This window comes from Eutrigla gurnardus, assembly GCF_963514095.1.
Source record: "Eutrigla gurnardus genome assembly, chromosome: 16".
In the NCBI taxonomy this organism is placed as follows: Eukaryota; Metazoa; Chordata; class Actinopteri; order Perciformes; family Triglidae; genus Eutrigla; species Eutrigla gurnardus.
The window spans coordinates 15,364,607-15,508,785 of NC_139927.1; the positions used below are offsets into that span (position 1 = coordinate 15,364,607).

The 144,179-nt window shown below is 42.5% G+C and overlaps 1 protein-coding gene across 5 annotated transcripts; it reads left to right on the forward strand.

The window, feature by feature from the left end:
• Positions 1–47,927: 47,927 nt before the first annotated feature.
• On the forward strand, positions 47,928–120,727 carry cnih3 (cornichon family AMPA receptor auxiliary protein 3). Of its 5 annotated transcripts, none has more exons than XM_084030813.1 (7): positions 47,928–48,321; positions 62,659–62,727; positions 72,135–72,182; positions 104,493–104,605; positions 110,672–110,815; positions 111,496–111,551; positions 120,658–120,727. In XM_084030813.1, exons 1-6 carry the CDS (start codon positions 48,244–48,246, stop codon positions 111,521–111,523), a joined length of 480 nt encoding a protein of 159 aa, XP_083886939.1. In that variant the 5' UTR covers positions 47,928–48,243; the 3' UTR covers positions 111,524–111,551; positions 120,658–120,727. The 5 variants fall into 5 exon arrangements, with proteins under 5 accessions (XP_083886939.1, XP_083886936.1, XP_083886937.1 ...); XM_084030810.1 differs by having other exon boundaries at positions 104,493–104,604; positions 110,668–110,815; XM_084030811.1 differs by lacking the exon at positions 120,658–120,727 and adding an exon at positions 114,050–114,095 and having other exon boundaries at positions 104,493–104,604; positions 110,668–110,815.
• The last annotated feature ends 23,452 nt before the right edge of the window (positions 120,728–144,179 follow it).

Below are 144,179 nucleotides of genomic sequence, written 5' to 3' on the forward strand. Positions count from 1 at the left end.
ATGTCGATTCGTGCGTTGATAACGATGTCGTTGAAACAACGTCTAAATGACGTTGGTCATTTCAGCCCCTCAGGTAGACGTCAAATCAACCTGCCTGCCCGACGTTAATCAGACGTCCCGACATGATTGGATATCTGCATGTCGACACAGCAGTAGATAGAAGAAATCATTCTTGACAGTGTTTTTTCAGTTAAATATGTTTTCTTTGAGATCGTATACCCCCTAATGTTATCATGTTGAAAAAAAGTCGAATTAAAGTCACGTCATGACGCGACGTCGATTGGACGTCTTCATCTAGACGCAGGTCGAGAAAACGTTTTCTGGCAGTGTTTATTCAGTTAAACCGCTCTAAAATGCATATTTAATTAGGTCATATTTGCCATGATATTATTTTATGATGTTGAAAAACAGTCGAATTAAAGTCACGACGTGACGCGACGTCGATTGGACGTCTTCATCTAGACGCAGGTCGAGAAAATGTTTGCTGGGCAGTAGAGTCTCCTGAATAATCCTGTTCACTCAAGAACGCAGAATCACAAACCGTTGATCACTAAAGTAACAAAAAATAAAACATCTTTTTATCAACACATATCTACGACGCCGTATTAGGGGTCAGTGTAGGAAGAAAAAAAACTGAGCCGAGAAATTCAGAGAGAAATTCCTAGAAAAATTCCTAGAAAAAAAGTTGCACATTTGCGACTTTATAAAATAGCTAATTTGCTACTTTCTAAAGTCACAGATGTGCTACTTTATTACGACGCTAACAACCGGCATCTATGCTAGCTAACGTCGCATGAATGTTGCATTTAGTAATACATCAAAACGTGTGACAACGCCTTGCTAAGGTCCTTAGGGTGATAGATGTTGATGGTTATTGTTGGTTAATTTTATTTGGGCCAAATCATCTTGTGGGTGTTCATTGATCAGGTTGTTGGGCTAAGATGCAAGTGGTAGCTTTCACTTGTTGTCATAGCTATGGCAAACATCCGGTCAAGCAACGTGTTTACTTCCTCTATGACCTCTATAATATTATATTTAGTACGGAATTCATGGGAAGTTAGCTAGCATGATGCCCGTTGTTAGCATCGTAATAAAGTAGCAAATCTGTGACTCTTTTTTCTCTGAATATTGCCCACCTTTTTTCCCTACAGTGGCCTTAATAAACCATGGTACATATCTATATATGTTACGTTTTTAAAATATTTCACCTGGTGCACTATGCAGACAGCAAGAGTCAAAGGCACAATAGCACCAACAAATTAATATGATAATAACTATAATGAAAGTAATGATTCCTCTGGCAACACATTCTCACTCAATGCATTAAAATAATGTAGCATGGTTCATTCAGCTCTCATTTATGTGTATTCATAAAGTCTACATTAGAGTTATATAATAACGTGGTACAACTTTAAATGTTAGAAAACTTAAAACATGTTTAGACATTTTACCAAACAATGGACATTCTCATAGAATGAATAGCACACTCTTTTAACATCCCAACAAAGTCTTGACAGTTTGTGAAATATTCACTAAAAGGTCTGTTGATTTCATATGTATGATACTGTGAATGAATGAATGTGCCAGATGTGGCTAGAATGCCAATGAAGTCTTTCAGAGAAGTTACATCTTTCAATTATAGACTGAATATATTAGGGATGTAGACTGCATATGTTGATTCAGAAAAGAAAACACCTGCAAGTCCTTGCTAGAAATAAACAAGCACATTAAAATTCAATCATTACATGTCTCAAGATACACACATAGCAACTGGTTGTATGCAGGCTTAATGAGAGTGATTTAAACACAAGGCGTAAGCCCCTGCGTCATACACACAATGTATTGTATGTCGATTCTGCTAACGCGAGTAAGTGTTTGGCTTCAGGAAAAATCTATCGCAACCATTATGAAAGCTAGAACTGCATTCACTCTTCCTCCCTTCATCTCCCCATCTTCCCTCTGTTGTTGCAGGCCTTAATGATAGGAATTAAATGGTTGTCTCTTAATATCCCTGCTGTAAAAATAGCTTTGTGCATTCACCCACTTCACTTACTCCCTGAATGTCTATAATGATGAAAACCTTGCAGCATCTGGCGTGAAGCTGTTCACAAAGTTAGCTTCCAAAATTCAAGGTGAACTTTACAGCTAAGTGTTGAAGTCATCTTAGTAGCTAAATACATTGGTAGCTTGGTAGCGACCTGTCAATCACAAGGTAGCCCCGCCCTAAAGCATCCCCTGCTTTATGGTCTATTTGACTCTAAATGGATCATAATTTACTAAATGAACATCATGCTGTATTGAAGAAAGCTTGAAACTAGAGATTGAGACCATAAACTCATGTTTACAATGTTTACGGAGATAATAAATCAAGAGAGAAGTAGGGTCATTTTCTCATAGACTTCTATACAACCAGAGAGGAGTCGCCCCCTGGTGGCCAGCAGAGAGAATGACAGTTTAAGGCACTATATCATTGGCTTCACTTCTCAGAACCAGAAGTTGCTGCCTGGTGTCAACACAATGGGCCTCATTTATCAAACGAACGTACGACCGAAAACCGTGCGTACGACCATTTCCACGCAAACTTCGGCATTTATCAATTTGGACGTAAGCGGAAGCTGCGATCAGATCTCACGTCAGGTCTGAGCTTGTGTACGCAAATTCGAGTCTGTGGATTTGCGGTGCAGCACAGCAAAATCTGGCGTAAAATAATGAACAAACCTCAGCTGTCATTAAGCATAAGCAGTCACATATTTAGAACAGATCAAAACGGATTATTAAAACGAAAACATTTTCTTTTGAATGGAGTGCCCTTCGATGTGCCGGCGCAGCCGGATGAGCCCATGCCCATGGAGCCGTGGCCCGCACAGCCTCCACAGCGGGCTATACGGAGGAGACAGGACCTCATTTGTCGCTTTTAAAACGTAAAGTATACCTTAAACTCTTGCAAATGCTCTGCAGTATGAATCAGTAATGTGAAGTATTGTTGGTGGAATTGGCTAAAGGCATACTAAACACAGACAACATTTAGTCATTTAAACATTTTATTATGGCTTTTTTAGAGTTTCATTGATTTCTTTTAGTGTCTCATTAATTGCGTCAAGTGCGCCGACGACTGAGGCCAATAACCTGCATATCTCCCCTTGTCTCTCCAGGACCTCTGCCGTGATCAGGTTCGGTCTGGGCGCAGCACGGGGGTCCGAGGGCACACGCTCACACTCGGCAGTAGTGGGACTGCTCTGGGGAGCAGATCTGGCTGACATCATGCTGGTGCCTGGCTCTGAAATATTTAATACAATAAAAATGTCACCCATGTAACATGTGTAAGCCTAATTATTTGTAAGAAATGGTGTACAGTCTGATTTTTTTAATGCAAGCAAAAGGGGGTTGTTGGTTACCATTCTGCTCTGGGTCTGCTGCGAGTGCGTCTGTGTCACCTCCACCATGCACTTATGCCACAGATCGACTCCGACCCAATTAAGGAGGCAATTTTTTCCTCCGTCCCCGTCAAGATCAGGCTGGAGTCTGTTTGGCCTCCTCCAGTCTGCCTGATGCTGCGTTTAAACGCAGCAACGCGTTTCTTGGTGGCCAGCTTCATATCCGACCATTTTTTCTTGACCTAAATGTAAAGAATTGTTTTGATCAGTTAGCAGACATAAGCTTTTAGGCTGCGGATGAAAAGATTCATTTAAGTCGTTAGGCATGGGTTAAGTTATTGAGAATTATATTCAAACCTCAGCTGGAGTCCGTTCCTCTACGGCAATGCTGTTGACTGCCTCCGTTATCTTTTTCCAGACAGCGTTTTTGTGAGCCCCTTTTATGCCACCCTTCAGGCTGCCAAAAAGCACTGTCTTGTTGTGTTCCACCTCCGATTTCAGGATGCCGATCTCCGTGTCAGAAAAGTTTCTTTTCTTACCCATGTTTCGTCTCTCCATGTTTGACCTCAGTGGGCGAGGCCTCCGAAACTGGAATATTTATGGGCGTAACATGTTAATGAGGATCGATTTCAGCCGCCGCATTTATCAAGGCCCGCTCATTCGTACGCTGAGATTGGTCAGATACGAACGTTTCATAAATCGCACTTGTGTCCTGTCGTAAGACCAAATCTGCGCTCAGATCTGCGCCCGTTTTCACGCAAGATTGATAAATGAGGCCCATTGAATGGCTAATGCAGAAACATAACAGTCATGAATAATAAAGAAAAAACAAAATTGTGATCTAATGAAAATCTGAAGTATTGTCACTTTTAAAGCTAAATTTGATTTAAAATAATTCTGATAAAAAAGTCAAACTACATTAATAAAATAAATTGATGATCTGACACAGACAGGAGACGAGATGTAAAGAAATGAGAAGGCAGCGGGTTTAGAGAAACCAGACACAGGTTATTCATACAGTATTATTGTGATGCCTGCAGACAGAAAGGAAGACAGATTTGTTTCTCTGTTGGATCAATGGCCGACTTCCGTGGCACTTTCCCCCTCATTTATCTTCTCCACTCTGATTTCTTCGTTGGAAGAGTCTCCTCCTGAATGCTGGAGCTCAGCAGTTCCAGCATCCATCCATCTCTACTGGATTTTCTCTTAGTTATCTTCTTATTTTGTTAGTGAAAATGTCATGGTATTGACAGCGCTGCTTGTAAATCCACTAGTATTCTTTGGATTTGTTCGGGATCTAGATGTATTATATTGATCCTGCTGAGCTCCTGCACTGACTGTCATTTCTGTAGATATGATACTAGAGCAGGTTTATCCTCGTGATCACTGAGACGTGAGAATGAGCAGAGGTTTATTCCAGACTCGGCATCCAGATTAAACACAAGGCATTATATGTTATAGGTCACATGCAAAAGCAGAAGAAAAATTCTTGGTTTTAAAATTAAATCAATCAAGTGTCCTACAAAGAACTACATGATTTCTTAGAGAGTTGAGTGTTGACTTGTGCAGCCACACACATTTCAGGAATAAACGTTACTTGTGTCAATATTTTAAGCGACCTGAAGTTCCTGTAAGATGTATACTGTGTAGTTTGACTGCAGTCAGACTGCCGATGAACAAAGAAACCGGGCTGGTATTTGTACTGAATGACTGATTGAGGAAGTGAGAACAGGTGAGCAGGAGGTGAGGCGGCTGTAGGACTGATGACAGGTGATACTAATCAGGGCGGGGCAGACGTTCAAAACAGGCAGGGAGTGAAGTGATCGATCTTGAACCAGAGGAAAAAAATATTACAGGAAGCTATGAATGCATGAGAAGAAGGAAAGAAAACATTACCCGACAGGCAGGGCTAACAATGTGTTATATGGATGATTACAATCAGAATCAGACTTATTAATAAGAAGGATTTTACACCAACGAGGAATTTGTCTTGGTGAATAAGGTGCATACATTGTATACATACACATACAACAATCAATGACTATAATATATACAATATAAACAAACAGGGACATAAAGTGTGGAATGATTGATAAAGATGAAAGAGCTCTACAGGAAACAAGTGGTGGGTATGATAGATGGTGTTTATTGATGATAGCCTACATTGATTTTTATTAAGGATATATGATGTAATAATGAGGATAACTATATGAAAATATATTTAGGGTATATGATATGATATATATTGAGAATAGTTGAGGATATATGGTGTTGGATGGAGGCTATATGGTGTAATATTGAGTATGAAGGGTGTTATTTTGAGGATATATATGGTGCTATATTGATGGTTTGGTGATATATTGTTCCAAGATAATAAATAATTAATAAAGAACAGGTAATGAGAGGAGGTGTAATGTTTTGTTTGTACTATTTTGTTCATTTTTGTTAAACCAGACAAAAATAATCTCTGTGAATGAAATGGAAGCAGAAAATGCTGCATATGCAAACATAAAAATGCAAATGTCCCACTTTAATGTATTCAAATTGTGCTGGGTGTGTAATGTAACAACAAGATCCACAGAGAAGTGCCCGTTATTATTCATCGTAATTGTAGGACTATTCTTTCCCTTTTTGGTAATGATCTTGAGGAATGGTTGTAATGCCTTGCCCCCCCCCCCCCCCCCCCCCCCCCCCCCCCACACACACACACACACAATAAAAGGTCATTACATGTGCAGGATTCATCTTCATACCGATATCAACCACAAGATGCTGGGTCTAATGCATTCTCATTACCCCCCAGTGGAACCAGGCAGATTTAAATGGATGTGTTATTGTGTAACTTCTTCATGTGCTGTTGGATCTCTGGCTCCCAACAATCAGAGCCTCACAGTCACTTTAATGCCTTCTGGAGGAGAGTGAGCCGCCTTTCCCTTCATCACGTTTCCAGTCGCCCACATGCCAAAGTCCACTGTGATCTCTGCACTGTGGCTCCGGGCCGCGTCATTATGGAGTTGACACCGTTTTATCTCACCGCACAGCGCGAGGACACCTGTGGCCAAATAGTCACCACCCTGCCCATTTGATTACTATTATGTTTAACACTGGCAGCGAAGCGTGGGGGGTTTCAAGGCAGGAAGTGGAGGAATTCAATCATGTAGCAAAAAACAACCCTCTGAGGTACAGCGTTTACCCATAAATCACTGGGACAGAAACACCGCCGAAAGGCATCATCTTTTCTTCTTAATGAATGAATGAATGGTGTTTTCATCTATTTACATGATGTCACGGATATTAAAGGCAGACATAATAGACATAAATGTTTTTACATTTTTACTCTTGTAGTACGTAAGGCTATATGAAGTGAGGTCTGCCTCAGTGTTTTTCAAGCTGAATTATTAAGTATATTATTGTAATAGTTAATGTCATGTGCATGACATTGAAGTTGAAATGTAACACGACTTTGTCATGTAATCAGATCTCCGAAATGATGATTATGATGATGTTATGATGAGTAATAGAATGATGGCCATAACTTGAAAAATAAGAAAAATGTTCTTTTAATATTTCAGTTTCTTATTTTCTAAATCAAAAATATTTATATTTCTAATTCTCAATTTAATTCATGTGATCTGGTCAGAGAAAGCACAATGGATGCTATGAATTAATATAATATGTGATGAACTTTAACATAAATAGTGATTTCTATGTTATTTTCATGTAAGCATCTTTCAAAAGCAAATCTCCTCTGTGAGAAAGTTAAAAGTATTTAGTGGTGATTATCTGAAAGTTCATTCTGTGACTGAAATCCCTTTGAATGTGGTTTATTATTGCAATTGGGATGATAAAGAAGTCAGACTCATTATCACTGCCTTTACGTGCAGGCAATTAGAGCTGAAACACCGAAGGGAAGAACACTTGGATACATCCAAATGCATCAGATCCATTTGTTGTGGAAGTATTTGACATTAGCCGTGATTCACTGTTTGTCTGTGAGTGTGACATGAATGTTCATTGACTGACTGGAAGTGAGGAGCGATGGTGAAAAAGTGTTGAATGCTCAAAGGAGTTTGTTAATAGGGAATTGGTGCAGCATATCGGCGTTTCAGCCTCGCATGTATCCGTTCTAGGGTATGATGCTGATGATCTTACTGGAAGCATTCCCAATCAGTATATGAGTACAGTTTTTAAATCCTACCCTGCACAGTTTAGGAAGCTGGGGATCATGTGACCTCCATATTTGCTGTTTTTATTCTTACATTGCCATGCTAGCTGTTACCCCTACTTGCAGTCTTCAGGTTGCAACAGCTGGTACAAATTGCAGCTGCCTAGATTTGAACCTGTTGAAACAGGAAATAAAAACGTACTTATCCCACTTTTACTGCCCTCCGTTTTAATTAAATTACTCTTAGAATTGAATAAAATGTTATTGTTAACCAGGTGGCAACCTCCAGTTCTGAGTAGTGAAGCCCATGCTAATGTGCCTAAAACTGTCATTCTATCTGCTGGCCATCAGGGGGTGACTATGAGAAGTCTATGAGAACAGCACAGCGCGTGATGCGTGTGGTGGGAGCGGCGGCGCTGCTTCTGTCATCGGGTTGTCAAGTAACGGAACTTGCTCTGAACCTCCCCTAACGCATTAAAGGTGAGGAGAGGAGCTCATTTGATTGGTGAAGATCTGAATCGTCTGTATTAATCCCAGTCCACGCCTCGTCTCCTCCTCGTCTCCCACTCACGCCTTCTTCTCCTCCCTCTTTCCCACTTGCGGGGGTGGGAGTGACGGGAGGCGTGCCTGCGCGAGCCTGCTCGGTGCACGAAACTTGCAAAGTCCAGGCGGACACACCCTGTTGGCGTGGCGCGCTGAATACGCCTAGTCTACGAAACTAGGGCCCTATGTTGTTAACTTATAAAACCATTCATGCTAATGCTCTGTGCATGAAGTTAGTGACCTCTTGACCCCATGTGTAACTGTAACCTGAGGTCCTCAATGATGCTTGGCTACTTGGACCTTCATAAAAACTTGTGGTGACCACATCTTTGCAGTCGAGGCCCCCGAAACTAGCTAGCTTTCTGATTTGCTTGACCTACTTGAGTTTATCATGTCTGTGTGTTAATCCAAGGTTTTTATTCACAATGAATCATGCTTTTTTATTTTTTTGTTGGCATCAGTTTTTTGAAGGTTTTTATTCACAATGAATCATGCTTTTTTTTTCCGCATCAGATTTTTAATTAACTGATGCGAGCACTCTTTCTCTCATCTAAACTGGCATCAGTTTTGCAGTGGCAGCTGTTAACTTATACAATGGGAGAAGAAGGCTGAGATAAATGGATGCATAAAAAGAGAAAGACCTGCATTAGTGGATGGGTAATGGATCTCAGCTGCCCACTCAGCGCCAGCTAATACATCAGAGAAGTCACACTGCCATTGCATAAAGCACGGATAAATAAATGAACAAAAGCCATTAAGATGATTTGACTTGCAAATAAATATTATTAAAGATGCTGCTTCTCTCTGGTAACAATATCTCAGTGGCACCGCTAACCTTGTGTGATTTGCCACAGGGCTCCACAACAGTGTCACCGAGTCATTTTATCAGCCTGCTATGTGAAGCTATTCATACTGGCAAATTGACCAGGTTTACTTAATTGCAGCAACACAGATTTTCGGAATGTTTCTGCTACGGAAGGACCTGCGATACTTCATGTTCCTTCTTTAGGAATTCAAAGCATCAAACACAGAGACGTCATTGAGGGACCTTTCAAAAGTAATTAACAACGTGCAGTTTTTAAGACATCTGCCTCGAATGCCTTATTTATGTGTGACACCACACTAAAGGCTGGATTATGCTTCCGCGTCGACACAACGCAAGGGGGCTTGCGGACCCCTTACGTCCTTGCGGACCCCCCTTACGTCAACGCAAGGGCCTGACGTGTGCCTCCCAAAAATCCTCAACGCGCGTCGAGGCGACGCAACAGCAACGCAACACCAACGCAGCGGCATCGGCTGTGATTGGTCCGCTAACTACATCCGCTGGAGACCGCTATCCGGTTTCCACTCATAAACACCGCCATTTAAACTTTTAAAAGGCTACTTTTATTGTTTGCACCTCGTTTTATTGTTTGCACCTTCTCGCTTTTGCACAAAGAAATAAAACACCAAGTTCTGAAAAAATGTGGATGTTTAAAGCCGGAAAGTAAACAAATACGCTATAACGAGGCTACGACGATATACGCCAAGAGTCTCGGTCGGTCGGTCAGTCTTTACAAAAAACATAGCGCCCGTTACCGGTGTGGCATTGAATTGCATTTCGACACGTAAACCCAACGCAGAACCATCACGGTCTCCAAGCAACTGCGTGGCCGTTGCGTTGCCGTTGCGTTATCACTACGCGGAAGCATAATCAAGCCTTAATTCAGTGGAATTAAATTTAGTTTGAAAAAACATTTCTGAAAAGGTCACTAGTGGCAGCCGAGAGGAATCAGTGTCAGAAAAAGGGATCATCACTTTCGGATGTTTGCAACATGTCGTACATACTTCAGGGTTTGGCCCACCAAATGTAATTAAATATCCGCATGTCAAGACATCACAAGGTTTTGTACGATAATTAAGCAAGCTTGCCCCTGAGAAGTGGCTGAAAAGTAAAAACCTTCAGTTAGAATAATTTTGTCACATTTTGTTCATCACCTGCATCTCTTTGTGTTCTTCATTCGACCATCTGAGAAACTGAGAAACTGAAAAGGACAAACAAACATCCTTGGAAAGTGATTGGATGAATCATGTGTATTCAACCAATCAGCTCAACTAATCCTTCAGTACTGAAGAAATACTGATGAAACGATGCTACTGCAATATGTAACGCTAACCGTTGTTGTGTAGCACCAACCCGCCATGCACACCTAAGCCACGCCCACAGCCGCGAGCAGCTCCTCACAGGATGCTGATTGGTTCCCAACCACTGGTGATTTGGAGACAAAGGCACCACTTGAAAAACTGACGAGGTGCATTTTCGTGTGATCTTGAGACATCATGAGAATCCAGCTGGAAGGTATTTCTCAACATTCTCCATATTGTTAGTTATATAACGTACTACCTCCCACACTGCGCTGTTGTTTCCTCTGTGTGTTCTCTCTGTTGCATTGGTAGATGCATTGTACGGGCGCCTCGATGCCGAATTTAACCTGCCGTTTACAAATGCACGGCTTTCCAGAGAGATCCACGGTGACAGCAGCTGTCAGCGTTAAGCTCCGACTTCTCTTTAATGCCATAAACAGCCTGCTTAACTTCCCTCTCCCGCAGCCACTTTGATCTCTACTGACAAACAGCAGGTTAGAGAAAATGACTCCCTCACCCTGATGCTTCACAGATAGACAGGGGTTTGTGGCAAGGGCTGCTTTGCAAGAAAAGGCAGCTAGTATGCAGCTAAATGTTACCAAAATAAAGGCGTCGTTTTAGGCGAGTTTTATGTCGTAGGACAGACATCTAATAAACTAATAGCTTTTTATTCCACCTCCTCTTCATAGTGACTTTATTTTATTCCCCCTCCTCATTCCTTTCTTTCCTGTATGCTCCGTCTTCATTGGGAGCTTCTTCATTCGAAAGTCATACCGAGCCTCAACATCAGGACTTTGTTGGGGAGGACTGAGAACAGATCTGTAGCCATGGTAACCCACACATAATCTCACAGAAATACACAGAAAGTATGCAAACACACTCACGCGCCATCTGTCCATGTGTGTGTGTGTGTGGGCATGCATGCTGGTGTGCATGCTTAGCTATGTGTTCACGTGCAGCTTCGTCATAAATGTATTACAGCAGGAGAACAGAAACAAAATGGACACGAACAGAGGAGAGACAGAGAGAGAAAGAACTCTCTGAAGTGAAATGCTCTTAATTGTACTTGTAATAAGAATGAATAAAAGTCTCATCTGCTTGTTTTTAAATACAAACCCGAGCCCCCACACTGAATAAACACCTCTTCACTATGAGAATGTTTTCTTTCTTCTTCTTCACACTTATCAATAGGGATGCTGCCATGTCCGTTCCTCCTCCACAACATTCTGCTGCAAAAACATTAAGCTTGGTGGGAGAGAAAAAACAAACACCCTGTGGATGAATGATTAGTTGTATAACAAGCTGTTCTTACAAACAAGGAACTTTTTTTCAGAGTGGACGTCTGATTGCTTAAAAATATAATTTAAAGCTGCACTAATCTAAGTGAGGATAAATAATCTGGCCATCTGTTTTCTGAGTTTCTTCTAAATTGTTGTCTCTCCTGTGTTTTACAATTAGGAGCAGGTTAATACATTCATTTTTTTTATTGTAATCCCCTTATCCCCTGGGCAACACTACCACTCATTGTTTCTTCCAAGCTAGTTTTCATTTCCCCGTGTAGAGTAGAGAGTCTTTATAGGCTTCTCAGGTCAACAGTAGCACCACATAGAAGTGTTGTACTTCATCTGAAAGGTGAGAGCCTGAAGATCAATTTGAGATGCAGCTCAGCAGTTTGTGTCTAGTTGTTCTAGCTCATTAATCACAATTATGTAATTGATTGATTCAAATGATTTGTGGAAGTGTAAAAGGGCTTAGATCACTGTGAGTTTGACCATCCTCATGCACACTTGTGTCTCATACCTCGGTACCAACAGTTATAGAACAGGTTGATTGATTAAAAATCATCAAAAATGTCTCCAAAATAACACCTCAAGATACCGAGACCTTGAGGAACATAAATCAGAAGCATAACATAAAAGAAGTCTGTGAAATCTTTTTTTTTTTTTTTTTGATGGACGGCGAGCTCTTCTGTTCTGGAAACGGTTGAGAATCCCTCTTATTGTCGATGTAGCTAGTTAAACCATCTATCCTGGAAGAGTAGTGTGCGCCTGTCAAGTTTCACAAGGCTGTGATGATCCCAGAGGTCACAGCTAATTTTATACAAAATGAGCTGTGACCTCTGGGATCATGGCTGGGAAATGGCTACTATGTGGACTAACATGAATGAAACCGGACTCATTGGATCCACAAGTCTCGGTGTTCCAGCCTGACCCACTTCATGGAGGGGCATCATAAAGGAATTCTGCTTAGGGCACCAAAATGGCTAGCGGCGGCACTGGACAGAAGACAGCAGCAGCGCCAGACGGCCAAACTTTTCCCAGGATGAAACTGGTGTTTTGGTCCGAGAGGTCCAAGTTTCAGCTGTGTTAATTCAGTCAGGCTGAGTTTCCGTTACGCGTGCCATCCGCCTTGTCGGGACAATCTATATAGATATAAATTCACGTGTTGATTCAATTAGTTGCATTAAATAGTGTTTGTTGTGATTATTTATTGCATGTAAATGTGCCTGGAACTGTGGAAACCTGCCTGTGAGGTCTTGGTGACGTGTGTGCACTGCGCACCGGTGAGCCAAACTGCCACTCCGCCAGCTGTAATTCGCCTCGCACCGAGAGTAGACCAGGTTGGAGCTGGCGGGCTTTCGGCGCAGTCTCGGCGAGGCTTTGTGCTACGAAACTTCTGCTGAGCCAAGCTGAATCTCTGACGCCTCCCCCTGCTGCGCCGCCACACCCATCTTGGCGCAGGCGATCCACCAAACTGACCGTGTGCAAGGCTACGCTGATCGAAACTTGCATTGCACCGGCTCCGCCACCCTGCGCTGCGCCACGAAACTAGGGCCCTATGTGTTAATACTTATTCAGGCAGTGCAGTTAGTGACAGTGTGGGCTCCATTGGCTTGACAGAGTAGCAGCGGAGGGCGAGGCTTCACAAAGGGTCAATTACACCATGTCTTAATAGAGACAGAGTATATGATCAGGGTCTATCGATTCCATATGCCCATAATCATTGTTATTACAGGGACACTTAGAGGGCATCTTTCTTTCTCTTTTGTTTTTTCACTTATCACACGGTTATAAAAACAAGCGTCACAGAGGGTTGACCACACCTCCTCTGTCCCTTCATCGCCCAGAGCTTTCCTACTGTAAGTCACCTCCAAGCTACTCCTCGCTAGAGAATATTTCCTCCTATTTTGCAACAGAAAGGTTGTACAGGAACTGCAGTAAATTATTGATTTGTACAAGCTTCAACAGGACTCCCCTTGACCTCTGAATTCTGAAACAATATGTCTGGTCTGCAGTCTACTCCCCATTCTGTAATTCATCCATAGCAACATGCACACGGGGAGATCACGCAGCCTTTAAAACCCAGTCCTCTTCCTAATATCAAAAGCACTGCATCCTTGACTCGGTTTCTATCTGAAAGCGAGGAAGTTTGCCTTGAGAGTGATCAGCACTTTGACTTATCTAAAGTGACAGATGGGATGCCTGCCTTTATTAGCATGCTCAGCTGTCACGTCGAGGCTGATAGTGAATCTCTTTGCACGGGGGTTCGACGGCTGCAGTCCAGAAACGCTGACTGGAGTGTCATCATTCTTTCTCCAGGGTCATGTATTTTTAAACGCCTTGCTCTCTGCCTTTCGCACAGACACAGCATGAAGAGCGAGCAAGGTAGAGAAAAATAGAGAGAGAGAGAGAGAGAGAGAGAGAGAGAGAGAGAGAGAGAGAGAGAGAGGCTGGCAGCTGGAGGCAGCCATCTTGGACTGGGTTAAAAGCGTAATCTTGGTCACGCTGCATCAGCAGCAGAGGAGAGATAAGAGCGTGAGGGGATGCCTGTGCTGGGAAACCCCTCTGCAGGGAGAGAGAGAGAGAGAGAGAGAGAGAGAGAGAGAGAGAGAGAGAGAGAGAGAGAGAGAGAAAGTACGGATACTGCAGATACTGTTGCAGTCAAATGAAAAGCCTGGCTTGGAGGTGCAGAAATACAGTTTCTGGGGCTACAGGCTAATGTTACCAGTCTTATGAAATTTGCATTATATTTCCTATAGAATAAATGTATGAATATATATGTAAATGCTTTGATGAATGTTCTGATTAAAGATACAGATGGTGAATTTATATATGAAATGTATTTTTTTCTTTTTTGTAATGTTTGCTACATCCTGACAGGAGTGCATGAGACTATAAATAAAGAATTGTTTTATTAAAAAGAAAACTACCACTAATTATGAGTAATAATCATTTTAAAAAGAAGAAAGATAGAGAGAGAGAGAAAAGGAAGTGCCAATGAATTACTACAATATATATATATATATATATATATATATATATATATATATATATGTATATGTCGGATGCTGCATATATACTGTATATATGCAAACCAGATTCAAACACATTTCTGTCCTTTTAAAACCTCACAAGCTCTACCACACGGTGAGTATCGATCATCCATTATTTATTATTTCTGTGACATTGAGTATGTGTGATGACGAATGTTCTTTACTGATTCTAACCACCAGACAGGAGATGGAGATTCCTGTACGGGGCCGAGACCTGCCTCGCTCTGGCTGATCAGGAACAAAGAGAGCACGCTTTACAGTGACGGCTGTGGAAACGATGCTGGTTTCGCAGAGATAACTGCCTGCGGCCATCGTGCCTGGAATATCTAATTGGTTCACTGTTTACTCTGCAGCATCTTCAGTTTTTTTGATGGGACAACGATGCACTGCAACCTTAGCGGATCTCATTTCAGATGCATGGTTATTCACACAATTTCATTCTCTATACCATCAGAAATATTATACACACAATGTATGCATTGGTCGAAGTGCTGTTATTACCTCTGCCTGGAGAATTATGCCACTGGTTGCATGTGTGCATTCATCTGTGAGTGATTGTGCATCTTGATGTCTGTCCGTGGCTAAGCTCACATTCTGCTGCAGCAAACTGCATCATATTTTTGGTTGCCTTTTTGGCTGCATGCTCAAGGACTTCTCATGGTTGCAGTGACTCACACCTTCTTGAAAACACATTTTATTGGCTGGTTGATTTTTCCTGCTAGCCTGAGCCCAGAGACACAGAGGGGGGGAAACAGTTTGCTCACTTATATGGTTGTGGATGTTGCTACGCGGGCAGGGAGCTCTGGGAGTTTCATTTTGTTTTTAGTAGATAGTATGACGCATCTTCTGCGACACCCTGCAGCCCATTGGTGTCTAGAGGTGCGTTGTATTCTTTCAATCACACAATACAGCGGTGCACCTTGCTAGTTGCTCTTGAAATTTATAGCCGCCACCACAGGAAACTGTGTGGCACACAGAGCCTCTGATCATAATTATGTTCACATCTTCTATTTCAAGGATGTGAAGCACGTCTCATGTATTCCATTTTTACCCATATTCTTCCCGCTGTCATCTTCTTGCAGCTATTTTTACTTCCTCCGATTCAAACGGTGCAGAGTGCAGATTTGCAGACTGATGCAAATAGGAGAGTACGATGAGAAAACGGGTGCTTGGCATTGCTTTCTTCTACCGTTTCTGATCTTCTGCATTACTGCTGTTTACATCTGCTATTTATAATGAGCCTTTGTTGGACATACATCGCCAGCCAAGCCCCAGATGTTCATTGTACTCACATCTGCTAACAGATAGATATTATCAGATGGGAAAAAGGCACATTCGAGCAGGAGTTTTGTTTTGTCCTGTCACAGCAGGGCTACATTGCAGATAGCAAGGAGAGCTGACGTGTCTGTGAGCAAGGCAATTACTCCCTGTATCTCCAGGGATGTTGTTAGGTGGCGACACTGACCTCTCTCAATACAGAGACTTTTACATACTTCTACAGCTGATTTAGGGAGCATTTCAGTATCCACACTAACAAACTGTTCACACATACAGACTCCAAACTGAGCTACAGAGATTTAAGAGACACAGCAGGGGAAAGTTGAGGAAGGCTCAACTTTATGCAAATGTTCTCTGGTGCAGAAAGAGAGGCACACAATTGTTTACTACTCCACTCCACCACAACAGCAGTGGGGGTCATTTCCAGCAACCTATCACAATAACAATCAGTCTCATTGTATTCAGTTTCCACTACACGTGGAGTTTAAGTACATTCTGCAAGCAAAACTATTTTGAACAATTCCATGCCATTGCCCATTATTACGAAACCCAATAGTCCCAAACATGTCCCGCTGGATAGAAAACCCAAAAGTCCGACAGCCTGTTATCCCAAAAACAGCCATTGTTCTGAAGACCCATTGCTCTGAAAATACAAACTCACCCGCCCCACTCTGCTTCTGGTTGGCTTACCCGGATATTCTTACCCTGAACCTAACTAATATCACTCCTCATGCTCAAACCAAACCAAACCAAGACAAAGAGTAATACATGTCATGGGTCATGGCTTTGCCAATAAGAAAAAAACCATCAGGAAGGTCCAGTGGTGAACAGTAACGGAGTCAATTTACTTAAGTACTGTACTTAAGTACATATCCAGAGGATTTGTACTTTACTTGAGTGTTAGATTTCTTTGGTACTTATTACACTTGGATACATTTTCAAGACAATACTTTTACTTTTACTCAAGTTAATTTCTAGAAAGGCTGAAAAGTACTCGTTACTTTCAGGTCTGGTCTTTTTTTTCTTTCTTTCTTTCTTTTTTTTAAAGTAGTATTGGACACAAGCTGTGTTTGTCAAAGAAGGAAACCTATCACAGTGCACGCTCTCCACTGGGATCTACGAAAAAGCAGAAATACGTAATCCCTCCCCATAAGGATACAAGGGGAGACAGAGTTTGTTGTGCTCCTATATTGTCCTTCCTGTAAAGACAAGTGACTTCAACATTGACATTGATTGTTATTGAAAGCAGAGATGTAGTTTTTTGTAAAACAGTGATTCTCAACCAGTGGTGTGGGGACAACACTGGTCTTTGAGGGGGTTCCAGTTCCCAATGATAGAGAGTTAGTTGGACGGTGCAGGTTCATTTGGTTACAATTTCAATGATTGTTAATAAACATCTGCATCTGCAACATCTGCTGTAGTCCTGTGATCCCATTCATTTTATTTGAAATTTACTCTTACTCTTATTTTTACTTAAAGTACATTTAAAAGCATGTACTTTTGGATACTTAAGTACCTTTAAAAGCAAGTAATTTTTTACTCTTACTTGAGTACCATGTCGACTGAGTTACTTTTACTTGTAACGGAGTAAATTTTGACCAGAAGTATTTGTACTCTTACTCAAGTACTGGGGTCGAGTACTCTGTCCATCTCTGGGAAGGTCCTTGTGTGTCACTTTCTGTTCGTTACATGCATTGTATCATATCAAAATATTCTTACAATATGGGTTTGCTTTTTTATTTTTTATTTATTTATTTATTTATTTATTAGGGCTCATTGTCCATAATACTGATTTCCTTAGCATCCTCCTCTCTGGCACCTCCACCAAAAACTCAGTTTGTCATCATGTCTTCAAGAGCTTGTAGTACCTTTGGTCCCAGAATGCCGTGTTACTGATGGTTCCTAGAGTCTCCAAAGTAGTATGGGAGCCAGAGAGCCAGCTATCAGGCTTCCCCCCTGTCGAATCAACTTCCTTTTTGAAAACGCTTATACTTAAGGCTGGCTCAGGCTTGCCTTGGACCAGATCTTAGTTCAGCTGCTATTGGGAGACTGCTGGGGAAGTTCTTCTGCTACATTAGCTCCTCTCTCCTTCTCCATCTGGATCATTCATGTCCAATTAATGCAGTGGTTCCCAAACTTTTTATGCAGAGCCCACCTTTGTCTATAAAGGAAATGTCATGCCATTAGGCCATGAACATCGCATAAATATGCAAATGTATAGTTCCCCCCTCCCTCCCAGTTTGAAAACCACTGCATAAATACATGTCACTAACATCTTCCCAGAAGTCTTTGTGCTTCCTCACCTCGCTGGTGCAGCTGGACCACAGTTGTACCTGCTATCATTATTGAGTCATAGTTATATTATTACGACGCTAATATTTCTGCTTTGTTATTATTGCAATTAAATAATCCCTTTCTCACATTCTATACATCTGTTGTTATTCCTTATTGGATGGTGGTTCCCCCGTTCCCCAACGGAGGATGTCATATACTGTGCAGATTGTAAAGCCCAATGAAAATAAAATTGTGATTTGGTGTATAAAATGTAATTGAAGTCAATTTAAATTGAACAGAGAACTCTCCCGATGAGTTTGTGAGTCTGTGAGCATCAGCTGCCTTCCCTCTGCTGCTCTGCAGTTATGAATACTTTATTCCATTCCTGCTTATAGATCCCCTACACACCGCCAAGCAAGGGATAAAGTATGACAGTGGGATAAAATATCACTGTATACAAAGTAATTCCATGAATAGTCACAGTAAGTATTCTATGTAGGGATATTTGTCAAGTTCAGACCCATTGCTGCAATAAGGGGAATTCACATTTCAAAAGAGATTAAAATATGTCATTTGACCAAAAAAAAAAAAACCCTGAATGATGCAGGTGACCTCTGGACATTTTTTTCTTAAAGCATCAGTGGGCAAGAGCAGTCCCAATCAATAAATCCACAGAGGCCGTGCAGACGGTATACAACCTTGGCAAACGCCCCACAGGGTCTCAGAATGGAGGAGCAGGCCATGGCTCTGGTGCTGTCTGCAGCCTAGAGTAGCTGCGTTTATCTAGGGCTGCAAGAAGGCGTGCGGTTGGCAGGGTGGGTGGTAACGCTTGTGAAGACTGCATCTTGAATAATTGATCGTGTACATAAAGCGTGGATGTGGAAGAAAAGGAGGAGGGAAGGAAGGAAGGAAGGAGTCTACTGGAACTTAAATAAATCCCCATATTACCCACAGTGAAGCTTCGATTCCAGCTTGATCTTTTCATCACAGTTGTCCCTCTCATGCTTTCTTTCTAAACCCACTCATATAAAAAATGAACAGAATTACTTTTCAAATCATAATTTTTTTTTGATGACACTGTCAGTAGAGAATTATTGTGGTCGTTTTAAAGCTTGGTGTCACATTAAAGAATTCTTCTGGGACGTATGCAAATGAACCATGTTTGCCGAGGGTCCCTGGAGACGTTTGGGTGACGTAAATTATGAAACACGTCTCCTGAAATAGTTTTTTAGACGCACTGGAAATGCTGGTGGATTTGTCTGGAGAACGTGACTCCATTAATGGCACAGCTACAATAGATTCCTATTTGTCGGCTAGAGGACTTTTGTGGATCAGCCTGCAGCAACTGAGCACATTTGTGCTCATCAATATTTGATCTGCCCCGAGAGACCTTTGTAATGTATTTTGTATGTATTTTTGGGCAGTACAAACAGAGAATGTTGAGAGTAATCCATCATTTTGGATGACATGTTGTCTCCATACTTCCGTCCATTACAGCAACATCTCAATATGGGACATGCACGGACATTATGAAGAGCAGTGGCACAATGTTTTCAGAACTTGATATTGTAAACAAAGATGGCATACTAAATGCATACGGCAGGAACTGTCTTCTTGTTACAGGGTTTCCTCTCTTGGGTGCACTCCAGTCCAGGTACAGACTTTACATCAGGACGATGTCACTCCATGCTCTTTTTACGTTTTGCTAATTTAAAACCTCCATGAATTCATACAAAGAGTAATATTTGAATTTCTTTGCCATTCGAGGTGTCCTGTCAACAGTTTTACAGACATGTAATATTGTCATGGTCTATGGGGAAAATACATTTTGGGCCCCAGGGAATGTTTTGTTGTAATACCACAGGGGACAAAATCACAGAAGGACTAACTGTACACAAGGCTGCATTCAACTTAATCTTAAGGCGAGACACTACAGGCAACAGACTATTTTGTCTTCTTCATATGTGTAGGAAGAAAACATACACATTTAGGTGTTTGTTTTACAGCTTTGTCTATTTGTTTCTGTACATTTCTCCAAAAGTTACCATTAGATAATGCCTGAATTTCTGAAAACTTGTAATTTAAATATAATATTAAATTTCAGTACTCAACTAGGGAGGATTCATGGTTATAATAGTTAACCACTGGGGGTGTCTTCAACGTGTATGGAATTTTACAATCCATATCTTTTCTCTAAATTAGTTTTTTTTTGGACTTTGAATCACAAATATCCACTTTAGCTCTTAACATCCATCAAACGTTCCAGTTTTATTACTATCTACATTCTATAATTTTTTACGGAGGAGTTTGTTCTTATGTATCATTCAGAGCCTGATTTATACAACATTTTGCTCCTAAATACCTTGTGAAAATATTTTTTTTAGGGGCTTTTTTTAGGGACAGTATTTTCTGATGTGATGAAAAAAATGATATCTGAAAATATCAAAGATTACTGTAAAGATGGGATATACATTATTCAGAGCATGAATGTAGCAGTAAACAACTATTGTCTATGTCAAGATATATGAGAGTAGTGATCCGAGCTTCTCCTTGCTTTGTTGACATAGCCGGGCCGGCATCACGTCCTTTTAGTACATGTTGGTACATGTTAGCGTGGCTAGCTCACCGTCGCCAATCTGCACTGCTCTCATAAAGCAGTTAGAGATGATAACGTTGTCCCAACCAGCAGCATCGTTGCCGTTGTTTGCACTGTTAGCTTCTAGACGCCGGCTCAGCCACCACCATGTTTAAATGCCATAATCTTGTATTTACGACTTTTAATATGAGTAATCAACTGTGGAGGTTTCATGGTGGGACTATTAGTTATGTATCTGCAGCGTCTTCCCTTCATGCTCCACTGGTGGAGACTGATTCTTTTCCTTTGTTCGAGCAACATTTCGGTTGCCGAGGGGCATTGAAATCATTGTGCAATGTATGAATCAACTCTGGATACATGCAAGGAGGCTGGTTACCCTATTAGCATGAAAAGATCGTAACACAGATAAAATGTGAATGGCATTCCTGCTTAAATGCCAATAGTCCGCTGACAGCAATCAGCCAAACAATCCCAAAGTTTAATCTCCCTGAGAGGCCGGGCCAGTGTCTGATAAAGGGAGATGTCACATAAAACTACACTCATCGATTAAGGATAAACATAAAACAAATCTGAACCATATATAACTGAGCTGACACTAAGCAGAGAGCTTTTGCAACTAATGGAGTTCAGTGAGAGGTTTATCCGAGACACTTCCCCCGAGAGGCAAACACCAGACACCAGTCCATCATTACTCATCGAGCACAGGCCTGGGAATTCAAAGTAAAAGGCACTGTATCACTTAAAAATAAAGTACATTAATGGAGTGAGTCACTCAAAGGGATGGCCGTGGGTTTTTTTATAGCCAACAAATCTCATTAAACAAAAGAATATGGACAATGTTTCTTAGTCTGGACACTCGCCGGCAGGGAAACATAGGTGAAATTATTTTCCCCATTTTATTTTCATTGTTAAAGCTGAACTTCCCAAGTTTTCTATTAGCAACGGATCAACGGATCAAAGGGCTGTGTAATGTGAAAGAGATTTCTCAAAGTAACAGACCTACAGAGAATTGTCATTTCCTGCCAGCCCGTTAGGCATCTTTAGCTCACTGATAGCTCACACCAACCTCATTTACACTACCGGCCCAAAAAGAATCACCAATATCATTCAAAGTGCACATACATGCACATAGCAGTGACACGTTAACTATACACATACACCAGTGATGAAATATACTGGTGGTATAGCCGGCGGAAAAAGCGATCTTTCACCAGCGTTTTCCTTATGATTGGTAATTACTGTACCAGGACAATCTGTTGAATCCCAACGTATTCAAATCTCTTCAGTCATTGTTGAAGACATAACGTGTGCAGTCCATTTGTGGAGCAGATGTTTGAAAGAAACGCTGCAAAAGTGCCCTCTTGGATACCCATAGGGCAGTTAAACCACAATGTGGTGGTGAGAACAACATGATGGAGTGTCCTCTGGTTCTCTTCCAGTGGAGAAAACGGGATGCCGTGGATTAATGGAAGCCCCATAGATAGAACTATCTTGAGTACTAAACCTGGGATCTGGAAGGGCAGTTGGGGTTTTATCGGTACATTGTTTCTTGGTATGTATGAAAGCCAAGGACTTATTTTACAATCATTGAATCAACACCCAAAAAAGGCCAAATTAATCCAAATCCTACTGTGAAGCCGAGGAATCACAGGTCTGTGGGAGATTTTAGTGGGTCAGGAGTAACACTCTGCTCCTGGTGTTCTGCATTTGTCTTTCCGGGTGCTTCTTCCAGCTATGTTGAAGTGTTCGGTTGTATGGAAACTGTAGAACTGACTGAACCAGATAGCAGTAAAATGTTTTTTAATTAACAAAATAAAGAAATTATTTATGTTTGGAGATGAAATGAAAAAGATCATATTCAGAGTTATGACCAACTCCTCAGTTAGAATCCAAATCTAATTAACAAATATTGGAGTTTCCTTCATTTGATTAATTTAATTCAAATTTATAATATAAAACTATTCCGCCTTAAGTTATCCTGTTCCACTCTTAAAATGAACGTTTGAAGACTTTAAGTAAATGTTACAGGTGGGTTAAAGATATCACTGTTGAGACTAGACAGTTTTCTTCATATAGTTTTTTTTCCAATCTGTAATCCTCAAACAGCACGTTTGTGTGTGTGACCGACCGGCTGCCAAATATCACCACCAACAGCTCGGAAACGTAGCCAAGGCAGCTGCTGCTGTTTGTGCAGCCCAGGACTGAGCCTGGAGTTGGAAGGACATCCTCGAGTATCTCAAGGAGAAGTGCCCCTCTCGGCTCTACACCAACAAACGACGTGACACCACACAGGAATCCGTTACTATGCTGATGTCTTCTTATAATACATGTGCACTTTTGACAATGATGTCTTGGGCTTCAGGAAGAACCCGTGCAGGTCTCAGCAGCTCCAACAGTTCTAGCTTTACTAGCTAACGTTACCTCGGGTTTAAAGATGGGCGTCCCAAGTCCTGATGAATACCTGTATGCCTATATGGCCCTAATATCTTCTTTTAGACTGGTTCGGTACCAGCATTGTATATGTATATCTGCAGTTCACTTTTGAGCCATAAGAGGGAACCTGAATGTTTGTGTTGCTCTCATAATGGTAGCCTGCTTCTAATATTGAGACTCGAGGGTACATATCACTGATTTGACAATTAGAGAAAGAGAGCAAGTTGTTACCCGAGGCAAAAACATAAAGTGTTGAAATAAACACCCCTTTAAATTTGTGTTCCTGCAGTTTAACAACTTGAACAATAACTTTCAGTGGCTGAGGCTAACACCCGCCAGCAAATCAGAAATACATATTTCCTGTGGCTATTGTATACGCTACTGCCTCTAAACATGCATTTTCTGCTGACTGTTGCAGTAAATCACAGGGTTGAATACCCTTGATTTTTCATTGCACACACACAAACACACACAAACACACACATGCACACAAACGCACACACAGGGGAATGTATATCCAACCCACGTAGAATCCCATAAGAAGAGAAAAAGAAAATGCATGTATAAATTGAAAACATATTCAGTCACTGCTACATTTTCATACCTACTGTACACACAATTACACCATTGACGTGTCACATTTTTCACAGCAATCGATCTGTGTGAGAGAGCCGCGCTGAGAAATGACACACGCCACAGCCCGAACACACACACACACACACACACACACACACACACACACACACAGGCTGTGTGTGTGCAGCTATTGTCAGCTCCAGTGTGATTCGTAAATTATTAAAAAAGTACCGTTGGAGGCCGGGCAATTTACTTTGACTGCTGCTGAAATTACATATTTGACGTTGACAAATCTTATCTGTATTGTGCGGCGCTCTGAAGGATGGATGGGGGGGGCTCGCACACTCTAGTACGACAGTGCTACACGCATGCATGAAGCATGTAAGGTAACAGGTTAACACATGAACCGCTGTTGTTTCTCCTCATCTGCCTGATTTAACAGGTCGTTTTAACTCGTGTGCGCGAGCACATCCATCTCAGTTTCTCTGAGGCGCACACATGCATGCATATCTCAAACCCACCCTCACACACAAACACACACAAAGTCATTAGTCATCCACCAGAGGAACCACCCCCACAGCACACACACACACACACACACACACACACACACACACACTAAGACTGTAACTACCGCATTTCCTCTTGAATATTTCCCCAAGGCCCAGTATAATGCTTCTGACGAAGGTGGAAGCATACATTATATATGTGGGTTGGTCCCTTTATGGCTTGTTGCTGATATAAATAACAGTCCATGTTAACTTGATTACTTCAGCAAGAATTACATCCACAAGGTGATGTGCAGTCGAGCTGATGGAACACATGTTTCCATGTTATTATTTTTTTTTTTTAAATGCACAAGATGCTTCAGAAAAGATCAGATTGAACGATACATTGTGAGAAGAGTGAATTTGTAGGTTAAATGTTATTCACTGTCATTTCCACATCACCTAATATTATCGTTAATTGGTAAACCATTCAGAAGAGACATACACGTAAATCACTAGTAAACACTAGTAAATCACAGCATTGTTTAAAACATGCACATATGTTAAATACTTGACAATAAATGAGACAAAATAAATGCATTTCGGTGTAGTTAAAGCGATGGTTCGGAGTAAAATGCACCCTAGGGTCATTTCCACCATGACATCCAGCCAAAGACCCCCTCGGAAGCATTTTTATTTATTTAAAAGAACACTGCTGTTAACGCTTCCGCTGTGTCGACACTTGTCAACACTTGTTGGCCTGATAATACAAGCATTTGTACGGAATTTATTATTATTAATTTAGATGGAAACAACTGGGTAAACACGGAGGTAGCGTCGACGCAGCGGTAGCGTTAGTTGCCGAGGATAGAAGCTATCAGGTAAGTGTTCTTTTAAATAAACTCCTGGTGTACTTACAAACTTTCAAATGCCTCGTTTTGTGAGTACGGACCCTATGTGTACTACTGCAGAAGTTTGGTAACATTCCATGCATTATTAGTGGGGAAATTTACGAGATATACATAATGTACCATTGCGCTAGTACTAAGCCATTCGGCTGATCGCCCTATCTTGACCAATGCTGACCATCGCTAAAAATGCTTCTGATGGGGTATTTGGCTGGATGTCATGGTGGAAATTACCCAGGGTGCATTTTACTCCGAACCATCGCTTTAACATTCTTTATATTTCCCATAATGTACGCTAGCCTTTCATATTAGATTCAGTGCTAGAAGTAGTAGAAGTCTTTCAAGCTCCCTCATGTGGCATAAAGGTGAACTGCAGATATGACTACCTAAAAGAAGATATTAGGGCCACTCAAGGTTAAAAAATGAATGCATACTTTTTTCATGTGGTGAGTTTGGATCATGACACCACCGTGAAACGCTGCAGTAACGTGCTGCTGAGTGCAAAATATATTAAATATTTATTTATGTTCATCAATGAACACAGAAACACACATAAAATAAGTCCCTATTTATTTGAGGGTTTGTTTTTATGTTGTAAATGTATGTCATGTCTACTGAGATAATAAATGAAGAGAGAAGAAGGGTCATTTTCTCGTAGACTTCCATGCAGTCAGAGAGGAGTCGTAAAACTCTCCCATTTTGCAGTTGACTTGGACGACACCCGAGCCAGGAGCAACCGGAGACTGATCTCGTTAACAAGGTAGTGGAAGCCTCTGAAGGAAATATGAATATGAATAAATTGTGTAAATCAAGGTGATGGGGGAAGAACTAGAGTCGTAACGAGCAGCTCAGAGCTGTGAGGCGTAAAGAAAAAATAAAGACATCAAATATGAATCACCCCCGAGATGAATTAATGGCCGGTCATGATATCATTTTGCAGCACTTTTCTCTGATGAGTTACACCAGCGTACATTAATGTGAGCCTGCGGTTATGTTTTCATATTGACAATCAAACCACTCCCTGGCATGTTGCGGGTGCAATCTATGGCATAGACAGATGTGTGATACGAGATTTGAATGATCTTGAGGAGCTGCTGTGTTTCAGAGGTAGAGCTGGTCGTCCTCCAATCAGAAGATCGGAAGATCGGTGGTTTGAAAAAAAAAGACTAGAATATATAAATGCAGGCCCATTTACCATCTACAGCTTCCAGCGCGCCAGGCAATTTCATAGTTATTGATTCTGGCCTCGGCCTCCCGTCCTCCATATTGTGCGTGACCTCTCCTGCTGGTCAAGCCGGGGTCAAGCTGGGGTTTCTCGTGGCACTAAACAGCTTCCCCAAAGGCTCCCATAGGACCCTGCTTCCCAGATGATGCAGTTAATTTACAAAAAAGGAGCCAATTTAAGGGGATTTCGAGAATATATTAACTCCACCGACGGCTGTATAGGAATATGCAGCATCGCCAAGCTTCCTCCCACATTGTTATTCCGAGATCAAAGAGAAGCGACGAGAGCTGAGATTCCCTTTGTGGATACGAGGGAAGAAAAAGAGCAGAAGAAGGAGCGATGTTCTAATTTAACTGGCTGCAGAGATGAGACGTTGGCTTCCTCTGCACTTCATCAAAACAATAAATCCTCATCTGCTGCATCACCATTTCCTCGGGTCAACCTGGTACACAGACCGGATGTCATCCTAGTACACAGACCAGATGTCATCCTAGTACACAGACCGGATGTCATCCTAGTACACAGACCAGATGTCATCCTAGTACACAGACCGGATGTCATCCTAGTACACAGACCAGATGTCATCCTAGTACACAGCTTGGATGTCATCCTAGTACACAGACCGGATGTCATCCTAGTACACAGACCGGATGTCATCCTAGTACACAGACCAGATGTCATCCTAGTACACAGACCCGATGTCATCCTAGTACACAGACCCGATGTCATCCTAGTACACAGACCCGATGTCATCCTAGTACACAGACCAGATGTCATCCTAGTACACAGACCGGGTGTCATCCTAGTATACAGACCGGATGTCATCCTAGTACACACGCCTGATGTCATCCTAGTACACTGACCGGATGTTATCCTGGTACACGGACCGGATGTCATCCTGGTACACGGACCCGATGTCATCCTGGTACACGGACCCGGTGTCATCCTGGTACACGGACCCGATGTCATCCTAGTACACGGTCCCGGTGTCATCCTGGTACACAGACCCAATGTCATCCTGGTACACGGACACAATGTCATCCTGGTACACAGACCGGATGTCATCCTAGTACACAGACCAGATGTCATCCTAGTACACAGACCGGATGTCATCCTAGTACACAGACCGGATGTCATCCTAGTACACAGACCGGATGTCATCCTAGTACACAGACCAGATGTCATCCTAGTACACAGACCGGATGTCATCCTAGTACACAGACCCGATGTCATCCTAGTACACAGACCCGATGTCATCCTAGTACACAGACCCGATGTCATCCTAGTACACAGACCAGATGTCATCCTAGTACACAGACCGGGTGTCATCCTAGTATACAGACCGGATGTCATCCTAGTACACACGCCTGATGTCATCCTAGTACACTGACCGGATGTTATCCTGGTACACGGACCGGATGTCATCCTGGTACACGGACCCGATGTCATCCTGGTACACGGACCCGGTGTCATCCTGGTACACGGACCCGATGTCATCCTAGTACACGGTCCCGGTGTCATCCTGGTACACAGACCCAATGTCATCCTGGTACACGGACACAATGTCATCCTGGTACACGGACCCGATGTCATCCTAGTACACGGATCCGATGTCATCCTGGTACACAGACCAGATGTCATCCTAGTACACGGACCCGATGTCATCCTGGTACACGGACCCGATGTCATCCTGGTACACGGACCCGATGTCCTCCTAGTACATGGACCCGATGTCATCCAACATTTTAGTTGGCCGATCTGGAAGTTATTGGCATGCTGGTTTTCTTCTCAAGGATCAATGGGATTTTCAATTATTGCTGAATATTATTTAAAATATTTATGATTCTTACACAATTTTTAGTACACATCAGTTCATTTCATGCCCCATGTTTTTCTTCCTCTCTATTATCCAATACAATGCGGACACAGCACCACTTCGCTGTGACGCTTGTGACAATTTGTTCTAAATTGGGAAACTAAACGGGGGAATTGTGACTCCGGGGGGGAGAGGGAGGGCCATGAGAAACAGGAGTCTCCCGGGAAAGAACAGGATTGTTGGCGAGTATGCCCTTGTCCTGAAGGTTGTGGTAGACCCTCAACAGATCATGATCCTCGATCCTGCCTTTCAGCTGCTAGCAAGATCCTGTTGTAGCACATTCCTGCACAGTTACTTCATTATACTTAAGTAGAATTTTCAGGTACCTGTACTAGTATTTAATTTACTTCTATTACATTTTAAAACAAATATCTGTACTTTCTACACTTTCCTTGACCCTCCTCTTGTGTTAGCTTCCTGTTACCATCTCTTATGTTAATGGGTCAGTTTTGATTCTTGTCTCAAATTAGCTGTAAAATAAACTAAAGACAATTATCTATCATCCAATTTGTTTCTCATCTCTTGGTTACCTTGTTAGACTTCCTTATCCATGAAAAGATTGGTTTTAAACATGTTGGTGTGGGCCTCTGGGCTTTGTTTTTTCAGTATACCCACCGATTTCAATTAAAAAATGGTAAAATGAACTTCAAGAGAATCACATAAATAAATGAAAGGTTGTTGTGTTACCTGACTATTACTAAGGGGTATTAGAACACATCTCTTAAATACATTTGTTTTATTTATTTTTTCATTTTAATATTATTCCTGTGACATATTATTTATTCCTAAATACAGGATAAGCGGTAGAAAATGGATGGATGGATGGATGGATAATATTATTAACAATAGTAACATCTATGGTGTTACGGGTCAATTTCGACCCATTTATATTTACTTCAAGAAAAAGGCTAAACAGTTTTTCAGCAACAGAACTTTAATACAAACACTCAGCTCAGGTTTATTTTTCTTCACTGTGCCCACCATGGTAAGTTTCCTCCTGAGAAGTTCTTGTTCAAAGTCATAGCTGGTAAAGAAATTGTCACAAGTGATATTGTGATACCGGTGACCTCCTCATCAGACTCATCAGATGTGTCTGTGTCTTCTGGATGATACTCCACATTGTCTTCCTCCTCAGAAACCTGCACATCCGTATCGTTATGCTGCTCTGTGTCCTCTCCCTCATTTTCACCAAAAATTTTATACAGAACTGGTCTCACTGAAAATCTTTTTTTCATTTTTGCATGCTGCAAATTGGAGATGTGCACTCTGCAAGTCACCAACTCTATACTGAATTGACCTCACATGTCTGGACATGCCTGTCTTTGTTTGTGTTGTTTTTGTACTGGATAACAAGGTGAAATAAGGAGCTGGCTGACAGAGCACTTATGATTTCAGTTTTGCTCTAATTATTGCTTCATAATCTTATTTTTATACCTGGGTCGAAACAGACCCTAACGACACAAAGGTCATAATTTTATAATTTAGTGACATATTTTTTATTATTATTTTGTTGAAATAGAGGTTCCTGACAAAGTCAAAAAGCCTTGAAACAATAAACAAATTTATGTGGTTCTTTTATGCATTTAAAACCTAAAACGGGTCGGTGCCGACCCTAAACAAGAGGAAAACCAGTCAGTATGCTTCATATGGATACTTTTATACATTTTTTTCATTACTTCTACTTTCACCAGTCTTTTTGGGTATCTGTACTTCTATTTGAATGGACAATGTCTGCCAATAGATGAATCTATTACTCTTCCAGTCAGCTTCTAGTTCAAATTAATAAGCAAACCCATTCTCAATTAATCCATGAGGAAATGTGAGATCACCGGTAGCACTCTGATCTACCCATCATTTCATGCTGATCGCTCATCAGTTATGAACAACATAGAGTTATTATTTCTTTCGAGCCATTTGTGAGGCATCTGAGCGTTTCTTTTCCCAAACATCAGTCTCAGCTCTGACATTCAAATGCTTCGATTGAAGGTTGATGTCTAACTCTCCCCTGCTGTGCTGAGTGTCTCGGGCGTAAGACTGACTGTACGCTGTGGAGCTGCATGTTTTCTGACGAGGATGACAGTGACTTTCTGTCATCCATGATGAAGTATGCTTAGCATGTGTGGACAACTTGACTGGAGGCAAGAAGAGAATATTTTAAGCTTTTCTCATTCAGATCTTTGAGATATTTGGTGTCGTTTTGACAGCCAACATATAATGATACCGGCATGTACACTGACTAAAGGCTCATTTAAATGTTTCCTTGCAGAGATGTGAGCGTGTTTCAGTCTGTGAAAGTGTCAAAATGGAGTGCAGGAGGTTTGCATTTGTAGCAGAATGGGGCTGCAGTTTATTCTGCTCCAGTGTCGGTGATCCCGTACATTGGCCCGGTGATTGACAGCCAATCATTGCAGGTTGGCAATCTATAAAGACAGGCAGGGGTCCTATAGGCTCCCCCTCTAGTCGCTGAAACCACACGTCATCTCCGGTGCGTCCGATGTCCGCTGCAGCAGGTATGTTAGCGGTGGCCGTACAAGTTGTGCCAGCAGCAATCTCGGTTAGCATATCTGAACTAGCTGTATGGTTCTTTTAGATGCCTGTCATGGACCCTCCTCCCTTCCTCAGACCTGCCGCTATCCTTGATCAATGCTGGTAGGTCGTTTTATGCTGTGCGCCGCCAACTCAGGTGCGGTGTTGAAACTAATTGGCTGCGTTTCATTTTAGGAATTGGCTCATCTGACAGGCTAAGATCCAGACACTTGTCTGCACCAAGAATCTGTTTTGTTTGTGTTCGTACAGTAATCATACGTTAATCCTTTGCCGCATGTCGGCCAGTGTTATCCAGTCTTTTTGTTTATTTGTGAGTGATGTCCCACTAATTGTCACGTCTGTTCTTTTCCCGTGCAGAAGCTGAGAGCCTCAAGGTGGTGGTTGGTGCCCGTTGGTGGTGGTGTCCCCTCGTTGTGTGCTGTGTTGACCCCTGGTGTGATCCTCCACGTGTGTGTGTGTGTGTGTGTGTGTGTGTGTGTGTGTGTGTGTGTGTGTGTGTGTGTGTGTGTGTGTGTGTGTGTGTGAGTGTGGAGGTGTGTGCACGTGTGCTTGGGGCGTCTCTCTCCCTCGGATACCTCACTCTTGGTGACCCATCCTTCCACTGGTAAGCCTCAGCTTCGGCCGTCCCCCCCCCCCCTTCATAATTGTGTTTGTTGTGTTTTTGGCCTTTTTATTATTAAGGTGTTTGTGTAACATAAAATATGAACTATTGTTAAATGGAACCACGTCTCCAGCCTCATAAGTATTGCGAACCTCTGTGCCTTTGAATATCTGTTTTAGTCTGAGGTATAAGTATCATTCCTTGGGCGAAATCCCAAGGTGGCGTTGTTGGCTCCTTAATTATACCAGTTTTCTGGTCTACCTCTTAACCGCCCGCCCGCCACACATTGAAGATCCATGTAACCCCGAGCACAGAGATGGCCCACCATGACCGGATTGCCGCTCGGCAGTGTGACACCGTCGGAGAACAGATTGCAACAACAAAACAGCTCGGTGTATATTTTATTCATTTTGACACGTTTTATGAACACTGAATGCCTGAAATGGGAGACTCGTCTGGGAGATTGCACCGCGGAAGCTCGATGTGACAAGAAGGGGAGCATTTGCCTCAAATTATTGCTTCGCTGTCACACAAAACATGCTGTAATGACTTTGTATCTGTCCACGAAAAATCAAGCAACAATTTATTTGCATTTATGTCAGCTATGGCGGGGGTAACTGGCATTAATTGTCATAATCATTTTTTTCTCCTTCATTTTTTAACATAACATGTATTTTCAGACCTTCTGCAGCATGGTCCTTATGTTATTTTCTTCTCAGTGTCATCAGTTCATCACTATATGAAGAATGTTTGTGAGTACAGTACAGTTTGTTGATTTCATTCATATCTATATCAGGCCACATGTTTTTTTCTGGAGCTGTAAACCTCCATTGCTTTGTGCTGACAGATGGTGGCGTGGACGACTGGTGAAATAACTTCCTTCACTGCCTGCCACTGTACCACACAAGTCTATTTTATTATCTGCCCCTCGGAAACAGTATCTGCCACTTCTGAAATCAATGCACCAAATGAAGGAATGACATTGAATTAAACAAGCAGAGGAACGCCAGCTAGGCAAGAAACTCCAGCTGATCTGCCAGAGGAGAAGTAAATGCAGGCCAGTATAAGAAAGATTACGATAGTGAGATCCAGGTGTGGACACAGGAAGCTCAGGTGATGGGGACGAGGTGATTGCAGGGCAGATGGAGATGTAAGGATCTGTAACGAGAGGGGAGTCGATGAACACGGAGCAAAAAGCATGAAACATATGGTCAACGCCCTATAGTGTGTTCTGCATGTCATGTGATGAGGAACAACCAATCACAGCTGGCAGATATCTTTTCTTTCTGTATCAGTCAATCCATTTAGCTTAGTTTGATTTGTTTAGTTTAGTCTAGCTTAGCCAAACCACGCGATAAACAAACACCCATAAGATGACAATTTGGCCCATGTAAAATTAACCAACAATCACCATCAACAGCCATCACCCTAAGGACCTTAGCATAGTGTTGTCATACGTTGGGATGGATTAATTAGAAAGATAAAAGCGACTTTCATGGGAAGTTAGCTAGCATAAATGCCGGTTGTTAGCATTTTAATAAACTAGCAAATTTGCTAGTTTTAAAGTCGCAAATTTGCCACCTTAAAACTAGCAAATGGGCCACTTTAAACTAGCAAATTTGCGACTTTTAATCTCAGAATATTGCCCACCTCTCTCGGCTCCGTTTTTTTTTTTTTTCCCCGACAATGGCCCTAATACGCCGTCGTAGTGAGGCGTACTGCTTAATCAACGCAACTTCTTCTTCGTTGTTCATCATCGTCGTCGTCGTCATCACAACCTGTAGGTTTTGGTTGCTTAGTAACAGCAGACGCTACTGGAGCACAAATTTAAAAAAAACGTGGATAACCAACCCAATCTTATGGGAAGGCAAATAATAATAATTAAAGCAATTATTTCTGACATTTCTGTCTTCATCGTTATTACTCATTTAAGGCCTTTTGCGTGTCATTTAGTGCCATCGTTACGGTGAAGCAGGCGCGGTTATGTTTCTGCAACAAAAATTCATACTCACGATGCTTGATTTACGATACAGACATATTGGGATTTTGTTTGTCAACATCGGTTTTACCCAATCAGATTACATTTTAACTCGGTTCATCATATGTCAATCATTTCAAACCTCCTGCCAGAAGAAACTCCATCTAGGGGACTGAAAACGCAATTGTTCCCAATTTGTATTTTAACAGTTCATAATATAAAAGGTTGATACTTGGCATCCGTGTATACAGTATTTCCATGCAAACATATAATAGAAAATATCATACAGTGCTGTATGGATTTACTAATTAAGTGCATTAGCATTCTATGTGGAACTGCCTTTCTGACAAAATAATGTCCAATATTCACTTTCCATTCTGCCCCTGTAGCTGCTAGGCTACATTTGCAGTAGGCAGGTAGTATAAAGTTGATTTATGACTTTCTTTCCTTTTACTGAAAGCATCACCACCCCGGCGCTGGGAACAAAGTTGATGGCGTTGGCCAGGAAACCAACAGACTTGGCCAAAAAATGCACAGAGGCTTGAATGGAACTGTGAGTCTGTCATTACAAGCGGCACCTTTCACTTGATGGACTGTTTCTATAAAGATATTGATCAGTGCAGCTTTAACCTATGCAAAAATTACACTCTCCTTCCAGTGAAAATGTATTTACACCTTTTAAATGGCAGGGAAAATTTTATTCTGGCATCTCACCACTTTTTATAGGCTACAGTATGCCAGTTTTTCTTAGCAGGCACCATTTGTAGATCACTAATATGTACTGTACCTTTTGTATGACCTTATCAGTGTCAAACAGTTTATTATTCTCCAAAATCCCTGTTTAAAGATCCTATAATAACTGTCCTTACTCCGACAGCCAAATAACCTAAAAGCAATAATAATGCGCTTGAATGTTTAATGCCAAAGCATATTCATGAAAAGGTTGTGTTTATTATTACACACATGATAAGAGAACACTTGTGTTTACAATGTTCACTGAGAGAATAAATCCAGTGAGAAGTAAGATCATTTCCTCATTGACTTCCATGCAATCAGACTTCTTTTACCAACCAGAGGAATCACCCCCTAATGGTCAGCAGAGATAATGCAAGTTTAGACACTTTCGTTCGTTAAAGCTGTACTAATGGATTTTCTTTGTTCTCTTAGGGGACAAAGTAACAAAATGAAAACGAGCCGTTGACATTATCAGCTTAGACAATTGTTGGCTGCCGCTGAAACTGAAATACGTGATTGATACGGGCAGATTGTTGGCGGTGAGACCAAAACAGTGAGCTGAAAGAGGCTAAAAAGCTCTACGGAACTGAGGGAAGAGTTGGGTGATAATGCTTTGTTGGTTCACCACTTTGAGTGACCCCATTCACTTTACATGTAGCTATAGTGTTTTGATCCATTGTTCATACAAATATTGACGATATTACAGAGTAAACTGAACAGGGAGTGTCTTGTTCTGTCTTGGTGCAGTCTAATTTCTTTTAAAAAATGTTTCTATTACCCGGTTAGAAGTATTTTTTGGATGAGCGCAGTATTAAAGAACTTTTTTATTTTTTTTTATTTAGCCTGAGGCAATCTTCCCATAAGACTGAAATGCTTGATAACAAGGTCAGATGAATGAAGAGAAGGGAAGCAAGATCTTGTTAACATAACTATACAGAACATCATCAAAAAGCAAGAGCTGGCTGGTTTCATTTCCCACACAAGATGATGATTAGACTTTTTTAGAGAAAACTTTAAAGATTCATCACTGGCGTATGCTGTTGTGTCTTGCATGAGTGAGCTTACACTCAATGTAATCAGACAGTCAATAAGTTCAAGGTGTTTGTGTATGTGTGTGTCCGTGGACATCGTCGCTTGACTAATTTGTCTCCATTAGCAGAATAGGTCCTGAGTGCCTGGTGTCCTTCCGCCCTTTAGCTCTGCACCGCAGTCTCAGAAGCTGCATAAGCACCCCTGATACCACTTTACAAAGGAACCGAGTCGAATTAGAGAGGTGGGGCAAAGTCAAAGATACCGGCCTGGACGAATTAGTCAGAAAGAGATGGTGGGCTGGGGGGAGGAGGGATGGAGGGAAAGAAAGGAGAAAGACAACATGAACTCTTTTCCATGACAAGATTGAAGTAGAACAACAGGCAACAAAGGAGCTCTTAAATAAATGAACCCAATTCCCCAGTGTGCCTTTAAAAGGGTCAACTCACCATCCTATTGTTACTGCTTTAATGTTGTATATTGATTAGCTGTACATTTAAATGAAGGTGAACTCTTCGAGAGGTCTGAAGCCATCTTCTCTGGCTGTATCTGACACAATAAAAGATGCTGACTTTGCTGTCATCCTTAAGGAGACACTTATTTTCAGGTTCGTGCTTGTGTGTTTGGGTTTCCACTAGAACTTGTTCACATGCTTTAATGTTCAAGAGACTTTCTGTCTGAATATATCTGTATTCTATATCTCAAATGCCCCTCTCTTTAAGTGCATCCTCCCGGAAAAAAAGCCCAGAGTGCTCTGATTGGTCGTGTTTTCTGGTCTCATTTGTACTGTTCAGTGGGTCACTGCCAGGCGGCAACCTCTGGTCCTGAAAAGTGAAGCCAAGCTGAAGTGCCTTAAACTGTCATTCTCTCTGCTGGCGATCAGGGGGCGACTCCTCTCTGATTGTATTGAAGTCTATGAGAAAATTAACCTACTTCTCTCTTGATTTATTACCTCAGTAAACATTGTAAACATGCGTTTATGGTCTCAATCTCTAGTTTCAAGTCTTCTTCAATCCAGCATGATGTTCATTTAGTACATTATGGTCCATTTAGAGTCAAATAGATCATAAAGCAGGGGATGCTTTTGGGCGGGGCTGGGATTGACAGGTCTCTACCACGCTACCAATGCTAGTTAGCTACTAAGTGACTTAACACTTAGCTGTAAATTTGACCTTGAGTTATGAAGCTAACTTTGTTAGAGGCTTCTCACCAGAAACCAGATGGATCCAGAACCAGTAAGGTTGCTGCCCGGCTCTGCCGCTTGTGGTCATCAGATCCACCCGTCGCTCCTCCGTGGTCCAAATATGGTCACTTCCTTCACTGGTTGGACTTCTTTTGGTGACAGCAAAACTGTGGAATTTGAAGCTTCAAAATCGTAGTTTGCAAACCAATGGATGCCATCACAGTGACTACATCCACTTCTTATACGGTCTGTGGGCTGGATTGAGCATCAAATCAAAAATGACATGAAAATCTCCCGTTCTACGATATGGGAAACCTGTCTGTTGAAATCAAACAAATGAGAGAGGGTTCTGGCATGATTTCATGGCAGCGGATACTGTCAGTGATACAGATAAGAGGAGGGCTAGAAAAGCAGAAAGACGATGAGCAAACAACAAGCACAATTAAATGAGGAAAGAATAAATGGGAAGGGCTGCAGCATGCTGGAGCATGTAGCTCCTCTCCCTTTGGCCCTTCATGAGCCCCATAACCTGAGAACAGAGTTCTCTCCCCATGCCTTTGAGCAGAAACGCTGATCCAGCAGACTCTGCCCTACACAGATAGGCCCTGGCACACTCACAAAGGCACCGTGTGCTATGCTTCTTCTCTGCAGACGAGATGAGAAATAACGGAACGGATACAGCTAAACTGGTAGATATTCAAATTGTGCTGCGTGCCTCTGTGCCTCTCGCTGATTCGCTCTGCTGAAGAGAGGGGATGCTGTGACTTTGCAGCAAAGCTCGCTCTCTCAGGCAACGCTTCTGCAGATCACCGCTCTCTCCGCCAGGACCCTAATGGAGTTCTTTATCGTCTGTCACACTGTGTACAAACAAGCAACGCTGCAGGTGATACACAGGAGCGACAGAGAACGAGCACAGAGATTACACGGTGCAAAAGACGATATTATTGCATGATGTGTCTGTTTATGTCTGCAGGTGTGAGTCAGCCCACGATCACATGTTTCTATTACTGCAACATTCATTTACACGCTCAGTGAGGTACATCTTCCACTTTTATGCTCAGAATCACACGCTGGTAACTGATGTGATTATCTCTACAGTATATATTTCCTGAATGGTAACACTGGTATTATTAGGTCTGGTGTTTTTGATTATATCCAGCTGTTATTATGTTCTAGGGAAAACAGACATGGTGTTGGTATAATACAATTTGCCAGCGCAATGTTTCTATATCAAAAACGTGGTTATCATTGTGAAACCGTTCGGTTTACAAGTTAGGAAAAAAAAGAACACGATTCGAAAAATAGTAACAAACAAAGTGACGAGCATAAAATGTATTGACTTTACGTTTGCGTAAACACAAAGGTCTCCTGGATGTGTGTTTGTTTCTCCTTGAGCTTTCAACTGTGTCTGGTGGCCTTCATGGATGGATGGAATCTATCCAGTTGTCATGGAGATGGTTAAATTATACAATAAAATGGTTCCATTGGGGTAACATGATACTGTCCATCTCCACAACCACAGAGCACATGCTGACTGTAGATGAAGGCCACAATCTATGGCTAAAAGCTCTGGAGGAAACCTGTAAGTGAACCTTTCTGTGTGAATCTCAGGTTGGATTTGGAGAGTTCAGAGTTTAGTTTTTAGAATGAACAACTTGGGCTGTGGAATCTGGTTTACCAGGCAGGAAGAGTCCAATTAAAGACTTAGGTCAAGACATGGAGGATCCAGCATTTTGATCCTTATTAGAGAGTAAAAGTCAGGGTGCCTCGACCTCTGCAGCTTTGATTTGAACCAACTGTCTTTTACAAGTTTCCCAACCTTATGGAAGAGACTGGAATGACAGAGATCCAGTTAAAGTGTATGCCTGGCTGAAAAACAAATTAAGAATGTTGGCATGTTTAGCTCTAGCCTATATATATACACACAAACACACACACGCATATAAGAATATATGGAGATTGATGATTTAGTTATATATTCAAGCAAATTCAACTGAAAATGTGCCAGATATAACACAAATACTACTGGAAAATCCGATCTGTCCTGCATTTATAAGCTATTGGCCATTAACGCAGATAGCGATACTTTAGATGAGTCCCAATTTAGCAGCCGAATCCGATGGAGACTTTTAAATCGGACAGCCTCGTCACAGCTGCTGTGACGCATTCAGACTTTAAATGCAGTGACACAGTGATTGTAAAACAATGTAACCACGGCGATCCCATCAACCTCTACTATTTAGAGACATAAGATGTACTAATATGTACAATAATATGATGATCAGAATTTCAGCCACTGTGTTTTTTGTTTCCCATGAAGACAGCGTACAAAGAAACTGAAAGGGGAAAACTAAAATCCTGCTTTGGTGTCAAAGGTCACTGCTCCACATGTTTCCGCTTGCAGCAGTGTGGAGAAACGTTCAGCATTCATTTAATGCTGCGAGTAGGAGCCAAACCGGATGAGCACAGCTGTGTATCGATCTGTGATTCATCTTCAACACACAGTAGCAAGGAATCATGTGTGGGCTTCTGTGCAACATGTTCCTCGTGGCAGCGTGCAATACAAACGTGCACGGATGCTCCGTATCTGCATCTGTGGTACTAAGTGGCCGTTTGTGTCTCTGCGTCCTCCATGCTGGACGGCCGAGGATCCGACTGGAGGCAGCAGATGGGCAGCATGCTGAAAGGACAAAATGTGATAAATCTGTGAAGCATGAGAGGAAGGAAATGAAAGACTGTCATCTAGTGGTGATGTTGTAAATTACCTCTGGGATAGACTGCAGTTTGCATTTTCCAATGTAAAGGATGCTCAAGGATAACAGGAGACATTTCCAGGACAATTGTTCTCATTACATCACATTAGGATACATTTCAGTTATTTGAGTGTGCTATTGTCGCTTTATTTTATTTTTATTCAGCATTTTATTCATTTATAATGATGAAATTGCAGAAATTACACAGAAGCCATGGTAGTATTTAGGTACTTGTCAACACGTAAGATGTTCACTTTCCATCTAATTATACGTTTTTTTTGCTGCTTTTTCTTTCATTTGCAACCGCGTGAAATCACTGACCCTGAAATGTCAGAATTCTAAACAAGCCAGCTAAGAACACAGAGCTTAATGAAGACGATGTACTATGTGTATACTTGTACATGTTGTGAAGTCCCAGATATGCCGGGAAAACCAAATGCAGTCCAAATGACATCACCCAGAGTTGTGTCGCCAAGCTGGATTCACTTTATCTAGCAAGACACACGGCGGCTGGTTTACCACAGCTGGATGAACCCAAGATGATCTATTTAGCTGTGATTTAATAGCAATAACTAGATCAAAAGGATGCTGAAATAACTCCATAAAGACGGTGATTAGTAAAATGTCTGAAGTCATACTATGTTAGGTCTGTCAGGGAGAAAAGCAATTTTTTTTCCCATGTTCTACGCTGCATCTACACAAACCTCTTCCTGAGCCGCCACAGTTGTTCAGAAAGAAGAGATGCCAATCTGTGTCGGATAATAAATCAAGTGAGAAGTATTGTCATTTTCTCATTGACTCTTTGCAACCAGAGGAGTCATGCCCTGATGGCCAGCAGAGAGATTTCAAGCTTAAGGCACTTCTGCATTAGCTTCACTTTTCAGAACCAGAGGATGACACCTGGTAAAAACAGATCTTCCTCTCAGTCCTGACTGCGGGTACAGTCTGAAAACGAAGCACAGTCAGCGCCTTGTGTGCAATCCAGTTATAAAAGACTGCACTTGCAATTTCATTGTTATTGCGACCCCTGAAAAATCATTATTCCAGATAGGCTACGGTGGCTTGATTTGCTCCGGCATCATACTCCACACTCTGTAAACTGCATATCAATTTTCCATGCTGTGAATACACTCCAGTTCTTGTACGTGGAGGCCGAAAAGCTAAGATTTGTGGTAATAGCTTTACAGCAATATCCATGGACAGATTGGAGAGATCACATATTCTCTCTGTTTGCAAACGCTTTACTGACTGATTCACCTGGTTTTCTCATTTGGATTATTTGTTTCCGACAATAATAATTCAATTAATAGATGAAAACCGACAAAGGTATAATGTGTGAAGGTATGTAATAATACAAATAATGCATGCTTACACACTGTGTGACATAGAACTCTATAACATACATAGATGGTGTAAAGCAGGGCTACAGTATGTATGTGTAGAGCTGTAAATTATGTCATTTTCATCATTGTTTAATCTCCCAATCATTTCCTCGGCCCATAGACTGTCTAGCTGACCCACCACATGGTTTGTTACACAGAACCAGCTACGGAGCCATCATCAGAAACGGTTTGTAGATGGGCAGGCCCTTTCAGAAAATATAAAATACTTAAAATACTTGGGATTGGGTGAACCATCTGCCAGTGAAACTACAACCGAAGCCAGTTGGGGGAAGAGGAAAAGCATATTTTTTCCTATGAGAAATGCCTTCGGCAGCTTCTTACAATAAAGAAATGCGCTCCAGTTCTGATGCAACATCTACACTATCACAAACGAGCAAAAACATCCATCCATTATTCCTCATTATCGGTATCCGCTTATACATATCGCGGAGGGACTGGAGCTGAGCCCAGCTGATGTCAGATGAAGGCTAAAACATACACCGTCATAATTTGAAAGCTGCAATGACTTGATTTGTCTGACCGATGGTGAACATTCAAAAGGCTTTCAATGTATCAAACACAGAAAAACAGCCATTTTAAAACGGTTGTTGACTAATTTTCCTGACAATCGATCCATCACATCATGAACACTGTACTTGCAGATTTGAAGTCTTGAGTTCAGTGGATCTGATGAACACAAGCAGCAGAGCGGCACCCCCCTGGATCCATCTGGATTCTGGTGTGAAGCCGCTAATAAAGTTAGCTTCATAATTCAAGGTCAACTTTACAGCTACGTGTTAAAGTCATTTTAATAGCTAACTGCATTGATGGTGAGGCCAACCAAAGACATTCTAAACTCAATTTGCACCATGTCAATAAATGTATTTGATCGCTCATAAAAAATGAATTTCTCCTGATTGAAACACATAGTCGTTGTGTTGGGTTTTGAAAATCTAAAATGAGACAAACGGCAGTTCGTGTGCAACCGCCACAAAATCCCATGCAAACCCCTCTCTGCATCTCGGTCCCAGCAGGAGTGTGCTGCTGCCTGTGGTGGTGGGCTGTGATTGGGAAGACAGCAAGATGGTTGCGTATTAGCTTATCTAGCGGGCCCAGGCTCTGTACGTGATGGCCAGCGTGCGCCTCGCAGCACCGCCACTAATTACATGCAAATCTTCAGGAGGGTTTGGAGGAACGCCTGTCTTTTGCTTTATAGCAGCATAACTTCCCAACTCAGAAGCCCTTTGTGGCACGTCTAGAGGGCAAAAGAGAAAAATAGGTTTGTATTTTTGTTTTTTTTTACCCTCAATTGGTGAGTCACATCATATGCACATTTTCTTTCTGGTGTCTGCTTTTACAAGAAAAAAAGTCTCTCTCCCGGTTGACATTTAAAAGGGGTGACCTCCTGGTTGGCAAAAAAAATTCAACGCCCTGACCTTCATCAGAGAGATGGCACGCTCGGTCAAGAATCCCCAAAGGATTCCCTTTGAGATATCAGAGAGCAGATGACGTATCCTGAGCAGGAGTGGCTACTCATCCGTCCATGGCTCCAACACGGTTCTGGGTTTGGCAAATATCCCAGTTGACAGATGATGGAGGAGTTTCTGGGCTCTATTCAGGGGTCCCAAAATGGCTTGTAGCCCTGAATGGAAATCCTGTAAACAGTCATATTCTTATGCTGTCTTCACGAGGCGCAAATAAGGAGTGTGAATGAGGAGAGTTTAAATCATTTTAACTCTGATGTCAATAAGTTGCTTGTATTTCGCAACAGTCTTGATCAAATAATCAAATGAACACATCTACTATTTCCTAAAAGGCTGTACAATAACCACCAATACAACACTGTGAGGCGTTCAAGGTATGCCTTTAAAACACTACCAGACATTTAACCATATAGAAACACTGTTGACTCCTGGGAAGCAACAGCACAAGCAGCAGCATTGTAGCCAAGATAGAAGCAGTAATTCTGTGTTAATTGTTGGGTTGAGAGTTTTGGAGCTTATTGATCGAGTCATTATCACATCATTGATCTGTCTGGATCCCAGAAACAACCAGCACAGCACTTCAGGTGGCTCTGCTGTAACTATTGCTGGGACCTCACATTATTACAGGGGGACTTGCATTGAACTCAAATGAGCACTGAGCTAATCACTAATTCAATTCAAATGAATGCTACTGAACAATTATTACTGCTGCACTGTCTGCATGGTGCTCTGGTTTCCTCCCACACTCAAAACTTTTAATTAAACATCAATAAATGAGCTTTAATTGGATAGGGACTGTGTTGCATGTTGTATTCAGCGTTTTTTTATCTCACTGCTTCTCTAAACAAACACTTTGAATGTCGCAGTGGTTCGTTGGACTTTTACATGGTGAGTGAACCGGAACGTTCATGTTCGTTCCTTTGGCTTGGGAGATTATTTATTTGAATTACATAACAGCCAGAAGGGTCTTTTTCACTTTTCTTTTTTTTAACATTTAAATATAAATAAATCACAAATGATTGGGCTTGTGTTCTTACTGGATGCAACACGCTTTCCCATACTCTCTGGTTCAACTATCTCATACATATATCAATATATTTAAAATAGTAATAATACAGTATTTGTTTAATATAGGGTGTATTTCTTTCACCTACCATTCAGGAGTTACAGGTAATGCTGGTTGTAGGTTGTTGGCTAAAACATTGAATGTGCCATGTACATCAGTAAAGGAGCGTTCTGCTGCTCTATGTTTCGTTTAGTGTTTAAAATCAAGACACATTAGAGTCCTGTGTAGTTGAGTGTACCAGCATTGAAGTAGCTTTTTTACCTCTAAATACAAAAGAACGGTTAACTATGGAACTACGAAGTCAGTGTAGAGGTCAGGTTGGATGAAGAGGTCAAACAAACTTGCATGCAGAAGATAAACTTATGTCACATGACGTACTTAACTTACGTTTTTACCGAAGTTAGGTAACAAATGTAACTATTTTAACCCTTCATGTGGTCTTTTCCTAACCGAGTTGCTTCAGTTTCACAACATTAACCTCGTGTTTAAGACTGGGACCGTTTTACACCGTACACCTGATACTCTACAACACTCTTATATGTTGTTTTATTATTTTCAGTCCTTTAGGTATGAAGCCTTGTTGGAAAAGCTTCTCTCAGCTCAGGAACAACTATAAAATCAAATGTAGTTCCTGTAATATGCTGTAATAGACACAATAAAATAAAGTTTACTATAATACAAATAAACACTTGTGATATAACATCACACTGTTTACTTCTGCTCTCCTCCACAATATTAAACAAGGAAGGTTGCACCATCTGCTGGACAAATGCCTCCAGTTCATCTTGTTGCAGTGACACAATATGTCTCTGGCCGACACGGTTTACGGTCATGGTGTGGTGTTTGGCTGCTGCTGGGGTCAAACAGGGCTCTCAGGGACTCTGAGGCATTCTGGGTACAATCAGTTTGCTATTACTGCCATGTGATTATGTAACATATGTTCTTGTCCTATTGCTGTATTTCCTTATCATATTATAAATGAACACTATTGTGGCAGGTTAATACGCCTATCTTTGAGTGCGATGGGAAGGTAAAGGCGTGTTACACCAGCGTACTACTGCAGCCTACTGAGATCAGACCTGAGAGATGTTCAAATCCCTTCACAGACTGGGGAACTCGACACTTGTCTGAACCAGTTGTAACCACGACGCCCAGGTGTGACTCGAAACCTTCGGTAAGTGCAGATCAAACGGCTGCTCTTGAACACTAATGCTCAGTAAAGCTCTCCCTTAGATAGATATCCATTAGAAAACAGTGTAGAAAAAGCTTCACGATTGGACAAAAAGGATTATTAGTTGCTATGCAACACCATTTGAAATGCCTACTGGGAGCTGAGCACATTATGGCCTTGGCCCCATTCCGAACAAAATAAAATTGCTTATGCCAATTTCTGGCAATGCGTCGTACGCAACAGAGCTGTAAAAAGGCCAACAGTGACACATATAGCTTGTCAGTTGTACAAATGAGTCCCGGCGGCAGCTCATTCTTATGGTCGACAGCTTACAAACACGAGTGTGGGCACAACCCTGACAAGTTATTTTAAAATGAGTCTTTCTCAGCTGAGCAAACTTTCAGTACTGCGGGGAGTTGGGCGTTTTCTGTGAACCAGACGGCGTCAATGGAACCACTCAAGGTCACCTCTTCTCAAATGCTAGGAGGACCCCTAGGGGGGCTTTGGATTACTGCAGGGGGTATGTACATTTGTCTTTAAAATGAAATATGTCATGCATAATTCCCCAAATAATCCTATAATAATTTCAATGAAAGAATTCAATGTAGTTTGATTAACCATAGTTTATGTTCAACATGTACATCCATCAACTGCAGCAACTACATAGTCAGGTTCATGGTTACGTTTGTTTGGCGTGCCCGGGGAGCTATTTCCATATTGAAGGACAGACGGAAATGAGGAAAGATGAAGATTCATGGTTTTAAACTTTCCAGCAATACAGCGTGGACAAGGAAGTGGGGGGGGGGGGGGGGGAATCCCAAAACAGAAGCACAATATTTCGAATTGTAATATTTAAATTTCCTGCATGAAAGCCAATCAGCTTTGAGATTCTCCTTGTTAAGGTTGATGTTGATGAATCAGAAATGGAAACAAGCATTTTAAAAGTTGTAAGTGTCTCGTCTTGCAGACAGACCTAACGAAGCATGACTTCAGACTTTTTTTTACTAATCACCATCATTATGGAGTTATTTCAGCATCTTTTTTATCTGTTTTTTTTATATTAAATCACAGCATAATAGTTTATTTTGGGTTCATCCTGTGGTTAACCAGTCATGTGTCTTGATAGATTCAGTGAATACTGCTTGGTGAAATTTGCCGAGCACCTCTGCATGATATCATAAACCCAGACAGGACGGCGTTTTCCTGGAATATCTGGGACTTATTTCAGCCATGACATCTACAGCAACGTGATTATCTTTTCTACATGAATATCTCCGGTGGTCTGTAAAGAATACTGCCACCTAACCTCAGACGTGGGCTGCACGGTGGTGTAGTGGGTAATACTGTTGCCTCACAGCGAGAGGGTCCCGGGTTCGGTTCCCGGGTCGGCTGGGCTCCTTCTGTGTGGAGTTTGCATGTTCTCCCCGTGTAAGCGTGGGTTCTCTCCGGGTTCTCCGGCTTCCTCCCACAGTCCAAAGACATGCAGGATGGGGATAGGTTCATTGATCACTCTAAATTGCCCGTAGGTGTGAATGTGAGCGTGAATGGTTGTTTGTCTCTACATGTCGGCCTTGCGATAGACTGGTTACCTGTCCAGGGTGTACCCTGCCTTCGCCCAATGACAGCTGGGATCGGCTCCAGCCCCCCCACGACCCTGAATACGGGATAAGCGGTAGACGATGGATGGATGGACCTCAGATGCAGCATCAGAAAGTTTAACCAGAAAATGCTGAGCAATGACGCAGCAGTAATCCGCTGCATCACCAGTTGCCGCGCAGACTCCTTGGTCTGTCGGTCTCTCTGTCTTCACCCGTCTGTCTCTCCCCCTCACAGAAATCCTGTCTCTCTCTCCCTGACACTTTTGTCACAATTAGTTCTTGAGGGCTCACGAAGTGACCGTCGGTGCTGTCATGTATTGGGGAAGAGCGGCACAGTGACAGAGCAGTGGTTGAAAGTCACAGCAGGACGGGTCCTGGAGACACTTAGCAGAAGTGTGTTTGAGTGAGATGATGAAGTTGAAAAGGCTCTCAGCTGCTTGAGGATGAAAAGCTGCACTGCAGCAGTTTTCTGTAGCGTGGCGGGAGGTTTGAGTGACAAGTGTCAGACTACAAAGCTCTCACACGCAGACGCTGTGAAAGAAGCAAGAAGATTAACTTCAACTTCTGCCTTCTTCCGTCTTCATTTTAGTGAGCATTCGTCGAGCTGTGGAGAAACTGGGGATGCATGAATGATGCAATGGACTGTTTACTTGTTGGAATCAGGTTATCCCACTATATATATCCCGCTTTGTGATCTATATAATTTATATAAGGTCCGATCTGAGTACTTTTCATTTATTTTTTTTAATTTAAGGAGAGGCATTAACAACCGATTCTTATTCACAATGATGGCCAGGGGCTCAGATGCCGACTCAGCAGTTTATGAGAGCAGTTATGGCAGAATGATGAATAAATAAGTCACATGTAAGCCAGCACACTGACTATGAGGAACAGTTAATTTAACTTGAACCCATTAGAACATAATTATTACACCTAATCGCTGCCATATTACCGTCCTCATTACTGTCAGGTGGTTCAGTCATTTCTCATGAGGGCAACACTGATTTGTGGGGCATCTGGAGTCATTTCACTACACTTGATTTAAAGGTTTGTTCCAGTAAACTTTCTCTCTAACAAGTTGATTCATTACAATCTCCAGCTTTGAAATTGTTACAGTTTGGCTTACACCTTTTCTTACACTGTATATTGTATTTCTGAGCCTTTTTGTAATGCAGTTAACAACTCACCTGCACGTATTTCCTGCAGGGCATTCTCTCTGTTTAACTTCTCCTTGTCAAGATTGATTTCTGAATGTAGCTGCTATAAAAACACTGTAATAAACAGTGATCTACTGACTGCACTGCAGCTAACAAGGATATGATAAACTTGGGTGTAACGGGTGTTTTATTTATTTTTTCTCGGAGCGCGCGCACACGTTCCCCAGGTGCCTCATACACACTGTGAAATTGAAATGAACGCTCATTGGCACTTGCAATTTACAAAATCGTCAGATGGGGGCGCCAGTCTCACGGTTTAAAGAGCGTGTGCCTCAATCCAAGCTCTGCTTCTCAGAAATCATCAATGAAACTGTATTTTGTTGACTTCGTTTCTCTCCACATAAATGATCATTTTCTGGGAGATTATTTGGATGTAAAATAATTGTGTAATAATTCTGAACGTATGATTTCCCTCTGAGGCACGCGCAGTATATCACCTCTATGATATCTCTTAACACCACGTTACGTAGGTGAACAAACGGCATTGAATGGGTTACAGCGAGGCTTGTCTCTCATCAATCCCGCCAAGAAACATGCGCAATTGAGCTCCAAAATGCTCCAAATGATTTGGCATCAACAGTGAGAAGATCAGTCAAACAGTCAACCTTGATAGCAACTAGCGACCAGATAATATGGGAACACGCGCACGGAGCGTTTCTACGCGCACGTGCACGCGCAGAGCGCTGCTCTTTTAAATCCACCTGTTCACGCGCTCCTGTGCTCGCTGCCGCTGATAGGTTTTGTCGGGGAGAGGGAAGACTGATTTTTTTTTATTTATTTTTTTTATAACGCCTCGTGAAGTCCTCTCATCACCGCCACAGCTCCACACACAGCGGAGCCTCCTGCTGCTGAATGGATTACCTCCACCTCCACTTCTCCTTGTGGCTTTGCGCACAAGCCTCGTAGTCTGAAACCCTGAGAGAGCGCTGCCTGCCTGTCTGTCTGCCTGCCCGTCTGCAGTTACAGGCTCGCTTCACCGGCACCGTGGACCGAGGATCGAGCCGAGCGCGCTGATTTGAGAGCAGCTTTGACTCCTAGTCACATCCCCGCCGCCGGGTGGACGCGCGGCCGAGCGTCCGGAGAGGTTCCCTGCAACAATTTGTTGTGAAGCTCGCGAGGGGCGAAGTCATGGTGCCGGTACCGCATCGGCTTCTCATGGCACCGTGAGAACTTTCCTCCAGACTCTCCCCCCACCCCCACCTCCCCCCTTCCTCCTTTTTTCTCCTCTTTTTGTTGTTGTTTTAGATGTTTTTCTCAGCGGGATTGCGCTTCTTTGGCGAATCATCCAACGTTTCCCTTTTCAATTATGTTCACTTTTGCTGCCTTCTGCTACATGCTGTCTCTGGTCCTCTGCGTGTCCCTGATCTTCTTTGCAATATGGCACGTAAGTACCTCAGAATGAGTGTGATTTGAGATATGTCTTTAATCGTGATCGTGTTTTTTCGACGCGCATATTTACGCGTAAGAGTGCCAGATAAGATTCATTTCAAATGTCTACCTCTTTTTCTTTTAGCTTTCACACTATCTAACATCGCGGGATCATTTCTTGGCAGATATTCCCCTCAGTGATACGACAGGTGCGCACCTGTATCTTCAGCTCACGTGTCCATTTTCCCTTTTATTTGGCTAATTTACAAATCCCCGCTGACCCAATTTGATATGCAGAAGAAAAACCTCGCACCACTGTGCAGCATCATAGATAAATCAAACGGCCTTCCTTCCAGATCAATTAGGGAAATATTGTAGTGAACCCCCCCTCCTGCTCTGCTCCCTCTGCCTTTAATCAAGCTTCAGCTCAGCTATGAACCAGTGCCAATATGACTGACTGCGTTATTATATTTGAATAATCTAATTATTTGCTCCGGGAGCAACATCTCCATCATGCAGACGGCCTTATGTAAAGACAGATTTGGGTCAGGTCTTCCAGCCTTTTGCCCCGAATCTGCCTTTTGCATGGAAACAGCAAGAGACCTGATGCACTTGGGATGACTGATCCTCTGGCAATTACAGCTAATAGTCGGGTCTGCCTGTCTGTCAGACAGTGACCCATGTGTCTGCTCACAGAGCAGAAATAAAGCTGTGAGAGTGCAGACACCCATGACAGTACAGTTAAAACTGAGTGGTCATGCAGCAAAAACACCTAAATAGAAAGCACCTTTATGATACAAGCCCACGCTGATGAAGAAGGAGACCAGCGTGTCCCGATTCATCCCAGAGGGACAGAAACACCTCCTTCACTATTGTGTGTGATGTAGATGCATCACCGGTGGGACGGATCACAATGGAACACTTTATTCTGCTTCAGCAATAATCCACATCGCACCAGGCTTTAGTTTGCATTCTGCTTGAGACGGTAGAAACACAGACGGCGACTCCCGTTCAAGGTGACGTGCAGCAGTGAGCTGCGGCTCCATACGGCGAGCAGGGAGGGCGATACAGGGTTTTATCGCAGACTGTAGAAGTTGATTGTGGTGAGTTTTCATTATCGGGATGTTCGTAAATATCGTCATGAGTGACAGATTCGTGATCATCTTATTTGAGATTATTTGATAGTGTGTCTTATCTGTGAAGTGATAAAAAAGTTCTTCGCAATGTAAAGTGGTACCAGTATGTTTTTGTGATTTTTTTTTAGTTTGAAGGATATTTTGATGATTATCAGGATAATATCGCGATCATTATTTTGGCCGATAATTGTGACATGGAACTTTCATATCGCCCCACGCCTAACTTAATTTTGAACAAACATAATCATGAAGAGTCTGGGATAGGAATGAGTGGAGCCATGAAAGTGTTCAGCAGAGCTGAGGCTGCCACCAAATGCTCATTTAGGCTCAGAAGATCTTAGTTAGCACATCAAATATGCTAAGATCTTCATCCAAAAATTGATGAATGTTTAATTACTCCAGAATCCAGATCCAGTAAGGTTGTTGCTCGGGGTGCCGCTCTGCCGCTTGTGGTCATCAGATCCACCCGTCGCTCCAAATAGGTCACTTCCTTCACTGGTTGCAAAAATGCCAAGATGGCTACGGCCAAAATGCAGAACTCGAGGCTTCAAAACGGTAGTTTGCAATAAGAGCTTCAATGAGCAAAATTAAAGGAGATGTTTGATGAATATTGTGCAATTATATCGAAACCCCCATACACTGTCCTCACTGTTACATTTTTTTCTTTTTACTATGCCTGATGACCCCATGTTTCACGTCACAACGCTATGAATTGTGGATAATTCTTTCTGGCAAAGTCTGTAGACATATGAACTTATTTAAAGGGTGAGTGAATGTCGCAAAATGTTCACTCGAGCACTAAACAATTTAAAGGTGGGCGCTCAGCCCACGTGAACTGTGGGAACGTGTCTGAGTCCTGAGGTTGGACATTGGGATAAGGCTGCACTTTGGCCCACTGACTTTGTTTTTGGGTCTTGGGACAGACGAGAGCCCGTTTTATTTTCAGAGCGGAGAGTCGGAATATAAGATTTAAGGAGAGCAGGTAGGAAGGAAGGAGTGTGTCCTTTTACAGATTTCATTAGAGATGGATAGGTAGCCAATGAAAGAGCCCAAACTGGTGTAAGACCCTCTTCACAGCAGCCACAGCCAAATGTCCTTCTGTATGTATCAGTGTGTGTGATAGAGGGTCAATACTGAACCCGAAACAAAGTGTGAATCTGTCAGCAAAATTAAAAAGGAGAGAGGCCTCCGGAAAAGAGCTATGCACTAATCATAAACAGGTGGAAGCTGATTGGTGTTTATTTAGCTAATCACAATCACCTGTGTGTTCATGTCTGAGAGCGTCATTGTTGGGCATAAATCACAGAGAATGTACCACGTTGGGAAAAAGACACCCACAGGTAAAAACTACAAGTTGTATTCCTGGAATGTCTTGACTTTGATCACCCCAAGGGTTTGATGAAGCTGTAGACCAGCATTTGTATTGTCAAAGCAAGAAAAAAACATTACAACGGATAAGACAGTGGAAGGGATATCTTTGAGCCAGCAAATTCACAATCAGTGTCATACTTGTTGATGTATTAGTTGTGCACGAGAAGTAAAATCTGCAAGGTGTAGCTTGAGTAATGTCTTTCAATGATTTAAAAGCAGAAGGCCAGGTGGGGGTTAGACTACATCTCCAAAGCATCGGAAAAGGTCTGAAAACAGCATAAAATGTGAACTGCCATAATTCAAAAACTGGATATTGAAAATACCAGTGAAAGTTCAACTGTTAAATGTCTTTTTTTAGTTTTATTGAATTAATGTATCACTGAGGTGACCTTCGCCGAGCAGCAACGTTCCTGCATCTGGAGTGTTAAAGTCATCTTAGTAGCTAACTGCATTGGTAGCATGGTAGCGAGCTGTCAATCACAAGGTAGCCCCGCCCTAAAGCATACCCTGCTTTATGTTCTATTTGACTCTAAATTGACCATAATTTACTAAATGAACATCATGCTGGATTAAAGAAGACTTGAAACTAGAGATTGAGAACATAAACTCATGTTTACAAGTAGGCTCATTTTCTCATAGACTTCTAGACAGAGCGGAGTCGCCCCCTGATGGCCAGCAGAAAGAATGACAGTTTAAGGCACTTCAGCTTTGGCTTCACTTTTTAGAACGGGAAGTTGCCGCCTGCTCGTAGCTAACAAATCTAACGTAAGCAAGGACAAGCTTGGATAATATCACACACAGAGATAGAGTGACTTAATAGATATTCCTCCATTATATCGTTACATAAAACATACTTGTTTGCTGCTATATTAATGCTCTGAATGTCTCTTTTGATTAACTGACCGATTTAAAGGTTGTAACGCTTTAAGTGATTAGCTCTGCACTCCATATTTTAAATACTACACATTATATTGATGATTAGCATGTTACAGTATTCTCACTGCGGGATGTAATGACGCTTTGACAGTTTGCTTCCAACAAGATGCAGCAGTTTGCAGAATCAAATAATCAAATACAACACTGCAGTCAGTCACCCATGGGAGTGCTCACATTAGCTATTTGGAAGTCATTCAATTAACATACAAGGTGGACTTTAGACCTCCCCCCGAGCTCTACGACTCAGCGCTTGACTGATTCTCCTACTGCGGCCCCTAATGTGCTCTAAGTGTCATTAAAGCTCGGAGCGAGCCACACACTCCTCTGACAGATGGGAAAGCCCCGCGGTGCAGATATGACACAGAGGTTGTCCTGGCGGCGTGACACAGGGCAGAATGTCAAAGTATCATTTACACTCCCAGATGGGGTTTCCATTATGCGCGTCAGTGGTATTTAGTGCATGGAACGTGCGGTGAAGTATGAAGAGTACATATGGATGAAGCAACAAGTAAGGCAGAATTACCCACTGAGCAAGGTGTGCTGCTTTTCTAGTACCACCAGGACCACAAAAGGCTCTGGTTTGTAGTAGTTTTGTAGTAGTGTGGCTGTTGCTCAGAGGTAGGGCGAGTTGTCCTCCAATCTGAAGTGTTGATGTATTATGATTGGTCGTCCCAGTTCCTCCAGTCTGCATGCCGAAGTGTCCTTGGGCAAGAACCCCAATTAGAGTTAGATCAGATCTTGATGGGCAGGTGGCTCCTCCTCAGTGTATGAATGTGTGAATGGCTAAATGTAGACTGAATGTAATGTAAAGCGCCCTGAATGGTCGAAGAGACCAGAAAAGCACTTTGGAAATGCAGGTTCATATCCTTGTAGTTAGAGTAACATCAATGGTACCACTTTTTAATAAGGTATCCTTTATGAAAGTATTCATCGGAAAGGCCCCAATCGAGTAACCTGGAAGTTAACGTCACACTGGTTTCCACAACAAAGAGCCAATGGGCCAAGACAAGTTTTAATGAAGTGCATTTTACAATGAAATTACTTTTCCTGGCAGTGGAGTCTTGTGGCTTTGAGGAGACCATATTGATTGTCTGTTTTATACGTTAGTAAATTATAATACTTGTCCAAACTTATTAATTCTTTCTATTTTGGTAGTAGTTTGACAAATAAAGCATCTCGAGCGTGGGCTGGGAATCTAGATTTAAAAAAATATATATACATCCAACCAAGAAAAAAGCCCCAGTGTTGCAAACTCTTTTCCAATATAAGTAGCTTGCAGCATTAGCTCAATTAGCTCAGCTTCATCTAACGAAAATCCACCAAATCGGTAAAACTTCCGCCCCATCCCTTCAAGCCTCCCCCCAAAGCCACGCCCACCAAATTATCATTATGAACATAAACAATGTAACATAAACAATGAATTCTAACAACATAAACAATGAGTACTAACAACAGCCATGCTGGCTCTTGTTAGTACTCCCAGCTGTGAAGCTAGCACTCATTACATAGAGAGAGGGAGGATTGTGGAGGCCAGGTGGAACCTCTTTGTGGCCGTGGCAGTGAGGTGCCTTTGTTCCTGGTCTCTACATGCCTTCCCTGTATTCACAAAAATAACATCACACAAAGCAAGCGGCAGGTTAAAAAACACCCAGGCGGCATTAGACATCAGGATTTCATGCACGGTTCACAATGTATTTGGAGGGGAGCAGCTCAGCTAGCGTCACACTTGCTGTCTTGCTTCCTGTGCCAAGCGTGACTTTGCACAAGTACAGGGCATTCGCAGGTTTAACGGAGGTGGCATGTGATTAAGCAGTCACGCTGCACATCCGTCATGTGTTCCTGTCGCTATGGGGCTCTGATGATGGGTTGCTATGTGCCGAAAAGGGAGAGAGTAAGAGAAAGGCTATGAGACGGTGGAGAAAGACTTTGAGGAAATACATTGAGATGAAATCTGAAGGATTAGACTCTCAAATGCCAGAAGGTTGATTTAGCTTCAGACACAGATGGGAAATTGTGGAAAGATTGAAACTGAGCGAGATATTTAGCCAAGCGTGCTTTGTGCTACTTTCCTAGCCCACCGGAGGGCAAAGCTCGTTCCCCTGATCCACAACGCTCAGACATCTACTGTCGGGGTTTGCTGGGGATAGACTGGTCAAGCCCAGTCTATAAAAGGGGGATGAGGCAGTGTCTGTCGAAAGACGACAAAGTGATGGAGGTGGAGTGATGGTATGATGGAGAAGAACATGGGAGCCAGAGAAGCTACAGATTTTGCGTATTGGGAGGTCAGACTAAAGCAGATTGGACTAGATGACTAGATGGAAAACAAAATGATGATCTGACATTAAAAGGAAGGAAAAGGCAGGTGCAAAGCTGGGAGTAGGCAGCAACGCAGACAGAGGAGAGATCAAAGGAAGACAGGAGTGATAGATGAAATTAAAGTTCTGTGTGGAGAGGCTGAAGTTTCCTGGTAGGGTACAAGAAACGTCCTGCGATGGATCAAGCTTTTCTTTAAGATGAGGTTGACAGCACGGGATACAAACGCAAAAATAGATAAAGGGATCGAGAGGGAAATAATTAACTGGAGAAAGGAGAAGAGAGCACTTCACTCACAGCAAGTCATTACTTGCTGTGAGTGCCCTCTCTGTCTTGTGGCGAGTGCAAACTCAAAGTTTGTACTGTACTCATCTGGATAATTCATGTCTTAATAACAGCAATGAAAGAAAGATGAAGTACATCCCGCTTTCCTCTTAATGTTCTTCCTACAACAGTATCTGGCGGTGTCTGATACAATTAATCATTCACTATATATAGGGAAGTTAATGTAGAGGATCATAAAAGAGAAAAGTGAAGCCGAACCTGGAGTGCTTTAAACTTGAATTCTCTCTGCTGGCCATCAGGGGGCGACGTTTTTAAAAACAGGTATGGAAATTGTAAATTATCTGAACAATTATGTTTCCTGCTATTTCTATGTCATATTTCTGTTTATGTCAGCAATACTTGCAATGTTACTTTTATTAAAGGAGTCATAACCTGGTTTTATACGTATCCAGCCCCCCTTGGATCGCTTTGGATCAATTCGCAAAACTTATTAGAAAAAAAAAAAAAAATTTTAATCAAACATTGAGCTTGTTCTGACCCTTTTTCGTACCGCGATTTTATCACGCGAGATTACGCGCGAGGTTTTGACTGGTCCGGATGTGCATTGTATAATATGTAATGAGGCGCGCGTTGATTCGCCGCAGGAAGGACAGAGCCGGGGGGGCTTGCCTGCATGCAGACTCCAAAACATAAACAGCCCCCTGTCATGGCGCACACACTAAATGACGAACCTTACGGAATTCAGGCATTTATGTACGAACCAGAGTCGGAACCCGAACCGGAGAGTGAAGAGCCAGAGACGGTTGAAGAGACACGTTTACAGCAGGACGTCAGGTAGCGGACGGGGGGGGGTTGGGTGGTGAAAGAGGGGTGGGCTTATGCAAGTAGCCTCCACGGTGACGTCACCGTAGGCGCAGAATCAAAATCTCGTGCTTTAGGAATGCACACCCTTGTGTGCTATTCCTGTTCGGAAAAAGAGCAGAAGCGAAAAAACGGCGCCACTTTCAAACTCCAGCCTTTCAGGCAAGTTTCAACTGAGGTCAAACACAGATATGCATGTTTTAACAAGAGAAATTGCGATTTCCTGGTGATGACTCCTTTAAAATTCTAGCAAACCATCTGAAGCGTCAAGTTACTGGACGCTCACAAAGGGCGGCAACATTTTTTTCCCTCCATTTCTGATTACGAACAATGTCAAGTCAAGACATCGGTGACGAATCTCAACACTGGTATGCTTTCATAACACAGCCCTGAAGTTGAAAAAGGTAAACTTGTGGAAATCAGCATATTTTGTAATTTTACAACTAATAAGTAGTCTATACAAAGACAGGAAAAATGTGATGAAAAAGGGTAATGACATTCAATCAAAAGGGCCAAAAGCTTGATTCTGAGTATTTAACGTACAGTGTTAGCATGGAATAAAGAGGGAGATGTGTGCTAAAAGGTGGAGACGTGCCTAATGATGAGAAAACAACAAGAAGTGAATTCATGTCCTCAGGTTTCACTTGGCATGCACAGCCGCACCGATACCTACCACACTAAATAAACTAGGAAGTAGCTGAGCCAAGTAAGACATCAGGGGGAAGAAATGCATTGGTGATACAATTAATCGCAATCTCAATGAAACAAACAGTCAACAGGGCTTTCTGGCACCGAGCAGCGGAGGCTATAATGGAGGTGGCGTTCCGTGTATAGCAGGGTCTGGTCTGCATCGATCCACTTGTTCATTAACCCCTGCTGGCTCCTCATCCATCATTCTGACTCCACGGTTTCTATTGTTCCACTGTACAGAGCATCCACTGGAGGATTATACCAGGGATCCTTGTCGTTCCTCCTTTTTCCTTTTCAATACCTCACTAGCTCTTCACATTTATATAAAAACACATAATTGGCAATTTGTGGTTTGAAAAGTGTTTTTTTCTGCTTGCTGTCTTTAAAACATGTTTTTTTTATTTTTTATTCATAAGCTTTGTCACTGATGATCTTACTAGAGGGGGCTGCACGGTGGTGTAGTGGGTAGCACTCGCGCCTCACAGCAAGAGGGTCCTGGGTTCGATTCCCGGGTCGGCCCGGGTTCCTTCTGTGTGGAGTCTGCATGTTCTCCCCGTGTAAGCGTGGGTTCTCTCCGGGTTCTCCGGCTTCCTCCCACAGTCCAAAGACATGCAAGATGGGGATAGGTTAATTGGTGACTCTAAATTGCCCATAGGTGTGAATGTGAGCGTGAATGGTTGTTTGTCTCTACATGTCGGCCCTGCGACAGACTGGCGTCCTGTCCAGGCTGTACCCTGCCTTCGCCCAATGACAGCTGGGATTGGCTCCAGCCCCCCTGTGACCCTAAATACAGGATAAGCGGTAGAAAATGGATGGATGGATGGATCTTACTAGAGGCTTAATTTGACAGAAACCAGAGTGCAGGTCTCGTCACATTTTGAATGTCTTTAAGACCAGGCTTGATTAGAGATGATCACATTTCCACATCATAGCTCACATCAGACAAACACTATTCCAGCGCTTCCTTTGTGGGCATGTCTAGTCAGAGTGCCACGTTATCACAGTTGACAAGTCTGTGAGGATTCAAGCATTTAGAATCAACTGGATTTGCGATGATTTTTCTTCCATGTAAAGACATTTGGAAAAATCCACCGTCACCTTTCACATCCAGTTGTGGAAACAGTCAGTACAGACAGTAGTGCCAAAGGTATAGCAGTGCCGGTGATTATTCATTTGATCGATATGTGTATACATAACTACCTTGTATGTTTGTACTATACTATATGATACCAGGATAAGAACAGCCATGTTACGGTTGTATGACGTTCACTTGAGTTCAGCCAGAACTCCAGCTCTTTAGTGAGTTAGTACATTTTAACTTCCAGTGAGTAGAATTTGGTATCTAGCACTCGACTTATAGTGTTTCGTGTCACGAGACTTGTGACATGAAACACTAAAACCATGGTAACGCAATAACGTTAAATTAGGAGCAACAGAAGTTCTAGTGTCTTTTCAAAATAAACTTCAGTCAGAAAGTTAGGCCACTTGGTCAGGTTTAGGAAAATGTAATGTCAACTTTCTGCAAGGAAGATATTTGTTCCATTTGATCTCGTCACAGTGAAGGAAGGGATTAACTGTGCCAGCAGTGTTTATTAGCATCAGGGAAACTGTCTTTTCCAGCTGTCCCCCCCGCCAAGGTGTTCAGCACAGATACAGGCTGGCACTGGAGAGCATGTCAGCGATGAAAACACAGGCCAACACCCAGCTCATGGACAGCCAGCGACCCCGGGGCGTTTTTATGCTACGTTTCTAAAGACGGATATTAAAACACAGAGATAGAGCCAACACATGCAGCGTAATTTTACAGGGTTGAAAGAAAAACAGAGCAACACTGGAACTGGGAAACTATTTCCAGAAACTGGGGTTTCCCTCTTGGCTCTTCTTTTCAAAAATAACATCAGCATCTGAAGCAGGCAACCCTTCTCTGAGCAGCAATACTGAGGTATCCACTGTTGGAACATTTCCAACATTTGATAATTAACTATACAACAGAAATGTCTTTGGAATTGGAATTGGATTGGAATTTGTGCTTATTGTGATGCTCTTTCTTGGAGTATCTTCAAATGCTTCTTATCCCTAAAATATGTTCAACTTAAGCTAAAGACTCATGCAACAGAATCATGCAAATAATGATAAGTGCATTAAAATGGTTAAATATTGGTTACTAAAGGCTTAAACTGTCTTTTGCATCTTGTGTGTTGGTTAATGTAAAAAATATGGATTGCATGCAATCAGTCCAGCACTGTTCAGATCACATCAGGCTGCATTGGAGCCAGCTTCATTTGGTTCTGAAATAATTGTCATTGCTAATTGTAAATGATTAAAGGTTGGTGAGGAACGGTTGTTGAGAAAATTAACCCATGTTGTGTGAGTTCAACACCCTAATGAATAATAGAGAACTGACTTTGAATAATTAAAGTGGACCTTGTAGTCTTTCACAATAGTGTGGAGGCTCCTCTGATCGCTGTTGTTGATTATAATCTTGTTATTTCCATACCCATGCCTTGAAGATCGCATGGAGGGGAAAGCGTGTTTTCCATTTGTTCATGGCTTCAACCTACTGAAAGACAGTGAGCACACATATACATCCACATGCTAGAACACAACTAATTAGGCTGAATCCGTCTCCTTTCCCTTACACACACACACACACACACACACATAAACACACACACACACACACACACACACACACACACACACACACACACACACACACACACACACACACACACACACAGCAAGGTGTCGATCCTCCAGCAGTCACAGTCTGCATTGAATCATGCTGTTTATGCAGAACTTGCTTTGCCAAGAGAGGAGCAGAGCCAGTTTGTTTACTGCTGCTGCCAGCCAACCTTGATTTCAAAGCAGTCTGTTAAAGTGAGTTTCCACATCAACATAAAACTGGATGTGCAAAAACAGAATGCGTGGTCATTGCCAGCGGAGCTTCAGCAGGAATCCCCCTCCAAGCGTGTCACAGCTTTGAGATCTGGGCTTCTGGTCTGCAGCTCTCAGGTCAATGTTGCTTCTGATCAGGACTGACTGAGCAGTCAATGGGAGCAAATTCTGTTTTGAAGATGGATTTTCCCTTAAAGGATAACAACAGCTTATAATGCCATGGATCTTGCTTTTGCAACATTGTTCTAGTTTCTGATGTTGGGAATTTGGTGTCATTGCTAAAAAGGAGTTTGACTGAACAAGAAAGGGATTAAACAGGGTGTGAAAATATTTGGAATTAAATATTTCCAATGTAAATATCCATCCTGGTGAAACTTTAAACCCATCGTACTGAAGCTTTCCTGCTCAAAGACAGATTTTGTTTTTTTTCCCCCAGTGGTGGCTTCAGAAGGTGTTCCTAGGTAGCTTTCTGTCCAAATATGACACTCCAAAATGGTTCTTGAATCACACCTATTCTGACCCCTTCCCTGGGACCAATTTGTCACAGATTCCCTAGTCGAAGTCCGGTTGTTTTATTCAGAACTTACTTCTCCATATGTGATCTAGGATCACTTTTGTTCTGACCCTTTAGCCACGTCCATCTTGCCTTAGTTTCAAGTGAAGGCTTTGGCTTTCTTCATCAAAGCAGGGTGGTTTTATTCAGGACCTGCCACTTCATAAGACTTATTGAATCAATCCTCCCCTGGATCCAAAACCAGGACCAGTCATTGACCCTGAGAACGCAGCTCCCAATGTGATGGGATACTGGATACACAAACCTCACTCGTGAAGGTGAAGGTGGTGAATCAATAGCCCCTTTTAGACAGAAGGTTCCGCCTTGATGGCGGAAAGGCGAGTGAAAATATGCAGCAAACTGGAGCGTTTAGATAGAACTCTGTTTGCAGCGTAACACCGCAATGGTGTCTGCGTTTAGATAGAACCCTGGCTTTGCGGAACGAGTGAGACGTCCCAAAGCGCGGCCACCGTCTCGTCTGTGGACTCGTCAGCCATGTGACGTATTCAATGAGCGTTGAAAATCTGATTAGCTCAAGTTTTGCTCGTCTCGCATATTTACATGACTCTTCAACCGCAACCGAAGTTGCTGCATCATAAACATGTCAATGCATATATCGGTGGCCTCGTACGAGCAACTACTGCCGTTTTATCTTCTTCGGATCTACGCTTTGAGCTCGTTAAATCCGTCGGCAGTGTGTCACCCTGCTAACGCGTCTTCACTACGTCACGTCTTTTCCTCCTCGGGTGCTTAGAGCGTTTAGATCGAACGCCGTATCGCCTCATCTCGCCTCTGATGCGGTTCTGTGACGACCTCCGTTGCCGTCTCAGAGGCATTATATTCTGTTACGCGTTTTCGCCTCGGCAAATGTTTAGACTGAGGACGGGGTAGAATAATGGCAGAATACTCCCGCAACGAAATGGCAGTCTAAAAGGGGCTTTTGAGGAGCAATGAACAAAGTGACGTCATTGACATGTTTATACTACAATATTATACCTCCCCTTAGCTCCCCCATAATTCCAACTATGGATCCAGATCCAGTAAGGTTTCCTGTACACGTAGTTAATGATCCTTTAAGCCTGAAATTCACTTCAGAGGATCCAGTCTATAACAAGGACGTAAGGATGTATAGGTGATGTATTTCTGCTGCACTACACTGTGTCTCTGTCGAGTGACGTGTGTGTGTGTGTGTGTGTGCGCGTGCCCGTGTGTGTGTATAATCCCATCGCCCATGAGGAGCAGCCCGAGGGAGGCTAACATACTGTAACAGAGCGAGGCAATGAGCCAGGATCACTGTTGGGATCCACTGGGAAATAACATGTAAAGTGCTGCCTGTCAGTGTAAGGGCGAGCCCAGGGAAATAACCCGGGATTGGTGCGAAACCCTCTGATGTTAATTCCCCATACTGGGCTAACGCATACATTCACATGTACATACGCCTCTGTTTCTTCCTCATAGAGTTCACGATGCATGGATCACATCCATCCACACACACACACACACACACACACACACACACTGATAAACGCATGCTTCTCTTACATCCTACAGTTCCCCCGTGGTGCGCACACACTGACTGACACTCCTATCTCTTCCTGCAATCTAACACACACACACACACACACACACACACACACCTCCCTCCCGAGGCCCAACTAGTCAAGTAATGACAGCTGTCTTTGTAGTGCAATTACCTCCGTTGCAACACCGATGGAACTGCGTATTTTATCCGTTGCTTCGAGCTGTTCCACGATGCAGCGGTGGGTGGGCGGCACGATCAGACGACACCGATTCAAGAGGTTTCAGATTTCCAAGTCTCTCACATGCAAATGTCGTGCCTCTAGGCAGAATTGATCTGGCGTTTGGATTGGAGCCGATCGTGTTAATGACGCGCAGGATGACGAGCCGGATCTGAAACGGAGGGCGTGGGGGCGCGTCCCAGTGGGAGCTCCAGCTACGTACGCTCATTGTGGGGGCTGGTTTTTGCCTGACGGTGCAGAAGGTGGATGGGTTTGTTCAGCAGATGATGCTGATATCCTCCAACCAGGACATGTGAGCAGAACGGAGCTGTTTGTTCAGCACCGCTCGCTCCGATATATATTTTTTATTATGTGTATTCCTCCTGAAATTACTACTACTACTAATAGTACAAAAGAGAAACAAGTGTTATTGTTCTTTTAAATCAACTTTCTTTAATGAAATAACTTGTTAGACCATGCCTCCCTTTGTGCATAACCGCCAACAAATATGGAACGAAGCAGAGAAAAGCATGTTATGAATGTTCTAATCCTTTTTTAATAATTATTGGAAATGTTTGGATCACACGAGTCAATGTAGAATTGTCTCAATGGGGAAAATATCCATTTCAGGAATCTAATTCTCCAGACACTAACACTATTAGTGTAGCCTGATCTTTATCTGCAACTAACAGGATCAATGAACAGACATGTACAGCATTCACAGGACAGCATTTAGAATTTGAATGTCAGCAAACCGGAGCGGGATGAAGAAACAAAGAGGTGCTCCAACTTTAAAACCGTCCCACTCGTTCACACTTCGCTCATGTGATCTGACTGTAACACGCTGCAGTCAGATTGAGACACGTGGACCCGAAGACACAAGAGAACTGGAAATCCGATTAATCTGTATATGTTAAAGGATAAAGCTGCCATCTCGTCAAACCAAAGCTCATTACGTCCTACTGAAATATATATATATTATATGAATGTATATGAATATAGCCAAGTATTTCAAAAAGGCTCAGTCATTTTCTAAAGCAGCTGGGCACTGCAGTGTGTAAGTCGTGCCATCATCGTCGGGCTGTTGGTCACTGTGGAACATGCTAATTAGTGTTAATTAGCAAATGAGCCCATGGTAAACATGGTGAACTTCAAGAGGTCTTATCCTACAGTGGTGCAAGTGAGAAACCTTCACCTTCACAGATATGGCAACCCCTATTATGTTATTATTATATTATAATTTAAAAAGGAAGACAATGTATATTAAAACAGTGTACATCATGTCTGCTATCCTCAATGCAGTTTTTATTATTATTTATTTGTATTTTTCATCATCAGTATTTATGTTTTTTCCCCTTATTTATTCCTTGGTCGGACATAACTGTAATAACATGCAGCCCAGCTTGCATTCAGACACTTGGGAGGCTGTTTATGATGACGACGATGCATTCTTTATTGTGCCGCTATTGTACTGATTCTATAGTCCTAATCTCTCTCTCTCTCTCTCTCTCTCTCTCTCTCTCTCTCTCTCTCTCTCTCTCTCTCTCTCTCTCTCTCTCTCTCTCTCTCAGATAACAGCTTTTGATGAGCTCCAGGCCGACTTCAAGGTGCCCATCGATCAGGGCAATCCTCTTCATGCGGTAGGTTTGCTCCTCCTCCTGTAAACACTGTCTTTGTTTCATTGTTTGTGTGTGGATTTCAGCCGTTGGCACTTATTTGATTTATAAAATTTAAATCAGTTTGCTAAAGGACACACACACATATCCTCACATCTCATCTTTCACTCCTCTCTTTCTCCATGAATTTTGAATAGGGCAGCTGGCAACATATTGGTTTTGTACACAGTCCTCTCCATATTTCCTGGCTCTAAACCAGACTGCTAGGACTTCGGGCCAAAGCAATTTTTATACAAACAAATTTAATGCAAATATAAATGAAACAAAAGTGACGAGCCACAGACAAAGATAAACATGCACTCAACAGTTGGTTGCCGGTCCCGTAACAAGCTTTTTCTAACCTACCACTCAAACCGAGGCACGTAAACCCCTGTAGGTCTAATAAGTCTAGTCTTGGAGAGAATTATGTTCCCATCCTAAGAAATACATTATTGAAACAAATTTTCTCCCGAATTCCGCTCACAAACGGGGGTTTACGTTGTAATTTAAAACAAATATGCAACAAAACTACTTGGTTAGGTACAGTAAAACATTATGTTTTGGCTTAAAAAAGTATATTTTGTTACTACTATTATTTAATTCAATGTTAAGTAAAATAAGTCAGTGTTGACTAATGGGACATGAACGGTGGTCAACTGGGTGAAAGTCATGTATTGGCCCAACAGCTGACTCCGACCTCCTTTCGCAGACTCATATTTTTGAAAAAAACAAAAAACGAAATATGTTTCCCTCAAGATGTTCTGGACAATGCTATTCGTTTTATAGGAACATACGTATTCGGAGTCCCGGCTGCACAGAAAGGTGCCAACAGCTAATAGTGCTCACTTCAGTTTATCCCTGATATTATTTACAGGCTTTTTTAGGCTAATGCAGGGATTTAGACTTTTAGTGGTGTGCTGTGTACCCTGCTGCTGTTTGAATAGGAGCATTTTAGTTTGGCTTACAGGCTATTATGTTTTAACAATAGTCAATTCACAGGTTAATACACAGGATTATTCATACATCCTCTATTCTTCTCGGCGGTCTGGTGAACAGAATGGACGTGCAGCGAATATTAACAATGAACAAATAAATGCTGCGCTTTTAAACTGTGATGATTTGCATTTTATATACATGTAAACATTTAAACATCTACTTTCACTACGTTGTCTCTCTCAAAAAAAATTGTGACGGTGAAGAAACATAGTGTTCTGCTTCGTCACTCCTCAAAATTGCCACAGCAGCAATCAGGAGAAGTTGAGGAGAAAAAGGCTGAACATTAGCGTTGGCCGGCGTGGGGAGAGGGGGGGCAGCCCCCGGTGAAGTTGTTTTAGGATTTGCTCCAGCCCGCTAAATCCTTTTCCCTTGAGTCTTTGGGGCTTTTACTAACACAGTTGGCTCTTAATAATGCATGGTAGTACAGTACAGCACGGGCGTTTGGTTTTGGAGGTGACTTTGACTTAAGAGCGGTGGACTCAATAGCTTCGCTGGAATATTGACTCCCATACACGAGGGGAAGAAAGATGGGAGAAAAGTTGGAGACACATTGATGAAAACATTTGCAAACTGGGTGAAAGTTAGACATGGATACAGTCGGGGGAACGATGGGTGAATGAGGATTTCTTAAGAGGCAAATGAAAAGAATCCTTCAGCTTGAAAGACAATTTTCAAGACAATGAAAACAGGGCATTAGACCAGATTTTCCCACTCATTGCCACTTTCATATTTTGTCATATTTGCATATCATTATGCAATGCAGAACTTATCAAAGGATCCAGCAGGGGAATGGGTACAAAAGGTTCCATCTTTCTTTTTCTTTCTCCTGTCACTCTCTCAACCCATCATTTCCCCCTTTGCCTCCTGCTTCTTATATGAAATGCTGCCATCACTGCCCAATTATGGATGCAAATCTTGATATGAACAATTTCTGTTTCAAATATTAGTCTAATGCATCCTCAAAGCTGTCACTTCTCTTTAAGTTTTTATGACAGGTTCAAGTTAATGCAATGTGGTTTTCTGCTGGGTTCCCACAAGCCCTGAAATCCCTGGACAGTTTGTGGATTTAGGAAATTGATAATAATTTCCATGGCTAGTGATGCAATTGTTCTTGAAATATTTAAAATGACTTGAGTTATGTAAGTGACCAAATTTTACAGGAGTAGTTCAGCACTTAACAAGCTTATTCTTTCCTAAAGTAAGATGAATATTTTAATTATACCAATGTCATGTCTGTGCATTAGAAAGAGACCAAGCAGAACAGTTGGCCTGGCTTGGCACAGAGACTAATGGCAGCACTTAACTCCCATGTCCAAACCCACTAATTGTCATTTTTAGAAAATTAGTGGATTAAATAACAAGATACGTGTCAATAGCTATGGAGCTGTTGATGTTGTTTTATTTTCGATAAGACCGGCTAGCTAAGCCAGCTAGCTATATAAACCAGCTAGCTGAGCCAGCTAGCAAAGCAAGCTAGCTGAGCCAGGCTGACCACGTCCTGACTCCATGCAGCGCCATACTTAAATCGCAGTCATGACATCTTAAATGTATTTGGTCATGGTTATTCAGTCTTTCCAGTAAGAGGTCATTGCTGTTGTGTTTTTGACCTGCACGTCCTATAGAGCAGTGATCCCCAAAGATAGGTTTATGGGGGATTTTACTTGGGTCCCAAAATACATTTTAATTGTGTTTCTTCCATAGTCTCTAATTCAACATTTAAATGTGCAGTTCCCTTTTGAGCCTGGATGTTGGCATTGTTTTGATAATGGTAGCATTCTTCTAACGTTGAATCTAATATGAAAAGCTAACGTCCATTCTGTTTGAGCCATCACTAAAACTTGGGTTCCCAGATAAGAGTTTGGGAAACGCTGATTCAAATCAAACATATCTTCACTTAACACATCCTGTGAACGGTATCTTTAACAATCAGTCATGGACTCGGTTCACACAGAGCTACTGTAGGTGGGTGGGGGGGTTATTTAAAGGACTCACTATAATATATAACATAGTAATATACCTGTTATGGAGCTTACTTTAAATCATTTTTCATCCATTGGATCCGAGTGGAACTGAAATTCTCCTGACTAGTCTCTGGAAATATAACCAAACCACTGATGACATTTCTGAGGACGTTTAAGTACTTATTTTTTGAATCAATTTGGTAGGAGCCATCACTCCGCATGCTAACAACCCTTCAAGCAATCATTTCCTGCCAGCCTGAGGATATTTTGTCCCGTCAACACTTACCTGACTGCACAACTCACACATGTATGATAGATATGCAATGGAACATTTAGTTATTTAGGAGGCAAATTTAAGTCTGTTTTTGTCGATTGTATGACATAAAGAACCAGCGTTTTACATTTGACTCTGTGTAACCAGTTACCGTGTTTCTTTCAAGTAACTTGCATTCCGTTGTAGAACAGAATTTCAAAACCTTAACTTTATCTTCCATTTTCCATCTTCTCCCTGTCTTTTTTAATCCAGCAAGTTGATGACTTCATCCTAAAATACGAAGCTATAATTCTCCTCCCCTCTCTCTCTCACACTTACACAGAAACCATCTCTTGCATCCAGCTTTCCTTCCTTCCTCTCGTTCTGTCGCTGTCTCTGTTTCCTGAAACCAGGCAGTCTAATTAGCGGTTTGTGTCAGCGTGCAACCCCTCGGGGAGGAACCTCACATTGTGTGGACCCTTCACACACATGCATGCGTACGTGCGCACACACACACTCACAAACATACATACATATCCCTCATATCCCTGTACTTTATTGATATATATATATATATATATATATATATATATATATATATATATATATATATATAATATATATTAGCCATCAAAATATAATGTGATGGATATTGAACCCAAACCTTAAAACCATGTCTTGACTCTCAAACAGAAAAGGTCCTCACTCACTCTCTATTATGTAGAAGCATATCACAAATCAATATTAATTTATTTGCTTCCTGCAGTGCTTGTGGCATCTGTTACTTGCGTGACTGTTACGCGCATTCTCACACACACGCGCACGCACACACACAAACACACACACACACACACACCTTCACATGCTCACGTTGCTTTATTATGATGGGATAAAGCTATAGCCAGGAGCAATTATGATAATATCTAAATCTAAAATCAGAGGCATAAGTGAGGACAGAGATGAAGGAAAGATTGGGGTCTTCATGAATGCAAATTTATGTTTTTATTAGCGTAACTGATTGATGCTCATCCCATCAAGGGCATAACCACAAGCAGGCGACAGCTTCTGTATCATCTTCGCACCTTTTGAACGCAACCCCTCGTCCTCCGCATCACTCCATCTCCCTCGCCGCTCCACGCCTGTCTCCCCCGCTTAAATTCAAGTTTTACTTGAGTCGGAGGGGGACATTTATTTTCATGGCATTTAAACGCACTCTACGTCAGAGGAACATTAGCATTACAAACACACATTTTTCCCCACTTCATCTTTAGGGGTTCATTGGCAGCAATGCAAACACGATGCACTTGATGTGAATGAGAATTAAATTGGTGATGGTTAAGTAAAGGTCAATACAATATATTGCCCCCCACACGCACACACACACTTCTCATTGCCAACCCCTTACTCCGACTCTTGTTTATACTTCCGTGCTGCTCTCGCTTGTCAAGTAAATTCTAGCTGAGTAACATTTCAAAGAGACATCAGCCTAATTGCTTGCTAATGAGAAGACAGTTGTGTGCGTGTGCGTGTGTGTGTGTGTGTGTGTGTGGTAATGTAAATTAACAAACACACATGCGGCTATTTGAGTGGAATCTATTTGCGCGTCCTCGTTCCGATCCGGCAGGAGATGAAGGCGACGGGAGACGGTGTCGTTGGGAGTGATTTGGCCCGGTCCTCGATAAAGTCCGTGTTTTCAACCAGAAATAGACCTCAGCAGCGGAGATAATTGGCTATCAGACGTGGCCTTTCATGGCTGTTGCGTTGTGCGTGCGTGTATATAAGTACACAGTGATGTGGGTGTGTGTACGCGGTGGACGGGATCACTTTAAGGACAGAGGGAGGGATAGAAGTCTGCATTGTGGAGGACATGAAAGACTTCCTGTACACGCTGCAGCAATCTGTAATCTACCACTATAAATACACCCCCCACCCCCTTCTGTTCCTCTTCCCAATCACGGATTCCCTTTTTTGTCCATCATGCATTTCACATTGCACTTCAAAGTATTTTTTTTCCAGCTGAAATGGCTTCTCCTTGTACTTTGAAACATTTGAAATAAGGAAAAGTAAAAAGGCAGTGCAATATATTTTCCAATTTTTGTTTCTCCCACGCTTCCTTCAGTTGTTCTTGTAAAATGAGGTCCATCCCGTGAGGCGTTTTTTTGGGGAGATGAGAGGGAGAAGTGGTGATACTGTAGTCTCTACACACACACACACACACACACACACACACAGATATGTAAACGTTCCACAATGATACAGCAGTCGTCCTCGTATGTTACTACCTTTCACCTATTTCTTTCTCTCTCTCCATCTCTCTCCATTGTTACTGGGGTGTTACCTCAGCCAGCCTACCCAGAATCCCCCCTGGTCTCATTATTTAGAGCACAGGCATAAATTAAACATTTTGGAGGAGAAACCTATGTCACAGTCTGAGCTTCGTAAAAAATAGCAATCAAATAGTGTTTGTATGTATGTTTAAATCCTATTTTAAGAAATGACGTACAAACTATCGGCATCTAACCTTCAAACAGCAAATTTAAAGGAGCTCCTTCAAGGAGCAGTTCACAATTTTTGGTCAACTCATATCATGTTTTTACTCATCCAGCAGATATGGAGCAACGTTATCATTTACTCGACTTGTTTCTGCCCACCTGACCTTTGCTAACTTTGTCTCACCCTCCCCAACCCACGGGGGCATGACATCACATGACATAATTATATACAGAACATTAAATAAATACATTTAAATTAAACACATGAAGTGAAAATAAGATAGTAATTAGCAACAGAGAGACATTTCTACACGAATCACAGTTCTAAACAAATCACAGTTCTAAATGAATCACAGTTCTAAACGGATCACAGTTCTAAACGAATCACGGTTCTAAACGAATCACGGTTCTAAATGAATCACAGTTCCAAACGAATCACATTTCCAAATGAATCAAGGTTCCAAATGAATCATCACAGTTCTAAACGAATCACAGTTCCAAATGAATCACAGTTCCAAATGAATCACAGTTCTAAATGAATCACAGTTCTAAACGGATCACAGTTCTAAACGAATCACGGTTCTAAACGAATCACAGTTCTAAATGAATCACAGTTCTAAACGAATCACAGTTCTAAATGAATCACAGTTCTAAATAAATCACAGTTCTAAACGCATCACAGTTCTAAACGAATCACAGTTCTAAACGAATCACAGTTCTAAATGAATCACAGTTCCAAATGAATCACAGTTCTAAATGAATCACAGTTCTAAATGAATCACAGTTCTAAACGAATCACAGTTCTAAATGAATCACAGTTCTAAATAAATCACAGTTTTAAACGCATCACAGTTCTAAATGAATCACAGTTCTAAATGAATCACAGTTCTAAACGCATCACAGTTCTAAATGAATCAGTTCTAAACTAATCACAGTTCTAAATGAATCAGTTCTAAACTAATCACAGTTCTAAATGAATCACAGTTCTAAATTAATCAGTTCTAAACTAATCACAGTTCTAAATGAATCACAGTTCTAAACGTATCAGCCACCCTGACCTGACAGAAGAGGATTATTGGCCAGACCACAACACAGACAGACGCCCAGTGACCTGTGACCCATCCTGCTCTACTCTAGCCTTTTTAGGAGAAAAGAGACACACACATAAACACAAGTGTGTGTGTGACTGGATATAAACTCAACTGTGTGTCTGAGTTCGCAGTTTTGAAATTACGTCACTTCACGTGTATGTGTGTGTCTGTGTGTTTGTGTGTGTGGTGTGCACACACAGATTGTAAACAGACACATCAAAGGTATGTGGGTTTGTCATGATTCTAATGCTGTGTTCAGAAAAAAGGTAATTTAGGCAAAGCTAATTTTCTGTGCGGTGCGATTGCATTAAAGTCAATGCAAAGAAACAACATATTCCTGCGAGTTGAAATATTTCAACTCTAGCAACAAATTAGCGTGACGCCTCTCAGCGATTCTCTTCCTGCAGTTTTTTCGAGGGGCGAAGAAGAATTGGTCACCTGACACCTGCTTAAAGGAGCTACTGTTAGCACATCATGTTCGCGGTTTGGCAGTACTTAACAGTGGATGTTCCTACCATAAGACGGCAACATGCAACACAGGGCTCTCACAAGCATTTCTTTTTCTCTTTATCTTTTTTTAGATCGACAACGGTCAGTTTAAACGATTTTTGAGAGCTTGAGAAACTCGCCGCGACACAAAGGCATTGCACGGCTTCTTACATACCGTAAATCCTCTAATATAGACAATGAATGGGAAGCGTGGAAATAACTTGAGCCAAAATCATGAGAGCCCTGTGCAACCAAGACTCAATTTCGAGGGGTGGCACGAGTGTTGAAGATTTGCACTACTGTTTTATACTGTTCTATTTAAAAATAAATGGCTTCCATTTGCTGTATTCATTCATGTTTTACAAAGGGTTTAATCTGAGCCAGGCCTTACCACAATGATAATCATATCACAGTCATGCAGGCGTAGCATGATCTTTTTCTTTCTTTTTTTTAACACACTGGTATCGTAATCGGGAGGGGAAAAATGGTATCGGAACATCTCTAATAGTAATTAAAGTAGTAGACTTTAAACCTGTGAAGACATATAGTAGAGGATGCGTGAGGCTAATGAACATGTCTTGATGTCCATATGGGTCTAAACGTCAACGCAAAGACGCAAGTTGCTGCAAATTCCCACTGCAGAAAACGAATGCCACGACGGACCAACAAAGTTGCGTTTGAATCAGTATCAGTGAATCAGTAATGAAGGCAAACATATCGTAGCGGTCTGGTCTCCAGGAGCTCTACCATTGTATCTATCAAACTACAAGTACAAGTACAAGTACAAACCAAAGACTGTCTGTGTTACAAACGACAAGTTCGCTGCTGTATTCATGCAGAGAGAATGTTATTTTCAGTGTTTACATAGCAGCTACAGTGTTAGCGTAGCCTAGCTCTGAGCAACTGAATGCCAGAACAAGCATTTTAAGTTATTTGTGTATCGTCTTGTGGACAGACTTAAAAACAACATGACTTCAGACTTTTTTTTGGCAAGTCAAGGCAGGTGAGCATATACTTTTGACAATATAGTGTGTATGGAGTGACTGTCTTCAAGCACAAACAGGGTGACGCTCAGATCAATATATGATTCATAAGCAGCCAGAGTTGTGCATCGGCAGCTGTGGAGCCCAGCCGAGTCCAGAACGCGTCTCTATAGGAATCAGTTAATATTTGATGATGATGTTAAAAGCTTTGGTGAAACGGTGGCTGTTCGAGTCAGCATTGTGACGAGTGCTGAGTTAAGCATTTTACAGTTCATTACACAAGCTGAGAACACTGGAATATTGAAATATTGTTACTTGTAGAAACACAATAACTCCAGTGGCTGCTGGAGACAAAGCTCTCTTGATATCTCCTCGGAGATCCCATGAGTCAAACTAAACTACTGATGTGGAGACAATACAAAGATTGATAAAGTGGTTCCAACCACATCTGATCCCGAGGGATAATTAGACCTGATCCAGAATGGTATCGAACCAAACTGACCTAAACAGAGATCAATTGCAGCATTAAGATTATCATTCCTGCATCATATGTTTCTCTCAATAATGATGACATACTACGTAATCAGAGCGGATAAAGAGCCTCCTTAGATCCCCCCCGACAGATAAGCTGTGTCCCAATTCAGCAGCATCCTTCGATGGACGCAGACTTCATGGTCTACATCAGCCGGGTCTCCTGAAAACCCTCTGGTGTTTTTTTCGCCATATGTTGTTAAATATGAACAATATGATGTGATCTAAAAGGGTTAAAAAGGAATTTTGTATTTCAGCTCAAAACGCATCCACCAAAGTTTGTTTTTGTATATAAAGTCCTGAATCGAGTCCCAGTCTTTATTTATTTATTTTTTTGTCACGACTTGGACTCCACGCCTCTGACACACCGTTAAAAAGAGTTCCAAGACGTGGGTGTAGTTGGCTGAATTTCTTCTGGAATCTATTTTTATATAACATACGGACAGCATACTAAAAATGTCTTATCACCTCCTTTCAGTAGAACGATGAACCTGCACTGTTTCTGTTCTGTTTCATCCTTCACCAGATGTTGGATGTCTGTGAATCCTGTGAAGGATGTTATAAGCTCACCTTTTTCCCCGTTTGTCTCCTCACAGAGGGAGAGGCTGCGGAACATCGAGAGGATCTGCAACCTGCTGAGGAAGGTAAGCAGAGGCACATCTGGTTTACGTCCTGCATGTGAGCGGTAACTTATTACCGGTGGAAGAATGTGTACTCCAGAATATGACATGGGGGAAAAAACAAAACAAGTTACCAATCAATTAGCTTCTAAGCTGACTTTAACACTTAGCTGTCTAGTTTACCTTAATACCTCCAACATGGCGACGGCCAAAATGATAAATTCGAGGTTTCAAAGCGTAGTGCACAAACCAATGGGTGACGTCGCCATGACAACGTCCACTTCTTTCACCTGATACTTTTATAAGCAGCGTTTTTTCACAATTTCTTCAACACTTTTTTTTTCTGCTTCTGCTTGACAATCTATGATTACGTTTTGGAGTTATGTGAGTAGTTTGAGCTGCATATCGGTGCTCTACAGGTGTACTTGCAGAAGTTCCATTATAAATGAGTTTTAGATTTGCACAGTGACTTCCTTTGTCTTCTTGCCTCATGTTTCACTGACATCAAAGGGGAGACGGAGATGGAGAGGTTCTGTGTTGCGCTCTGCAGTCACGCTGTCTGTTTCTGTGTGTGTGTGTGTGTGTGTGTGTTTGCCTTGAGGACTCAGTATGAGGATTAGAAGAGGCCTCCGCCCAGCTTCAGTGTGACATCTGTTTCTCTCTCCACCTTCTCGCTGCACGTCTCATGTGTGTGCACGTGTGTGTGTGTGTGTGTGTGTTTCTGCTTTTATGCTGGAGGTCCATCGGTGGAACAGCTGATCCTGGTTATCAGTGTTGTCAACTGGAGCCCTCCGCTGGGCCCCGGGGAGGACGTTCTCCCTGCAGAAGACACATGCCGCAGACAAGCCCACATACAGTTCATTCACACACTCTTGCTCTTGCAGCTGTGACCTACTGTTCAGGGATCATTGGAGGTGGCTGCAGATGTGCTACTACGACCTCAAAGTACAATCCCACATGGTTGATGTTCAGAATGAGAAAACACCATCCTCCAAAGAGAGAGCTTCTAAACAAGAAGTCAATATATCATCAGATTATTAACCATAATTTTGGATCTGGTCAAATCGCTTGGCAGTTGATCAAATGGATTTCTGGATGGTCATAAATTTTGCTTTTGCAATTTGAGCAGGTCCGCAATCTGATTTCCTGCATGCTTGCGGTCAATAAATCCTTTAATGAAGTTGTTATATTACTTGAGGACTATTTTACATATTGGTGACAAAGGCTGCTGTCACACAACTAACCTTTTAGAGTTTGGTGAACTCAGGTCCTGGTTAGTCCAGTTCGTTTGGGCTGGTGTGAAAGCTGTGGGTCTTCTTGGTCCGCTTCGGAGCAGATTCTGGTGTAGTTGGTTTGTGGTGTGAAAGCAAATGAACCAACTTCAGGATTTTATAATAGCATATAGATTTAAGCATCATTTCAGGAGCAAAGTACAAATAAATCCATTTGCTGATTGAAGGAAGGAAACAATCTAATTGATCTGTATTAAGCTATGTAACCTTGTTATGCAACTCAGGACATCATGCACATCAGTGCAGGTATTTCCCAGATTAAGAGGTCAAAAGCTGTTAAAACTGCTCTGCTTGTATCCGACACTTTGCACTTTGTCAGTACATTAAGATTTTACATTAAGATATTACATTTAAGTGCTGCATAAACATCTGCAGGTTATTTGATTACTCCGCATTGTTGATGATGAAGCAGGATGTCAATCTCCCAAACTGTCCAGTCATCAGTTAGTCTGTATGTCTAGAACTAAAAATCATGATCCTAAAAAAGTGAAGCCAACGCTGAAGAAACTTAAACTTGCATTCTCTCTGCTGGCCATTAGGGGGCGACTCTTCTCTGATTGCATGAATGTCTTTGAGAGAATGACGGGCTTCAAAACTGAAGTCCACAAACCAAAGGGTGACGTCACCATGACTTGGTCCACTTTCTTTTTTTTTATACAGTCTATGGTCCTGAACAAATCAACCCAACTAAAGGTGTGAAAGCACTCTAAAACTGTACTCTTGTTGTGATAAAGGGGATAAACTAAACTAAACTGCAGAACAGACTGCTGCATTCCTAGTAATTAATGTTGGTCTCCGCAAGCACTTTGAAATGTTTAGCACATTCTAAATTCCTTTTAAATGTCGCAAGGCAAAGAAGAACCCAGGGAGAGTTTGTTCAAATCAGCTGAGAATAAAATAACCGGAGATCAAGGTGCTTAATCACATTGATGCCTTCACACTGTCTTAGTGCTTTAGTGGATTCGGCTGATTGAGGACCAGCATTATCTAGTGACTCAATGAAAGCAAAGAGGAGTGGAAAGAGAGGAGATCCCTGCCAAGAGCTGCAGGTACAATTTCCTTTTCCAAGCATCCAGTGGAATTCATCACATTTATGAACTCCATGAACACATTTTATGAGCTATATTTCGACTCTGTTGCAAACTGTGCATGTCAGTGTGAATGCCCGAGGTCCTGATGCAGGGGGATCTGCTTCATTGTGAAGGTTTTTATTGCCCTCCTTTCTCCAGAGCTCTTCTTCCCTATGTTGACACTATTCAGCTCACTCCAGCTGGCACAGTCACAGCATGGTGGTCTTGATTGATTCGGTTCAAAAGCTTTGGCTGCCTTTCAGTACATGCGCCATATTTGTTCTCAATAGAGTGCGTTTGGATGGATTCTGGACGCCTGCAAACCAGGCAGAAACCTTCTGAAAAGCTTATCTTGAGTGCCTTAAACTGTCATTCTCTCTGCTGGCCATCATGGGGCAACTCCTCTCCGATTGCATTGAAGTCTACTAGAAAATGACCCAACTTCTCTCTTTATTTATTATCTCAGTAAACACTGTTTCAAATTGTCATCAATACAGCATGATGTTCATTAGTAAATGATGGTCAATTGAGAGCCAAATAGATCATAAACAGGGTATGCTTTAGGGCGGGGCTACCTAGTGATTGAAAGCAGTGTTGCTACCATCGCTACCAATTCAATTAGCCAGATGACTAATAAGATGACTGTAACATTTAGTTGTAAAGTTGACCTTGAATCATGAAGCTAACTGTTAGCAGCTTCAATCCAGATGGATCCAGATCCAGTAAAGTTGCTGCTCAGGATGTCCTTGTGCCGCTTGTATCAGATCCACCCGTCGCTCTTCTACAGTCCAAATATGGTAACATCCTTAACTGGTTGCAAAAATTCCAAGATGGCAACAGCCAGAATGCCAAACTCGAGACTTAAATGCAGTCTATTCTGCAAACCCATACAGATGACAATAGTTGAAGGGATATTGTGTGTCCTTTACTCTGAACTGTGTGTGTGTGTGTGTGTGTGTGTGTGTGTGTGTGTGTGTGTGTGTGTGTGTGTGTGTGTGTGTGTGTGTGTGTGTGTGTGTGCGGCTTTAAGATATGCAGTCTTGTGGCTTGAAGCCATGAGCTGGTATGTTGTCACAGCAACTAAGCAAACCTGAGTGTACTCATTAGCACTCTTCTTGCCTTTATTCTTGGACCTGTCTTTCTCTGTTTCTCTCTCTCTGCCTCCCTATCCCTTTCTCTCCATCTAACCCTCTCTCTACACCTCCCGGAGTGTAGTAATGCGTAGGTGAGGGAGGATGAGCACAGCACGTTACATTTAGTTTATTATTAAGGTGCCATGGGTACTTTCATGCCTTTGTGTTGACGACAGCGGTGGCCTTGTGTTCTCAGGTTGTCTGTCCATACGTCGTTGTATTCTCATGAAGGTCGCCTGGAGAGTTTCTTCAAATTTGCCATGAACGTCTGCTTGGACACAAGGATGAACTGACTGCATTTTGGTGGTCAAAGCTCAAGGTCATGGTGACCTCATGTCATCTCTGGAGAGCAATTTTATTATACATTGACTGTGAGTTGCCCCAAGCGATTACATTGCAGCCAGTTTAGCTGCTGAACAAATTTCGGAAAGGAGGGACACATCGTAGGTATCCCATAATGTTCAAGTCTCTTTGGGGATTTTAGAGAATGTGTTACCATCCTGTCATCCGATGCACACTAATATTTGTTGTGTTATTGATTCAAAAATCGTCGGTCGCAAAATATGACGGCGAGTGCATCGTGGAAGACGCGTGATAGAACTGCTCCAGTTCTTTGTGAGTCTGTCCTCGTGTGAAATCAGCACCACACTCTCTCCACTTCTGAGACTGTTATGACTGCCCACCCCTCTTACTCTCTCATTACTCTCTTGGGTTTTGTGTTTTTCCTGCTCTCTCTGCCACCCCCCCACCCCCCCCCCCCCCCCCGCCCCCCCACACCCCCACACACACACACACACACACACACTCTCTCCCTGGCTGTTTGAGTCTTTGGAAAGAGATGAGAAAGGAGTCAGACATTAAGTGGTGGCTGTGATCTCTGCTTCTGTGTGTGTGTGTGTGTGTGTGTGTGTGTGTGTGTGTGTGTGTGTGTGTGTGTGTGTGTGTGTGTGTGTGTGTGTGCGCCCGCTAGTGATTGTGTAGATCCAAGTGAGTAAACAAAAACGTTTTCATTTTTTTAAAATATTATTCTCCAGATTGACTGATGCCAGTTACTGTGGTAACGCCATTGCCTGCAGTCGAGTGTCATTTTTGTACAGCCAAGCTGTTTTGGGAATGGCGTTTCAGGTGTGTCTTTTCAAAATAAACTTCCAACATAAGTTTAACAAAACTACTCGGTTATGTTTAGGCTGCTAAAGTACTTTGTTGGGTGTAAGTTCGAAACGTTAGGCACCTAGACAATCTGTGACCTGGAAGGTGCAGAAAATCATGGTGTGGTAACACCTGTGTATTTACTTAGCTAAAACAAAAGCGGGCTCAGGTGCAGCTAATTTGTATTATTTGTGAACTTTGTTTGGTGTAAGTTGATACGTTAGGTAACCAAACTATGATAAAATAAGTCAATGTTCGTTTTCATACGGAACAAGAACAGCAGTCTCCTGATTGGTTTGTTTGACCATCCATCTTCCCCTCCCTACCCTCCTATGCAGACTTCCTCGCTCTTTGTATTGCATCTGTTGCTCTGACATCTAATATTAACGTGGATGCAGGGCTTGAAGACCTCCGGCACGGTGCCGGAAATCCGGCGTAGCAATATTTTGGTGAAGTGTTTTTTTTTTTTTTTTAACTGTAACCAGTCGTTTAAAGTGATAGTTCCAACTACCAATGGTACTCAAGGTAACCAAGGAGTTCTAGCCAATCAGAGCAGAGTAGGGCGGGCCTTAAGTTTCCAGGCACCTCGGACCGGGACAACGTAGCCAGAGCGATTGATAACATCAGCCCAAAGGCAGCCCTGCACACTTTTCATTCAGACAAACTAATGCGACTGCCACAGTTGTTAGATTTCATCAATGAGACCAACATTAATCTAATAAAAAGAATTTAACCAGCCAGCGGCAAACCTCTAAAAGCGTGCGGATAAGTTACTTGGCTCGTTTTTCTCCCCCGGGATGACGACAGAGGTTGGCCCCGGGCGATCAGATCAGTAGACCGGCGCTGCCGCCGCTGTGACAGCCGTTGCCCTGGTCACCGGTCGCGGCTCCCACAGACTCTGCACTGGATTAAACTGTGACTTTCTCGCATGAAACATATTAAAACTGTGACGTGTTAACAGCGCTAAAGCCAGAATTAAAACAGCTTTTAGCAGCTTTACTGCTATCGCTGTCGATTGCCGCGAACTAGCGATAGCGATGCTCATAGGCGTAATTTATGGGGGGGATGGGTGGGTTGCAACCCACCCAATAATCCAAACCAGCCACCACAACCCACCCAATATGATATCACAATTATTGATATTGAATGTTCAGCATTATAATCACAACAGTGTGGTAGATTTTCTCAATTTACCAGTAAAAAATAGTGACGTTTGTCTGTGCCCCCTCCCGCTCTGAGATTTGGTTTCGCCCACCTTGCCGGACCTGCGCTTCTCTACTGTCTCTCCCGGTCTCTCCCGGTCTCTCCCCGCATCAGCGGTGGTATGAAGAAAGCACGCGAAAAAAAGCAAAAGAATAAAAGTATCTTCCCAACAGGAGGTAGCTACTGCTAGGGCTCCAGTGCCACCTCTCACGGTTGCCCCCCCCCAGCCGGCGAGTTCGACAGTGCGTGCGCGTATAGCCCCGTTCACATACGTCGCTACTCGCCCGTCACTCGCTTTCTCGCTGAATTCTACTCGCTGGCAAAAAAAACTCCGGCGGCGACTTCAAGCGACAACTCTCTGTGGAACTCTCTGTTGACGGCAACTGTCGATCATCTCTATTCTACATTGTGATTGGTACTCGCTTCACTCGCATCGCAGAAAGTTAAAATTATTTTATCTCCGATCGACCACATCGCATCGCCTGTCCTGGTCCACATTCCGCTAGAACACATTCACATTCATTGACAGCTGTCTCTCAGAGATGGGCGAGTGACGACGTATGTGAACGAGGCTTCAGTCAAGACCAAAACACCAAGGAAGGCTGAGGAATAGTCACCCACTTTTATTATTATTATTATTATTATTATTATTATTATTATTATTATTATCATTATTATTAATAATAATAATAATAATAATAATAATAATAATAATAATAATAATAATAAACGAATTGTGTTTTAGTCATTTTTGTTCTCATCTTTTCTTGAATGCTTAAACTCCTCAACCCCATTTAGTATGTCAACATCAGTACCAGCAGTTTGTAAGAAATTGGTCAGTAATTGATATGTCATATTTTGTTTCTCAGAATTCACCAAATTGATGCATTAAAATGAAATTATTCAAAATTTTCTCCCGGGGGGGCATGCCCCCGGACCCCCCTAGAGGATCGCAATCCCCCCACCATAGTCTCCAAAGATCCTGTGGGAAACACTACAAACCCATTTGTAATCGGGACAAAATACTTAAAGTTAGAGACAATTAAGGACCATGAGTCCTAACAAGAACACTTGCACACACTTTAATGTGTATTTTGTACACGTTCAAGACCCATTTTTATGCATTTTCTGAGTCGGTCAACTTTATTTTAGGCACAAACTATATATCTGGGCTGGTAAACCCAAACCTGCCGCAGTGGCTGGTGGCCAAAGAATATATATATATATATATATATATATATATATATACACACACCTGCTTCACAGGTGGAAATCTCAACCACCCCAATGTTCAACTCAAAGTTACGCCCTTGGTGATGCTAATTTCTGAGGTATTATACGTTAGCATTAAGCTAGCGGACTTTATGCTTAGTGATACTGGCTGTGTGTGTTTTGAATGTTGTTTCAAACTATAATGTGGGTTTACTCTCAAAGTGCACCAGATTAATTCATTTAGATTGCAAATGTTCAGAATTTTCTTCTCCCCAATGCATAAAAAAATTTCAGGCACAGGATTTTTTCCTGCTTCAAGCCCTGTGGATGTGTTTACATTGTTAATTGTAAATGATTGCTAGCAAGTGGTCTGCACACCATAAACGGACTAGCTAGTTTGATGTATCTGTGGAGTGGCCTCAGCCTCCCTGTTTAAAGATCCCACAAGCTACATGTTCTTATTAGCATCTTCTGGATTTAATGCCAGAGGCCACTGACCATCACAATCAGTCAGTAGAGCAACGGAGGGGTTCCCTTTGCACTGCAGTGTGCTGGAAGGTTAAATTTAAGTCCCCTGGGATCCTGTCTGTCAGAGCACAAAGTCTCAGGCTGATGCACACGAGGGACTCAACTCATTAAGAAACTAATTGAGAAAGCTGTGCTGCGCTCAAATGGGAACTTGTTTTGATGCAGACATGAATGATTTTATGAAAATGTGCTTGAGTTGATTACAGCAGAAGTGATGCGAGTTTTGGCTTTATTTGATAACCGTTACTGTTCATTTAACCCAGGTTGCTTGTTATCATTCAGAGGTGCTGGCTTTGTCTATCCATCCATTCCCTCCACTTACTAAGGCTGGGGCCCAAGCTAGATGGGATATATAACCCCTCCAGCATCCAACCCCAGGCTGCTTCCCAGTTGAACATGCCCAGAAAACTTCTAAAAGGCTGATCACATGCCCAAACCACCTCAACCACTCCGAAGGCGCAGTGGCTCAACTCCAAGTTCCTCCCCCTATTTCTAAGGCTGAGCCCAGCCGCCCTACGGAAGAGTATTTCCAGTCACAACCCTGCTCGTGACCATAGCTCTGGTACGACGCGTGCATCACTGCTGAACTAGACTCTGAAATACTCAAACTCCCTGGGTTTGGGCAGTGACCTCAGACTTGGAGGTATCGACTACCATCCCGACTGCTTCACTGCAAACCACCCCAGCACATACTGAACTGGCCGCTGTGATTCAGTGATTTCACAATAGGGGGAGGTTTAAACTCCCTCTGAGAATGGTGTATTTTCAGTGGTGTCCTCATGGTGCATCAGTATTCCTAACTAAAAAGTACAACCAACAAAAAAATCATACATATTTTAACAATCCTGCCCTTTTGCCCTTCCTGCCAAACATTTTCTCATAAGAGATAACCTACTGAGCATGGCAACAACGCAGTGAGCTCAGTGAAAAAGGAAATCAATAAACCACTCTTGAGGAGCACGGCACCTAGACAATCTGTGACCTGGAAGGTGCAGAAAATCACGGTGCGTTAAGCGCTAGCACCTGTGTATTTACTTATTTGTATTATTTGTGAACCTAAATTACAACAGTAGAACAGATGCAGTAATCTTTCTGTATCATCGCACATTATTTTCATCACTACGATAACAGATGGACGGAATTGAAGAGTGGAGGAGTCAGCCGTCGATGATGGGTGAAAACAGTCCATAAAATAGGTTTTTCAGAAATTATGACAGGAGATCCTTGAGCATCCAGTCACAAATGTGCATGAAAAAAAAAGATTAGGCTGATGGGTGCAGTAGTATGTGAGATTAGCCGCGGACAGATAGACGCGTATAACCGAACACATGATCTCCCGAAGGCTTACAGGCTTACACCTGGCAGAGATAATAAGCAAAGTATGACAATGACAAACACACGTCCATAGTACGTGTAGCTTAGCTTTAAAAGGTCTAAATGCATACATGCATACGAATGAATACATACAGCACACAAACACAGAGAAAACGTGTGCACGTTCATAAGATTATCAAAGACAAAATGACGCAACTGGCACACAGTAAGTAAACCAACAACAACAATACCAGCCTTTCTGTTGCTGTGTGCGATTTCTCCTTTGCCATCCCTCATGCAGGAACAATGTAAATTCTGTCAGTCACAATAATGAGCTTATATGCAAACGACAGTGCTTCCTTGATCCCACACACTGTTAGCAGGAGAGACAACCTGAGAGGTGGAGACAGGGATGGGGAGGAGGTGAGACAGAAATTAAGAGGGAGAATCAGGAAGAGGTTAGAAAGAAAGGGAGAAGAAAGGAGGGGGGATGGGAAACTCCTCTGTGACAAGAAAATAACAAGCACTGTTAGGCTCAGCAGGAAGTGAATATTAATAGTGCTGCTTGAGTTACACTGGAAACAACCTAGATTTCTACGGTTGAAGTCGAGTACATGCTGTACTGTCTCTGAGATGTCCTTCTCTTGTGCACAGGAATCGGTGAATTTAGCTGCTGGTTATGACGGCTTGGATGCTGGTTTGGGCAAGAGGGACTTGTTTTGGTGAACACTAAATCAAAATCAGCCCAAATCCATCCATCCATCCAGCACTGAAAGTAAAATGTCTTTGATAATTATTTAAAAAAAATGTATGCATTTATACTAAAAGGTATGTTTAAACTCCCAAAAATCGGTATCGGCCTCAAAAATCCCATATCTTGTTGTGAGCAGTTTCATGAAGGAAAGCAACAAGGGCCGCATTTCCCAGATTCGTTAAGAAGCTCTTAAGTGCTAAGATCTTCTTAGGAGCGCTCTTAAGAACGCTGTGAAAGAAGGATGTGTTTCCCAGAGTCGCTCTTAGCTGAAGAAGATCTTTCACTAAGAAGGAAACGTAAGATCGAGCTGACCCACTCTTAACAGCCTTCTTAGCGACGAAATGCTCAGTGATCAAGCCGCGTCAGGGAAATTTATATCCTCCACTTCCAAATAATAAAACAATGCTCAATGTTGAAATGCGCTCATAGCTGCTGACCACTGGCGCAAGAAACATAGGCTAATAGTAGAGAAGACATTTTTTTTTTATTGAATTACACGTTTAAGTTTTCCACACACATCTGCATATATGAGTTTATAGTACTACACATAAAAAAACGAAGTAAAAAAAAGCCAAAGTCCGCGCGTGTGAGAAACCATGGCTGCAATACAGCACATTCTCGCTGCGAACCAACAGTGCCGCCGTGCGCGAAGCCAGACAGTTTATATAAATGCTTACGTGCGTCAGACCGGGCTGTCCAGACAAAGTACCGGCTGCCCCGTGCGGAGATCCAATGGCTGATGTCTCCACACCTCCAGAGAACAACCCGCTGCACTTTTGCCCTCAGCCCGGAGGTGCAGCTCCTGTCTGCGCTGCGTTTTTATGCAGTGGGGAGCTTCCTGGAGGTGGTGGGGGACGGCACCGGCCTCAGCAAGGCATCGGTGTCACGGAGCGTGGCAGCTGTGACACCGATTCTCCTGCGTCATGCCCGGACCCACATAAAGATGCCCACCACACGGGACGAGGTCCGCCAGGTCCACCAAGGGTTCCATGCAGTGGTTGGGATCCCCCGGGTGATCGGTGTGGTGGATGGCACCCTCATTCCATTCTCACATGTGTGTGCCTATATCCACGGGGGTATATATGCGCTAATGGGCTTGATTACTACTTGGATACACCTGTTGGCACACACACACACACACACACACACACACACACACCCACACACACGATACATGCGTAGCCTAATTGCACCTGTGTGAGGCGACCACGGGGCGCTGTGTGTGACTTATGCGCTGATAAAGAGGTGGGTGATCGATTAGCCTGGCATCGATTGATTCAGTTTCAGCACCACCGCGGTGGACAGCTCCCACTAAGAGCTTCTTAAGAAGCTTCTTTGGCTTGATCTTAAGGTTCTCCTAAGAAGGCAGTTAAGAACGCGTCTGGGAAACACCCGTATCTTAGCGCTCCTTCTTAGCCGAACCCTTCTTAAGTCCTTTGGAACGATCGAATCTGAGAAACGTGGCCAAGGTCTGTTGCCATGTAGCCTCATTATAGTGGAGAGAAGGCAGACGGCCAGACAATTCACACAACAACAATCTACATTATTATTAGCCCTACAGGTTAGAGGAAGAATGTTTTTTTGATTTTTGAGGTGAACTGTCTCTAAGGAATAATCATACTTATTATTTATAGCATCTATATAATGTATTCATCATGTAAATTCATTCCTAATTGTGTTTGTCTGATTCGAGACATATGGTACATCCACCTCCTCCGGTCTTGGTTGGGCTTCAGACGGAAACTGTGCACACATAAAAGGTTAACTCAGTAAACACTCCACCTTGATGATTTTATAAGAGCAGCAAACAAACAACAGAAGCATGATAAGAAAAAATACATATGCAGAGCAGTGGTTTGCTGTTGGGTTTAATAGAATAATAGTTGTGAATTATGGTGCGTAGCAGAATGCCCAGACGCTGTACAAACACTCCACCCAGCCATCTGTCCATCCAGATGCCATGTTTCACACTTTATTATCCAACTCCTACTTGTATTTATAAGGGAATTTCTATTGGCTTCCAACCTACCACCAACTAGATTCTCACCAGTGGTACAGAATATGATATTTCTGACCTGCAGCCCTGCAGCATGATGGTGACAAACTGAAATCATCCGGTCAGACAGTCTGCTGGAAGTTAACTCACTATGGATTCGGGCCCAGGGCGAAACAGCACCCGATACTTTGTGAAGACTGCATCAATAATCATGAGGATCGCTTGTTTAAGCGCTTAGGTGACATGTGCTGGGAAAACTCTGACAGTTCCTGTCCACCACACATCATGAAAAGTTAAGTCAGTAACTTGCTTGAATATATAAAATCATTATGAATGAGGACGGAGGAAATCATAACTGGGACACAGGCCATCTCTTAGCAGGTTCTCACTCCTGTAAATTCCCTAAAATGTGTGAAGTCTTCATCAGCTTTATTTGTTTCAAGCTGCTTAAAAAATAATAATAAATAAATAATAAAAATGATCAAACGTAAATAGTGATGTTAGATCATTTTATTGGTGACTCTCTTCAGAGAGGTCTGCCTAAAAAGTCGCCAGGCTCTTCAAAATAGTTGCTAGAGGGGACTAAAAAGTCGGCAAAACCTTGTGAAAAAGTTGGAAACAAAGGTGGTTTAAGACAAACCTGTGTTCTAAAAACTTTCCAATGAACCTAAATTGCATTATGATTCTGCATTTCGAGGGAAATCCAGTGTGATTCACAAAATAGTTGCTTTAGAGGGAATATAACCCGTGGCTCTCAGGGCAATAAGGTTAGTAATTAATTAATATTGCCGCAAAAAGATGCCACTGTTTTATAGGCAGTCGTGACCGATTCTTAGTGCTGATATACTAAACACGTCAAATATTTCCAACACGTTAGAATATGCTGGGAACTGTGTAACCCATTTGAGGAGGTGAGTTGGACATCGACCCTGACTGGATTGTCAAACTCGCCACTCGTCACTCTTAACTTCCTCTGGGTCGCCGCAGGTCATGTGTCCCTGCTGGTGTCACTGCAGTAACTTTCTAACTGCTGCAAGAACTCACCTATTCCAAAAGTCCTAATTTAACACATAATTCAGTGAAATAGGATTTACATCCATCATCAGCAAGAAACATCCATCCATCCATTTTCTACCGCTTATCCTGTATTTAGGGTCACGGGGGGGCTGGAGCCGATCCCAGCTGTCATTGGGCGAAGGCAGGGTACACCCTGGACAGGTAACCAGTCTATCACAGGGCCAACATGTAGAGACAAACAACCATTCACACTCACATTCACACCTACGGGACATTTAGAGTCACCAATTAACCTATCCTCATCCTGCATGTCTTTGGACTGTGGGAGGAAGCCGAAGAACCCGGAGAGAACCCACGCTTACACGGGGAGAACATGCAAACTCCACACAGAAGGAACCCGGGCCAACCTGGGAATCGAACCCAGGATCCTCTCGCTGTGAGGCGACAGTGCTACCCACTACACCACCGTGCAGCCCAGCAAGAAACATGTTTTAAAAAATTGTATTTCCCTTCGTTTACTTCTACAACGTTGCTGAAGTCAAGGTGAAGCTTGCTCTACTTTCTGGTCACAGCCAATCAGATATGAGGCTGGGAGTGATGGAGAAGAGGGTGGGTCCCCTGTGGCTCCCATGTTGCTTTGAAGTTTGAGTACAAAGGTTCCCTTCGCCTCCCCCCTCCTCTCCCATCTCTCTCTGACTCCTTCTCATTCACTGTGTCCGTCACGCAGGTCACGTCCATCTCCCGCTCATCTTTTATGATCTTCCCTCTCATGCACAGACAAACATGCTTTATATACACGGTTCATAACGCCTCAGCATCCGGGCGTGCAGGTTAGGCAGTCTGTGATGGGGGGGCACTGAGGGCCCGTCCTGCATACTTTCATTATATTCTGTTTGCCAATGTTTACCAAGACACAGGGCACAAAGGGAAGCCGGCTGCACTGCTTCTGTTTGCAAGATTATAGCGTGTGTGGGTGTGTGTGTGTGTGTGTGTGTGACAGGCGGACTCGTGAAGATACAGAAGGATTCATTTCAGGTGCTTTCACTGTTTACTCGTTCAGTAAACCGTTACAGATTATTTGCTCTTTGCTATTTTTCTGGGACTTTTGTTCTCCTCCTCTTCTGCTTCATTGTGATTTTTTTGGTTCATAAACCTGCCGCCCGTTTTTGCACTTCTGCCTCCATTCTTCAATCCATCATCTTTTTTTTACTCACTGCAGTGCTAAAATCCCTCATTTATGTAAAATCATCACCAGTAATGGTACACCCACAAGTGGCAAAAAATTGTGCACCTGCAGAGGAACGATAGCTGTCATAGCCACTAGTAGCCAAGGCTACCATCACTTTGGAAACATTAATATTGGTTTGATAAGCTGTTCTGTGCCTGTAAAGTACATTAAACAGCAGTAGTGGCTTAGTGGCAGTTATTCATGGCCTCAGGCAATGTGTGTATTTTTGTATGTGCCTGAATGTGTCTCTTCAGTTTAACTCTAACTAATTGCATTATAGCTGAAATCAAAGAGGACCACATCATCATTATGCGTCTGTAGTGCGATGTATATTAAATGTTCTTATAAAGGGGTTATTAAATGCATCAGTGTTGATTGAAAAATAGGTCAGGAATACGAGGTGTACCTAAGTGTGCAAATCAAGAGAGGAACGATGCAGAAACAAAGCATCCAGACGGATGCAGTTGTTCACTTGCAGCCTTATCGCCTGGTTAAGGGATGATGTCCACATGGTGCATTTTCTTTTTTGTGCGGCCGCTACTATTGAAAAATGTGAAATTCTGTGATCTTTTGAGAAAAGTGCTGGTAAGGTCACTGTAAAAAGTGAGGAGAAAGTGGTTTTGGTCGTGTCTGTCAAACAGAACAGATCGGCCAGACCGACGGTGAGTGTTGTACTTGTATCACCGTATGTGATATCTCAAAAGGATCGTCCGTCAGATTAAGTGCTGACAAGCTCATCATACAAAGTATGAAGCAGCATCCTCTCCAAAAAGTTTAAGTTGCTGCAACCATGAGAATTCCTTGAGGACGCGATCATAAATGAGCCCAAAAAATATTAGGCTGATGGGCCCAGCGGTATGCGAGACTCACTCGACCGGATACATAATCGCCGTGCAGAGAGAACTATTAGAAAACTATTAGTAATGGTAGTGACACAGTGTTCAGGCTCAGGGCAAAGATGTTCAGTGATGGAGGCATCGTCGTGTTATGCTGCAGCAGATTTCCATTACAAATGCAATTGCTTGGAAAATGTGAATAGCGTTCTCTTCTTAGTCATCACAAGCACAGTTGTCTGAGTCTGTCTGGAACAACGTTCCTCCTCAATGACTGGAATTTGAACTTGTTAAGCACCACATTCCTATAATCATTGTCAAGAGTGCTAATGACGACCCGTAGGGTTGTTGCTTTTTACGAATATACGTATACAAATAATTAATGAATATTGACATTTTAATGGTGTTGCTTTTTAGTCCTGAATAACTGAATGTTGTGTCTACAAAAAGGTTGTCCAGTAGGTGGCGCTAGAGGATATGTCATTACCATGATGCATTCTGTATTGTGAATGATATCAGAATGAAATAGGTATTTATGTCGTGACTACTCCAATGAGAGAGCCATTAAAAAGCAATTCCTACCTACCAGCATACGATTCTTTTTCCAAAACGACAAGGTATCGAATTGGAGAGCCAGTCTCCTGAAAGATGAGAGTGTGCTAAGGAAGCTTAAGCTTGTCAGAGGGTTTGTGAATCTGTGCAAAGAGCCCAGGCTTAGCTGTACCTAGAAGTAATGCAGTGTAATCCCGAATGGTGATGAAGTATAAAGACAGATACAAATCAGTGTAGGAAGGAGGTTGGGGTAGATTGGTTGGTCCAAACCCTCTTTCACCCAGGAGACCTTTGTTCCTGTCCTGCGTGAAAACCAAAAGTCATAGTTGACTTATTTGGTCATAACTTCCAACTTCTATAGTAATTTGAACCCAAACATTACAAGTTTAGTTTTGTTGCATTAGCACAACAGGGGCTTGTGCAGGTGCACTGGACGCTCTAGTAAATCTATGAAAAATAACCAAACATTTTTGGAAGATATCATATAAACTGTTGTATAGTTTCTGTCGCGTGCGTATGGAATGACATTACAGTTAGTTAGCTTGTTAGCTAGCAATGTACATACTGACTTATTGTATGCAGTGCATTTTTCTTTTCTTTTCTTTTTTTTTGTCAAGTTTTTCTTCTTCTTTTGGCAACAGCCTTGGCCGGCTGGGTTGCCTGTTTGGCCATAACGGTGACGTGGTTGGGATGGATCCATCTCGGCGTGGCTGGGCCTGCTGCCATGGGCTACTACTGTTGATACTATTGCTTCTGTTAATGCCACCACTACTGTTAATGCTACTACTACCATACTACCAACACCAAATGCAGTTGGAACCCAAGGGCCTGGGCTGCACGAGATTTCTGCCTAAAAGCCTAAGTTTTTTCTCGCCACTGTCGCTGTAACGCTTGCCCCTGAATTGAATAACTCAAGATTTCATTAGCGAATTATGCAGACACATGGCTAATAGGATCAAATGAAGAAGTGATGACAATTTGGACATGGATGTAAACTGCAACTTGACTGGTTGGCAGAGACCTACAGTACAACCGTGAGGCAGTAAGGCTTTCATCTTGTCACTGAATGGTTGGAACTCCTAACATTTTAAATACATGAAAAATATTTTAGTTGGCAGTTATTTTTCATCAGCCCATCTCTATTTCCAGGTTAAAATCTCAAAATGAAACACAGTCATTTTGAATACATCTCTGAATTGATTTCTCCATATTCAGTGTCTCCCATTGTTTTATCTTGGCTGAAGGCAATATTGCACATGTCACCAGTCTTAAAACTCCAGCTGAATGTATGAGGGCTTTTAGAATATACGGAGGCCTGGGGCAGCTGTCCTCACCAACTCATGTGGAAAGAGAATTTCATCAACTCTATTGCAAAAATTTCCAATTTCATGCTTATCATTCCTGCCCTCAGGGTGAAAGGGCATCAGCAGAATGCTGCTGAATACTGAGACGAATAAGAGGAGCTTTGATGTTTCAGCTCGAAGGAAAGGGCGGTGGGGGGGTTCTGTCAGCACCTCGGCAACCAATGAAAGAAGCCAAGAGTATGTAATATACCACCTTATATCTTAATAATGTCAATATTTTAGTGATTTAGCAGCTGGGAGAATATTTAAAAGAAGAATGTCATGGTTTATTTAGCATCTTTTTTTTTTATTTAGGCGATCAGGCAGCTAATGGGGGCTAATACTAGGCTGGGTGAACCCTGCCTGAACTTCCGGGAAATTTGGATTTCGCTCGGCAGTTTAGGCTGGACACCCTCAGGCTTACTTTCGCTGTTACATTGCCAGAATCTTTGGCTCCAATCAGAAACGGCCATTCTCTCCTGGCACGCTATTGGCCGGTGACGTGACGATGACGAAACATAAGCGACGCGAAGCAGCAGTTGTGTAAACACTCAACATGGCAGCCACCGAGGAGAAGCAAGCTATCGATGCCGCTGTCGCGTCTGTTTTGGATGATTTTAAAGGCAAGTTTTCTTTGAAATGATGCACGGGTTTCCTGGTTTCCTGTTTTCCTGTCTAGAGATTTCGCATCGCTCTGCAAAGTACGTCACCCGGAAAGTTGCTCTGATTGGTTGTAGGACTATCCAATTGCATACGGAGTCATTTGAACGATGCCCATTGATCCCGCCTCTTGAGCAGTAGAAACAAAGCGCAGCTTCCCCAGACTAATGTTCAATCTTAAAACATTGACCTTAGTATGGTGAAAACCAGACTAGGCTAATACAGCATTTTTGTCTGACTGCTTATGCTTGTTGCCCTCTTGACCTAATTTGAGGTAGTCTTGAGACCGGTTTAGAGACCAAGATCAAAAGCAACACCGCTGGTGAGAATTAGTGCAGTCTGTATGATGCTCTCAGCCCAGTCACCCCACTATCCCCAGGTCTGATCAGTGATCTCAATTTTCAAAATCAGTTAATGCATCTTAGCTTCTATCATTCTTAACTTCTAACTAAACTATATCAATGTAATGAATATAGTGTAGTGCTTTAATGTAGTTTCCCACCCAACAGAAGCCCTCTATTTATTATGCCTTTGTTTCATCTGAATTCTCTTTGAACAACTAAATGAACCATGTGGGCCCCTGCTCCATGGCATATCAGATGGATATGAATCATTTAAAGGTCGTAAAATATTTACAATTACTTTTAGCCAAGCCTAATTACAGTTACCTGTTCTGAAGGGATCTGAGATAGTAATTGGCGACTGGGTCTTTATATATATATATATATATATATATATATATATATATATATATATATATTCTTAATAGTATTCAGAGAGTCAGGGGAGGAAAAGCTGCAGCAGCAGGGTGACGGAGTTAACCCAAATGAATGAGGGGGAGGAGAGTGTGGTGGACTTGATGAGGTTGAATGTGGGACATTGAGGAGAGAGAGGAGCATATGTGTCCAGGTTGGCTAGGTTACACCTGGACATCTGTGGTTTTCATCTGCATTTGGTTGGTTGCCTAATATATTTGCACGTTTGCCAAGGTTTTAGGCCGGATGCTGTACATGTTGTATATGTGGGTTCAGGTCTGTATGTACTGCAGATCATCTTTGTTGTCACATTTCCTGAAATATTTGCATGGTGATGTGCTGAATGCCAAAAAGGGTTATTTTTAGTCCATGAAATATATGGTTCAGTGAGACATTTGTGTTCATACAGTATCAACCCAGGAAGGGTGTGCAAGCAGGACTCCACCAACCATGGCAACCTCGTTCTCAGTCCCAACTCCTTCAATACAGCCGCTTGGACAGCAGCCCTCACTGACACCTGGGCAGACTAATGCCTCATAGTTCAGTCAGCCAGCACTGCCAAGTCTGTGCTTTCAGACCTGCTGCTACTCTGTGAGCTACACAGAGCAGGTGGGTGACAGACCAGAGTCAGCGTGAGCAGTGGAGACGAAGGCTGTGAATTCAGTGTGCTTTCTCAGCCGCACACACAAACACACCTCCGCTCTCATCTCTTTTATTCCCTTTCTCTATTTCTCTCTTTTATGCTCTATTTATCTATTTCCCTCATTAGTTGTGAGTGTGGCTCGGTGACCTGGCGTCCCTCAGAGTTGTGCCCCTGCACTGAAAGTCCCATTTGAAAAGCTCTCCAGCTTCTATTCAGCTGTGAGTGAGCGCGCTCCGTGGCGGGTGGCACCGCTAATTGGACGTGGAGGGGTTGAGGTGGTCCTGTCAGGTTCACAGGTTCATAGCTTACTATAGCTTACTATGGTGGCTCTGCTTAGACCAGCAGTGCTCATTTTACCAACTGATATGAATCATATTTATTTTGGGACGAAACTGTTTGTTAGTTATATTCAAATATTTCTAATTTGGTCTTTGTTAGTGTTCCTTTAAACATTTTAGTCCAGTTTCTGACTCACAGACAGGGTGCGAGTTACGGGGGAGCAGGGGGAGCCATGGCTCCCCTGGTGGCCACCTGAGCTCCCCTGGAAACATGATTTGTGAAATTTGGGGGGAGCTCTAAAATATTGATATGATTGCCAAATTAATTATATTTTGGCCATGGTTTTCCCTCAAAGGTGTAAAATAAGAGAAATAAAATTGTATTTTTAGTTCGTGATTCATGAAAAAAGTGTTGCCTGCTTGCACGTCGGAGGCGCTTGAAGCGTGGGGGCGCTGCCTGCAGGCCGCAGCTTCATGGTTGGTGCCGCTGGCTGCTCTTATCGCGTGTTTGGCTCTGTGTACAGCTATAGCCTATAGCCATGCGGCGTTCACACCGAACGCGATAGACGCGAATACAATCGCGTCAGACGCGTGTATCGCGCCGCTTGATCATTTTGGACTTTTTTTAGCGTCATTCGCGCCATTCGCGCCATTCGCTTCATTCGCGCCATTCGCTTCATTCGCGTCATTCGCTTCATTCGCGCATGACGCTCATTTTTGAGGGGAGCCGGCGGGTCACGTCGGCGGACCCTCCTCCTCCGCCTCGGGGTACCCGATGCCAGAGTCCGTGAGCCTCCTCCGGGAGCCACGTCCCTCGCACCTCTCCCCAGAGTCGGGGCCACATTCGACCTCAGATCAGACGAGACAACCCGCTGAATTTAAGCATATTACTAAGCGGAGGAAAATAAACTATCTAGGATTCCCTCAGTAGCGGCGAGCGAAGAGGGAAGAGCCCAGCGCCGAATCCCCGTCCGACGGGCGGGCGGACGGGGGAAATGTGGCGTACGGAAGACCGATTGCCCGGTGTCGCGCGGGGGCCTGAGTCCTTCTGATCGAGGCTCAGCCCTGACGGTGTGAGGCCGGTACGGCCCCCGTCGCGCCGGGGTCCGGTCTTCCCGAGTCGGGTTTGGTAATGCAGCCCGTCCATCTCAGCTCATCTGTCTGTCGGCTTGAACTCGTCGCTGATTGGATGTCGCGGCGCGATGCCGCCTGAAAAGTTCGATATTTTCAACTTTATTCGCGCCGCGTCAGACGCGCCATTCGCGTCAGACGCGCCATTCGCGCCATTCGCGCCGCTCATAGCGCCAGACGCTCCCTTCGCGCCGCCTCCGCCTGAATCGCGTGTCATCGCGCCATTTACATTGGTTTTCAATGTAGAGTCGCCGCTCAATTCGCGTCTATCGCGTTCGGTGTGAACGCCCCATAGCCCATGTGATGTATGATGTGATGATGATCGATCGGGTGTTTCATGTAAATATTGTACATAGACCTATGGTGTGCGTGCAACGGATTTTCTCTTTATAATAGGCATATGCTGTTGCTATTAATGACAGGATCAGCATTTAAACTTTGCCCCCCTCCAAAAAAAAAAAAGATCACCCGCCCCCAGCCCCGGCTCCCCCGGACACCGTGGTATAACTCGCACACTGCTCACAGACTCAACTAACATTACCTGTGCTGTCCACTGCAGAGCACCATCACCATTCTGAAGGAGTATTCACTAAAATAAGATGTATATAAATAAATAAAAATGAAATAAATTTACATTTCAACTATTTCATGTTCCCCTCATCCACAAAGGCTTCTACTGTAATGAGCTGAACTGTGACTGCAGGCAATGTCTGTGCATGCTGCTGTTTGTATGAGGCTGGAGTGGACTGCTAGGGCCCTAGTTTCGTACACCAGGTGCAGTCGGGGCTCAGCGCACTTGCGCCGACGGGGTGTGTCCGCCTGGACTTTGCAAGTTTCGTGCACGGCGCTGTCTGGCCGCAGGCACTCCTGCCGTCACTCCTACCCCCGCAAGTGGGAAAGAGGGAGGAGAAAAGGCGTGAGTGGGAGACGAGGAGGAGACAAGGTGTGGACTGGGATTAACACAGCCGATTCAGATCTTCACCAATCAAATGAGCTCCTCTCCTCACCTTTAATGCACCGAGGCGAGGTGCACTGCAAGTTTCGTCACTTGACAACCCAATGACAGAAGCAGCGCCGCCGCTCCCACCACGCGCTGTGTCATATCACACGCTGTGTCAGGCACATTTTAGGCATGTCTATCACAAAACAGGGTCAGGGCGCACAGCAGTAGACATAATGGTGGCGAGAACCCGGTGCCTGCACGAGCCGCCGGGCCATTCATCATCATCACCGTCTTCATCATCTGCGCTCCACAGCTGCACCGGATTCCCCGTCCAACACCAGAACGGCGGGACACCGGGACCTCGCGCGCCGCTCAGACCAGCTGCAGCCCCAACTCCGGTTCCAGCTCGCGGCAAAGTTGCGCGTTTCTCCACGGACACGGACAACAGGCTGCCGAGGCGCGAGACCAGGCACGAGCTGCTGTATTTTTTTTAACAATTTATTCGTCAGATGTGACGGGACAATCTATATAGATATAAATTCACGTGTTGATTAGTTGCATTAAAATCTCGGCGCAGGCAATCCACCAAACTGCCAAACTTGACTAGGGCCCCTAATGTGTTCAATGAAAACAGTGAGTTTTAGATGGCGTCAGGATACCTTCCAGCCAATGGGGTTGTAGAAATCCCCCAGGCAGAGGTAAAACAGACTGCATTGCAAAATGATGCAGGGGGGAATTAATCAATATTGTGTAGAAGAATATTGATTATCAACCTAGTGTTGATATTTTTTAGAGGCGTTTTCTTTGGATACAGTCATTATGTGATCTTTTGATGTAAAATCAATAGTTCAGTCCCTACAAATCAACAAAGACTACCAAAAGTCCCCAAACCTATGGAAATCACTGAAAGTGGTAGGAAATGCTAATTTGTCTCTGCCCTATTACTACTTTCTCCATCTCCATCTTTTCTGTATCATTCCCTCTATTTTTTCACAGTGTAGGTTATATATAATTCATGCAGAATACTAGATTTTCCAGGTTCCAAAGTCCGAATTTATATTCTCATTTTTGTGGATTTGAATGTGGGTCACAGGCAGGGTGCGAGTTACGGGGGAGCAGGGGGAGCCATGGCTCCCCTGGTGGCCACCTGAGCTCCCCTGGAAACATGATTTGTGAAATTTGGGGGGAGCTCTAAAATATTGATATGATTGCCAAATTAATTATATTTTGGCCATGGTTTTCCCTCAAAGGTGTAAAATAAGAGAAATAAAATTGTATTTTTAGTTCGTGATTCATGAAAAAAGTGTTGCCTGCTTGCACGTCGGAGGCGCTTGAAGCGTGGGGGCGCTGCCTGCAGGCCGCAGCTTCATGGTTGGTGCCGCTGGCTGCTCTTATCGCGTGTTTGGCTCTGTGTACAGCTATAGCCTATAGCCATGCGGCGTTCACACCGAACGCGATAGACGCGAATACAATCGCGTCAGACGCGTGTATCGCGCCGCTTGATCATTTTGGACTTTTTTTAGCGTCATTCGCGCCATTCGCGCCATTCGCTTCATTCGCGCCATTCGCTTCATTCGCGTCATTCGCTTCATTCGCGCATGACGCTCATTTTTGAGGGGAGCCGGCGGGTCACGTCGGCGGACCCTCCTCCTCCGCCTCGGGGTACCCGATGCCAGAGTCCGTGAGCCTCCTCCGGGAGCCACGTCCCTCGCACCTCTCCCCAGAGTCGGGGCCACATTCGACCTCAGATCAGACGAGACAACCCGCTGAATTTAAGCATATTACTAAGCGGAGGAAAATAAACTATCTAGGATTCCCTCAGTAGCGGCGAGCGAAGAGGGAAGAGCCCAGCGCCGAATCCCCGTCCGACGGGCGGGCGGACGGGGGAAATGTGGCGTACGGAAGACCGATTGCCCGGTGTCGCGCGGGGGCCTGAGTCCTTCTGATCGAGGCTCAGCCCTGACGGTGTGAGGCCGGTACGGCCCCCGTCGCGCCGGGGTCCGGTCTTCCCGAGTCGGGTTTGGTAATGCAGCCCGTCCATCTCAGCTCATCTGTCTGTCGGCTTGAACTCGTCGCTGATTGGATGTCGCGGCGCGATGCCGCCTGAAAAGTTCGATATTTTCAACTTTATTCGCGCCGCGTCAGACGCGCCATTCGCGTCAGACGCGCCATTCGCGCCATTCGCGCCGCTCATAGCGCCAGACGCTCCCTTCGCGCCGCCTCCGCCTGAATCGCGTGTCATCGCGCCATTTACATTGGTTTTCAATGTAGAGTCGCCGCTCAATTCGCGTCTATCGCGTTCGGTGTGAACGCCCCATAGCCCATGTGATGTATGATGTGATGATGATCGATCGGGTGTTTCATGTAAATATTGTACATAGACCTATGGTGTGCGTGCAACGGATTTTCTCTTTATAATAGGCATATGCTGTTGCTATTAATGACAGGATCAGCATTTAAACTTTGCCCCCCTCCAAAAAAAAAAAAGATCACCCGCCCCCAGCCCCGGCTCCCCCGGACACCGTGGTATAACTCGCACACTGGTCACAGGTGTCACCTCGACTTTTCCCCATAATAGTTCCTGTCACTCAATGCTGCATCCTATCTATGAAACGTAAAAAGGCAGGGATGAATGGATTTTGTAGAATCTTTATCAAAATATGATGTATTTTATTAATTTAAAACACATTGTCTTCGGTCAAATACTGACACTTGGTCTGTGGCCCAATGCCTAAAACTGTGACGCTCCAGGTTCAACTCTAGCGTCGGTCAGTTTGACCACATCAGAGATTGGCGTCTCAGATGTATACTGTCTTACAAGGTAAACTCCTGTGTTCACAGGAAACGTACAGTTTCAGGTTGATGCATGCATACCGTTTCTTTTCAAAAATAAACTTGGGTTGCTTATAGTAGGTAATTGTCTTGGACAGAATATTCCGAGCTTGACTTTCATTCAGTGTGCATTCAGTAGCGTACAGGATCTGCTTTGCCAGCTATAGCTAGTTCTCGATGCAGAACATTTTTTATTGTTTTCTGTTTTGTGATTTTTATAACTACCTGAAAAATGGTAAGCTCAGCATTGCCTGAGAAAATTGTCAACAAATTCAGTCGGTAAATGGTAAATGGCCTCATTTATATAGCGCTTTTCTCCGAAGCGCTTTACAGGAATGACTGACATTCACCCATTCACTCACACATTCACACACCGACGGTGGAGTCAACCACGCAGGGCGACAGCCAGCTCATCAGGAGCAATTGGGGTGAGGGGTCTTGCTCAGGGACACCAGGCACTCAGTTAGGAGGAGCCGGGGAGTCGGTACCTACAGGCTTTATTGATGACCACTAGTCTTTTAAGGCAAAATGCGGGGAAAAAGCTGAAATGTTTACTGAGATTTTACACAGAAATAACCTTTTCTTTTGGTGTGAAACAATGTCATCTACCTTTTCTACCTGTTATCATGGCAGTGACTCTAAGATTTATAATAAACAGTGGATTTGCATTTTTGTTAGTCAGATCTGAACTGAGGAAAAAAATATTTGAGATTTTCTGCACCTGGTGGATGGAAACATTTTACAGACTGATCTTAAGCTACAGAATATAACAACCCTGAACCAGTTTAAAACTATGGTAAATTATATTCTAGATATATTGGCTAAATTAAAGGCTAAATCAATGAATATGATATAATAATGCTACATTGTATATAATAATGTACACAATGAGCATTCTAACACACATCCATGGTTTTCTGTCAGTGCGTTTGCAGCTGTCCAAAGTGCAGTGATGCTGTGCATAATGGTATAATACTAAATAAAATATAGATTCCCACATGGATGACGCCTCGCCAGTGTTGCTGCTGGGTGGATCAGATGGGTGTAAGGGCGACCCCTAGGCACCGCAGCCAGAGACAAGCCTCCAGTCCCAGCCTGGCACATTCCCAGATGGGTCCCTCTGTCAACACACACACACACACGGACAGTCTATGATTGAAACAAGAAAATAGTTTGTTACCCATTTGCATGGAAATTGAGTACATATGCTCCAATTCACACACACACACACACACACACACACACACACACACACACACACACACACTATAGTGGGACACAAAAGGGTACAACATATATAATTTGCATTATGCATGTGTGTGTTTGCATTCTGTCCCAACAAACACGACACGCTAACTGAGCCGTGAAATAATAAGAAAAAAAACAGAATGCTCAGGAGGATTGCAGGGTCAGGTCTGGACCCGGCAACAGTTTCAGTGATGGTGGATTGGAAAATACGTCCAGTTTGTTTGTGACAGTAAACAATTAACACAGCCACTCTGCGTAGTTTAATGGAATTACAAACCGATAAACTGTAACAAATTAAAACACAGCTGTTCATACAATTTGGCCTGACTGCTCAGCAGACCTTACCTTGAATAGTTTGTTGTCAGACCGTTGGAATGAAACTGCAAATAGGATTTCCTGCTTTCTGTAAGTAACAGCAAGGAGTTTGGTGTGTCTAGTTCTCGGACCCTACCACTGGCCCTGACGGGGGCCTTCCTGTGAAGTCCTTCTGTATTTTCGGGAAACTTCTGCAATTAAAGAAGCGTGGTTTGCTGATGGTCCAGCCATGCCTTTCAATGTTTTCAATGTCTGGTCTTTGTGATTGGTATTGTTAATTAGCTGCTATCCAAGATAAAAGGCCCTAGTTTCGTAGACCAGGCGCAGTCAGCACTCAGCACACCTGCGCCACGCCAACGGGGTGTGTCCGCCTGGACTTTGCAAGTTTCGCGCACCGCGCAGGCTCGGGCAGGCACACCTCCGGTCACTCCCACCCGCGCAAGTGGGAAAGAGGGAGGAGAATAAGGCGTGAGTGGGAGACGAGGAGGAGACGAGGCGTGGACTGGGATTAACACAGCCGATTCAGATCTTCACCAATCAAATGAGCTCCTCTCCTCTCCTTTAATGCGTTAGGGGAGGTTCAGTGCAAGTTCCGTCACTTGACAACCCGATGACAGAAGCAGCGCCGCCGCTCCCACCACGTGCATCACGCGCTGTGCGTGCGTATCATAATAATAACAATGCCGATATTATAAAAAACAGGAGAGAGAGAGGGAGATGTTTTGGTCCGAGAGGCTGAGTTTCCGTTACGCGTGCCATCCGCCTTTGATCTGACGTCAGATGTGACGGGACAATCTATATAGATATAAATTCACGTGTTGATTCACTTAGTTGCATTAAATAGTGTTTGTTGTGATTATTTATTGCATTTAAATGTGCCTGGAACTGTGGAAACCTGCCTGTGAGGTCTCGGTGATGTATGCGCACTTGGAGCTGGCGGGCTTTCAGCGCAGTCTCGGCGAGGCTTTTTGCCACGAAACCTCCGCTACGCCAAGCTGAATCTGTGACGCCTCCCCCTGCTGCGCCGCCACACCCATCTTGGCGCAGGCGATCCACCAAACTGCCAAACTGACCGTGCGCAAGGCTGCGCGGGTAGAAACTTGCATTACGCCGGCTCCGCCACCCTCCACCGCCCTGCACTGCGCCACGAAACTAGGGCACAAAGTCTTTGGTCACAAGTCCAACTCAGGCCTCAAGTCTTTTAGTCACAATTTGATCTCAGGTCTCAAGTTTTGGTCACAAGTCCATATCAAGTCGCTCTAAAGTCTTCGCCATGATTCCTCATGAGGTCTGAAGTCTTTTGTCACTGTCCAAGTAGGGGTGGGTAAAAATATCGATACGGCAATATATCACAATACTTTGCCGTCCAATACAATATCGATATCAACTCCAAAGATCGATTTAAATAAAAAAGATTCATGTTTAGACGTGTTGTGAATGCAGTACTCCTTTTTCATTTTTATTTTCAATATTTATTCCAGTGAATTTCATGGGAATTAATAATATGGAGAGGCTGTTTTGAATGAAACAGTTTTGACTCAATTTGTCCTCTGATCAATATCATCTGATGAACATATACAGGTACTTGTGTTTTTATCTTTATTCATATCGCAATATCGTGATACATATCATATCGTGACCAAAGTATCGTCATACGTATTGTATCGTGAGGTTCTTGCCAATACTCACCCCTACTTCCAAGTCAAGTCTGCCAGAACATGGCATACTTATAACTAAGGAATTTGAAGCATCTACTATATTATCATCATTATCTTTATCTGTTAGCATCGGCCTACAGTGATAACTGTAACAACAGTGAGAGCAAAGCTATATTGTTTAATTCCACAGAACTGAGAAGTTGGATAAGATAGATCAAAAAAACATTTATGTGGGAATTGGAATTTAAAAAGTGAATTGGTTTGATTTGTTTGTCTAAACTATGAATGGATGATGGTTTAAGACATGAAATGCCAATTGTCAAAACCCTGCACATTACAGAAGACTAGTGTTTTTTTTTATCTTCCATGCTTTCATGTTTAACATCTGTAACATTTGTTGTAGTTATTTTACATTTTTCGACAAGGCCACTTGGGGACTCTCTTCATGTTTTTGTCATGTCGCTGTCAGTAATGTTTTATGTACTTCTTAGGGTTTGCTGTAATGGCACATCTTGCTCAAACCTTCATCTAAGTGTTGTCGGCCAACACGCCTTAGGACTTAAACAAGACGGGGACAGAAAAGAATATAAAGAGAATGTAAAGCTCGGTGTGGCTATTTGTTTTTTAATGAGCCTTTTGTCCATAAGTGGCGAGTGGTGTGCTTATGTATTTGCGTCCATGTACTGCATGCATGCTGCATTAGTGTGTGTGTGTGTGTGTGTGTGTGTGTGTGTCTGTGTTTGTGTGTATGTGTGTGTGTGCAGCTTCCCTGCTGTATGTGTGAAAGCAAATAGATATATTTAGGTTTTGTCTTAGCAGCAGTTTTCTCGTCTCCTGCTGTTGAGGAGCTATTCCGTGAAAACGTGTTTTTCCGGTTATCTGGAGGCATGTGGCCATCTGAATAATGCATCCTGAACACTGCCTTGTTACGGCAGCGTGTACATTAATGTTCCAAGGCTAGGCGGTCGGGAAGGCCACCGTAATGTGTCGCCTTGAACGCTGTTAAATATACATGAGTATTGAAGTGGCTTTCTTCGTGAATTACATTAACTACTCAGGTGAAAAGCTACTGCAGATTTCAGCGGACTACGACAATTTGGGTTATTCAGGTGATCACAGGGATTTGCCTGGCAAGCAGTTTTAACCTCAGGGTCTGATTGGTCAAAGAACTCTCGTGGCACTGGATAACTTGATGGTAGATTTGGCACCCCATGCACCGAGGCCAAGTCCTCACTGCAGCGGCCCGGGTTCAAATCTGACTGGCCAACTCTTGTACATGTGTGAAACCCAGGCAGGCAACCTCCGGTTCTGGAAAGGGAAGCTCATGCGGAAGTGCCTGAAACTTGCATTCTCTCCACTATCAGGTGTTGGGGTAGTAGCAGGAGCAGATTTGGTTATCAACAGCTAATTATTAATGTCAATATCGATATTAATAATTATATTTAATATATTATTATGATATAATCATGAATAAACGGGGCACCACCCTGGGATCAGGGAAAAGATAACCAAAAACTGTCAATATAAAGGTCTTATACTCACATGCCAATCATCGTGATCATTGGCATAAAAGTATAAAAACAATCGAACAATTAAAAAGGCGTGAAATTCGAGCACTAGCCTTCACAACCTGCTGTTATCCAGTGACATATACACAACAAGCACAAGAGACCGCTAGTTATAATATAATAAGGTTTATTAAAATCAGTAATAATGATCACAATCAATAACACTGCAATTAACAAAGCCTTATTACCTAACTACCTAACACACAAAGCTAAGCTAAACACACGGGAGAGACACACGTGGAGTGTGTGTGTGTGTGTGTGCGTGTGTGTGTGTGTGTGTGTGGAGAGAGAGAGAGAGAGATGGCCGGGTGCGACCACCAGATGGAGCTATTCCCCACAGCGTTCAGTGGCGGAGCCACTGACGTCGGATACAACCGCGAGAGAGGGAGAGAGAGCGAGAGATGGCCGGGTAGAGCCACCAGATGGAGCTATGTCCTTAGCGTCCGGAGACGGAAACAGCTGGCGTAGGATACGTGTGGGGGGCGGTGTATGTGTGTGCACATGTGTGTTAGCTAGAACAAAGAGAGAGAGAATGCGCGCGTAATACACAAAGGATCAGTAAGCTATTACCATCACACGGGAGCCCGTGAATGAACTGGCGTTCGTTCGGCGGGACCTCGGCCCTTTAACTGATGGTAGATCACTTACTGAGCTCGTGAATGTGTCCGAGGTTGGACACGCACTGTTACCGAGATGAAACCCAGCGGCGTGGGTGAACAATCAGCATTCAAATACAACAACACAGGAAGCAACGGACTCGGCGGTCCGTTATCAAAATTTAAAACACATTAACAAGAATTACAAGCATATCCTACACTATTAAACTTATGTCTCTGCCCAGACTGATAGCCTCCTACTGGTGTCGTACGGAGAATTACAAGCATATCCTACACTATTAAACTTATGTCTCTGCCCAGACTGATTGATAGCCTCCTACTGGTGTCGGACGGACTCACAGCGTAGGCTGTGAGTCCGTCCCAGCGATGTCGGCGTTCCTTTACGCGGCGGTGGCAGCGACGGTAGTTCGTGAGTCCCGGCGGCAGCAGGGGACGTGAGTAGGCTGAGTACAGACGAGAGCGGGGCGTTTTTCCTCTCGTTGATCAAGCTCGAATAAAGAAAACAGTTCGTGTTTTTCCTTCCGCGGGCAACAATATAATCGCACGCTTGGCGATTTAGTCAGCTGACTTCAGACAGGAGCGGGGCTTCCGGCTGGTAGCTGAAATAAAGAAACCGTTTGTGTTTCCTCTTCTGCAGGTAGACAAAGAATCGCGCATGCGGTGATCTCCTCAAGATCCGTAATCAAAAAGGCGAGTCACGGAAAACGGGGGGAAACAGTCTGTCGCTCGTCCAGCGAGTTTGGGAAAAGACTGTGGCCTAAGACAGGGAACGTTGCAGACGTTATAAGTTGGTCTCCTGTTGCAGCGGTGTGCTGCGATGGAGGAGTCGTGTTGCGATGGAAGAGAAAGTTCTTAAGGTGGCGCCGGTTTATATAGCTCACGGCTGCTCCCGGGGACCCCCTGGGGTACCTGTGGTTGTCAGCCAATAGGGCACCAGTTGTGTGACGTTGCACTTCGCACCTGGGTGAGAAGTGAAACCAAAATGGCAGTTGTAGTTTTGTATCCCCTTTGTTCCTTTGTTCTGACCGCATGTGAAGGCTTTTGTAAGCCGCATTGTGTAGTCCTCATGGTGAGGTCCCAACACAGGCCATCAGGGGGGCGACTCTTCCGGTTTCAAAAAGAAGTCTGATTGTATGGAAGAAAATTAACCTACTTATATAAAGTAGTAAACATGAGATTATGGTCTCAGTCGACTAGTTTCACATCTTCAATACAGCTTGATGTTCATTTAGAAAATTATGGTCCATTTAGAGTCAAATTGATAACATGGGATTTGAACTGGAACTGATTCATATACTCATATTGTTAATGGATCAAATGACTGTACAGTATAAAGTAAAATATGTCACTCGTAGATAGAAACTCACAGCGAATGATCACTTTACTGCAGCTTTATGACACTCTTTAACATCTTAGGCTACAGCTCACTGTTTTAGTTTTATGGCCTGCAGCTTTATTGTTTTTGGTCTCGCAGCTTTTTATCAACTTTGTGTCCAGCAGCCTCAAGAGGTTTTGAGCAACAAATCCACCATGTGTTACATGCCCAACAGCAAACAGCAGACAGACACGAGGGATGCAACAATACAGTTAGCCCATGGTTCAATACGTACCTCGGTTCTTGGGTTGATGCCTTTCGGTTGTTTTATTTTAGTTGGGAATTACATTAGTGCTAAAAAGTGTAGCGCGGATCAAGTGTTTCTATTAGGTAACGGAAGCCTGCAACTATGGAAAGGGCTGCAAATCTTTAGCAATAATCGTCTCACTGCACTTGTTCTTGTGTTTTCTGCACCGGTGGAATCGGCTTATTGGAAGACATCAACAAGAGACAGCTGTTTTTAACTGACGGTGTTACCTGCTTAGCCGTCCTGGACGTTGGATATTTACTCGGCAGGGAGTTGTTTCCCCATTGCATCATGTGAACACATGCTGCGTTCAAATGCTCCTCTAAAGCTCCGACATAGCCAATTCAGAGAGAAATACAATTATAAAATAAAATAACAGACACAGTTAGCAGCTAGCTAAATACTAATATTGCTCCTTGTCTGCTGGATGTGTAAATTGGCAACTTTATATGGTTAATATAGGTAAATGCTGTGTTGATAACTTTTTGTGTTCCCCCCACACAGCCAAAACATCAATAATTACTGCTTTAAATTGACAATTAAAGATATTGTCAGTTAGGCACAAGGAATCATCCCTTTTACATGCTTAAAACATAGTGTAACAGTAGAACAGGCAGACTAGAGTCGTACATTTAATCAACAGATTGCCAGTGATATCTTTCCAAAGTTTTCAACATTTGCTAATGTAGCCTCAATTAGCTACTGTTCATGCTAGACCAAAAAGGCTGGGACAGCCAAATCCATACATATGGAATAGTATTATATGAATTCTGACTCATTATTAAACTTTACAAATACAAGCTCTTTTAAACTTTCATGAACTTCTTATTTGGGCGGGGTGGGGGGAGCAGGCCTTATTGTTTAAGGGTGGGCGATCAGAATTGGCGGGGATGACTAGCACATATTCTCACACTTTGCCAGGGAGTTGTGTTGCTTCCTGCATTCGGGGGGTTGAGCCCACCAGTTATTACGATAATGATGGAGCCCTGCCATCAGTGTGTGCAGCCCATTGTGAAGCTGAGCTCTCCATAATCTAGATGGGGGCATTGAGCCATTTGGAATGCTTGCAGATAGACAGATTTGCAGTGGCTAAATATAGGCTAGGCTAAGGATTTAAATGCTAATGATGATGCTTGAGGTGTTTTCTTGCACCTGCAGGCATTGAAATTATAATGTGGCATCTGCTAACCGACATGCCCTTTAGTTTAATGTAGTCATGCAGTTCTTATATTAAAGCAAATGCAATTCAAGCAGCATCTGCATTTAGTAAAACGAATCACCAGCAATGTAATAAAAGACTAGAATGAGAAAGTGGCGATGGCTGACTCTCTGCTTGTAAACATTAAAATGCTTAGCTTCATCAGTGATTGAAGTCTGAACAGTTGCTCTTTGTGCCACTTCTTTTCTCTCTGACTCATCCCCCATCCTGTGTTTTTCTAGTTGGTGCTACCGGAGTACTCCATCCATGGACTCTTCTGCATCATGTTCCTGTGTGCTCAGCAGTGGCTGACTGTGGGCCTCAACATCCCCCTGCTCTTCTACAACACATGGAGGTGACTATCCGATCCATCGTAGTCTGAATGTGTGTTTCTGCTCGTACTTGCTTCAAAGGGAGGACCGACACTAGTTTTTAATGGTGATGTCCAAATGAAGCTTCGTGAAGCATTTTCTGTATTTTCTGAGCCCAATAGATGGCGCTCTCTGTTCAACAAAGGGTTGAAGGCCGATATATTTCCATTGCTTTCACCCCTTTGATAAACAGAGAGCGCCATCTATTGGGCTCAGAAAATAAAGAAAATGCTTCAAGAAGCTTCATTTGGACATCACTAGTTTTTAACCAACAGAGTGAGGACATTTGTGGAAGGTGAGGACATTTGTGGAAGGTGTGGACATTTTGGCCAGTCCTCATTTTATCAATGTTTGTTTGATGATTCAGACTTGGTTTGTAGGTTCAGGTTAGAATTCGGTTGAGGTTATGTTCGGGTTGGGGTTAGGCTTTTTGTTGTGCTGGTTGGGATAAGGATCTCGGGAATGCATTTTCCATGAGGATCCTCACAAAGATAGAAGTACAGGGATGTGTATGTAATCTTGGCTTGGGTCAACAGTCAGTGATGTCTAGATTTATTTTGCTAGTCCTTCTTTGTCTTATTTTTTCTTTGTTGCTGTTCTCTCTGCCGGTGCAGGTTAGACATAGACTTCTTGAAGCCTGATTGGTTTAAGCTCATGTGCTCAGCTGGTTGAAGTTACAGGCTGAGAGGCAAGGAGCACGAGAGAAAAAAAACATCTTGCTGTCTCATTAACTGGAGAGTGTGCCAGATGCCCACCGGCTACAGATGCTTCCCGCACAGCTGAGAGAAAGAAGAGAGAGAGATGGAAGAGGGTGGAAAATGAAGGAGGAAGTGGCAGCAGGCAGGACGGTGAAACGAGAGTGAGTGATGGGAAAGAGATTGAATATTGACAAGGTGATTCAGAGGAGAGTGAAGTTGTAGAAATCGTGAGTTATTAAAACGCGCAGCTGTATGCGCAGCTTTTTGCTAGTGAGTCCATGTGATGCTCAGCAGAGTGTACAGATGTTGCTGGGAGGGCTGCTTTGAGAGGCCAGATTGGCAACGTTGCTTGCAGCAAAGCTTGAGCAATGTGTATTATAAACTTGTTGTGACGGATGTCTTATTAGCTGAGAACCACTACTTTTTAAGAACTCTCTCAAAAGGTTAGGCCATGATGTGCTTTTGGAGTTATGAGGTGCCCTGAGGCTTTACAAGTTCACTTTAATGTTATGTAGTTATGGAGCCATGCCGATGTTTTTGGTATGTCATGGCTAAGACATCCATCTCTTTGATATTTCTACCTTGTTTGTGGTTCATGAAGCATTGTAAAATTACATTACAATGTGCCTTCTAGAAAGAATGTAATAGTTGCTAAGTTTGCTGTTTTCTCCTACAACTCCTCACTCATTATATATAATAGTTGAGGTGGTGGTGTCTGAGACTTGACTTGAACTCTCGCTAAAAGAAGACATGGGGCCTTAGTTTCGTAGACCAGGCGCAGTCAGCGCGCAGCGCACCTGCGCCACGCCGACGGGGTGTGTCCGCCTGGAAGTTTCGTGCACCGTGCAGGCTAGCGCAGGCACACCTCCCGTCTCGCCCACCGGCGCAAGTGGGAAAGAGGGAGGAGAAGAAGGCGTGAGTGGGAGACGAGGAGGAGACGAGGCGTGGACTGGGATTAACACAGCCGATTCAGATCTTCACCAATCAAATGAGCTCCTCTCCTCACCTTTAATGCCTTAGGGGAGGTTCAGTGCAAGTTTCGTCACTTGACAACCCGATGACAGAAGCAGCGCCGCCGCTCCCACCACGCGCATCACGCGCTGTGCGTGCGTATAGTCATAATAATTATTATGCCGATATTATATCACTATAGAAATTGTAGGCACATTTTAGGCATGTCTATCACAAAACAGGGTCAGGGCACACAGCAGTAGACATAATAGTGGCGAGATCCCAGTGATTGCACGAGCCGGCTGGGCCATTCATCATCATCATCACTGTCTTCATCATCTGCGCTCCACAGCTGCACCGGATTCCCCGTCTAACACCAGAACGGCAGGACACTGGGACCTCGCGTGCCGCGTAGACCAGCTGCAGCCCCAACTCCGATTCCAGCTCGCGGCAAAGTTGCGCGTTTCCACGGACACCGAGGCTGCGGAGGCGCGAGACCAGGCACAAGCTGCTGTATTTTTTTTATATATTTTTTCAGGCATAGACGCAATTTATTAGCAGTGGATAGATATGAAAAACAGGAGAGAGAGAGGTTGATGTTTTGGTCCGAGAGGTCCAAGTTTCAGCTGTGTTAATTCAGTGAGGTTGAGTTTCCGTTACGCGTGCCATCCGCTTTTGATCTGACGTCAGATGTGACGGGACAATCTATATAGATATAAATTCACGTGTTGATTCAATTAGTTGCATTAAATAGTGTTTGTTGTGATTATTTATTGCATTTAAATGTGCCTGGAACTGTGGAAACCTGCCTGTGAGGTCTTGGTGACGTATGCGCACTGCGTGCCAGTCAGCCAAACTTCCACTCCGTCAGCTGTAATTCGCCTTGAATGAATGGACTTTATTTGCGCTTTGCGCCTTTCGCCGGGAGTAGACCAGGTTGGAGCTGGCGAGCTTTCGGGGCAGTCTCGGCGAGGCTTTTTGCCAGGAAACTTCCGCTGCGCCAAGCTGAATCTGTGACGCCTCCCCCTGCTGCGCCGCCACACCCATCTTGGCGCAGGCGATCCACCAAACTGCCAAACTGACCGTGCACAAGGCTGCAGCTGGGCAAAAATTGCATTACGCCGGCTCCGCCACCCTGCGCCACCCTGCGCTGCGCCACGAAACTAGTAGAAACTTGTAAAAAATGGTTTGACTTGTTGCTATTCTAAAAACAATAGGAAGTTAGTGATTGTAGTTTGGACCTCTGATTTTGCTCGCTCACCAACATGCTCAGCAGTAGAAGCAGTGAAACACAGGAGGTAATTAAGTTGTATTTTCAGCCTGGACCCTATTTTTATGTTTTTGTGTCTAACCAACACCGATTGTTTTTACGTTTCACTTCATCTGTCTGTTTGTTATTGCCGAAAGGTTTTATTTCTCTCTAGGCTCCTTTCCACAATGTTGTCAGACTCTTATAATAACAATCTGAGCCTGTCAGTGGCAACAACAAGCACTTTTAGTGGATGTACGATGATGTTAAAAAGTTGCCCCGAGCGATAACATTACAGTCTCTTAAACAGCTGCTGTCTTCAGTGTTCTCCCTCAATGCTGGACTATTTCAAAAAACATTCTCCCCATTAGTCACTGATACAGAAAAAAACATGGTTAATAGGGTCCAGGTTGAAAAATACCAAAGTAAGCCTCCTTTGAGTAATGCAGTCTGTACCTGTGCTTAAAGTGTGACGGAACAAAATGTAGACAGACTATGTGCCAGGCCTCAGTAAAGAAACCTTCATAAGCCCTACATAATGCCTGCAATGATATAACTAACTGAAAAGGGTAGGTTGCCAGACTAAAAACTCTCAATATGCGAGTGTGGGTGCGTAGAGGGAGATTCCAAGAGAGGTTGGCCATGTTGTGCTGTAAAATGCTGTGATTGCCAGTCAAATCCCTATCAAGGTTTGTATGTGTGTATGTGTTCCTGTACTTGCTACATAGTGGGGATCAACCGTTTTTGACAGTGATGACATTTCACCGAGCATTTCTATACATCTATGACTTAAAGCGAGAAGTGCTCAGAAAATGTTCCTCCTTGTTTTTCTGTTACCTTTGCTCAGGGGAATTGTGAAACAAATGGTGTCAACAGTCACTACTTTTTCATTGCTAATTAAATTTCATTAGCTAGGAATAGCGTAAACTATTTGCTAACTATGTTCACCTCAGCATCACTCATTTGTGCATGTTTCTGTTGTAAAAATACATGGGAATGTATAATCAGCGGCTCCATTACAAACCACTTACATCCAACATAATACATCCATAATAATATACAAGTGCATTGTTTCATACATCCATGAGTCATCTTATAGGCCGATGGAAAATGTGAATCCGTGAATGTACATTGTAATTAATTTATGACCAGATGTATGAACATTTCACAGTTGTGGAAAACCAATATACGTGGCTGAACATACAGTATGGACATGCATCAACCATCTTTTAGCAAGTTTTATTTACCAAGCAGACCACATGCATAATGATGGCAGCTTCCTGGTTGAAGTGCATTGCCCATCATACCCTGTATTACATAATTGAAATGCTTAAATGAGGGAAATTATATGCGATGGGCTCTGTAGACTGAATAACTGAATCCAGCATCCAACTATCATAATGCAACTGGTCTGTTACATTAAAATACAGTTATCCATTCACACAGAATCCTGTTCATTTGTGTCAGCTCTGGGGTCCATTAAAGGCAAATTCCCCCCTATAAACAGTAATGAGGCAATCGTGTATCAGTACGTTAAACAGCTCTCTCTCAAAGCAACAGGCCATTGTTGCGATTCCCTCTTCATGTTTACGCTCCTTGAGTACTAATTTTCTTCATTATATATTTTCCTCAGTGAAATAAGTCTCACTGGGATGTAAAAGCTCCAGGAAACATCTTACAATTCCCTAAACCCACTCCGCTATTAATCACCGCCAGGTTTTCTCTTCGGGTGACATTGCACATCTTCATTTTACACAGCTTTGAGAGAGAACCGTTTGTGTTTACAAATATTGATTCTGCAAAAAGCATAGCAATAACATGCAGATTCTATTAAAGGGTGGATTTCCCCTTCAAGTTTTAAATCAGTCAGCAGGTGATGAATGGCTCTAATATGAAACAGGAGAAAAACATTTAATTGGAAATTCATCACAAAGATTTAATGAAAATCGTCGAATGACTCATTTTAATGTTCAGCAGTTGGAGGTGAAATTGACTCACTGAGCTGACTGGATTTAGAAGCACATTTAGAACAAACCCCAGCCCTGATACCTTTAGAACCACATAATTAACCTGTGTGAAAATATAGTTGAATATGCATTCAGATATTTAATTATACATAATATAAGTACAACCAGTTGGCAAACGTTTTTAACATTCCTGGCAGATAGTTTCCATGAAGTAGCAAAAATACTTTTAAACTGCTGCTGGATAAAAGGTAAATACTAGTGCCTTGACGTTTCCCCAAAGGTTTTTTCTATATGACTGCCTTACAATACAGGTCAAACATGGTGGTGTCACAGATGGGGTAAGGACATTAAGATCGGTGGTAGCTAGGTTTTACAATATGGTGAGAAAACTGTATGACAAGATTGCTATTTGGAAAGTCCTGTTTGACCCATCCACCACCACGACCTGCTCCCTATGAGGAGTTTCAACAAAACTTACTGTTGAATCTGAGGTTTCTTGTGTCCACCACCATGAGAATTGTTTCTGTGGTGCCGACATGTAATTTGAACACATTTCATCCTGCAACCACCTCTGTTAAGAGGTCGTGGTTATTCTACTATTTTACGTGAGATCAGGCTGGGTTAGGTACAGTTCATCCACAGACTTTGTGGATGCTGCTGAGCCTAAAATCTGGTACAACAACATTCTGGCTCTCATTCTGGTGGAATACAAGTGATTTTTTAACGTAACCTGTATCCTCACAAAATAACAATTACCTAAGACAATGCTTGGCTTTGAAAGTAATGCTGGGTCGCTAAATAAGGTTGTACGCTAGTTAGCTATTTAGCAACTTTTGCAGCCAACATTAGACATACCAACCAACATCAAGACACTATTGAATCCATTCCTTGCACTTACTGAATTACTAAATGTGGAAATCAATAAGTTTGCTTAACTATATAGGACTGAACAACTGTTTAGCGAAGGGTCAACTTCCACAAACATATTCAACTACTATTTCACTCATGTCGGCCGCATGATGGTGTTCGCCTAACTCATCATGCCATTTTTTCCATACTATCTCCTCCCCCATTTCCTACCATCATCTCTCCGCCTACCTTCGCCCCCTCCTTCTCTCCTCCTGCCGTTTGGGGGTCTGGAACGGGTCAACTACCCGCGATGTGGTCTTTTGCCCTATGTGGTAGGTACTTCCATTCCCCAACGGACACTAAGGAGCTGCTCTACGACCCGGCGTCCGTGATGAATGGCGACACGCTCAAGTTCTGCATAAAGGAGGCCTGGTGCAAGCTGTCCTTCTTCGTCCTCTCCTTCTTCTACTATCTCTACTGGTGAGCAGGCATTGTGGGACAGTAATTGGATTACATGTGAAGTGATTACATTAATCTGATTACAACAGCTAGAGAAAGAAAGACTTTGAAATCAAACTACAGCTACTTCAACAAAAATTCCTAGATGAGAATCTGTAGGTGAAATGTAAAAGTAGGACATTTTGAAATGACCACTCACATCATATCACATCGTTTGTTTCCAACTCTATTCCTATCACATGGTTATTTAACTAGGTTTCTCAGCTCCGTTGGAGCAACGTGAGTGCAAATCACTGAATAAAGTAACCATTTCTCTGGCAATCACATGCAAGTCCTCTCACATACTGATCTGTCAGGTTATCTAGGTTTACTATGAGGCACACTGCTACAAATGCATGTGATGTTGAGAGAATTTGATTCTTTACTTCATTGACAAGCACTGCCAGAATGCTTAAGTGGATAGCAGAGGGATACAACCGCCATCCTACACTAACCTCTACGTTAACATACACATAAGAAGGTAATTCTGTAAAGGATGGCATTGCAAAGCCTGTGCAATGTTTTACGATTTGTTTGAATGTTTTTGCTCAAATGTTCTGCTGTTAGATGATAATTGTATACAATGTGTTCCTGTCCTTGTCTAATTATGCTGTTATTAATCACTCCGGATTCTTGTTCCATGTGTCATGTGGGTGCTGCAGTGTGTGGAACCTGGATATATCCCTCTAATAGGTCTTATCAATGGAAACACTTAAAGGTACAATCCTTTTTTTCTCTCCTTTTATTCTATGGTGGTGAATTGAGACGGAATAGCGTTATTCTTAAAGTTACTACAAGAAACTTAACAAGTTTTAAGACGTATACATTGGTGAGGAGCAGAGCCAATCCAGATGGGACCAGCCAAAGACAAGATGGCGGCTGGGTGGCTCTTTCATGGGGTCCAGGAGGACCTGTACATCGACATCAGCAGGAAGGCCTGCTGAGAGTGCGGACAGCCGGCTGATGGAGAGAAGCTACAGCGGGGCAGCTCGGCATCTGCCTCCTGTAAGTCAACATGGACACCAGGCTGCTGGAACCAGAACCATCGTGATCAGTGCAGACTGCTGCAGTAAAATGAGTTTTTCCAAAAGGAGTCTGGCAGCTGCACATATTTACGGCTGTGTTCACGTAAACACCCCCGCTGGAGTCCATGTGAGGTGCCAAAACCAACACAAAATAAAAGTTCCTTGTAGTAACTTTAAGAAGATTTGAATCTGATGGTCTTCCACCACAGTTTATCATGATCTGTATATGGGCTTGCTATGAACGTGCCATGAAGGGCGGTTGTGACTACACAGATTTGAGCTTTGAACTGATCTCAAAGATGTTTGTGGAGAAGTGTCAGTTCCAGGTTGGAGCTTCCGGAGGGCCAGACTTGGCAGCATTAGTGCAGAAAAGGTTTTTTTTTCTGACAAACTGGTCAGTTTTCCCAAAAAAGATTGCAACTTTAATATGGAGTTGTTCTTGTTTATGTGTGATAATGTGTGATAAACATTTGACACAAGCTGGCCGGTCCCAGAGAAATGATGTGCTGATGATATGTCTGTTTAGGCAGTAGGTGATGTTCATATGTTTATCACAGCAATACCACACAGGTAGAAAAGCAACATCATGAACAACGTGGCGAGTGTTGATCTTAATGTATAACACAAGATCACAAGATGCAATGTTTTGGTTTTAGCATCGACTCGACCTGCCATTACCAAAAATCAACACATGCCAGGATGATGAGGTGCTGCTTCTAGTTAATGGAAGAAAATCCATCCATCCATCCATTGTCTACCGCTTATCCTGTATTCAGGGTCGCGGGGGGGCTGGAGCCGATCCCAGCTATCATTGGGCGAAGGCAGGGTACACCCTGGACAGGACGATGGAAGAAAATGTTATTTTTAAAAGAATCGCAATATAGCCGACCTCATTCCCCTGGCAAAGGCATTTCGTTCTTACAGCTACAGTTGTCATGATACGCATATTAAATAATATGTCCTTACAACACACGACACCTTCACACAGAGGCATGTTGAAATGACAGCAGTAACAATCTCTAAAACATTTCTCAGATATAACAAAGATTATAGTCGATGGACCTCATGCAAGAACATTTCTGCATTCTTATCTTAACTTTCTCTTACATTTTTTGTACATTGGTTTCGTATGAGTGTGCCACGTCAGACGCAGCAAACATTGCCAAATTCAGATAACAGTGTAAATGACCAGCATCAACAAGGTGGATGCCACTGGCATGTAGACAAAGCCAAAGAACGAAAAATAAATGGTTCCATATGAAAAAGGTCTGCAACAGGAGGGGTCAAACAATTTTAGATGTTTATATTGACATTGTAGCATTATACAATTACATCAATAGCCTATTTAATTTACACAGTTACATGTTTGAATTTCAATTGCAGAGTCAAACGGGATACAGTCAACACAGTTACGAAGTAAGTGTCAATTATTTTCAAAAACAAAATTGAAAAGAAAAAAAATTGTCTAAAAATGTGTGTCTAATTTTGCTTTCGACACACATTTACCAGTAATCGGTAAATTTGTAAGTAAACATGCGTAACTGGTCGAAAATGTTAACCGATTAACAGTTAACATTTGACATTCCGACTTCCAAGTAAAGAAAGATTCACTCCATTTGTTAAAAATGTTAGCTTGGACAACAGCAGATTAATAACACGCGACTCCTCGTAAATCATTCATAAGTAAGAGAAAATTCAAATTACGAGAAAACTGGTGAAATCACCATGTTCTCCTAAATCACTTGTACAACGCACTTGAGAAAGAATCTGCTTGTACGAGTGCTTCTTGCATGAGGCCCGATGAGATGCTGGTACAGTATGTTACCTCCTGGCATGGTATAGTGATAGGAATTAGGAGGGGAAACAGAAAGAAAAGTTTCATACGTATCTCATCCATTGTCATACCAGTGCTTACATCAACCAGTAAGTGAAGTCGAGCCAAAGACAACATTTTGAAGTGAATTTTAAGGCATTTCTTGTGTTTTCAGTTCATTAAATAAAATATGCTACTCCTATGTGCACTTTACATAACTTTTGTGGCACTTCGGATGTTTTTTGGGGTATATATTTTGAACCCTCCATATAGCGACTTTAACAAAAACATTAAAATGGGTGTCTGTGGTTAACAATAATTCATCTTGAACTTATACCATCTTGCTTCTCCATCTCACTCCATCCTGCCCTGCTCTAGCTCATGCTGTGTTAGCGACCACCGGCAGCAGCCGCAGCAGCAGCGAGGTACTTCTCTACCAGGCTGGGAGATGGTCCGTTCACTTTCAATTCCATCAAGTTCAACACCTTTAAACACTTTCAAGCTATTAACCGTGGTGTCACTTTAATATCGCAAAATAATGTTTTTTTTTCAGCTGGTTGAATTGGGTCAAGCCAGATGATATCAATACAATATAAAATAATAATCACCTCTTTCTGTAACTATTATAGCATATTTAGTATAAGAGTTTTCTGTTCTATGCTTAGGGGGGTTTCTAGTGATGCTGCCATACGACCAGATTGCAGCAGTTACATTTGTTATTTAAGTGATCATAAAAATCTCAAGTTGTAGAAAATTGTTAACCAGTAACGTTTGTAGTTATCTGCTAAATAAGGTTTATTATAATGCAGCTTAACTGGGGTATTTAAATAAATGCTGTTACTGAAAAGTAATAACACAACTTTATAAATGTTGACGTTCCGTATAAGCAGAGAGCCACTATTAAATGGTGGATACAGAAGGTGGATGCATAGAACTGATTGAAGTGGAAGTGAAGTGAGCTGAAACCTGGACCAAGACACTTGTTTCTGTTTACTTTCCTTGTCACACTGATCCCAAGTCCAAACACACTCCACTCCCCTGCATCTGTGACCTGAAGATCCTTCACAATACACCTTACTGCACGCACACACACACATCGACTCCACACATGGGTGACAGCCGATTTAAAATATTTTCCGGTTGCTTCATTTGTTATCTGGTGCAGATGATCCACTGGATCTCTAACTCTTGATTTTGTCAATCTGTGCACAGCTGAAGGACAGAAGCACAGGGGCATCGAGCAGACCCCAGCTGAATCTATTTTCCATATATTCATTCACCCATAGACTGTATTTATAGATGGACGACACGTCACACTGCCATCTTGTGCTGGTTATGTCATTTGGAGGCAGAAGCTGTGTCCCAATCCAGTGGCCGCGTGGCCGCTAATGTAATGTAACATTAGTGAAGGTGCGTAGCTAAGCTAGCTAGCCAGCTAGCAAGTAAGTATGTTGTGGGAGACGAGAGTTCACCGAGTGGTTTCATACTTAACTAAATTATACCAAATTTCTGGACTTGTAAAATTATCTTTTAAATGTACAAACAACGTTTGTGTAATTAAGGGTACAATTCAAACGGGAGCAAGAATTGATTTCTCTCTCGCCGTCGCCACTACTGATTATTTTACCAAGAAAAAACAAATTCATGGTGCGGATGAGTTTGTATAACAACTGGCACTGTTTTGAATTTAATGCGCCTGAACACTCGCACAGCCCCGCACTCTCTAAGGGCCCCCAAACCTCCATGCAACCCCGCACTCACGCCGTCTATATTTACGCCTCTGCTTGTCGTCCATCTTCAGACAGTCTATGATTTCCATAATTGACACATGATCATACTTGAGAATAAGAAACCAATGTACAATGTGTCATATTCAGTAGTACATATATTCTATATGAATACTAGAAGGGAACCTCCCTGCTGTGCTGTCTCACCCTCCACAGCTTTAGCTCCTCTCCTACTGGATGGTAATGAAGCCCTGCCTGACTAATAGACTTCCCCTCAGAATGTGACCTTTGTTCCTTAGGTGTGATGTGTCAAATGTAATGCACTCGAGTAACGACTACTTTTCCCTCGCAACGTGCGAACAGGTTTCCTGTCTCTTCCCTGTGTTCCTATAATAAGGGTCGTTAGCATGCTGTGTGCTGCTACATGTGTGCTCTCCTGATATACATTTACAGGTCTCACCTTTTCATCGTATACGTGTTCTTCCCATCTTCCTGGGTATGAAAATCTGGCCTTTCTATTTCCTCACACATGTCAACCAACACACGTACACCCAGGCACTCAGAAGGTTAACCTCATTAACTGGACAGATGTTGAAAGCTAATGGAACATGAAATTAGCGACAGCTGCCACTCAAGCAAAGCTTTCATATGAAGTGTTTTTCTTTTTGTTTTGTTTTTTAAAATTCAGGGAATTATGACATAAATCTTGAATTTAGGGAACATGAAAATTAAACATCATGAAAGGCTGTTTAATTCAAACGTTATTGTTTTGCATTAGAAGTCCGAAGATCCATCTGTTATGAGTGTTAGGACATCACGGAGAGAACTACAGTAGTGTGGAACAATATGTCATTGTGGAAACACAATACATTTTATGTAGTGAACCCGAAGCAAAGGAGTTCATGCGTGATTTTCGCTTGTATCACAATGTTCAATGAAGTGGATCTGTTTGCCAATGAACCAGATTAGATTTGATATGCTTTTCTCGGTTGGTAAGAAAAATACTTTTGCGTTGGCTGAAAAACAACATCATTTCAGAACCACAAAAAGTTAGCGAGATCAAGTTACGCTTTATTTATCATGTCCATGTTGTTAGACTTCCAATAGCAGATTATGTTAGATGTAGCAAATTAACGAGGCAATACAGACACTGTGTAGAGGTAGTTTCATACCAAATGCCAAGCGAATGTTCGCCTTGCATTACTAATGCGACATTGACCGTGGGATCATGTGTTTATTCCTGTCACTCACGTTAGATGCACTGGAGAGGACACGACAATAGCATAATCTTAATGCTGGTAGGCTTTGGTTTGGGGTAGAAAGAAGTAGGCTACACTTGTTATGTAACTTGCGTATGGGCAAGAGTTAACCCTTGTGCCCTCCTCAAAAAAACTCCCTCTAACCACCTTTGTGACAAAAATGTACACGCACAAAAGAAATGCCATTAAATCACCATACATCAATATTTTTTTCTACTTTTTTTTTTCATAAATCACTTAAACAACTTCAGACCTACTCAAAACTACTAAACATTCAATCATTTTCAGGACTGTAACCCTTAAAATGCCAGTTTTATTATTTGAATTATTTCATTTTTCCTCAAAAAACATTTTTTTTTTAATATATTTTCCATATAATAAGTAGTTGAGGGATGGGGCTTTGGTGGTGATTAGAGTCTTGGATATGTCAAAGATTAGCAACAAAATTGATTTGATTGCATCAGTATTTTTTAAGTAGTGTCAGATTTACAATTTTGCACCCTTTAACCACCTTCGTGGCAAAAATGTACACGCACAAAATCTGCCATAAAATCCTCATACATCAATTTTTTTTTTTTTTTTTTTTGCTTGAATCCCTTAATCAACTTCAGCCCTGATCAAAATTATCAAATATTTAATCATTTTCAGGATGTTAACCCTTTAAATGCCAGTTTAATTATTTGTATTATTAATTATCTATTAAAAAAACTATTTGATTGCAATAGTATATTTTATGTAGTAACATAGTAACATAACATAGTACCTTCGTGGCCACAAAATGCCTCATTGACTTCGATTAAAACCACATTTTTAAATCTCACTGCCAATGCATTATAAAATCATGCATTCTGCAATGTCAGCATTTCATTTTGAAGAAAGGTAGTGATATTTGACATTTTTACAATATTTCACCAGATTCAACCATTTTCCCATTGTAGGTTGATGCATGAAATTCTTGTATTTTTGCCAGTTATATCATGGAGCTGGGTGACAACCAGGGCCCCCAAGAGTGAGTGTGTGTGTGTGTGTGCGTGTACGCTCACTTGCATGTTTGCGCGTGCGCACACTCGTGTGTGTGTGTGTGTGTGAGAGAGAGATGGAGAGAGAGTGTGGGAATCTGTAAGCACGCACTGATCATTTCAGGGGTGAACAAAGGTTTCACACTAAGAGGGAGTATCTGTTAAAATATACTAATGCAATCAAATACATTTTGTTGCTAATCTTTGATATATCCAATACTCTAATTACCACCAAAGCCATATTAGCCTGCTACTAATTATATGGAAAATAATACTTTTTTTTGTAATAAATAATTCATAATTCAAATAATAAAACTGGCATTTAAAGGGTTAAAATACTGAAAATTATTGAATGGTTGATAGTTTTGAGTAAGTCTGAAGTTGTTTAAGTGATTTATGAAAAAAAAGCAGAAAAAAATATTGATGTATGGTGATTTAATGGCATTAATTGTGTGCGTGTACATTTTTGCCACGAAGGTGGTTAAAGGGTGCAAAATGCATTACAAGAAAATAAAAGACATGTAAGAGTAAAAGACAGTGGATTTCAAAAATTTGACTAAAAAGAAAAGTTGACTTGAGAAAAATGTACAAAAATGCCCGAGGAGGGCACAAGGGTTAAGTAGCCTGCATACATTATGTAACAAATGCAAGGTGACTAAGACAACGTTGACACATGGGACATGAACAGTGAACTGCTGGGTGAAAGTCCTGTTTTTGTTTGACCCATCCATCCATCCACCATCCTCCCGTCTCAAATCTTCTCACTTTTACCCTCCATCAGTTACTATGCGTGTCTAATAATGACGCTGCTTTGTTTGTATTGGTGTTAGATGGGGTTCGGCTACCGAGGGGGTGAGAACAAGATCCAACTGGACATACATGATTAAACACATACAGATGTTCTACTAATGCTCTTCTAGCCATTGGTATGCAAATGAACATGAAAATACACAAGGCTTTGCAAAGAAATAACTTCATTAAAAAAAATGAATATCCACAACTCATTTAAAAAGTAAAAAATGTAATCATGTGCAAGCGCCTAGAAATAATCATGAATATATAGCAAATGACGTGTCAGTATTCCTCTTTGCTGCAGTATCTCACGTAACAAGTCATATTTTAGCATACATTATGTTTAGCTAATGTCTAATTAGGCCGTGAAAGTGAAGGAGCTGTAACTTAAAGAGCTACAAGTCCATCTACTAATGATGAAGCCTCTGAAGGTCTCAGAGGTTTTGATGGGAGGAGGTCAAGTCTCTGAGGAGGAACCAGTCTTTCACTCTTGATCCATCTGTCTCTCCCCTTACATATATCCTGTCTCACTCTCTCTCTCTCTCTCTCTCTCTCTCTCTCTCTCTCTCTCTCTCTCTCTCTCTCTCTCTCTTTCTCTCTCTCTCTGTTGATGCATGCTTGTGAGTCAACAGAGTGAATTAGCAGTCTTTTCACCAGCAGAGATTAGCGAAGGTGTTGGGAGGTCGTAAAGGCCTCGAGGATGAATACAATCATTAGGAATCATGAGTTGCTGTCAGCGAGGTGCTGATCTGTTCTTGTCAAGTCACAGCTCAGCGAGAAGTGTTGAATTCCCAATCTGTGATCTGGGCTGTTGGTTATTGTTGTTTCATGCAATCTGTTACTCTTCTCTTTTTTTCAGGTGAACTCCACAAATCACTGTCTTTGGAAAATAAAAAAAACGAAAGTAGTCTGTTGAACACATTGGTGCAGAAGCTCATTTCATAGTCGGTGGTTTTAAAACGTGGTGGAATCACTTTGTCACTCTGCAACGATGTGCGCTTGGCGGTTTGTCTTGTGCGCGTTCATCGCATTACATGATGCTCATCGGCTTCTGCTTTTACTTTTGCATTCAGCGGCAACTTTACACACATTTTCAGAGATGAGAAAAAGGTACAATCATGCCAGGAAGGATTGTTGTTTTCACACTTCAATGTCATAGTAAAAAGCAAAATATGAAACATTAATGAGACATTTAATGTCAAACCACAATGTTATTGTAAAAGACGTTATTGTAACAATTCAACCCATTCACATTCCCAACAAGTTAATTAGCAATAATGATTAATACGGTAGTGGCGTTACTTGAGTACAGAAGTTGCATTGAACTCTGGTTTCACTCAGGATACGAACATCAGTCTCCTGGGTGAAAGTTGGACCGATCCATCCATCCCGACTTCCTCCCTACACAGGACGTTTCTCTCTTTATGCCACGTAACCTGTCCTGGCCATAGCCTGTATAAAATATGGACGTAGCCATCTTGGCCGTGGGACTGCACCTGCCTGCCACTCAAAGTTACCATGCCTTTGATTATGTATACATTTAAACCTTAATATAACTTAAACAGGTGAGTCATTCTATTAGTCGTCATTTGTATTCAAACATTCGAGAAAGAAATCCTGTGTCCGAATACGCAAAATCATTGTGCAGCATTTTCGACGCTGATAAAACTTTCCACCTCATGCATGCATCGCTCAAACTGGACTTCCTGTGTTGGACCTAATATTGTCCCACTGGTACTTTACAGCGAAACCCCGCCAAGGCAGCAGCGCCTCATGTTGTTTTAATGCAGGGCTGATCCTGATGGAGAGGCAGCATTACTTTGAATAATGCAGATCACGACAGAACAAGCTTCAAAGGGACATCACATTAAAAAAAAAAAGTTTGCTGTCAGCAATTAAGATAAATAAGTCAACTTCTGAGCGCCTAACTTCCAAGGACACAAACAGACTTCCCATTAAAGCTGCTCACAGTTGAGACAGCAGTATTGAGATGAATCAGCAGGAATACTAACTATGGATCAATAAAATGTTTGAGCATGCACACACACACACACACAGTACTCAGGGTGTTATCTGAATGCTTCAAACAGGCCAGATTTATTTGAATTTTCACTTTTGCCACCCCTGTCTGTCCAATCAGAGACGTGTTGACTCACTTACTATTTCTCTTTCTCCTTCTTGTGTTTCAGTATGATCTACTCCTTGGTTACCTCATAACAACTGATTTATCAGCAACTGCAGAGGAAGGGGGGAGGGGGGGAGGGGAGCCTCTGGATACACAGACCACCGCTGTCTCGGTCTAGAATTGAGAGACGGGCAATTTAAAAGAAAAGAAGAGATTTTTTTTTTTGCTGTGAAGCCAAACAATGAACTGGACAGGGGTCGAAGCTTCTTTTCTGCTTCGTCTGTATATACAAACTAAAGACTAAAAGTCCTGTTTACAGTTTGACTGGTCATAGCGAGACCCGAGTTAATCACTGCCTGGCCAACGTTTGTACCACACACACACACACGCACAGTCTCACACACATGCACACACACACACGCACACACACAGCCTCCTCTGGACTGGTACCGTACATACTGTACAGTAGCAGTGGCTGTAGCCCAGAGGGCGAAAAAGCACAGTAGCGTTTGCACAGTTTGTCTCAGGCACAGCATGGTGGAGCACTGTCCAGCCCAGCACAGCTCACCGACCCCTCAGCCATCCCTCCCCGACCACCTCACCAAACGTAGCTTCAGCGGTGAGTCCGGACACGAGGGATAGATGGACGGACAACACTGTACAGAAAAGAGAAAACTCTTGGGGGAGAAACACCAGAGCAGCCAGTTCTTAGTAGTTTCCCCCCGGGACGGCACATACAGTCCATGGCCTGTGGGTTTTTCTTTCTAACATTACGTGAATGGCTTTTGTGACATGTGCATTTTGGTGTATTCTTTAACAGAAGGCATTTCTAATTGAATTTATGATCTACAGCAAAAGGTATTCTATACAGCAAATGCCTCCTTAGTGTTGTCCTAGTGTCGTTCTATTGTGGGAAACCTTTCTAAAACTCCAAACTAAAAAACTGACACCCATCCAAGCTTTTATAGTAGAGGAGCACACATTCTTTGCACAAATAGTGTATTTGATATTGCACAATATTTGCAATATTTGGCTATATATTAGAGATCATTTAAGATAGTCTACCCACACAGGTTAAGGTCTTCCAACATGTAAAGAACTATCCAACCCTGTTTGAAGATGGGGAGACAATGTGAATCTTTTCTAGCTCGATTTACACCATGGACCAAAATGTTTGTTGTCTTTTTCGCTATTGAAATTGATTTGATTTATGTCTGTTTGTGAGATACCGATGGCTTGCCTCCATGCTCTACCTTAAACAAAATATTATTTTCCAATGTAACCACACCATCATAAGACAGCATGAGTAGTGAATAAAGCCGAAGATGAGAAAGGTGCCGAGCATTGATCTGTCTTTCTCTGTGATTTGAATAAAAGCCTCTAGCAGATGATGGAAGTGATGAAATGCAACACCTTCTCGCTGCCAACTTTTCAAACACGGCAGCCTGGCAAGTGGCGCTACGCTGCAAACAACGATGCTCTACTTAGCCCGTTAAAATAAGTCAATTTTTAGTTTTTTGTCATGAAATTAACTTTGACATTTGGTTCCATACAGGACATAAACATCGGTCTCCTGGGTGAAAGTACTGTTGTTGTTGTTTTTTACCCTTTCATCCACTCTGACGTTACAAAACATTTTGTAACTTAACTTCAGTAACTTTACGTAACCTAGCTTTCATACATAACTTATAAATAAGTCAATGATGAGTTTTGGTTCCACACAGAACACAAACATTGATCTTCTGAGTGTTAGTACTGGGGTTTTTTTACCTTTCCATCCACCCAACGTTACATAAAATAACTAAAGTTATGTAACTTACCAACACTGGTTTTCAGGTGAAAGTCCTGTGTTTTTTTAATCTTTCATGCACCCCAACCTCTTTGTGGGCAGCCTTTATCGCTCTTTATACAACATCACCTGACTTCCTCCTTTACTGCTGCCACAACTACAGTCTCAGAGCATCACAGTTGGATGCATAGCGCCAACAAGCTGCCATATTTGGCAACGTGGGAGTGAGAACGGGCTTCATATATGAGATCTGTCAGAATATTACATTAATACTGTAATGATAACCTGAAAGTAAGTTACTCCCTTCTTTAAACAGGTCAGAGGTCGAGTGACCAGCTCAGTTGCAGATCATCATCCCTGCAGCTTGAACCATTTCATTGTCTTGCTCAGAGACACATCTGCAGGGTTGGGGTTTGAAACTTGAACCTGCATCTTCCATGTGTAGTTAGTTTTCTAACCACCATGCCACCCTTTAGAGCTTCACTCGAGTTGCTACTCAAGCAGCAGATAGGAATGCCCAATTCTTGTTCTTTTCTCTTATTCCAATTCAAGCATTTTCTATCTTAACTGTGTATGTGACCGACCAAGTTGAATTTAGATATTGTTTATGAAATAAAGTATTTTAAAAAGAAAAATGTGTTGTTTGTATTTATAGATGCACAATTCCACTCATGATATGGTTTCATTGTGTTCCAATACGCCCATTGTGCAGCATAATCACTGCAAGGAAACATGGGAGGACGAAGGAAGGGGCGGATTTCACTGCTAATGTAACCTAATAGTGAAGCCAAGGCGGAAGTGCCTTTAACTAGCCTTGTCTTTTTAAGATGGCGAAGACCAAATGGTGAATTTGAGGCTTCAAAACCGTAGTCCATTAACCAATGAGAATAAATAAAATCAATAAATCATGTCACATAATAATATTGCTTTTTATTTTTATTATTATTTTTATTTTTGCAAGACAAAAAGACAATATACAACACATGATAGAAGAAAACAAGTACAGACCAGTTGATAACGTGTGTGTGAGCAGTTAATAATTTATTAATGATGATAATATGGATAAAATATTTCAAATAAAATAATAATGTACATGAATACTTAAAGTAAATTAAAAATGTTCTTACCAAAACATTACCAAAAATGTTATGATTTCATAAAAGTGATCATGACATCTCCCACATTTTGGAGGAAAGAATGTGCAGGTAAGGGAGTGTTTGTCTGAGCTGTGGCAGACAGGCGCTGACAGATTGGTGACAGCTTGTCTTCCCAGCATGCACCTGGATGGTGTCCATATCGCTGCCATATATTTCATCCTAATTAAACCAGGCAGACACACTGCTGACCTTGTGGCCCCTCACTGTGTGTGTGCTGCCCGGCAGCGATGTCTGTGGATTAGCCCCCCGTCCACCTCTCGCTTCCCTCTCTCTCTGTTCTCTCCCACAAATCCTCGCCAGCATCCGTCCTCTCCTCTTAAAGCTGTGAAACGACATTGAGCCCTTGTCCTTCGTTCTGGCACACTGTGCTCAGCCGCCTGGAACCCCGAGGTTTGTCTGTAAAACTCCACAACTTTTCACAGCAAGGGGGACCCATTTTAATCTCACTCTGCGTGGGGCTGAAGCTCACTGATGCATTATTGGTACTTTATGTATGCGAATCTGCCCGGCACAAATGATGACTTTGTGTCACAGTGAGTTCAAGCAGTGTTCAAAAACTGTGAGTAAAGGACGGTGAGGGAACTTTTGCAGACATGGGACACAGGAGGGCTGCAATGATTCCAGGTCAGTGGATTTTGCTCCGACACCAAGGTCTGAGATTCAAATCAAACTCTACAAAGTTGTCAAAGTTCTGCATGCCTAGTCACCCAGCTCCCATTCAGTACTTTTCCATCCCCCCCCCCCCCCCCCTTCCTATTGCCAGACATTCCTACCTCATCAGTCAACTTGTTCACCTGCTCCCACAGCTGCTGCCCATCGCCAATCAAGCCCATATTTAAGCCTCTGCAGCTCGCTCTCGCATTGCCAGAGTGTTCTCTGCCACCCCTGAAAGTCTTTCCGGCGCTCTGTCCCGAACTGATCTCCTATCTCGTCTGACTTTCACGTGCTGCCACACTTTCTATTGCATCTGCCGGCTTCTTGATCCTCTAGCAAGCCAGAGATCGGCTGGTTCACAGCAGCGGTTGCTATGCTCCGAAATAAAAGAACAATGTTGTGATTTAACTGAAATTCACGGATAAATAGTATGCCAAAGTAACAATGATTGGTAAAATGTCATACCAATTTCAGTCCGTTAAGACAACATGCAAATAACTTTACAAATGCTTGTTTGGCAATGCCGTTCATCTCGTTCAGATCTAGGCTAACACCGTAGCTGCTCCATTAGCACTGAAAATAATGTCCTCTCGGCATAAATATGGCAGCGATCTTGTTGTTTGTACTACGGACAGTCTCTAGTTTGTACTCGTAGTTTGGTCCGGTCTCTGTATGAAACGCAAGATACTGTGTCACGGCGCCGGGAGACCACAGACCGCTACGCTGTTTGCCTTCATTACTGATTCACTGACGAGATCTCAACGCTGATTGGCTTTGCGTCAGAGCGTCAACACAAATTTTGAGCGATCCGTCACATCACATCCAACGTGCGATTTGCGCTGCAGAAAACTTGTCGCGTGAATAAGCGGTAGGTGGCGTCTGTGCATTGACTTTACATGTAATTTGTGCCACTTAAGAGCCACTGGTGATACCCAGCGAGGAGTGTGCAATCTGGCAAAAGTTGTTCCCCACTTCTCCTGTTTACTCAACACCAGCAAACTGTGAAAAGTGAAGGTCTTGACAGTGTCTCTTTCTTTGTAGAAGTTGGTGTTTTTGCTCGAGACCGGTGCCAAAACACCCTTCTGTTCTGCTTGTGTTTCGTGACAAAGATTTTACTGAGAGCGAATACTTCTACAAGGTGCCAGGGTTTATCGCACTACATTCTTTTGTATGTTGCAGTACTGTGCCAAGGGTTGGCTAGGAAGATCAATACCATCACACATACATAGGGTAATTATGAACCAACTAAAATGGAGAAAACTCTTGATAAATTAGCCTTTACTGCGTGAGTCTTCAAAAATTAAAAGTAACACTTGGTGAGTATTGACACACAAAAGGTCATTTTAAGGGTGAAGTAAATTAATTTCAACTTAAGACCTTTTTTGACCAGTTGGATCAACTCGACTATATATTTAAATCCCTGTGCTTTTCATATCTTCCTGTAGGCACAAAAAGTGACCTTATGGTCTACTCCTGTGTTTGTTTACTGAAAACCACATGTGCTGTGACACTGTTTGGTCAGAAGAGATGAGAACACTATCTGACTCAAAGCCCTGACTGTAAAGTGCAGCTAGCTGCCAGGGGCCATGTTTGCATATACAGATGAGCTTAACAGGCTTCATAAAGAGCATGAATTCATGTGACAAGTCACAGGACAGCTACGTGCTGCATGTATGCACACAATGGTTTACTTAATTAGTTTAATTTTGATATGGATTGTGTTTTATGACATAACGGTTTTAGACATTTGGCAAAATAATGTTGACTCAAGTTATATTTCAACCACAACCTTGATGTGGTCAAAGGGCTTAGACATGCTGTTTTCAAGATCAATAATTAATTTTCATGCTTGATTTTGACATTGGTGACTAGAGAAGATTTCATCACGGATCAGGATAAACAGCTTACAATATGTGGATAAAATCATTATGGTGCATTTTCATTATAAGTGACTTGAACTTGCTGTCTGGTCTAGCTGTCAAGGTAGAAACGATTTCTAAAAAGTACACGTAGTATTATGCAAAAAAATAAGACACACGTTTTCGTTTTTTTATTTATCTTCTACTTATGCAGGGAGACCTTATAATTTATTATCACCTTTTTCAAATTGTCTTACTGTTGCCTGGTATTTCACCCAAAAAATGTTCTCCTCCTATGTTCTTAATGTCGGCGATTAAAAAAAAGGCCTCATAAATAAATTAACCTAACAATATTTTATACATGTGGAAATGAGAAGTGGGGGTTTTACAAGCTAGCTTAGATGCTGGAGCTTATTCTTGACCTACAACAGCTAACACAGGACTCGTCCGCTCTGTTAAGTTACTTGCATTGCACACTGTTATATAATCAAACAAAATCAACGTGATAATTGGATTTATTAACTGGCTTTGTAGCCTTGTAATACATCCCCCCTGCCCCAATAACCAAAAATAATCAAATAAACACAAACTAATACAAAATATTGTTATTATTATTAAATATCTGCAAATCACAAGTCTCTTGATTCAGCTAATATTTCTCGCTGGAGCAAAGCCGTGAACAATTAACCCATATCCTGTCAGTTAGACTGCCTGCCAAGGACTTGATGCTGATACACCATTAGAAAAGCATGCTATGACTAATTCCCGGATTTCGATATTGACAAAAAAAGAGTTCGAATTTGGTTCTTTTGTTGAAGTTGTACTTCCAGTTTACAGTCAACGAAGGACCTCACAAGTGTTATATTCGGAGTGTGTGAGCTATGACCATGCTGGTGCCTGTAGCTTGGTTAGACACAGATGCTAGGCTCTCTGTGGGAGTGCTAATTATCAGAGATACGTTCCTCTCCTTTACACTGAGCTGACCTTCAACACTGTTGCATTAACCACAAGGCAGGCAGATCTCACACAAGCTCCCACACACATACTGCTGAGAGTTTTTTAATTAGAACTTTAATTCTTTGACAGTATGTTTCCAGTTCAAAGTAAGATCAGCAGTCTACGAACCAATGGCTGAAGACCCAAAGAGACCTTCAACAAAGGAACATTCTCATACTCCTACGGCTGCAGATCTGGCCACTGCTCTGCACATTGCTTTATTTTGAGCTGTTTAAATACATGTTAAAATGATACAGCGATGTGTGCGCCTCACATTCACAGACTGTGCAGGTGGGTGGGAGTGTTGTGTTTACTTGTTAACAAAGAGTCCCGGGGCTGAATCGAAGAGCGAGGCTCCCAAAATAGACCCTACAACCCAGACTACGACAATGAAATTCTTCCTAGCTGCGTACATCAGTTTCTGCTTGGGTGTATTTGTCTTCCTGCTGAGCCAGTGAGGCGGACGGAGAGGTGCTGTGGTTAACACTGTTGCAAGTTTGAAGTCTGGATCAGTGAAGTGATGGACAAATGCTCTCCTCTTTCTCAACTCAGCACAACAATTGTCACCTCCAGTTCCGTAGCTGCGTAGCCTTTGGTGTACGATATGTGCACAGTTTATAATTATTATTGATTATTACATTGTTAAATCATCTACATTATGATTAAAAAAACACACACATATTTATTTATTTATTTTTATGTATATAAAGTATATAGTTAGTGCTGGGCTAAGCATTGTGTTAGCTCTGAGAAAGCATCAGTATGTAATGAGTGAGAAGATTCCAAACTCTAGTTTCTAAGTATATTGTGGTTTAGAGATTCAGAGCAATCTAAGACTACAGTGTAATTGTCTTTTGAAATGGAGAATAAATTATCTGTTGGAATTAATCACTGAGAAAAAGTGATAATTGCCTCTGTGCTATACACTCCAGACTCCAAATACACCACCATGGACACCATCAGAAACAATACATTTAAACAAAGTTTACACTGGTTGATTTGAACATCTACAGCGTTTACAACTTTAATTTGGTTCATTGGGGTGGATGAATTGTGTGAAAGGCATAAACACACACACACAAACACAGGGTACCACCAGACGGGGCACTCCAATTTTTTTTCACTATTATCCCTCTCTGTTTTGGTCTTTGTCTATTTCTCTACTGCTCACTCTCCCCTTCTTTCACGGATGATTTTCCTCTCTCTCTTTTAAACTCTCTCTCTCACACACTCACACACACACACACACACACACACACACACACACACACACAAATACATGCCATCCTTATCCCCCTTTGGCTTTATGTCTAGCATGCCAACCTTTCATCTGTTTATGCAGGATAAGTACACCATAACTAATAATTGGAATCGGTGGAACACACACAGACACACGCATACACATGCACACAGGTGCATTTACATGCATACATGTGTAGTTAGAAATGCACGTTATACACATACACACACACACACACATTCAAACAGTCTCTGGGGGAAATCTTCAGTGGCAGAATTTTATTCCCTTTGAGCTTTGCATCTGTTCTTAGGTAACCTATTTTTGACAGGGATTTGAATGTGTGTGCGTGCAGATGTGTGTCCGTGTGTTTTGTGTGTTTGTAATGACTCAATGACTGTCTTAAATTGAATGTTTACAGTGTGAGCCAGACCTCAGCATTTACTAAAACAGCAGGTTGACAAGCAGTGGGAACATATAATGTGACGTGGGATTACAGTAATCTGATCACGCAAGACTAAAAGGCTAGTGATGGGCTATCACCCCCATGAGGCTGCAATGATAATAACAATTTTGACGTAAAACTCAACACTTACTTCAAAGTGTGTGGATGAAGCAGAATTTTAATGATTTATCGGCTGGCTAGTAAACTACCTGGGTTGCTAATTCCACCATGCTTTCATGCTACACTGGTTAACATGCAGACAATTAGCTGAAAGAATTTGTCACTCATCTGGCGCTGTGGCAAGAGTGTGATAAACAGTTAAATCAGTTGAATTCCATGGTAGCATATAAGCTACTAGTTCAAGAGTCACCAAAACGAGGGAAGCAAACTTTTTGACAACAGTCCAAGACCACCTCTTTTGAGATGGACCAGAGAGTGGTTTTTGGTCCAGCATTCACAACTACCCAAACAAACTGCACCAAGGCGGGAAACACTCCAGGGTTTGACTCAGCCGGAGAGGCTGGTGAGTGCGTTAATACAGTTTAACTTACAGGTAGCTACTGTATTATTATAGGGTAGTCTGGAATAACGGTACAAAAGTTGACACTTTAATTTGACAAATTGTCTCATAGAGGTTGATACCAAGTCGGATATTGGACGCAAAGAAGGCTATGCTTTAGGGCGGGGCTACCTTGTGATTGACAGGTTGCTACCGCGCTACCAATGCAGTTAGCTACTAAGATGAATTTAACATTTAGCTTTAAAGTTTACCTTGAATTATGAAGATAACTTTGTTAGCAGCTTCGCATCTGAATCCAGATGGATCCAGATCCAGTAAGGGTGCCACTCGTTCATCTGCTCTTGTGTTCATCAGATCCACCCTTCACTTCTCCAAGTCAAAATATGCTCACTTCCTACACTGGTTGCAAAAATTCCAAGATGGCGACGGCCAAAATGCCAAACTGGAGGCTTCCAAACCGTAGTCCACAAACCAACGGTGCCGTCGCCATGTTTGACACTAATTCCAGTGAATCTAAAAATATTGCTTCTCATGCTATTTAAACCAATAGTAATGGTTCCATTAATTACACATTCTGAAACACTGTTCTTCACACATTCACACACCCACACAAACTGGATGTCATTATGAATTACCATGAGTGGATTTATTAATAGAAGGGTGTGTGTGTGTGTGTGTGTGTGTGTGTGTGTGTGTGTGTGTGTGTGTGTGTGTGTGTGTGTGTGTGTGCGTGTGTGTGTGTCAGGATTTTTCAGCTACATTCTTTATCGCTATGAGGTCCGTTCTGTGTGTTGCTGTTGATTTACCAGTCAGGAGGTCTTTTCTGCACTTAAGACTGTGAGCTGAACCACACCGCAACATCACTTCATCTATCATCCACTGAGTGTGGTTACTGAGCTCTTGTTTGACCAGGTTTCAATGGAGACAATGACGCTCAATGTTTACTGAGTGTGTGTGGGTGTGTGTGTGTGTGGGAATGTGTGTGGGAATGTGTGTGGGAATGTGTGTGTGTGCGTATTAGGACTGATATGTACAAGACAAATGTGTGTACATCTCCAGACTGGTGTGCATGCTACAATGTGAGGCTGGCTGAGTGTGAAGTGCAGTACAGCCTCTGGGAAGACTAAAATAATACACACACACACACCCACACACAGACACACATACATACAAAAATAGCTGGGTGACATCAAAGCCTGGACAACTCTTAGAAAAGAAACTGCTTACACCACATAGTGCCATCCCCCAAGTTACAGATATAGAGAGGTGAGAATTAGGAGAAAGTTTGTCAGTGTAAAAAATTAGTTTCAGTACATCACTTTAGTAGCTATGAATGCACGCACACACACACACGCACGCACGCACACGCACACACACACACACACACAAACACACTACACACTTATGAGGACATTGCATTGACTTACATTTATTTCTTGGAGACCTAACCAGACCTACATTTGGTTTCCGGTGTTTTATGATAATTTTATCGATATCGATAGTTTTATTTGCATGATTCAGAATTGTAGAGGTATTTATCCTCCAATCAATGAGGGATCCATATTTCTCATAGGGATGACTGTGATATCCAAAGAAACCAACCCAGATGGAAAACATTAAAATTGACAGTTATTACAAATATTCTGCAGGCATCATTTAGATGAAGACATAGCTTCATACTTCAACCAGTTCATTTTTATATTCTTATGAGAAGGATACAAAGACAAAATCTGTGACACTCTTTCTGGGCTGTTCAACAACAGTAAGATATAATAAAATAAAGTAACTTCTTCTCACCCTGAAGCTATGCCTTTAATATTGATGTGGCCCACAATGGTATGAGGGGTTCCAGAGCCAGGGCAAAGATTGGAGAAGGCAGCCCTGTCTGGCCCCAAGTCAGACTTTACTTGGGTAGAAATATTCCCATTTGTGAGGACAGACACCCTTGGACATCTATACGACCGCTTCACTCCTTTAACATAACTATCAATCCCAAACAAATACTAACACTCGTTATGAATTCCTTTCTCTGCGTCCAGAGAACGTTTCTGGACTATTCCTTAGTTGCCATGCAAGATTAAAGGCTCATGTCCGCCACCCTTGATCTATCCTACCTGATATGGATGAATCTGTGTAGGAACTCCTCTAATCTTGTTGACAAAACCTTGGCCAAGATCGTTGCATGAATCAAGGACACTGATCTATAACTCCCATACAGTTGTGGGTATTTACCCTTCTTATGGATCTGTGTTATTATTGCACCCTGCATACTTTCTCGTAGGCTTCCTACACATCTTGAAAGACAATAAGGAGCCTTGGATCCGACAAATCTGAAAACACCTTGTAGAAGTCTGTGGGGGATCCATCACTCCCTGGAGATTCCTCAGCACTAAGATCTTTAATTGCCAGTTGGAACTCTTCTAAGATAATGCACCCCATTTTGTTGATGTCCCACATCCTCCAGCTATGCCACCTTTTCCTGAAGTTGTGGCACAATTTCTCCACTTGACTTACCATTTGCTCCCTTGTGTTGCATTAATCTTCCAGGATGGAGATGTGGGTTTCTCAGCCTCTGTATTTTTCTCTGAATAGTACTCTGAGGGCAATTAAGGCCCTGTTTCACCGTGATTCCCTGCAAACTGTGCCCATCCAGCCGCCGCTTGCTCTTTTTCATCCTGTATTCCCCATGTGGATCGTCTTCTCTCTTCCCCTGGCATGTTTTCTAGTTGTTCCTGTCGATATTAGGCGTGTAATCGGATATTTATATGTGCACTGTTACTTTAAGGGGGGTATATTGTGTTGAGCTCAATATCGCCCCACATCACTCCGCCAGTGGAAAATAAATCTTGTGTTAAACGTTTTCAGTTTCCAGCTACTCAAACGTCTGCATTTGCTTCTTTACTCATTTTTATATCATTATACATTTTATATATTTAAGTTATTGACCATTGGACAAAACTATGAATTTGGGATTTCCTTCCAGACACAGGTAGTGAGGATGGGAAATAAGGTCTCTGCTTAGCTCACAATCAGCACAGGAACCCCCCAGGGCAACTGCTTAAGCCCACAAATTCTATGTCCTGTACACTTCTGACTGTTTCCCCCCAGGACAACAACAGCATAATTAAATATGCAGATGACATAACCAACCTTGGCCATCATCAAGGGTGGGTACGAGTCATCACACAAGATAATTGGTAAACACAATCAGTGCCTATGGAAAGGACACAGACCTGTTTTTTTACCTAGACAAAAGATAACCATAACCTTCGCAGGATTTACAAGTTACTAGGCCTTCACAAGACAGAAACTGAGCTGGGCCAAGTACACTGACAATAGTGAAAAAAGCACAGCATCGGATATACCTTATCAGGTTGCTGAAGACGGTAGGGTTAGGCAATACCATAACATTTCGATCTGATACCAAGTAACACTTGTCCCCAATACGTTTTAATTATTATGGTTATAAGTGACTTAATCATATGAATGCTAAAACACAGGACACCTTTTAAAGGCAATTAACAAATGTTAATATTGTAAACTGAATAGAGTCTGGCTATGCTTTCTGGTACAGCAGAGTCCACTGAGGTCCTGACTGATGCAGACTGCTAACTGGCCTGACGCTGGAAACACCACATTGTAGCTCCACCTGTCCGCTGTGTGGCTGCTCAACTACTCCTGCTTTTTGGTCTACGGCGACGTGGTTGGGATGGATCCATCTCGGCGTGGCTGTGCCTGCTGCCACGGACTACTACTGTTGATACTATTGCTTCTGTTAATACCACCACTACTGTTAATGCTACTACTACCATACTACCAACACCAAATGCAGTTGGAACCCAAGGGCCTGGGCTGCACGATATTTCTGCCTAAAAGTCTATTAAGGCAGTTTTTTCTCGCCACTGTCGCTGTAACGCTTGCCCCTGGGTGATGTTGGGATTTTGAAATTGTGTTGACTCTTGAAATTTTGAGCGTATTCTAGTCCTGCTCAATGTGTTAAGTGTCCTGAGATGACTTCTGTTGTGATTTGACACTATAAATAAAATTGAATTGAATTGAATATGCAAACATAAATATCATTATTTCTGATTGAACAAACATATTTTTTAACTTGCTTTATAAGCACAAAGTACCATCAGCCATCATTTGAAGCCATCAAATAGCTCCAGACATGGAGACAGCTGGAGGAAGTAGTCTCATCGAGAACAGCAGTGGAATCGACGTGCAGTTTGGAAACACCACCCAGGCTGAGAGGAAATCTCTTCAACCCTTCATGGACACACTCTACACACCACGCTGCAGGAGGAAAGCATCCTCAGTGACCGACACCACCCAGCTCTCTCTCTGTATAGGTGGAAGAACTCCACACCACAGGCTTCCACTGCTCTTCTCCAACCGCTTCCACACTGATCGCTAAGGCCATTAAGGCTGGAAGTAAATAAATACTACATCCCCAACCTCTTGTGAGGGTGGCTGAGGCTCAGTTGGTAGAGTTGGTCATCCTATAATTCCAAGGTTGGAGGTTCAATCCCCAGCTCCAACCATCCAGGTGTTGAAGTGTCCTTGAGCAAGACACTGAGCCCCAAATGACACAGGGTTTAACAGCTCAAGTGGGTTGATGGGGCGGCATGACATGACAGAGTATATCCACAGTCAAGGACATGAAAGTTGACTGCACAATCCTTTTATGGTTGGAGGAAGACAGACATCCTTTAATTCTACACAAGCAGCCGAGTTGATTTTTAATTTTGAGTCAAAGGTCGATATATATGTATATATATATATATATATATATATATATATATATATATGTATATATAATGATCAGAAAAAAATCAAAAGTTAGTCGTAAATTCTTAGATTTATGTTTTCTTTGTTCTGTATTTGAACCCTGACACTATAAATGCATCTTCTTTTCATCACTTGCATGTAAGACAGCATTTTTTTAATCAACACTCACACACATCGTACCATTAAGGACACCCTAATGTATTGGGATGCACTGTTGAGGCACTAGTTTTTGTTTTAAGTATCTAGCCTTTGTTTCCCCGCCACCATCAATCACTAATCTGCCACAGGTAAAACCGGTGGATGCCAGAGCGGTGGTGATGCATGGTGAGATGCATAAACACCAGCAACACAGAACAAGCAAATGAGTTTGACAGCTTAAATGGGCCACCCAAATGGTGATGGCAGTATGCAAGCTCAGCTGACACATGAGATGACTCAGAGCACAGCATCACCTTCAGTTCTCTACCTCCGCTAACTTCATGATAGTATTGTGGGAATTGATAAGATTTTCGCGATTCCAATTCCATTTTTGATTCTGCTAAACGATTCGGTTCTTTATCGATTCTCATTTGGAAAAAAGGAGAACAAACAGGTCAATTAGAATCAACTTTAGTTCAGTTTAGAAGTAACATGATGCCCTTACAGTACAAACCCAACAATGAGGTCTTGAGGTATAATAATAATAAAATAAATATTCTTGTATGTAGAAATAAACAAAATACAACATAATTGTTATTCTGTGGCAAATACAAGAATGGCCAGTAACATCCAGTAACATTTTTCTAATAGTCAGTGAGAAGAAGGCATTCATTTAATGTTAACTGTTAGTAATGGCAGGTTTTACAACGAGGCAAATGGCGCTAACAGCAGAGGACATGCTAACATTGCTGCTGCTGCTGGGTTGAGAATCACTCCGGAGCGGATCGAAAACGTGACATTCATTCAAAGTTATCGCATGCTGTGTGCACAAATGTTTCTGCATATTGGTAGTATTTCCTCCCGTTGATGAAATATACACTTTGCAAGTATTGCAAGTTGCCCTGTTGTCATCCTTTCTCATGAAATGTAACCACACTTTCAAGCTTTTGTACCGCTTGGGTGCCATGTTTACTGCCAGCTGCACTGGACTGGACGTCGCCATGCACGTTCCGTATCTTGCGTAAGCTATGCAACGTGCCTGGTGACGTCATTCGCGCCCCCTGGAATCGATAAGGGAATTGTTTGCAAAACTGGCAAATGATTCCAAGGAATCAAAACACTGGGAACTGGTTCTCAACAAGAACCGGTTTTCGATACCCATCCCTAGTATTGTAGCATCCTGGGTAAAGAGGACCAGACACTATGCTACATAAGGGTAACAAAATCAAAACGGTTACAGAAGAGGAGAAACAACAAATGCAGATGCTAGCTCAGGTGGGACCAGTGGACCAATACCTTGGTAAGTCTTGAAATATCTAAGAAGATATGAGTGTCATATTGAACATGTTCTAAGTGACAAATGTGGTGGCAGTACGATGATTTTGACACAGTTATGGCAGTTTCAGTCAGCATACTTTATTTTAACTTTTTGTCGCCCTTTTATATTACTCAAATTCACTGACAAGAGAATAAAAGTGTAAATAACAGTGTATTGTTTTATATGCTTACAAAGTAATTGTTCTTAGTGTCATGGTGACTACGGTTTTGAAGCCTTGAGTTCAGCATTTGGCCATCGCCATCTTGGAAGTTTTTTGCAACCAGTGAAGGAAGTGACCATATTCGGACTGAGGAGGAGCGACGGGTGGATCTGATGAAAACAAGCAGCACCCCGAGCAGCAACCTTACTGGATCTGGATCCATCTGGATTCTGTGAAGGTGTTAACAGAGTTGGCTTCATAATTCAAGGTCAACTTTACAGCTAAGTGTTAAAGTCATCTTAGTAGCTAACTGCATTGGTAGCGACCTGTCAATCACAAGGTAGCCCCACCCTAAAGCATCTCCTGCTTTATGGTCTATTTGACTCTAAATGGACCATAATTTACTAAATGAACATCATGTTGGATTGAAGAAGACTTGAAACTAGAGATTGAGACCATAAACTCATGTCTCCCATTATTATTATATTTTAATTTCAGTTTGATTTCAAAGGTGATGTTCTTATATAAGTAGTTGAAAATAACAGCACAAGACTGTAGAAAGAGGAAACTTTGTAAATAACAGCATTTCCTTTCCATCCTCCTGTCTCAGTGTCTCATCATGTCTCCCCTCTCTTTTCAATTCCTGCTCCCTCCCTATCTTATCCAGCCACCCTCTCCCCCCCTCCATCTCATCTCCTCTTATTTTCTCTGTCATTTAATACAAGGAAGCCAGTAACAATGGCTCCTGGAGAGCGCTGAGGATCAATTTCCCTGCCCCCTGGTATTGAACGCTGCCTTTGTGTTGTAATGCATCACAGTCAGCGACCTCTCTTCTGCTGCCCGACCCGGCGCTTTGCTGGAAGCTATCGCATCGCCCAGCGCTCTCCAGCCTTTCACTTCCTCCTCCATCCTCTGACACACGTTCAATTAAACAAGGCATTGTTGCTTTGGAGGAATTACTCTTTAATAATGAGATAGTTTGAGCTCTAAGGAGGTAAGATATCTCAAGGGCCCTATTAATAATCTGGGCGGCCAGCAGGAAAGAGTAATGCTCGGGCCCTTCCTCCACAGCAGCAGGGACCTTTCAGGGCGCACTCACTCTAGGGCCTACTAGGGTCTACTACTCAGTTCATCTCAATCTCTTCGCTGGCAGCTTTATATCAACACAGTATTTTAATAGGGATCATGTTGTGTCTGCTCCATATGAACACGTTAGCAGTCTGTCATTCTTTGTTACTTGCTTTTATTTTATTTTGGGGTCCCTTTGAGTTGATGGGAGGTTTATTCAGATAACCTGTTGAGCAGGTGTGGGGGTTAGTTTCTAATTAGAAACTGAGAGCAGCTTGGTGCATTTCCCCTCTCGGCCAATCGGGGTGTGACAACACCCTTTATTTAGGACTTAAGAGCGGAGGAGCGTTTGCACTCAGGATGTTCTGCTCTTTCTTTGAGTTATACTCTGGACCTCGATTTCAACTCTACTTTTCTGTCTTAACGTTCAGTGTTCTGACGTCAGTTTCTGCTTGCCTAACAGCAACCAAACCATGATTTACTTGTTCTTTAATGTTTGGATTTTTTTATTAAAAATTTTAAAATGTCCTTACTATTGAAGAGGGCTTGTGAGATGTGTTTCTGCAAGTAAATATTTCTGTATTTGGTTGGGAACTGGTCTTTCCAATCAGCTGATATCAGGGGACTTGGTGCTGCCACAACACACACAGGGAGATTTCAAATGCTACATCTTGTTTCCTGCGTCTTTGTTTTGGTTTCGACCTCCCCTCTGGGATCTGGAACTGTGCTGTGTGCGTGTGTGGGTGTGTGAGATTACGTATTCAAAGTTCATGCTATTTAATCCGGAGGGCAAGTCAACAGAGACAACAGATGTAAGCCACGAGGACTTAATGCACCCGAGGACCAAAACACAAACGTACAGACGGTTTACCTTTTGCTGCCGAGTTCAGTGTCAAAGTCCAGATTGTTTAGCTAGCGTGAGCACTCTGTTCCGTGCTTAAGAACGGTACGCTTCCTCGGCCCTGACACCACTGGAAGAGGTGGATTTTGGTACGGTATGATTCATGCCTGCAGGCAACGTAGACTTAACGTAGGCTTTAATCGATAGGCTGTTCCTCTCATCATAACTCAGTGTTCATCTCCAATCAACTCCCCAGCTATCGAGATGAGTTTTGACTGAAAATACTGTCAAAAATACTCCCGCTGTGTTACAACACACAGTATTTTGGGTTGGGCTTGGTCATCAGACGCGTGGTGTGGATGGGGAGGAGGGACAATCGTGCCTCGGTACGGTATGGATCACCTGGCCCTAGTGTGAGTGTGGCGGGAGGTTCGTTGCTGATGGTTGGTGACCAAAGCAGCCTCCATATACCTGACTCCAGATCAGCTCAATAGCAAAATGTAGATGCAGGATTTTAACCAGAGGAGAGCAGTCATTATGTATATTTATAATTCAAAGAATTCAGACTTCAAATGTTCAGATTTGGACCCGAATCAATCAACAACACTACTAAATATCCAGATATGTTGGTTTTCAGCTGGAAAAAAGTGCTTTAGTTACTCTTTCAGTGAGGAGAAGAGAATCAACAAAAAAGCAGACAACAGGAGTAGAAGCATCGTATTAAAGCGACATCTGCTTCGTGCACACTCTTCCTAGAAAAGCAGACTATAATGGCTGAAGTGAGAAGGTTTGGAGCTGAATAAATATCTGCAGGAAAGGTTACTGTTCCAATGACTCCACATGACACCCATTTAACTGCTCTCACCTTACTTCCACCGGGATTGTGTGAGTGTGTGTGTGTGTGTGTGTGTGTGTGTACCTGTTTGGGTTGTGTGAGCGTGTACTCAATGTCTCAGCAGGATGTCCATTTTGCTCCCAGTGCGGGTCTCCGGTGTTGGAGGAAGACCTTTTAGATTAACTTTAAACCCGCTCTGCGTGGTTCCAGAGAGTAAATATTAACAACCTCAGCATGAGACACTCATGTTTTCATCACAGCTGTTATGGTAGTGGATGGAATCATCTTTACATTCAGCCAATTAAAGGAGGTAAACTGAATGTTTTTGATAAATTAAATGTTCATATTTTAGCCACTAAGAAGTTTTCATTGGCTTGTAGGCGTGGATTCACTTTTAATAATCAGACACCAATGATACAGGCGTCTGAGTTCAGATTATATTGGTGACCAACAAAGAGTCTGTTTAAGTGGGGAAAGTGGGAAAATACTAATAATTTTCCATAATAATATAATTAAATTATACATATTCAAGTTTTTTAGCATTTCACTTCGTGCCTGGAATCGGGAATTGTATTGTGCCACACCCTTACCCAGGAAGAAGGCATATTTCTCCCTCTTTAAATGTACATTGAATATATTGGATAATTGCTAATTTGATGGCATTAACTGATATGAGGAGGAAACAGGATTTCTGTCAAAAGCAACATGGAAGCTGGTAGTCTGCAGGTCTGATGGACAGCTGCATATGAGGGCCATTGTGGTTTAAAAAGAAAAATAGGTTGTGGAGTCAGGAGGGCGGGTAATATTCCAGTATTCAAGTGGTAAATTTAGGGGGAACATTTTTTTTTTTTCTTCTTGAGGAGGGAGAGGCACAATGTGAGTGATGGAGATTAGGACTCTCCACGATACTGTGGAGCAGTTTGCAACCCCACGCAAAGGTATCTCCTTCCTGTTTCCCTTGGTTGTCTAGCAACACAATCTGTAGAAATGCTGAGGTACAGAATGTTATTAGTTAAGTAAATTGTGGGGGTGGGGGGTGAATCAGCTGCTTTACACTCTTCAGGGCAGTGAGGATGTAACATTCATTCTGCACTGAAGCGCCTTACACCTTCAGCTCAGCTGCTGTTGCATCGCTATGCACCATCTGCTGCATTTTAAATGATGCTCTCAAGGCTTTTTTTCCCCTTTTTTTTCATCAGCTACTTTCTTGTTTGGAGAGTCTGTGTGTGTCACTTGGCCTTGAGCTAAAAAAGATAAGGCCAATGCGGAAAGAAGCCTGGGAATATCTGTGTAGTGTTATCAGAACACGGGGAGTGGTGGCCGCTCTAGAAACTAATCACAGCTGCTCGCTGAATTTGAATCCAGGCAAGATGGCAAGATTAGCAGCAGGTTGTATTTCAATGTACATGCTTTGTGTAGCTTTGTTCCTACGGGGAGTGTGTGTGTGTGTGTGTGTGTGTGTGTGTGTGTGTGTGTGTGTGTGTGTGTGTGTGTGTGTGTGTGTGTGTGTGTGTGTGTGTGTGTGTACAGTTTAGCCCTGACTTGGTCAACCTGGCCAATTCTACGACTGCAGCAGCTCCTTAAAGGCAGAGTGGGTCATTTGGAAAAACCACAGAGACCTTGTCTTTGAATGCATCACCAAACCGAAAAGGTCCCGCCCCCTTCTTTCAGACCTCTGTTCCAAGCCACTCCCCCGGCAGAGTGCCAATCAGGAAGTCAGTATTGACTGACAGGCAGGCTGTCCAATTACTTTTTTCTCCGGCTCAACTTTTTTGATTATATGGAGGTTTTTACAGTTACAGCATTTAATGTATTCATAGCTATCAATATGTTGCGAGGATTTCAAACGGAAATCTTAAATCTTAAATTTATAAGAGTAGAGTTACTTAAAAAAAAAGACATTGTTATATTTATTGCTTAAGCTTTTGGTTTAACCATCTACAATCCATGTAAACCAAACCAATTTAGGCCTGTGTCATCATGAGCGGTAACTGATTCAACTGAGCAGTCACTTCTAGTATTTTGAGCCATTCGTGACATCACTACTGGATTTAAACATTAATGAGAAGTTATTTGTTTAAAAGTTGGGACACTTAAACTGGTCGCTGGAAAAACAAACCACAGATACGTTGAATGGTTTGTTTCTTATTTTCTTATTTTAAGCATTCTGTCAGAGAAAGTGACGTAGTGTATTGAACAGCTGTTATTGAAAGTTTAAGTCAGCTTGACCTCAACATTTTAAAGTATCATTTATTACAGTATTCTTTTTGAACTTTGTAAATGAGTTGAAAAGGAGTGTTGAGGAACAACACTTGTGTATCAAATGCAGTAACACATTTATTAAATGTGGACAGAAGATTAGTTCATCGCAGAATAATGTTAAATTAAACTCTCTTTGAGACAAATACCTTCCTGTATCATCTCTTAAGACACTGAGATATCTCATAATCTCAAACCAACATATCTCAAAATACATTTCCCTCCTCTCTTCACGCATATTTTGAATATAAATGCATTTTGTATACATTTGGATTAAGGATTAAGTCTTTTATTAGTGTGAGGCACTAACCCATTTTACTTTATAAAAAAAAAAGAATCAATTACCATAAAAACCCTCAGCTAAAAGTTAAACCTCAGCAAACCAACACTCCAATTACCTCCTGGTAGAAATGGGGGAGCGTTCATTTACCACACATCAAAGGCATTTTTCCTCCTCTTCGCTCATGAATGTCTTCCTCTATTCAAGGATTTTGGCGCCTTACTCTGGAGCCCACTCTGTATTCTACATCGTCGGCATTAATTTCACCTCCATCCTCCACAGCTTCTCCTGAAACAGATGAATGGAGGTTTGATCATGTCGTACATTGATTTCATGATCTTGCTGTTAATAGCAGGAGCTGCTTTTGTCATCAGCAGGAATTCTCTCAATTAGATCAGGTTCAACATATACAAAAAACGGTCAACATATACAAAATATAGAGAGCTTCATCAATAATAATGTATTTTTTGTCCATAAGACAACAGCTCGCTTTGACAGTGACATAACTCAAGAGTTTTGGTTGGGTTAAATGCATGCAGCAACCTCCAGTTCTGAAAAGTGAAGCAAAAGATGAAGTGCCTTAAACTTGCAATCTCTCTACTGGCCATCAGGGGGCGACTCCTGATTTTTTTTAAATGAGTCTGATTGCAACAATTTAGGCCCTGCAATGGACTGGCATCCTGTCCAGGGTGTACCCTGCCTTCGCCCAATGACAGCTGGGATTGGCTCCAGCCCCCCCGCGACCCTGAATACAGGATAAGCTGTAGAAAATGGATGGATGGATGGATGCAACAATTTATCGAATTCTGTGCAATGGGAACTCAGTGCTGAAGTAGGGAGCACACAACTGCCATAAATAGGAAAAATACACATTTATTCATTCGTTTAGGGAACATGGTCGCAATGGTTGGACAGGAAACAGGTTATGATGCAATCTTGCCATCTGTCCCAGGATCACATCATCGTGTCCCCCATCACATGTCATCCCTCTTTCCCCCCCATTGCTTACGCTTCTCTGCATGTCGTCTGTCAAAGAAAGCATGAAGTGACACACAAAACAAGGGAGACTGAAGATGCTGTTTGTGTGTGTGTGTGTGTGTGTGTGTGTGTCCCTCTGTCTTCAACCGATGACTCATTGCTCTTATAGCCGAGGCAGTGAAGCAGCAGAAATACTGAGCTATATTCACAAACAAAGATACCCTTTAACGTGTACTTATTTCCAATACACTAGTTTTTTTTTATTTTTCAATTCAATAGACATCTGTCATCTTCTCTTCTTGAATGACCTTTCAGCTAAATAAGAGAGGAACTAAGCTAAAGGGGTCCAGACAGGATTACCTGCTACAAACCAAAAGCCCCCATTAATGTCTTGTGTGAGATGTACTTTAAGTATCGATTTGAAAGACAAAGGGAGGGTCCCGAACCATTCCGTGTGACTCTATCGACCAGCTCAGAGACCACCAGCTCCTCCTCGCACTCCTGCCCCCCACAGACACCATTTAGGGCCGATACAACATGTCTGTTGTAAATACAACGCTTGATGGCTTTTCAGATGGTTCAAACCATCAAGCGGGTCATGTTAGCTACCTACTTTCATTGGAAGAGAGATGGTCTTGTTAGACTTAGATATTTTGGTTTTAAATATAGCATGCTCTTGCTATTTTCTAGAAATTACCAAACCTAGCTTTAATGTAAACACTTGTCACTCATGATCCAGAATATGAGAGGCAATCCATAATCGTAGTAATGCCACGCTCCCATTTGAATGCAGAGAAGCTTAGCTGGTGGCAGCCATACAGCAGAGCGGCTGCAGGACCGTGAAGGACTCGAGTCTGCTGCTGCATGAGCTAATGAGAGTTCATGGAACATATGTACGGCTGTACTGCACCGATTTGCATCTCCCTTTTTGTTTCCTTGGAGGACACACACGTCTGATGTATTCATCTCTCAGTGCCTGTGTGTGTGTGTGTGTGTGTGTGTGTGTGTGTGTGTGTGTGTGTGTGTGTGTGTGTGTGTGTGTGTGTGTGTGTGTGTGTGTGTGTGTGTGTGTGTGCGTGCGTGTGTGTGTGTCCGGGTTAGAGATCATATCGTCATTTGTCGAGTGTTCACTGGTCATTAGAGAGAAGATTCCCTCTGCACATTTGGAAAGGGGTTCAGAAATATTTTATCCATGAAAGTCATGCTGAATCAAAACACACACACACACACACACACACACGGCGAAAATACATACATGCATTAATGTAGCCATGTCCACGTATTAACACGTTAACATGCACAGATGTGAATGAATGTATGACAATATTTTTTCAGAAGCGCTTCGATGCATAAATACCAATGCAGATGGCTTGGTAAAGCGTGCACACACACTCACACACACACACACACACACAGCTGATAATAGGAACAGAGAGCGGCAGGAAACTGTGCAAATTATTCTCATCAAGCATGACACATCCATTTGACATCTCACCATGAAAAAAGTGTTTAAGCAATCACAGTTTTGGCTGGCCAACATCAGAGCTGCTAATACATTTTCTATGGAGCTCACTGGCGCACCCCCACGCCGACAGTATCTGTCCTCATTTCAGAGGCTGCTGGGAAACATGGAGAGGTTGAGAGGGGGGGGGCACAAGGGAAGGTGGTGGTGGGGGGGAGACATGGGATAGGGGGAAGGAATGGGTGACAGAGGAACATAGAGATGGAATCATAACCTGACTCATTTCTTTTGCTTTGTAGATATATAGAATTTTCTGAAAATAATGCATTATGCAATATTTTGAATGTCTCATGGCCTTAATTTAAGCTAACATTCTGGTGCTGGATGCAGATGGTGGAAGAAAGTCTCATCAGCTCTAAAGTGATGAAATTACACATGAAAATGCAAAATATTTTCTACGTTCCCTTCATTCCTTCATCCACAGACACACTCACTCTGAGAATGAACCTCTGGGCCTTATTCAAACCATCCACAGCACAGGTCTATAGTGCACGTAGGGCTTGTAAAAGTCCCCTTTTGTAAATTAAAAGGTGCAGAATCTGGTGCAACTGTCAACAGCAAGAAAAGTAATGTAAAAACAAAGGAAATTCACAGCTATTACAAACTGTAAACAATACATCAGCACAAGAAAAGGGGCTGAGTGAGAAATACCTTGTTCTCTCTTCCATCGTATTCACTTTCTTAATTAACGATAATGTGTTTTGGACGTACCGTGAATTTAACCAATCAGAGTGTCCAT

Excerpts from the sequence above, each read along its gene's own strand:
- cnih3 (XM_084030810.1), top strand. The coding sequence starts at position 48,244 with ATGTTCACTTTTGCTGCCTTCTGCTACATGCTGTCTCTGGTCCTCTGC. Across the intron at positions 48,322-62,658 it reads TCTTCTTTGCAATATGGCAC|ATAACAGCTTTTGATGAGCT; the intron begins GTAAGTACCTCA and ends TCTCTCTCTCAG. Across the intron at positions 72,183-104,492 it reads TCTGCAACCTGCTGAGGAAG|TTGGTGCTACCGGAGTACTC; the intron begins GTAAGCAGAGGC and ends GTGTTTTTCTAG.